General features: G+C 41.0%; 4 protein-coding genes across 8 annotated transcripts; 2 read left to right on the top strand and 2 right to left on the bottom strand.

Annotated features, from left to right (window-relative positions):
* Positions 1-29,807: 29,807 nt before the first annotated feature.
* Positions 29,808-44,400, bottom strand: rybpb (RING1 and YY1 binding protein b). Its single transcript, XM_067504938.1, has 5 exons — positions 44,243-44,400; positions 43,506-43,631; positions 32,245-32,550; positions 32,060-32,158; positions 29,808-31,720 (listed from the first exon to the last, which is right to left on the bottom strand). Exons 1-5 carry the CDS (start codon positions 44,266-44,268, stop codon positions 31,471-31,473), a joined length of 807 nt encoding a protein of 268 aa, XP_067361039.1. The 5' UTR covers positions 44,269-44,400; the 3' UTR covers positions 29,808-31,470.
* A 12,471-nt stretch (positions 44,401-56,871) lies between these two features.
* On the bottom strand, positions 56,872-104,684 carry shq1 (SHQ1, H/ACA ribonucleoprotein assembly factor). 4 transcript variants are annotated; one of them, XM_067504667.1, is made up of 12 exons: positions 104,590-104,684; positions 103,548-103,714; positions 103,262-103,326; positions 99,974-100,102; positions 99,696-99,859; positions 99,464-99,576; positions 99,281-99,378; positions 91,223-91,380; positions 90,803-90,856; positions 85,737-85,860; positions 76,883-77,003; positions 56,872-68,082 (listed from the first exon to the last, which is right to left on the bottom strand). In XM_067504667.1, exons 1-12 carry the CDS (start codon positions 104,590-104,592, stop codon positions 67,443-67,445), a joined length of 1,836 nt encoding a protein of 611 aa, XP_067360768.1. In that variant the 5' UTR covers positions 104,593-104,684; the 3' UTR covers positions 56,872-67,442. The 4 variants fall into 4 exon arrangements, with proteins under 4 accessions (XP_067360768.1, XP_067360771.1, XP_067360772.1 ...); XM_067504670.1 differs by lacking the exon at positions 104,590-104,684 and adding an exon at positions 104,402-104,576; XM_067504671.1 differs by lacking the exon at positions 104,590-104,684 and adding an exon at positions 103,848-104,276.
* A 1,028-nt stretch (positions 104,685-105,712) lies between these two features.
* Positions 105,713-122,323, top strand: gxylt2 (glucoside xylosyltransferase 2). The gene is made up of 7 exons (XM_067504654.1): positions 105,713-106,212; positions 112,482-112,680; positions 113,631-113,762; positions 117,711-117,962; positions 118,280-118,403; positions 119,879-120,051; positions 121,084-122,323. The coding sequence occupies exons 1-7, from the start codon at positions 105,932-105,934 to the stop codon at positions 121,258-121,260; spliced, it is 1,338 nt and encodes a 445-aa protein (XP_067360755.1). The 5' UTR covers positions 105,713-105,931; the 3' UTR covers positions 121,261-122,323.
* A 733-nt stretch (positions 122,324-123,056) lies between these two features.
* On the top strand, positions 123,057-131,206 carry ppp4r2b (protein phosphatase 4, regulatory subunit 2b). 2 transcript variants are annotated; one of them, XM_067504656.1, is made up of 10 exons: positions 123,080-123,220; positions 123,755-123,799; positions 123,974-124,055; positions 124,254-124,424; positions 125,315-125,408; positions 125,496-125,533; positions 125,678-125,752; positions 125,866-126,003; positions 126,102-126,394; positions 129,640-131,206. In XM_067504656.1, coding segments are annotated over exons 3-10 (1,197 nt in total). In that variant the 5' UTR covers positions 123,080-123,220; positions 123,755-123,799; positions 123,974-124,053; the 3' UTR covers positions 130,026-131,206. The 2 variants fall into 2 exon arrangements, with proteins under 2 accessions (XP_067360756.1, XP_067360757.1); XM_067504655.1 differs by lacking the exon at positions 123,755-123,799 and having other exon boundaries at positions 123,057-123,220.
* Positions 131,207-132,345: the final 1,139 nt, after the last annotated feature.

Raw genomic sequence — 132,345 nt, 5'->3', positions numbered from 1 at the left:
GGCCTGATTCATGATTTGCTGTTGCTGTTGATATTGTTTAGGAGGACAAATAAAGTGAATGGTCCTGCCACATTCCAGTCAGATCTAAAGCTGTCTGGCTGAGTCTGTTGATTTAGTTTTAAAGCACGAGGGACAGATTCCAAAACCAAACACAACTTTGTGCGCGGTGGTAATTTAAACTAACAAGCTCTTGCATAAATTCACCGTGCTAGTATGGTAATCACTGCTGAATAACCACAGTACGCTTTAAGGAGTTTAATCTCTGTTACCAATATGTTCCTTTGTACATTCATTAATTTAAAAATGTTGTTTTTTTATGATGGAGTTCACTAATGATGAAGACATTGTTAATGATGTAAACAGGCCCAGCAGCTTTAGATGTCTGATTAAGTACAAACAAACAAAAAAAAACAGCCAGACAAGATATATGCTAAAATGCTCATTATCCTACAACAACTACTTGACATGCTGTGTTTTAAAGCGTGGTAAACCACTTGAGACACAGAGGTGATTTTGGTGCCAATCCACTCGATCCTCATAAGTTGCGTGAGGGGACCAATGGGCCAAAAAGTCAAAGTTAGATTTTTAATGGGCACAACTTCAAAAAGGTTTAGATGGCAAGAATGCATTCGATGCTATTACACTGTTTTGTATTTATCTCACCATGACATCAATCTCTGCCAGAGTTTTCTCTTATTTTCTCTAAAGTAATACATTGTACAACTATATCAGTATATGTTGTGTTTCTTTGTATTTAGGCACAAGTTGTTGTTTTATTAAAGCTGGGATAAACTCATCAGAGTCAGGAAGTGCCATCGTTTGTAAAGGAGATTGCATTGAAATCAATTAAAGATGATGATGATGTTAAAAACCACCTCTGGGCTGTGTTTGTGTATATATTAAATTCCACACAAGTGCAAATTAATGTTAAAGAAGTTGATAGTTAAATAAGTAGACAAAATGATGCAAAACCTTGAACCAGGTTTTATTGTAATTTCTGTATTTTTAGCCCAAGTTTTTAGTTGCCCACATGTAAACACAAATGGGACCAGATTCAAACCCTTGCGTCTCCTCCTAGGTGCTCAGGGGCAGTTAATACATGTTGCACTTCATTCAGTTACCAAAAAGTTTGCCTCTGAACACAAGTAAGCCAGTAATTGCGTTTGTCACCACCGTATAAGTGTATTGTCGGATCTTTACAAATACAAAAGGGGAAATAAATGGCAGGCAAGAAATCAGGCCAGTACTTTAGTGCAGGTAGGTCGGTGTCACTCAGTGCAAAAGGTTACAAGCAGGTGGGTTATTTGCAGCTCTGTGGGAAAGTACTCAAATAAGCCAAGCTGGCCATTTATACAGAGGGTTAACCCTAACACTAACAAAGCAGTTAAAAGAGGTGAGCAGATTAACCATATAATGTGCAGACAAGGAAGCAAGAAACAAGGTTCCTACATGAGGTCACAGTTCAACTGAATAGGATTAACAGGCAGGTAAGAGTTGTATGAACAGAACAGGGAGGCCAGGACATGAAACCAAACAGAACAGTGAGATGGTCACAGGTAAAACACAAGTAATCAATTTGATGCATCTGGCAAAGTGTTTAAGTTGGCTGGTGACTTAAATACTGAACTGGGATTATGCAGATGTGCTGCAGGTGAGTGTGGGTGGAGAAGGGCGGACCAGGTACTGAGAATAGGAAAGCAGAACAAAGGAACTGCAGACGGGAGGGGCTTAGTGAGTCAGTGGATGTTTGAGCTGAATGTAAGTCAAGTTGGCGGACTGCAGCTTAAGCTCTTTGGGGGAGATTGGTGTACCACCGAGGACCTGGTGATATGTCTACTGTAGAGATTGCTCAAAAACTGGCCAAGCCTCTGGAGCTGGCAAGGTGTTGGCTGGTGAAAAGGACTCTGGAGCCAGGAGGGTCAGCACAGGAAGCCATCGGAGGATGCTGGCAAATGCAGCCAAGTCAGGAACAGGAACCGACTTTGTGATAGGAGTTACATCCGGACAAACAGCTGACTCAGGCACACAGAAGATCTCAGTGGAACCGGCTGACTCAGGACCAAAGGACACATAAGTGGAACCGGCTGACTAAGGAACACAGAACACATCGGCGGAACCCGCTGACTCAGGATCACCAGAGTTTTTGGTGGAACGGGCTGACTCAAGTACACAAGAGATGTCAGCGGAACCAGCTGACTCAGGAACAGGTAGGAACAGGCTCCGGTGAAGCAATGGTTACGATGCTGAGGAGAAAAGACTCTGTGTCCTGGTTCCTCCAGGGCTCTAAAGTTCTGTGGCTTCAGACATTAGCACCTTGTGCCACCGGGCAGGAGTAGTACTGTATTGGAAAACACAATACAGAGCCGCTGTTACCCACTGATACAGTTTTTACTAATACAGAGCAGGAACCACCCAGTGACCAGAGTCTTAACTGCACTGAAGGTACAGATCCACAGACTGAAGCTTGGGGAAACACCGAGACCACGAATCAAGTTACAGGGCTGGTTTGGAGCCATATCTACCGGGTTATTGTGGCTGACAAGACGAAGCAACACTTAAATGTCATCTGGGGGTTGTTGTCCACCCCTCTTTCATGTGTGTTGTTGCAAATGACTATGAAGCCACCTCGGTAGTTTTTGATAAGTGGTATCATAGTCCAGCTCCTCTGTTGGTAGCATTAATAACAGTCGGTATTGAACGTGGAAGTACTTAAGGGAATTTCTTGTATTATTGTTTTAGGTTTTTATTATCCGCCTGGTCCACCCAGATGTGTTGGTGTCTGCTTTCATGTCCCATTTCTAATCCAACCAGACTTTATCCAATTTTTAATGTCTGCGTGTGGAACGGTAAAGCATTTTAATTAAGAGGCAACCAACTCGAGTCCTGAATAAAAAGGCTCTTTCCTCATTAAAGACAGGTCTTGGCAAACCCTCACCACCTCACATATGTTGAGGTACATTCTCCTCCTCCATTGCCCTCCAGAGGGTCAGGGTCTCTGAAGTAGAGCATGAATGCATTGACTGGGTAATATTTTGTTTGTATCTGGCTGAAGCCTGGCAGCCTTGATTATTATTTTTTTTATAATCTTGCCGTCACATCTTGTAATGGGCTCAGATCCCCCCATTACAACACGTTTTATCCATCCTCTAACAAATAAAAACACGATGCACAGCTACACCCTGAGGTGCTGCACTGCATGTCAGACATGCTCAATGAATAAACACAATGTCTGCAGGGAGAATCGGAGCAGCAGTTACTGTGCATAAATATGTAAACTGGTCTGTAGATAACTCCACTGGGTGTTAATGAGCGCTGTGATTCATGTACAGAATTACAACAACTAGATCTGGTTTCTTAATTACAAAGAAAACAACTCACTTAGACTAGATATTTTTGAAGGACACAAAATGACACTGCTTTATAAATAAAAACTGGGATTTGCGATGCTGTGATTTGATAGGTTTTGCTTGATATTGGTCATTGTCATTCTCCCGGATGTGGGCGTTTAATTCTATGCTGTTGCTCCACTGCTGGCGTATGGTCTGACTCATCTGGATCCAAAATATATGAAAGAATTGGATTATAAAAGTTCTTTGAATTCCACAAACGCCCGATTATTTGTCTGTGATTTCAAGTTTCCCAATTCCATGTTTCGCAACTCTGTTTCGCATTCATAACCCTGTTCATCGGAGCCCTCTTTGCGTGCAGCCTCTTCAGTTTTGTTAGTGCATTGTACAGTTATATAGTACTTTAGCAGCAAAATCTTCGGCTCTGTCAATGCCAAAATCAAATCTGCCCTCTTGTCACATCACTTCCTCCGCCACTGTCTAAAACAAATAACAGTGTGAAAGCGCAGTGCATCACAGCTTGATGCGTCTGGGCTTGTAAAATCACAAACTGGTCCAAATCGCATGTTTTCTTTAAAGTTGTGTCTGATAAGGGGTCTGTCGCTTGTTTTGTCGTTTCCTGCCCCCTAGTGGCCATAGCCCCAAAAATACAGCTTTAAATGTAATTTTATAGTGAGAGAGGGGGTATCAGTGGGTAAAATGACTCAGTATTTGCGTCCTGTTATTGACAAGGCTCATGGAGCATATGCACTGCTAAACCTAACTTTATTTATTCTATGAAAAGTATCACTTTTGTCTTCACACTTTAGGAAAATGGAAATAATATCGCTAGTTCCAGTAGACTGAAGCTACAAACATTCCATTGTACCCACTGTTTTACCTGTGAAGTCATTTGCACAGCTTTTTTTTTTTTTTCTCTCTGTGAATGAATCACATGGTGAAGGAGTGTGAATTCACAGCTACAGGTTTGATTGAACCGGCCCAGTTTCGGTATCGCTGTGTCTCACTTCTGGAGCACACCTCAGTGTTGGTTTCACTATTTCTGGACTTCGCTGTAAACAGGATGTAAGCTATTTAAATCTATTCTTTATCTTGGAAATATATCGAGTTTAATTACTATTTGGTATCACTGACTACTTTTCCATGTACACACTTACATAACAGTAAGATTCCTCACATTTCAAAAACATAAATTGTTAAAGGTTTTTGAGTATTGTTATAAAATAATAATTTTTTTTATCATTTATATGTTACACCTGAAATCAAAATATCAATCCCAATCATTGGTAAAATTCTAAACCATAAAAACCACAAGTGTAATAACTTAAACGCTTTGCCAAGCTAAACAATCTCGTCTCAAATTGCGTCATAAGAACAGACAGATGCTTACTGTATCTTAAACATGTAGAATTAATAATGCATCTTTGACTTTTTTTACAGTCAAAGTCTGTCAGTTTTCAAACGCCGTATTTCAATTGACATTGGAATACAGTCTATATTCTGTGCATGTAATATAAGATTAGAGAAACTACAAATCCTGTGATTCGCTGTTTTGCTCAAACATTAGGGCCAAGTCAAAAAACAAAATCTGCAAGTCTCAACTAATTGAAAGGCCAAGTTGGAAAATATTTCCTTTTTATTCAACCAATGACACCAAGAAAAAGAAGAAAACGACTATTTTGTGGTGATCGTGGGCATGCAATTATTCCCAGCTGCCCATTCAAACACATTTCCCTTCATTCCCAAAATATTTTTAGAAAGACAATTTCCGCCCTGTACAAGGGCATCACATATATTATGCAAGATGCGATGGAATAGTACATTACCTTTCACCTTTTATCTCTGCAGCCAATTTGATTACCTTTCATTTTATTCTATTTCTAGTAAATCAGTTTCCATCCTTTTTGTTGGGATGACAGTGAAAGGAAGTAATATAAAATGTAGAACTCTCTTATTAGGCCCCTTATTGTATTCCATATACACCTTTATTGTCCCCTATAAACATATGAGGTCACTGGTAGCTGTTCCTAAATATCTAATAGAATATAAAAGGCTGCAACTTCACACATTGTTTGATTTTCTAAAATGTGGACTCAGATTTTTCTGCACATTTTACACATAGACACACCTGACAGGTAGGTCGCCTCTCTGTTTGTGTATGCACGTAACCACGTGTAACACCATGGATCCTTCTGAGACACCATCTAAATGATTTTTACCTCTCATGACTTTCTACAAAATTGTGACCATGGTTTCAAATGTGGCCATAAAAAGCTTAAGATGTCAACAGCGTTTCCTATTCAAATCCTGCTGGGTTGCACTTTTATGTCTGTCGCCCTTATTTCCGCTTACTGCTCCACTGCCTGTAAAAAACAATACAAAAGTACAAAACAATTCTCAGTTGCGGAAACTGGAGTTTGCATATTGTCACGGACCTGAATTTCAGACTTTGCATTTTATTAACACAAGATGTTAACCTAATCATACCTGAATCAGATTTGCCATAATCCTCTTGTAACCTTACCCATTGCATAATGCCACTGCCATACACAGATAATGTAGAACAGGAAAATTGTAAATACGGGTTTTAGCAGAATTGTCCAAATTAAAATCTGCCCGTAAGGTCTAAAATACAGTGTATGTTGTCTATCAGTAGTATTGTAGTGTTTTTTGAGTTTTATTTATTCCTAAACTGAGACATATAATTCAGTATGAGCCTGAAGGTGGAGTTATTATTATTATTATATAAACAAATGTATGAATATGATGGTCAGAGATATGAATATGGTTGAATATGTGTTTCTGTTGCACAGAATGGACTATACTTGCACAACCGATGCACATGTCCAACTGGGGCAGTGTTGTTTTTAGCAAATACCAATTTACTTAGAAAACCTGTGTAATGCATCTCCTCCAACCGTGTCATCTTCTTTCCTGTTCCTTCTTCTTCTTTTATTTTTTCTTTCTGTCTTTTTTCTGTCCATTGTGATTTTTTTTTTGCTCGAATCTTTGCTCTTAACCAATCAGCTTGCACACTGTGTTTTTGGGATAGATCACAGCCTTTCAACCCTTCAGCTAATTTTTACTGCAATGGAAAAGCCCAAAAGTTTTTCACCATTGACTGTATTAAAAAGAAAGGTTGAAAAACTGTTGACAGGACATGTCAAACTACAATGAAAGGTCAGGTTTTATATGTGATATGTTTTATATCTGAAAAGTTACTTTTTGAAAGTTATAAATTGAGTAGTTCTTTATGAATATAATTTTTGAGGTTAGCTTAATGCTTATGCTTCAGCCTATGCTTTTTGAGTCAATAACATTAGATATTAATTTTTTTTTTTTTGTATTATCGACAATGTATATCTTTATTATTGTAGTAATCAGTGTGTTTCTATCGTTTGTGATGATGACTGAATACTAGTACTACTACTAATACTTTTAAATCCTCCTAAGTCAATGTTTATTTCTATACTCTAAATACTGAAGTACAGGAGTAAACATGCGTGTTTTTACGAGTCTCACTGCCTCAAAGTCTGCCCGATGATTAAAGAGCCAGCCCACCGTTTACTCCTCCCAGATCTCTGTATTTCACCTGCCACAGAGCCAGGCTATCACCTCTAATACACTTCCTTCTCTCCAGATGATAATCTGACTTCCAGCCTTTTTGTCAATGTCACTTTAATGGCTCTCATCCCATCCATCAGACTCCCTTCCTCCCACATTGGACTCCTCTGAGTGCGGCGTCCACCTACAGCTTCTCCCTGCTCGACTATTTGCTTGCACGTGGCGTCTCGCCGTAAGAGGCCTCGCTGCATTTATTCATGTTTGGCAAAAGGAAAGTGCTCCTCAGGTATTTCTTTCATCTTTCTGCTGTGACTTCTCTTTTTTAAGATGCACTGATGACATCTCAGAGCTGAATTCATCTCTTTGTGAGCAGGAGGTCAAGGACAAGATACATACACATTCAGCCAACAAAAGTACCTATGAGCTACTGTATAGAAAATCAAGTGGCTTAAGACAGAACATCATTTGCTTACAATGTTTCTTCATGTCTTTGTGTCTCTGGCTTATTGCAGATGGCACTAATCAATAGATTGGATTGGACACAAGGTAATTTCACATGTTTCATTCAAGCTCTGCTTTTAATTAGGAGGGTTCATTGAGCTTGCTTTCACTGAGTTATAGGACACGACAGGGTCCCATTTAATTAACCCAGCTTGATTGTTAACGTGGGAATGCAGTTCAATATTGTTGAACCTTTGACGGGACACTCACAGTGTTTTATACATACAGCTAGTGGATCTGGTTGTGCTCCTGTAGGAAAATGGAAACTTATTGAATTCAGCAAATAGTACACGACAAGGGCTAGAAAAATATTTATAATAATAAATATTATAAGTTATTATAAGTTATACTAGCTTATTACAGATTAACTACTCTTCTGTGTGGCTTTTCAGATTAATGTTACATACCATGGCTTTCTCTGTAAGAAGCAAGGGTGTAAGTTTGGTCCCAACCCTGCTAGAGACCCAACAGTCAAGCCAACCTCCCAATCCACCAGTTTTTCATTTTAAATCAACATACTGATAGTAGGTACAATCCTGTGAGTATACAACAACAGTGACTAAATAAAGCCTCTGATTTCCCTCTCTTGACCCTGGACATGTTTAAAACAGCAGAGAGGTCCACTTTAACATGGATTTTAAACGATGGTTTAATTCCCCAACACTGTCAGTGCTAAAGTAGTAAAAATTACAAGATATTCATGAAGAAATGTAGCTTAATCACCAACTTTTGAAATTGCACATTAAACTCTTAAATCATTTTGATGTGTCTCTCCTCAGTCTGCTGAGCACTTCATTTTTCCATATTACATCTTCAGGACATTTGTATTACCTTTACATGGAAATCAAGTTGCCCTCCCCCCACCCCACATATTGTGCAGCACAGGATTAAAACAAGTACCAACACACAGCGGGGCTTACTGTCACGAGAAGAGATTTCAGAGGATGGATAGCACATCCTAATAAAAAAGAGTCACAATTCAAATAAAACATAATAATGTAAGTAGTCAGTTATGAATCAAATAACCTATAAATAAATTTGCACTATTTTGTAAAGTCACTGAAATTCGGACATTGAGACAATCCTGCAAGGAACTGAGTCGTGTTCACGTGCAGGTTGTGTCCTAACGATGGAGGCTCCCCACTGTCAAATGCTCATAGTAACACACACAACATGAACATAATTAATCCTAAATACTCTAGGTTGAGGACACAAACAATAAAAAAAATTACTTAAAACCCCTTTTTCCTTTTAGTTGACGGAAAACAGTAAGGTTATTTTAAACAGGGAAACTGCACCTGCTTCAAACTAGCTCTATGTGGATAAATTCCAGACATGTCACAATCAACAGTCTTTTATTGAACTGAATCTACATATCGACACTAATTATACTGTACAACCCAAAGCCACACTCACTAAAATGATCATCAAAATTATCAAAATCACTTGGTAACCAATTAATCACACATTTTAACAAAAGTTATGTTCACAGGCCTGAGCATCCTTGATGAAGTCACCCATATATTTTTTAAATCTAATTCCTACCCTGCCTTGATGACTCCAGCATTAAACAATAGCTTTTAAACTTTCCATCACTCTTTTCCACGTTGGTCAGTATTATTGGCTGGACAATAGGAACTAGCCATGAACTAGCCACATGCAGTAGCCACATTTTTTAGTTGGTGTAGTAAAGGCAACAATGACTGTGGCTGCAAGGTGAGCAGTTACTGTCACACTTGTTCTACTATTTGTCGGCCAATCACAAGGCGATTTGTATACAGTTGTGTTTGTTTCTCCCAATCACAGTTAATTTACTATGTGTACATGTATTTGTTAGTACTCTAATTAGGAGGGCATGGGCAAATAATGCACTTCTGTATATCTCACCCATGTATGAAAAGTATTGTGAACAACTTCAGTCAAATTCTAGCAGGACATTTTATGTCTTTGCAAAATACAAATTGAAAAGAACGGGTCCCTACTGTCCATATGCAAAACTGTCACTGTATGTATCAATTTCTAAGGGAGACTTTTGGTCTCATAATTGGTACACATACAATGCAAATGCAGTCAACATGAGACTCCAGCACATTGTTAAATTGCCAGAGTGCTCCTCTAAAAATAGGACAGCTGAGAGCTCTGGGGGGGATGTGGCACACAGCAGGGGGAAAATGTGGGCTTTCACTGAAAAGCAGGAGAAAAGAGAGATTTCTTCATAAGCTCCAGAAGAGGAATGATGTAAAGAGCAGGCTACGCAGAGACACACATTTTCCAAAAAAAAACTGTCCACAAAGCTGTTCTAAAAACCCCTGCTTGCCCTTCATATATGCTGACTTTAAAACGATGGAGGCATCACACTGAGTTGCCAGTGGGTCGCAGGTTCAACTTCAATCTGAGTTTTCAATTTCCTATTAAAAATGAGACATTACAAATCTATGGCAGAGCACAAGTACAGAGAAGGGTTGATCTTTTTCTCTGTCTGAGTTAATGTGAATCAAAGGAATTCTTAAGGATGGCTGAGAGCACAGCTCCAAACTCCAAAGTCCACACTGCAGCTAATTTAATAATAATGTTCATTTCTGACGGTCAGCTCTGCGGTAGACTGTCAAACATGTCCAGTGTGTACCCTGCCTCTGTTACAATGTCAGCTGGGACTGCTACGGGATGGAGATGTGAACAATCTTAGAAAGAGGCGTGTAAAGCATCCTAGGAAGTGATATGGCTTATAAAAATCACATAGAATATGATAGTGCAAGGAACCCTGATGTGAAGCTGCAAATGGAAAAAACATAAACGGCACAAGCTTTTCTCATGATGCACCACAAACAGAATAACAGAGCACTAGCACACTTATTCCCCTGAGATTAAACCATTCTCTATTTAGCACAGTCTCCGAGACTTTCATGACGATGTGCTTTATGTGTAAACATTAGTTGCTGTACTTTATTTTTAAATAAATAGCTTAGAAAACTTACAGCTCTCTGGACATTTTAAATAGGCAAAAATTGAAAGTTTCACATAATTTATAATTTAATATGAAGTTATGTCACATTAAGTTGCATTTTGGGACACAACCTCTGCGTGTGCTTACCCATGCTTGCTATGGGGGATACTTGTATATTTTTTATTGAGTTTTGCTATAAAGTTGTTCAAATCTTGTTTAGATGTGATGGAGCAGCGAAGAAGAGAGAGAGAAAAGTGGCCCTACTGCATTGACGTATTAATCGACTTGCCAAGCAGTGCTATTTGGACAAAGGAACAACAATAAGACGCGTAGAACCACACGACTTGGGAGATCTGACGCAAAAGCTGATATTTTCTATTTTGGTTAATGTATTGAGGTGTAGAACTTCTGATCTTCAACCCGAATGTCTTCAGGGAACAGCAAACTAAAATGAATTGCCATTCCAGTACTTTTGGAGGGGACTGTGTATTGCAGTGGGTTGTCCTAAAAAAAGTCACAAGTTCTCAGCTGCATTTCTCTGTCGCTCCCAGGCCAGTCAGTAAGCCTCTAAATACGATCTAGCCAGTGAAATGAGCTAGTCGACGGAAACAACCCAGGCTATCTCTGTGTTAGCGCCCAGCGAGTCACATGCATTGTACAGCATTACTGACAAATCAAACTCAAGTTACAGACTTTAAATCACCAACACAAAAGGTGTGGAATTCTCACAGTATAGTGCATAAGCAAAAAGACTCAACATTGCGTGACATTAACTTTACCTCCTTCACGTCATTAAATTAACATAGTAGAGCATAGACACCACAGCATAGTACAGCAATTAGTATAGTAGGCAATGGAAGCAGCACAAAACAGTATAAAGTATTGTATATACTATAGTTCTATATTCCATAGTATAGTAGAGAACAACATAAACTAGTGTAATAAAGTAGATGGTAAGATAATATATAAAATAGCATAGCACAGCATAATGCAGTATATTATAGTATAAAATAGTATGTTGTACTATTGTACTATAGTAGAGAGCAATATAGTATAGCAAAGCACAGTAAAGGTTAAAGTATAGCATAGTACAATGTAAGATAAGACACTGTAGCTTAGTAAAGTATTGTATAGTATAAAATTGTATAACATAGCTGTACACTATAGTCTTATTATGGTGCATAACATAAGTGTGTAAGTGGATTTGGTCATTTATGTTGCAGTATTCTTGTTTTGCCGTTTTGCTCTAATTCACTGTCACTGTTTGTGTTTCGTTATTTATATGTACAGTTCTGGACAAAGAAATCAATAAAGGTTTGCTCACCCAGAAAGAAGAAGAAGAAGCAGAGTGGGTGAAAGTGTCTGCAGTCGGAGACTTTTGTCTTAAACAAGCTCAACACCTGCTGAGACTAATCAGCATGAATCTGTCCCCGGATCACGGTGAGCTTCAAAATGTGACATCTTTCTATTAAACACTGTGCACCTGTTTATTATTTTTTCTCCTGTTATTGCACAGCTTATTTGTTCCGTCTTTGTTGGTCCGTGTGCTAGTTTTTAGTGATTTGTTCGTATACAGCGCTCACATGTAAAAGAGAAAGTCAGAGGCATTTCATAGGAAAAGGATAAAAAAGTGGAGGAAACAAACATTTCTTGGATGTGATGCAACACTGACACAGCACCACACATTTACTGATTTTAATAAGAGTGGTTATGTACCTTTGTATCTCTGAAATGATTTAATGCAAATGCTGAAAGATTTAGCGGACATATAACCTTTCAGTGAATATTTTAGCCCGATTGAATTTTCGAACTATCCTAGAGCTTTGTGCCTTGAGTTGTCCAAACACTGTTGTTATGAAGGAGAACTGAAAAACAAGAAAGTGTGTCATTCTGGCAAGAGGCGACAAACCGAACCAAGTGTCAGCTCGCATCAGTATGATTTATGTATGTATTTATTCGTCAAGTTTCACCCTGTCAGATGTTTTGGTGGATGGATTTTCATTATATTTTCTTGTGAGCACCAGCTCCTCTTCATTGAATCCCCCTCCTGCCTTCAGTGTGCAGTTTCATTGTTCCCGGCTGATTGTCTCCTGAGCTGTAGAGTGATGTTTATTCTGACAAAGATCCCTTGCACAACACTACTCTGGCTGCTGTTGTGCCAGTAACTGGCCCACTGTGGTATCACAGCTGGACAATTGAGTGCGAAGGGGGATAACAAGGTGATGCGGAGCCGAGATGCCCTACATCCTCTGGGTGTTTGTGGGTGGTGAGCACAGCACAAGATAAAGGAAAAGCTCACTCAGAAATCGAATTTACATCTCTAGTCGGGTTTTTCTGCTTGCCTCTCATGTTTGTATATATTTTCATTGATGCTTGTGTTGTAGATCCAATGTTTCTACTGCTGGATGGATTGCCTGAAACTTCTATTTGTGTTTCCCGGATGATGAACCCTACTGAGTCTGGAAGTCCCCTAAGTGATCTCGTAGTGCCACAATGAGGTGTACTTTTGTAGACCTGACTTAAACCACTATTGGGTGTACTGCCATGAAATGGGGTCCAGAATTTATGGTTCTGGGCAAATAAAGTGCAATAACATTGGTCCCTTAGCAATGAATATGCACTGTCTGCAAAAACCACTTGTAAATCCAGTACAGACTGCTGTCATTTACTGTCATCATGTAATACAAATGTATGCATATAATACCATAATACAGTTAAAACACACCAACTCCCTACGTACTGTATTTGACATGAAAAAAGAAACAGTACTGAAAGTCTACAAGAGCAAAAGTGGTGTGAGATCCTTTGTGTTCACACACACTCATCGTTTCTCAAGGACTCCCTCTCTCACTTCATAGAGCAGCCGCACAAGTTGGCCCCGCTCTCCACTCGCTCTCCTTCTATACAAGCGCCTCGAACGTACTTTTGCGTGGGCAACGAGCCAAAGCTGTGACTCACTCAGAATAGTCCTCCGGCTTCCCAGGATCCGGTGCTGCTTCATCTTGCCTCCAAGGTACCTTCAGGGAGGCGTGGGCATCAGCCCGGCTAACTGAGCAGGGGATGAATTGCCAGAGAGCGCTAATGGCAAACCTCCATGTAATACAGCCACCACGGAAGCCTGTCCAGCCTCGAGGAGGTGAGGAAGTGTCTCTGCTGTCAAGCAACAACTGAAACAGCACAAGTGAACAACTTAGGCAGTTTAAAGGAACTCTCCCCTGCTTAGAGGAAGGAATTATTTATAATGTCTTCTTATGAATATCTTCATAATGCATAATACGTGTAAGGTAACAATCACACAAAATGATATATGAGCCATCACGGAAATGTTCACCCTTATTTTAACCATGTCTGGTTGCATCAAATCAAAATATTGCATAGTAAAAAATATGTGGAGTTTCCTGACGTTCTCAGCTAAAATTAGAATCCAATATTATCATATAATTTTCCTCCCCTCCAGCTTTTATCACCGGGGCTCAAAAACACATTTATCTTCATTACGTACCACGTGACCAGAGCTGATGGTGAGTTGGCTCAAATTCACTCAGTTCTACTTTAGCCTAGTGTAATTCTGCACATCATTTTTGATTTAAGATCAGTGCCGCATTTTGGTGACATCATCGGGAGATCTGTGGCCCATACTGACTGTAGAAAGGCAGAATCGAGCAGAATCATCCCAAAATAAAAGTTTTTTTATTGATACTGTCTTAAAATTACCGCTAAATGTCACATTACACATAACATTTCAATTATGGGTCATGATGAGCTACTTGCACAAACGACCAAACAACCTATGTGGTGTGTGGGATTTTATTTTATGAGGATGTATCTGAGTGCTTTCAGGATGCCTCAGCTTGATGAATGATGGGTGGACAGGAAACCGAAGAGTAGGTGACAGGCAAGCCCTCACTTTCACCGTGGAATTCGATCTGACATTAACCTTAGTCACTGATCCCCCCGCAACCTCCACTACACTAACCTGTGCTAGACAGTGTACAGCTTCCTGCCAGGCACCAACACTGCCAGCCAGGATTTAATGTTTGATCTGCCGCCACACAGGAAACTCAAGCTCTCAGAAAGCTGTGAAGCACTTTGAATGAAAGAAAGCTCCAAATGGCAGCACGTTAGATTGTATTCGCATGGCGGAGCGTACCAGCAGCCGGTGTGTTGCATAGTTATTCCCTGAAAATCTCATGTTTCCTTAAGAGACTTGGTCCCACAGCTTGCCTCACAGCTCCAGCTGACACCTTCAAACACTTATCAACAGGCAAAGATTGCCACCACCTCCGTATGCTGCATTTGTCCATTGTGGCAATCACAGGAGTGATGAGGCTTCTAGTCTCCATCTACGTGTGCGTGTGTGTGTGTGTGCTCGCACATTTTAACGCTGGTGGCGGTGCGTGTCGATTCCACCTCTGAGCCAGTCAGAGAGGCAGGAAGCAGGCACGAACAGAGGGAGAGAAGGAGAGAGAGAGAGGAAAAAAATGAAGAATGACTCCAGGCAACAGATGCCCAATTAACATATCGCCATAATTAGGATGATGTGGAAGGATGAAGATGAAGATGTAAGGGCACAGCTGTTGTTGTCCGTCTCAGGCAGCGTGGAGCCGTCTGAATATTCATGTGACATTTTTGTGACTTTTCAATTTCTTTTTGCACACAACCATGGTGCTATGTTCAGCAATAACAAGACCTTGGTGCTTATGGTCATTAAAGATGAAGGGGGGTCTTATTAGTCAAAAATGAGAGGGGCCACCCGTGAGTTTTTTAGAACAAGGCTGATTTGTGCCGTTACAAAAGACAAGAGAAGTCACCATGAAACAAAACAGATTTGGATAGTCAAGGGCATTTACTGCACCCTCCTCCACAGTTGTGTGTTTGTCCCCAGCAGCAGTTACCGTAATTACATGTATGTGCAAATTTACTGGAGTTTAAATGTTTGTAATGATAAAAATTACGTTCCACGACAGCGGCTGTCATCTTCAGAGCATGTAGGGCAGGAATAATACAAACAGAAAGGAGCCAGCCACAAGCTCCAAACAGCTGTCAGCTCAGAGGCAGAGAGCAGAGCAGAGCTCTGCACTCACTCCTCCATCTTTGTGAAGCACTTCTGCTCCAGTAAATCCATCCGGCACAGCTTTCGGACTTCTCTTCGTGCCCCTGTGACGTAGCGGGCGGCTACTTTAGCTACCACATCAATTATTCAGATGGCTCTCCTATAAATACCAAAAGGAGGAGATACCCATCTAAAGTTAGACTAGAGTATTTAATCTTCTGCATGATGTGGATTTTTGAAAACCCGTGTTTAAAATTCAATCCGTTTGATATTTAAGTCGAACAATGATAGAGTCTTGACACCTATGTCAAATGGCAACCTTGCATATCCTGCTTTTTTTTTTTGGAGCATCATTTTTGGACATCAGCAAACATTAACAAGATGCAATTGAGTGTATTGCAAGTGGGCCCATATCAACCACTCTCTGCAGTGCAACAACTGTTTGGGGGGAAACTGAGCCTCAGCCACAATCACCTCAATCTACATACCTGCCATTTACTTCATTGTTGCCAGTTTCCTTGCTGTCATCTCATGGCTTCTCTTTATGTTGAGGGAAAGTTCATGAGGGAAAAATGCTGTTCTCAGTCAGCGATGATTTGGCCTGAGTCTGCCCCCTAATGACTAACCTCAGGAGCAGTGCATAGCCAGGAGTCCATTTCTGGAGGTAGAGTTATTTAAAAGTAGGAATTTAAAAACAGGAAATCACTGATTTACTCCTGTCCTTAAAATGGTCTATGTAGACAGTCCATCAAGGAGGATGTTTTATCATGACCAACTTGAGTGTAAAGTGCAGGCAAAGTTCTGCACAGTCTTTAATGCATCCAAGCATCCGTTATCTTAACCACTTATCCTGGTTGCCAGTTTATCTCAGGCCATCACATGTTCTCCCTGCCACAGCCAGACAGGGGATTCAAACTGCCGACCTTTTTGAGGCAGCAGCGCTAACCCCTCCACCGCAGTGACCCACAGTCCGATATGTTCCACTGTAACATTTAAACGCTGTACTGCACAACTTTGAACAGTGCTTGTTGGGCTACATTCACTTATGAAGATGGAACAGCAAAGCAAAGGATTTTAATAATTCAAGCTACACGGAGCTGCAGAAAGGACACACATTAAAGGAAGAACAAAAAGATTGCAGCTGTTTCCAAACAGAGCACAAGGGGCCACGGAAGTTCGATTAGCATGAAAATGATGTTAATTATATGAATTTACACACCTACGGGACCTTGTGGAGTGATGTAAATGAGGTAAGAAATGTGTGTTAAAGTCATTCTGGTGTCTGAGGAAGTCAATTTATGTTGATTCCTCCTTCACTTTGTTCCGCTTTCTGTAAATTTCAGTCACACAGGAGAAAAATTCGGTCAAAAGACGCCAAAGAAGTAAATAGTATTTTATGCTGTGCATCACCCCAAGCTTATTTACTGCTTTTCGCTGTCTTTCTCGTATGCGATCAGCTGTAAGTTGTGGTGTTTCCAGCAGCAGGAGGCAGACAGAAGGTGAAATGGCACTTCCTCCACCCTTGAGTGAGGGAAAGACAGACTGACAGGAGTCTGAAGAGCCTCCTACAGACAGATGCCTGCACTGCCTCGTGCTTTACACTCTCTGAAGACAAAGCTCAGCCCCGCACAGGGGAGTGCCTGTCAGGACTGCTGGTGCTGAACTACAGAGATGATTCCTACTAACGTTCTCTGTCACACCGAGACAGACTTGAGGAATCATTTTTATAACCAGTGGCATTCTCACAGTGTCGACTTTTCTGGAGGTGCTCAAATACTCACAGCCTGTTTGATATTATAATTTGATGTTAAGCCATGGATCTAATCAGCGGGTTTGGGGAGTCTCAAAAATGGTGCTTTGGAAACTCATGCGCCATCTGACATCAACTCCGCTTTAGAGCCAGAGAGCTGTCAACAGACTCATAAGTGGCGCATAATGATAATTAACACGCCAATTAGACATCTGCTGTGTTTTCAAGGCTGTCTTGAGAATAATGTGTTTACAATTAAGAGGAGAGCTCAAATGAGCAAGGAGGCACACATCATCCCCTTTAATGGCCAACGTTCAACAGGACGCCGGGACTCGGGTGCCACTCGGCCTGTGATTGTTTTGTAAGTGGAGGCCCGGGGAGCTTGTCATATCTGATTAGGTAGAGGGGGATGCAGGGGCCAAATGAGTTGGATGGAACAGCAAGCACCAGGAGCGACACATTACCACTGGGTGTCACCACTGATCACATCATATCATCGCTCCCCTCCACCCCTGACAAATGAATCAATGGTCTAATTGACTGAGACCACGGCCGCTGTCACAACAGGTCCCAGCGCTCAGGGACTAGCCAGGCTGCACCAGTGATTTATGCTGGGATTATAAATACTTTACAGCTCAAAAACAGGGCTGGAGTTCAAGGCCCGTCTTGTTTTAACTACTCCTGTAACCACAAGATGGCACAGTTGCACTATATAATGTAAAAGGGTCCTCACTCTTCCCCTGATGTTATTTTCTGCCTTTGTTGAATGTTAATGCATGCAGTCTTCACCGTCACTGTCATCATCACGGGGCAACATCACACAGAAGTTAAAGTTCTCCGAAAAAAAACTTCCCTACGAGGTCCTGGAATCGAGCAAGCAAATACTGTCTGCTGAGCATCATTATGTGACATGATTAAAAGCAGCTTCAGGCTAAAACTGTCGATTGCATTCTTTTGAAGGATTTCAAGCACCGAAAGGTCATTTAAAGTGCTTCTAAATGCATTACAGCATCCAAACTACGGGGTCTACAGGGTCCCCAATAAAAATGACCCTTTAAGTAAACACACACACACACACCCACAAAAACACGCACACACACACACGGTGGCGGCAATATTGTCCCATAGCTTGTTCAGTTAGACGTGAATCTGTATTTCTCCAAGGTGGACTGACAGAGTGGGAGCTAAGCAGCTTTACTGGACTGTTACCATTAATTATCTCATTAAAACATGTCCATTATTTTGAAAGTTTTGCCTGTGAATCATTGTGTTTTTTGTGACTTGCTTTTTGCCGTTATTGAATGTACAATTTGGCTCTGGTTGGAGATTAAGTCCAAGTGAATGTGTTTCCAGCTCTCCTGCTGTGCAGGCGAGAAGGAGCCTGGATTTCCACTGGTTGGCGGTGAAACAGATAGGCCGTATGTGAACGACTGAGCTGTTCCTGCATTTGTCAGCTTCTTTCTTGGAAGCCTGATAGGCAGAGATCTGCCAACAAAGTCACGTTCAAGGAAAAGACCCCATCTGCCAGGTATTCTGTGCTGGTATGCATACGTTTATCTCTTTAATAAAAGCCAAAAATGACAACGAGACACAGACACAAAGACACAAATAGCTGAATGTCTACAAATATATTTGCCAATTTTTTAGGTGAATAAAACTGATTTAGCAGTTATGGTTAATTTTTCCCCCCTTTTTTTTTTTACCTAGTCTACACGATCACAGTGGTCATTCGGTAGATGCTTTTGTTCAAAGCAAGTAAGTAAGTAGCAGACACTACACACCACTTTTGGGTTCAGTGTCCTGCCCAGGGACACTCATGTAGCCGTAAGGACTGAGACTCAAACCACCGACCCTGTGGTTTGTGGTTGACGGACAACTGCTCTACCCACAGAGCTACAGCTGTGCCTAGTACCAAAGTGCTGGATCAGAGACTAATATTTGGACACCAGATTAAAAAACCTTCTTTAAGCTAGAGTTGCATTAATTCATTTATTTATACAAACCGTAGTTTCTTCTATTAGAACGGCCTGAAATTAGTCAGTGTGGACGTCTGGAGTCGTAGTTCTCTCCTACAAAACTGACAGTCTATTAGGTAAGAGAGGAGCCATTGCCTGCAGGGAATAAATGATTGCCTCATAAATCTGCAATGCTCAGAGAGACTCTTAGGGGCAGTGATGTCACTTTGCTGCTGGCATTGTTTCAAAGCATAAAAAAACAAAAGCCATTAAGCAAAGCTCTTGATTTACCTGTGACCTACTTTCATCTCTGACCTACTGAATGTTCACAGGCTCAGTAAACTGACTGAGAAAAATGAGACCGAGGAAGCTTTTATCTGGCTTAACACTTAGAGCTACATGACAACCTCTGTACCCAGCTGACACTCCTCCATATTTAAAGGTACCTCTGGCGTCTGGTAAGAATATAAGGTAGCCTATAGGCTAACCCTGCTGGTGGGGGTGGGGGTGGGGGGGTGGGGGGGGGTCTGTGGCTTTGAAGCGAGATGCCCTTTTAGCCCGGCCTCAGTAATCACTGAAATAACACATGTATGGATAATTCCCACTGCTGCTTTTGAATCCATGCGTCTGCGAAAAAAGAGAAAAAGGCAATTTAGTACTTAGGAAGTTATTAAACACACTAAGTGGGAACATAGAACACAGAGACTAGATGATAACCACACCCGGCACATGATGAAGCTAAAGGAACACACATTTTGTTGAATATGCTTATTTGTGTTCTCGCTACAGTAGATGACAACATTCACACCATTCGTGTGCTTGTTCTGTGTGAAGATGATTAGGATTCCTCGGCACAGAGCTGACTTGGCTCTGTTCAAACTTTAAACATGGCTTTCTAGAAGCCCTATTCAACACCTGTACCTCTAATTACCTCTTTAATTTCATTTGTTTACTCAGCAGAAAACTTCAACGACAACTTGTGGTTTTACATCTAGTTACATGTCAGAAATATTGCTTGGCTGGGTGCAGTCCCTTCATGAAGTCTGTTCCACGAGAGAGTTCCAGGGTCTGTTCCATGACGTTCTGTTCCAGTTACATTCCTGTACAGATTAAACAGGCGACATGTTTAACTTCACAGTTATAAAGGTGTTGAAGTGTTATCTTTCATAAATCCATGGTCACAGCTTCCAAGTCTTTTTGATATACTGACCACCTCTTGGCTCCCTCAGCGTGGAAGTTAGTAAGTGTATTTTTCAAACCTGTTCATCAGTACTGGGAACTGGACATTCATTTCACATGCGGGCAGAAACAGACAACCCCACCTACAGATGTATTAATGAAACAACGTGGAACTTGTTGATAAATCAACACAGAAATATCACTAATTAGGTTGATGCTATTATTCAATGCAACTCCGAAAGTAACAAAAACTTGAAGCATCATTAAACCACTGTTCTCACTAAACCAACAGCTGGAGAGTGTTAGTGATTGTTAGTTAAGGGTTTGTCGGCTGTAGCTGCCTCCCTGTTTCCACGGCAGCACGAAGCAGCAGAGGCGCATAACAGCACAGCAGCCTGCTTTCACATTCATAGAAATTCTGGCCATTAATTCCCAAGAATGGAGGTGAGTTCCAAAGCTGATGAAATATATGAGAGGAGCAGAGGCAATTTCTATCTTAAAGCCAACAGACACCCACTTCACTTCATTCTGCCATGGCTGGTTGGTGGGTGGTGGTGGCGGTGATGGTGTTGCAGCGAGGTGTAGCAAGGTGATGCACAGAGTGAGTGGGCTGATCTTTTTCTTCTTTTCCCTGACTGTAAGTCCCCCCTGCATCTCAATCAGACTGTGAAAACACCGGTCGGACTGAGGCTGAACAGGGAGATTGTATGATTGACTGCTACTTTGGAAGCAGCAGCACACGTTTGTTTTACCCCTCAATTCCCTTACAGTTCATCACAAAGTGTGTCTCACGCGAATGCTGGCACGTCGGGGAGTGAGACCCTAAATGATTCACTGACTCCTCAGGGCCCACGGTGCCCATCGGGCGTTGCAGGAGAGACGCTCAATATGCAGCACTGTTCGTGCCAGTTGGCAGCAGGGCACCACTCACCGCCCCTTGTAGGTACTGACAACTTCAACAGGATTGTTACATCCCATATGCCCCCCCCTCACACATACACACACATTCTTCCACCCCCACTCATGAATCTAGACAACCGTCCTCACCAGAGCCTGAAATAAGACTGGAGCTCATACATACTGTGCTCTGTCTGCTCCCAACATCTCATTATGCTCCCTGCTGCAGAGAAGAGGGGTTTCACTGCTACACCCGAGGCTTGGGAAAATAATCAGCACATTTCAATCACACTGCTGCATAACGGCCACTCACTCGTGAATTAAATGTCACAGCAGAAGCACCTTTATTATCCTTCCCTTCTGGTTTCTAATCCCCCTCCTCAACCTCCTCGTCTTCTCCCTGTGCGTCGTCTTCATTATCAGTCGTTGTGCGGAGCGCCGCAGATGCAGCAGCTGCTGCGTTCATCATCGCCTCTGTGAAGATCAGCTTTCAAACACACAGATACACATCAGGGCGCTACGAACGACTTCACAGGCGCTGACAGGTGAAGTCTCTGTAAAGGCGATTGTGTTATCTGTGCGCTGCACCTGACATCAGGTGTTTCATGAAATGCGCTTCTGGTGTGTCAGTCTGTAGACGCTGGTCCTTAAAACTAAAAGTCATTATAAAGAGGTCACCAAACACTTCACTGAGGTCAAGCTGGGGCCTTAATCACGGCTTGGAAACTGTAGTCAAACTTTGTAAAGGAGAATTAGCAGATGTGCAGGTGTTGTGAGAGCTGGATTCAGCAGCCGTAACAACAGCAGCGGCGACAGCAGAGGTGTTAGTTGCAAATGTGAGCTGGCAGCACAAGTTCCCCAGCTGCAGAAAAGTGTAGAAAGTCACGCTTGTAGCACTTTGTTAGTTCCCATCGACCTTAAACAGTGAACAAAGCTGTCAAACTGTTGGACCACATTTCAGAGGAACGATTGACCTCCGAGCGGACTCCTCTTCCTCTGCTGTGACGTTTGAAATTCCAGGCAAACAAATTCTCCTGAAACCCTGGAGTTCACGTTAGCTCATACACCTCCAGCTCCCTGGGCATGGATCTCTCATCAGGAGCTTGGCTGAGCACTCGAAGGTTTTGTTTGGATGCTGCTCAAATGGAAAAGCACCTTTGGAGCTGGACCAAGCTGTCGGTGGAACAAACTCTGTGTCCCAATGAGTGAAGCACTAATCACTTACAGCAACTTGCACTGACTCTAATAGTCATTCACATTTGACACAAAATCAACATCGGAACATGAGGCCTTTCGGATTATTTTGCTATGTGCATTTCTGCCTTTCCCAATATACAATGGAGTACGCTGGCACAGCACAGAGGGCATGTCAGGACATTTTCTCCTTTGGTGACTTGGAAAAGAACTAAATTCATGATACACGGCACATGATTGATCTCACATCAGAATTCTAGCAGCAGTAAAAACTGCTAAACACAACTTTTCCATGTCGGCCCTGAGATGGACTGGCGACCTGTCCAGGGTGGACCCTGCCTGTCAACCTGTGACAGCTGGGAGGCAGTTACAGATAGTGGACGGATGCTGGTACATGCAAAAGTTGTAAAAAGATTTAAAAAAAAATAAATACCCTGTAAATACTGGATTTAATAAGTGGTCATGAAATAAGACTCTGCACACCTGTTGGAAATGTTAAAATGTCATGAAATGAATGTGGCTATGTGGCGTCCCCAAGTCCAACACTGAAACCCTAAAACTAGCACGCAGTTCATCAGTAATGCACGGATTCACATTGAAAGCTGTTTCTCTTCCTCATAAGACTCCACTGAGTTGAAATTCAGGGCCCTGATCACATCATTAGCTGTTGATAGCTAATTCAGAACTCTTTCCGTGAGCTTACAGGGAGGTTTTCTCCTTGAGGGGGAGAATATTTTTATAATACAATTGTCAATTCTATGGCCAAACACAAAGAGCTTTTTTTCTATTCTCCCACATGCAAGTTTACTTCACAAAACAAAAGATGGAGCTGCTCCAACAAATGAAGTCTTTTGCCTGTTTTTCTTATTATCAACTCATTCCTTCTTCCTGGCCACACTTTGAATTTAGCTCTCTCTCCATAACTGCAGCTGCACTTATTAAATGGATGCCACATCTCACACAGTTTGGTCCTATTAATAATTAAGTGGGGCAAATATTATACAGTTCACATACTTAAAATGTGAAGTTCAGTGTGTAGGTCAAGAATGATTACACACTGCAGGCTGACAGGCAGCAAGAAAGCATTTGTTCAGAGTAATTAGCCTAAATGATGAAGTAATGTGCCCCCATTAAGGCAGAGAAGCCGGAGCATCCAGGAGGCTGCCTGAAACAAGCAGCGAGCCACAACAACACAAGCAGCAGCACACACTGAGGATTCATTTGGGTGAGGACGACATGGTCTCCTCAATTCTGGGGTCTGCTCTTGGAAATGGCTGAAAATCAGCACCGATTCACATTTGTCTCCTGCTGCAGTCATGTTTAATGTATTTGAGTGTGAGGTCTAAACGGCGTCAGGGACCCTGAAGGCGAGCCGTGACACATCTCAGAGGCTGAGTTACTGACCCCCAGGTGAAGCTGCTTTATAAGCCTCTTAAGGCTCCAAGCTTTATCAATAATTTACTGCATCGTCAGTCATGTTAACACTATCCCTAAGCGAGCTCATTATGCACCTCTGGAGCACGCAGGCCCATTCAACATGCGGGAAAACACTGCGATGATCGTTGGCTCCCTCCCGCTTCTCCACATACCGTAAATCTGCAGAGGTAGTGGACTGGGGTCCCAAAATGATCCTCATTATCTTGTATCATCTTGACGAGCGGTGGATAATAACAAAGAGGGTGAGATCTGTATCTATGAGGGGGAGTTCATGTCAAACACTCCGAGATGCTGCTCTTATTACCGTTTCTTTTTCTTTGCACCTCCTGGGAAAAAACTAGGAAGAAAATATGCAGCACAGACAAAAAGAAAAAAGTGTCCTCTCACAGCAGACTGGGGGGGAGAAAAAGAGGTAAAGTTCTTCAACAGAGATTTACTGTTCCACTTTATGAGCACTGAGGCTGCTGCTCAATAAATCCTTTATCATTGTGCTTTTATTGGGAGATCTGATCTCGGCAGACAGATGGGGGGCAGCGTTAAAAATCCATCTGACTTCACTCTGGTTTAGTGTTGTTTGAGCAGGCGGGCACGGGAGTGTACACGGAGCGATAGTCATCTGAAAACCTACATTGATCATGTCGGCGTGATGACGCTTGCGGCTGAGCGGCGCTCACTCATGTGGTGAGTAATCAAGGAGCTGGAGCTGGAGCTTCCCCGCAGATCCGTGAGCTCCCGCGGCTCGAGCCTGAGCTCCAGTGGGCTGTGGTGTGACGCGGAGTCTGATTGAAGCATCTTTATCATAATCACGTCAATACAAATTCAGCACGGGGCTCTTTAGTCGGATATCTGGCCATAAGTAGGCATCTCAGAAATAAGCCATCATCGCTTCCTAACCACAGTTACGCAGCAATTACACACCGTCCACAAGGAGAAATTCAGTCCGTCACAGCGGAAACCCGTGTCATACAGACTGCTAGACAGCAAATATGTGGTTCTGTCCATTTACTACAGCTGTAAAAGCTAAATAAGGGTTGCTTCATGTTTCACACTATGCATCCTTTATATAAAACTCCTCTCAGGAGCCTGGGAACAGTGTTCAGCACATGAAGTTCACTTTTTAAAAATTGCACTTGTTATTTCAGCACAGATTGTACAACACCGAGCTCTGTGTCTCTTTCACTGGAAATTTAAAAAAAGCTATTTATTCACCTTCTGAGACAGCTGGACTTATTACTGTGCAGCACAGCCAGTCCACGCCGACTCTCAGGACAGAGCGTTCTCCTCCTGCAGAAAACTCGGTGCCTGACATCAAAGCTGCAAACGCACAGGTCATTGGCACGTTGCTAAATAAAAAGTGTCATAGATCAGGAACACCAGTGCTCAGAGACCCGAGAAAAACTGTTCAGTCAATGTGTTCAATTGCCTTCATCAGTAGGTAATGGAGGCAGCAGCAGGTGAGGGCTGCTCACCCGAGGAGGCAAAACACCAAGCACAAGGGATCAGGAGAAAGACAAAGGCCCAAAACATGGAGGAGGTTGAAACCCTGACAAACAGGTTAGTTGAAAGGAAAAGAAAAAGAGGCTGCGAGTGAACCTGTACATGTACTGGGAAACTAATGAGTGAAAGAGGAACAGGTGACTAGATAGGGACAAAACACACACATTCACACTCACTCACTCACACACTTTGAAATCGTAGTTCATGCAGTCTTTCACAGCAGTTTTCACAGGAAAAACTTTTTCTCTATTTTAAAACTCGTGAGAACTGTGGCCACACCCTCCTGTGAAGCTCCACTTTTATTTGATCCGGGCAGAATTTATCCCAGACGTCTCCTTGCTGCAAGTTCTTTTCAGGAGTCGACTTAGTGTGAGTGGAGGCAACACCAAAAAAACAAGAGCTCTGGAAGCTGTTGACCAGACTAGCAGCCCACGCCTCTCTGATAAGGAGGGAGTGGACTGCACGAGTGAAAGATTCATTGCTGGCGGAGACCCTCTTCATTCAGCACTGGTAGAAACAAACATTTAGGCATTCTGGAAAGATTTACATTCCCAATCTACCCAAATTTTGTTATGAGAACTTGTTGATGTGGCGGAGGAACAGGGGTCAGTGCTGAATGTGCTTATTCTGATTGGAACACAAATTGTGTGTGTGTGTGTGTGACATCATTTCAAGTTGCTAATGTTTCCTTAACGTCCATCTAGAAATGTCACAAATTAACAAACCACCAAAAAAACTGAATCTGGGACACAGTGTACATTTCAGGAATAACTGACGTGACCTTTGTTAATTTGTTTTTCCGAGATCAAGAACAACTTGATAACTTGTTTTATTCGTAAAATCACCTCACCAACAAGGACCTTTTCCAGCAGTGTCTCACCAGCTTTATCTGTCAGTGTTGCAGGACTCGACAACAACTCTCGGGTGTTGCAGCGTATTTGCACTGCGCTGATGCTGTTTTCCCTGTTCCTGGAAATAATGATTAATTGTAGTAGTGAGACTATTCTTAATAGTTATGTTTTCCTCTGTAAAACTCAAACTCGAACTTGTAGAACACGATCTTTTGCCATTTCCGAACTGGTCCGTTTAACAGTGACACATGAAAGTGAGTGAAATGAGAGTGTAGTGAATAAAACCTGCATGTAATGACTCACTTGAGTTAGTTTCTCTGACTTCGGCTCAGGGGTAAAGATACACACCAGTGAGCTGAAGTCGGTGATGACGATGAACAGCTATTTAAACCGTCTGGCTTCCCCAGTGCTTCCGGCTCTCGAGCGCAGGCTTGACTGTAAAGACTGTAAACATCACAGAATTTCGTGGTTTGAGAGGAAACATGGCTTGCTTCACCTTCTGTCTCACACATTGCCAGCGTTCTGCATCAAGCCACTTGATTTCCTTTTCACATAAGCGTGGTGGTTTCTTATCTGCAGATGTTTGAGCCTTTCTCAACATATGGATCTGGTCATGGTACATGGCAGTTTGGACTGGCAGGCAGGGCCGACTTGAACGGAAAACACCCATGTGGTTGGACTTTGGCCTGACTGAAAACAGTCCAGGAGAAGTCTTTTGTCTGCAGCACAGAAAGAAGAGAAGAAAGCGGCCAAAATATAATTCTTTCATATCTTTCCAAAGATTATAACTGTGGATAACTGAAAACCATAACGACACCTTTAAAGCAACATCCATGTGCCAGTTTGTTCCATGTATCGCATCACATCAAACAGCAATTTTAATTCATGGCTTGAATGTCACCTCAGGTTAGGGGTTTGCTCTCAACGGGGGCATGAAAACAAGGGGATCAAGGGGAATTTGGTGACAGGTGAGGGGATTGTGATTGGGAATCAAAATCGCATCCATAAGGCCTGGTCTGTGTAAGTAAAAGATAAGTCGTCACTTTGTGGAAAACTTCAACAGCCAATTGTGACGTGTACACGTCCAATAAAAACAAAATTTGCCAAAGGGAAATTTTTAGATTTTATATCATCTACAGTTCCAGGCTCAGTGTGTAAAAGCCATAGATGGAAACCACCGTTGAATGTGTGTGACCTTTGAGCCCTCAGGCAGCAAACAACATGTTGCACTGATGAGCCACATAGGCTGAGTAGCAAAAGAAAGGTTTTGTCGCGTATCACAATCTGCTGCTGCAAGCAGGAATGCAACCTGGAAGTCAATTACACAAAGCCACACATCAAGACGGTGCAGAGACGCTGTCAATAAATAAAATACAAATATACCTTTTATATTTAGTTCTTACCATAAACCTAGTGGCTGCCACCAGTGCCAAAGTCTGGCAAACGGTCACCGGATTTTGGAGGTGGTCTGGTCCACTCACGGCCTCAGGTCTCTGGCTAGAAGTGACTCATAGTCTTTGTTTGTAGTTGAAAGTGCCCTGCACTGATTTTACCTTTATTTTTGATACTGATGCAATTTTTGATATCACCATTTCAGCCAGTTCTGTGTTACACCATTATGACTAGAATTGAAAGTGATTTTCAATCTGGTATTCTCATTTCAATCTTCTACTAAATATTATGGGTGTGAGGAAGTTATACCAAGGTCCAGGTTACAAAGTGAACTCAGCAGAGGTGTCCGGTTCCTTTACAATGTTTCTGTGCTGTAAATGTAAAGTTTTTATAGTTTTAGTTTGTGCTATATGACTTAATTAATATAGTTTACTTATAATGAAGGTAAAATGTATTGCAAAATGAAATATCATCCTCCAGACACCAAGACTTCATTCTGAAAAACAGTTTTTTACTCATCACAAATCACTTGTTTTCATATATTTATCGAATCTGTTCAAGAGAGGAAAGTCCATAATTGACTGAATTAAATTCCTCTTGACTTTGTATGTGCACATATTATCAGGAGGCAGACACTGTGTGTGTGCTGCTAACACGCCTCTGGCACGTGTGATTGAAAGCTGCTGTCAATATGAGGGCTCCCTGATGTCATGTCACTTCGCTGTGGAGGCCTCCCTGTCTACAAACACACACTCCTCGGGGCATCTCGATCAATACTCTGCCGCCCCAGATACATACCCACTTACGCTGTTATCTGATACTGCAAAGCCGCCGTAGATCTGAACTTGATACAACAAGCTTACAGGAAGATGACAAGTATGAATAAATGACACGGAGCAGACAGAAAATATATAACTTTAACAATTTTATTTGTGAAAAACTACAAGCAAAATTCATAAATAGACATTTCTATTTGAAGCGGAGGAAAATGATCAGGGTAGCCTATAAGCGCAAAGTCGTGCACATGCCAGAAACATGTATTATTTTAACATTATAAGCTGGACAAGGAGCGAGTGACCCGCTGAAAATGCTGCGTACATTTCCACACCAGGAACATAATGTGACCATTTCACAAGGGGAAACAATGACACATCAGCTATAAGTTAAAAAAAAAAAAAAAGAAATAAAGTAAAAAGTAAAATTGGATTAAACAAAAAATGGATTATTGTACTCCCTACATTTTTTTTTTTAAAACCGAGCAATAACTTTAAAAGCATTGTACAAGACATTGTTATAGGAAGAAATGAGTTTGTATAATACACTTAATTGTAAATTCACGGTTAAGATTATACAGTCAGTAAACAAGCATTCTATATTTGGGTCTCTGACAAACAAAGCTAAAAAATGTAACCATCTTTACACAGTAAATTAAGGTTACTGGTCGCACACAAGAACAGAACTGCTTGCGCGGAAAAGGAAACAGGAAACAAAAGACTTTAGCTCCAATGCCATTTTTATAGTGTTTGCTTTTGCACCTTTTTAAAATTCTATATACAAGCAATAATTCATATACTCAGCAAATGGCCATTTGTCAATAATTTAACAACGAGTCCTTTCTGTTGGAGTACTCAGTATAGTGAATGTGGTTGCAGATAAGGCAGGTGAAAAGATGGCTTTTTAGGCCCATTTCTTATAGATTGCATTACAAAGAAAATCGGTAAAAATTGGACACATTTTCCCCCTCCCCCCCCCCCTTTTTTTTTTTTTTTAAGTTTTTCACATTGCTTTTCCTTACTTTGAACACTGATTTCATATTTGTCTGCAGTAAAGTACATCACAGGTTAACCATAGCTTCAGAGCAGTTGTGAAATTTCTGAACACGTCACCTGGACTTGAAACATTGCTTATGACACAGCCCTATGTGTGACACCTCAAAGTTAAATCTGTCCCTCAGATCCTAGTACACGTTTTATGGGACACTTTAACCTCACGTAACCTGGCTTTAGTTGTTCTGGGAGCACCTCAATTGGTGATTTGGGGCCTCAGCATGTACTGTGGTTAGTCCACCAGAGTGAAGATGAGGCTTGCTAAGATTAAAGTCTTCAACCCCGCAGGCCCAGAAATCTTATCTACCCACCTAGCACCTTAGCCGGAAGTGTTCTGTAACTCGACTCACAGTGCTGACAGTTCTCTGCCTCGATTTAGCCGTGCACAGAGACAAGTGGACAATAAGAACACCATTTACATGGATTATATTAGTCTTTATTTAAACGGTTATTCATCTCACACATTAGATAAATTGCATTTCAAATTGTTATTAATCTGTCTATGTATCATGTCATTATGAAATTCCTTTGGTCCTTTAATAAATAAAACTAAGATATCATATACACATTTATTCTTTATACAATTTCATACAGTTAAAAGGAAATCATGTGGGTCTAGTATCAGCTAAGGTGAAAGTGAATAAAAACCCTTAAATAAACCTTGCTGTCCTAAAAATTGAAAGAGCAATTGTTTTCTATTAACTACTGCAATCTTTTTTTTCTTTGCCTTCAATGACAGGAGTCTTAAATTAATAGAAAATAAAAAAACATGGCAATTGAATAGCCAACCTGTGAACTGTTCATATCTTTGCACTTGTTTTCTGGGATGTCAGGTTGAGAGAATGAAGATTTAAAGTTGTCTTCAGGACCACAGCAAAAGAAAAATGAAATTCGATTTACAACAGCTCAACACAATAGGTCTATTTTTACAGTTCGTTATGGTTTTACCAAGTGGAACTGCGTGTTATCATCCTTCAGTGAAATTAAAAAAATAATAATAATAATAATAAAATAAAAAAGGAAAAAAGTAAAAAACACACTGGCTCAAGAATTGAAAGGACAGCTCTGCCTTTGGCCAAAACTCAATATTTTTAAGTACGGAATGCAGAAAATACCAACAGCTTTTAGTGTTTTACACAACAGCCTACACTGTACAGTTAAGGACATAAGATACTGTATAAGAGATCTGCTATAGCATACTAAATCATAGACAATCTACAGTTGAAAAAGTCAGGTTTCTGAACTTCAGGTGACCTTCTGATGCACATTGAACTGTACAGAACGAGCAGGCGGACCCGATGGAGGTCCAGACAGTGTTCAGAGTGAGACAGTTTTGTTGAGAAAAGTGAATGAGAATTAGATTCATCAGCACTTTGTCACATTGAGTGAATGGGCAATCCCAGACCTGCGAAACCGCTTCACAGTGTATCTAGCACCAGTGTGTGGGTGTGTGTGTGTGTGTGTGTGTGTCTATTGTCTATGTATCTGTCTGTGACTTCAGTCTTGTCCTATCATTTTCAAACTGTAATAAAAACACTGAAGGAACAATCGATCAGCAGAGCTACACAGCAAAGCTTCAACATAAAAAGGAGAATATCAAAGTATACAGGTGCAACAGGTAATAAATAAGGGTAATAATATTTTAAAGTTATTAAAATGATTGTGGTTATTGTGCCCAGCGGAGAATTCTTCTTTACAAAAACAAACAAAAATGTTGACTTGGCCTCACATCCACGTACAAATATAAAACAATACATACAAGTGTCTGGATGCTACCGCAGGGGGTTCGGGGGTGGGGCATTACGCTTTCTAGCCCAGCTCTCCTCACCTGTGCCACGGGTATAAACCAATGGGGAAGTTCCCTAAGCTGGGTGTTTGTTTCACCAACAGTCTTACCACACCTCTCAGTCAACCAGCTCTTCTAAGCATCATGGGGTGGTCATGGAATGGAGGCAGGGCAACAATGGGACAGGTGAAAATTCTCCTCCCCTATGGGATCCATAGTGTCCAGCAACGTGGGCAAAAAGTGGGAGTGAAGCAGGGGGAGGACATTGGGGGATGGAGTGGGAAAAGGTGTGGGACCTCAGAACGACTCGTCATGCCCCACAGAGAGATCCCCTTTAGGTGTGGAGGCGCGCGACGAGCCCTTGTCCATGCTCTCGGAGCCGGAGCTCTGGTGCTGCTGTTCGGAGCCCGCGCTGGACGTGATGGTAGATGAGGATGTGGAGGAGGAGCGGGTCTTCTCCTTAAAGTCTGTTATGATCACCGTCAGGTTCCCTACTGTGATAGCCAACTGCTGGGCGGTGCTTCGGTCGATGTTCTTCAGTTTGGGCCTAAGGGCATAGACAGAAGAGAAAAAAAAACACAAACTCCAATAAACTGTAATGTTGGAGCAGAAAATATACATCTCGGTAACAACAATGGGGAGGCTGCCAGCACTGTGGGGGCGGTTACACTAAATTGCTCAATTCATCGAGTGACACATGAACAGTCAGAACAAGCGTATAAGTGAGAGTGGGTGTTTAGTGTAAGAGATCATTTGTGAATCATCTCAGGTTTCCCACTAGCCTTGTGCTTGCCTGGGTTGCTCTAAAAAGAAGTGCTTCACAGTTACAGATGTGAAACCATGTGTTCTGCGAGAGACATGAAGAGCAGGAGAGAGTGCTACACACCTGGAAATGTGAGAGTTCTTGTTGGTCTTGGTTGCTGATTTGCCAGACTGTATGCTGTGTTTGTCACTGGGTGAGCTCTGATGGTTCTCTGATTTGGGTCTGAAGGAAAACAGAAGCACAGTGAAGAAAACAGCATCACAGCACTCACCCGAAGACACAAGGGATGCCTCGGCATGCAAACTCACCTGGTCTTTTTACTGCTGGGCTTCTTTGTGACAGCTGAACTTATGTCCTTCTCTCCGTCTGCTTTATCTTTGATTGGCTGCTCCTTGTCGCTTTTGTCCTTCTCAGGGGCGTCTCCCTCTGGTCTCACTCTCTCTGGACGCTCACCCTCTGGTCGTCCCTCAACAGTGGTGCGTTGTCCTTCTCCATCAGGGCGCTCCTTTTCTGTGCGCTCGCTCCTCTCTCTCCGCTCCTTCTTTGGCGGCGGAGGCATTGGGTACTGCTGAGCCACCTGCTGGGCAACCAGCTGGGAGTTGATCCGGGGTTTCCTGTGTTGAAGATCCAAAGCACACACATAGATTAGCCTCATAGAGGAGCTGTGTACCGACACTGGCCACACAACCCAGTTACACTAAGGCTGACAAAGAAAGGTGGCTGAACCTAAGGGCCAGCGAGGGAAAAGAGCAGGTGCTCCCAGCTGCTGCAAAGGCAGGTTCCCGCAGCCACTTCCTGCTGGAGGGGCTCCGTTATGAGTCCTAATCACGTTAGCTCACGGCTGTAATAAAATGAATGCACAGGATCACAAGGTGGGACATTTGCAGCACGTCACTTATGTTCTCTAATCTGATTACTGAAGGGTTGGCCCTATTTGTCACAGACTGAGATTCAGTTGGACATGGTGTAGCTGTTCCACTCACTGAGTTCAGCAGCAACCACGGAGCTACTCTGTTACCTTTCGGACTCTGTTGCAAATATAACATAAACCATAACCTTTTAAGTGTGATCATTGCCATTCAGCAAATGCAATAAAAGCAAGCATGGTCAATGTCACACGCAACTTTTAAAGAATCCCTCTGATTTACTAAAACAAGCCTTTTCTGAAAGCATGTTTTCTGTGGTGTATTACCATTGACTAGCAACAGACACGCAACATCTTGCACCACTAGCTGTGCGGATGAACCGAGTCTAATGTTCTGAGGCAAAATGCTAATCCAAAGTCAGATTGGTCAAAGTGCTCAACCAGCACACACACACCTGCAGCATAACAGGGACCCGCTGGCAGCATCTACAGGAGTAGGGGGAGGCAAAGAAAATAAGGGGAGGAGAAAGAATGACTGCAGTCTTCCAGAGACTCCAACTTAGCCAAGACCAAACTGCAGCCAGCAACATGGATAACAACAGGCCAGCACTGGCCATGGTGAAGAGTAAACTACAAGTGTGCTCACACACACAAACATGCACTTGAAAAGCTTAGCGAGCAAACAAATGCAAGCAAACATGGCTTGATGGCTGCTCAGGAGGCCTTTCAACAGGAACACAACAAGTTATACTAGCTAGCTGTGCGTACACAACCCTTCCAAACCCAATGCGGGTCTTGGCAGGAAGACTTGAGTGATATCCCAGCAGTGTGGAAGAGGGGCGATTGATCTCCAGGACTGCTTTATGAAACCGTGGTCAAGTAGGGATTGTTGAAAGTTTTAGAATCTCTCAGTCTAAATTTGAGGACAGAGGAACAAATGCTCTCCCAGTGAAAAGTGCTTTTGGCTTTGCCCTGTGATGGGGTTGAAGTGAAATAAGAGCAACTGCTTGTGGCAAAGAAACAAAAACAAAAAACAATAATGTGTTATGATCAGGGCACTGATTTCCGTGCCTTGATGTAGAAAGTAAGTAGTTGACCTCAGTGTTTTAATTTGGCAACTTCATAGCCAGTCCAGTTACTGTAGTTCGGGTCTTTCACAACTGATTCACTCGCTCACTTCACTTGGGCCTGTTTTCTCCCCCCCCCCCCCAAGAAATTGAGGAGGGTTGCATAAGGAAAGGCATCCGGTATAAAAAAATAAAATAAAAACTTTGCTACTGCGGCTACCCTGAACTCACAGGATAAGCCAAAAGGACAAAAAAAATAAATAAATCATAATAAATAATAATAAAATATCTATTACTGAGTGAGAGGGGCTATCCTTTAGAAGGTGGTGAGGGTGTGCAACCGATCAGAAGGCAATCAATTAGGACATAATAGAGCATCATGTCGTAATGCTTGCACTACCCTCCAATCAATACACTGCTGTGGTGAATGCTGATGAGCCCTGAGCTGTTGATCCAGTTTCCATTAGCTGCTTTGGACCTCTAGAGCCTACTGCCCTTTTTACCTGCTGCCCCTACTACTCATCACCAGAATGGACACAACACTAATTTTTCAAAACAGCTTTACACAATATATGACTGATTATCTAAATTTACATTAAGTAAATAATACAATTTATAAATTCATGCTGAACTTAATGTGGTATATGAAAAAAATGTCAGATATTAATATAAGTTCCACCAGACAGCACACATCTGGGCCTCCATTTTCCCTTTCAGTTTCCTATCATGATGAAATAATGCTGCCCAGCCCATGGTAATCCAGTAGGTCTCTGAAGTATCACCAGACTCCACATTTACTGCAGGTGGGAAATTGTCAACATGCCAGTAACAACGTGAGACAAATATTTTTTGAGAGGCAGGGTGAGCAAAACTACAACAAGGACATGCACTTCCCTCCATACATCCCTTCTAAGCAAATACTTGTCTCTCCAATCCACAGCAACGTGTTAACATATTGCAAACAGAGGACGATAAATCATGCTGTTTGGCAGTGAGAGCTGTTTTTCAAGGAGGAGGTGATTAAGTAATTGATTGACAGATAACCTCCAGGTCCCTTCTGTCTGTTGTGGAGCTGAGATCCTGGTTAGAGCCAGATATTTGTGACGGCAATAGCAGCGGCAGTGGCAGAATTTACCCTGGTAGTTAAACAGTGAGTCAGTGCCAGCTGCAGGTCAGCTGTGTGTTGCTCCTGGCATGACTCTCTTTGCACCATTATTTATTTACTGACCACACATCATGGCTTTACACAGAACTGCTCTGACTCATTAACATGGGTGGAGATTCTGTGTGACACCATGTGTGCATGTGTCAACAGTGCTGACCCTTAATAGTTGGCATAAGCAGACTAAAGAATTTCAATGAATATACAAATTAAACTACAATTGCTTCAAATGAACCAATTATTTTGCATCCAAATTAAACAGGAACTATCTATAATACAAGAGGTACTTGATGATACTGGGAGCAAGACTACGAGTGAACCCCGGGGTCCAATTGCAGAAATTGCTCCAACCTCCCACTGGTGCCAATATATTCCCAGGGAATCTGTGGGTGTGAGTGTGTGTGAATGTGAGAGAAAGGGAGAGAGAGAGAGAGCGAGAGCGAGAGAGAGAGCGTCTCTGTGTGTGAGATTGTGTGTCAAGTGTGTAAAGCCTGCTGTCAAATCATTTCCCACTGCGAGGGCTTACAGCATATTACCTCCCCTTTGCACAACAATAGACCATGATTGACAGCTCCTCCTAAGCTTGCCCCTAAATTCCACCGTCTGTGGGAGGGAGAAGGGGGGAGACTCCATCCACAGGATGCCCTGAAATAACTATCATCATGCTTAAAAGCTCCTAATTCAGGAGGACTGACACCCATAGTTAAGACCTCTCCATTCAGCCAGAACAATCCCTGAGACAGACACACCTCTGCTGTCACTGGTCAGCAGCAGTAGATACTTGCAAGTCATGAGAAAAAGCTGAGGCTGCAGCTTCAGAGGGGCTCTTTCGAGAGAATCTAAAAACAATGAGCCTAAAGCACTTCAAGGAAAGAGAGTTAAAGGAGGGAGTGAGTGAGCGATGGAGAGTGTGATAGAGAGACAGAGAGGCGCAGGAAAGCCCTCATTAACACAGCTCTTTTATTTGAAGTGCTGTGTGGAGGACAAGCAATTATTTCCTGCCAGGCTGAGTGAATGCAGTGGCAGACAACTGAGCGAAGAAGTAGAGACTGAGAGTGAGACAGCCAACTGATAGACTGTATTTTTCACCCATGAACAGTCAACTGAAGAGCTCGGACTGTCTGACTTCGTAAATAACCGTGTCTGCACAGTATGATCGCAGGCTCACGTCTTTAGTGACAAACAAAGGTGTTCAAAAACACGAATCCTCTATTTACATGTATTAGTGACATGGTTTCAACCCACACTGTAGGACTGACACCATCACAGAATCAGCCTGGGGCTCACTCTCTGATCCCACATGTGAGAATGCCACAGAGCATTTCTTTGATCACAGCACCTCCCAATGACGTGTTAATAAAAAAGTAACCTACGGTCTACATTTATTCGTCTGTGTCAACACTTGCAGTATGTATACATCATTGCCTAGAGCTGAAGCAATGAGTCAAAAGACTCCTCTGTAGCTGTTTTCAACAACTGCCAAACAAAATATGTTTTAACTGTCAGTTAGAGAATAATTAAAATTAAAATGTTATTTTGATGGGGACTTTCAATAAAACATTTTTTTTTTAAAAGACATACAAATACAACTAGGGTGAGGGAACTATGTCCCCTGTGGACATTTTTGTTCAGTCAGATCCTGAAGTGACTGGATCAGTGTTGTTACCTCAAGCCATCCATGGGTAAAGTAATCTGTGTGAGTGAGTATGTTTGGGAGGTTGAATGAGGATTGCACCTGAAGAGCAGCCTCAAGCCATAATGCTTTTCATTTCATTCGAACTGCCCACCAGAGGCATTATGCATTCATCCTTTCATCCTTCCCTTCCAGCCAGGATTTTGAAGGCTTGTTGTTACTGTCACTTTTTCCTCTTCTACCTCCTACACCTCATCCTCCTGGTGGAGATCTATGGACATCCCACAATGTTTCTATCAAGTTTTGTAGTTGTTGTGTCTGTATGCACAGCAAGCTTCCAGAAAGCATGTACACCCCACACTTTTTTGTGAAATAGCAGAAAGACTCAACAGTCAAACATGACATTTAGGGTTCACAGTACTGGGTACTACTGACAATGCTGGACAGAAGAAAGAATTTCAGAGAAATCTCTTGAAAATACCTTAACTCTTCTTCAACAACTCCAAAGTGTGTGCAGCTTGTTGGCTATTGGGAGTGTGTTATTTTGCTTCATCTGACAGGATGAAGTCTGGCTGTCTGAGTTTTTTTGCGTTTGAGTGAGGCAGACATAAGAACAAAAGCCAGAAGAATTAAAAGAGGAAAATGTCTAACTTGTTTCTGCTTATGTAAAAAGGAGATTCACCTTCACACTGACAAGTCTTTCCTTTACATGATGAACTGCCTGGCATTCTGCAGACTGACAGCGACATATGAGCTACTTCCATCGCCAGCATTGCATTTCTACGTATCACTCATTTGTTTTGCTACTCTCCATTGCCTTTCTATCATTGTCTCTGTCTTCTTATTTGCCCTGTCTTCACTTTGTCTGTACACATTGTGTGTGGACCTGGTTAGTCCTGTCTAGTAATTTTCCTGACACCTGCTTCAGTATACAGAGCCTGGTGTAAGTTTGCTCAACAAATCAAACTGCATTGCCAAAGGGGACGCTACACCTTCACAGTTTGCTCTTGTGTTCAGCTAAAGGGAAAAAAACGTCTACCAAGCAAATAAAAACAAGTGTAGAAACCTGACACCAAGAGGTCGCAAAGCTTCTACTGATTACTACAGGACAAGCACCAAACTAGTACAGAAGATATACTGAACAAGTAAGTGCTGTATGAAATGTGTTTGTTGGTTTCAATTCAATTCAACTTTATTTATATAGCGCCAATCCACAACAAAGTCATCTCAGGGCACTTTACAGAATAAAGTCAAGATTATAAAGATATATAAAGAGAACCCAACAATTCCCCCTGGAGCAAGCCATAGGCAACAGTGGAGAGGAAAAACTCCCTTTCAGAGGTAGAGTTTGTCTTTTCTCTTGAGTCTCCTGATTTAGTCTGTTTTTAATAGTGTTAAGAACTGTAGGTGGAAAGTTCTGCTCTTCTGGTGAAGTGGATATTTGGTTTGTTGTTGGTGATAATTTCAGCTTAGTAATCACAAAGCGTTCACACCTTTGACCTAACAAAGGCACACAAATTGGTTTGGTTTCAACGAGGGGCCGGTATTTTAAATGGAGTGACCATTTAAAACTTGGTAACCACAATCAAACCCTTGCAGATGATCCAAAATGCGGCAGCCCGCCTCATTTTTAATCAGCCAAACAGGACTCATGTCACACAGCTCTTAGGATCTCTACACTGGCTTCCTGTAGCTGCTCGCATCAGGTTCAAAGCTCTGTCTCTTGCGTACAGGGTGATCAGCCCAACAGCACCTGCTTACCTCAACTCAACCTCAATGCTGTTAACAGAACTCTTCCGCACCTTCCTATGCACTTAAATCTAATTAAAAAACAAAAAACTAAACAAAACACAAAAAACGTCCTTTCTGTTCTTTCTTGCACTTGCATCTCATGAAATGTAAACACTTTTCTGATAGGACTGTGCTTTGATGTTTTCTCATCGACTTAGATTTTTGCTTGCTTTGTACCTCACTTGTAAGTCACTTTGGATAAAAGAGGCTGCTAAATGACTAAAATGTAAATGTACTACAGCTAGGGTACAACTCTACCAGATTAAATCAAGTCTTCCTAGACTGCTTTTTTGATAATGCTCTAAATATCCGTGATTAATTAACTTTAAAACTAGAATGAAGATTAAAACACTTCTGATTGCTAGGAAAATGGTCAAATCTGTTTCCTTTTCTGTAACAAAGGGCATGTCAGTTGGTACTGGTCTTTCCCTTGCTTGGATGGTGGGTTGGTAGAAACAGAAGAGACTGTCCAGTCGCTCCCTGCCTGGGTAATGATGTGCCTCGCTCCACTTTAGCCCCTGGAGACTCTTGGCTGAGTGAGCACATCCCCCTTGCAGCCATTCATACCTCCCACCCCTCAAAACACACACACGCACGTACACACAGCTCAGATGCTACACTCCTTTCCTTCATTGCCATTTCTCCCCTTGTCCTCTTTTGCCCTATTCTCTTTCCTCCTCTGGAGCTAGCTTTACCAACTCCGTTACTCCCTCCCTTTATGTCCTCATATCCCTCTGTAGTTTCCTGAGAGGCCTCACTCCCTTAACGTCACACCCATTCACTAGCCTCATATTCTTCTTGAACTGGAGGAGCTGTGATTCAACAGCTCTCACCATTTCTCCATTTGTCAGATTGCCAAATTGGCTATTGTATTTAATCACTCATATTCTGCCAAATCCCATGAAGTAATTAAGAACTTTTAAATCCGGCAATTAACATGTAAAGATTAGTGCTACCCGCTCGTGCTTAGGGTTTTAGTGCAGATGCTGATAATGCTGGATAAGCAAAAGCAGTTTCCTCTGAGTAGGGGCTGCTGTGGGGGCAGGGGGTGGGTGAGGAAGTGCAGATACAAATTGAGCGCCAGCATGTCCCTCTTATGTAATTCCATTATGCTAGACAATTTGCTTTAATGTGACAGTGGAAGAATCCACGGATTATAATGGCTCTATTCCATCACAGTAAAAGACAGAAAGGCAGACACAAACCAAGACGCACACAAACAGAAAGACACGCTGCAATCATTTTCCAATAATTGTGCAGCCTGACACTTAATCACACAGAGAGAGAGAGAGAGAGAGAGAGAGAGAGAGAGAGAGAGAGAGAGAGAGAGAGAGAGAGAGAGAGAGTGAGTGAGTGAGTGAGAGAGAGAGAGAGCACTTTCACTTTTTTGGCACAACTACTAACCCATATCCGCAAGGTTGTTGTATCATTTAGATTTTATCTATTCAAATTCTGCTTACCAGTCTTGTCTCAAGCATGTATAATCTGTGGATTTAGGGGTTTTCCATATGGTCTTCCTATAAAGTCACAAACTAAATGCAAAACACATTCACAGCGGTAAATATCTACTGTGTCACAGATTACTTACAGTAACTGCCTGTGCTCAACTTATGTGAGTGTGCAATAGCGATCAGAAAGTCATGTCAGTTTACACAGGTTACAAATGACTGAGTTGTTTTCAATTGCAGCACAGTCACACTCATTTTCACTTGATTTAGCTCAAACAAGCATGTTTACCTCATATTCCGATTCCAGCATTTTTGTAAATTTCACCCTCTTCACTGTATGTTAAATGTGAAAAAGGTCTGAGCATGTTTTAAGTTGCTTTGGTTTCTGTTTTAAATATTTATAGAAAGCACTCTTAATAAAAATGTTGAGATACTGTTTTGTTTAACCCTATATTTGACACCTATATGAATACAAACCCATATCTCAAACTGCTGTGTATATATAATGTATGAGTGGAAATTATTTAGGTTGTCCGCTAGCAGCCTTCAAATACATTTTTAGGTTATTAGAGTGCTGCATTTTGTAAGAGACACCAATGTGTTCTGTTTTATGGAATGCACAGATTCAAGCTACTTGAAATGGTTTACAACAAAACAGGGCTGCACTGATAACAGCACAGCACCAAGACTGGGCTACCTCAAGATGACTTGTGATCTCCACCATCAATCAACTTTAGAGAGCTCCTAATAATTTCTCCCTGAGCCCCGGGGCTGCCAGAGGTTCATATCAAACACCACCACAAAGCAAACTGATGTACAGCAACACGGTATGATATTCGCATGGCGATCAGGTTCAGATGCCACAAACATTTGAATATGATAGCAAGTGTTTCAATGATAATGCTAATACGAGTCCTTCTTTAATTACCCAAGAAAACAGGCATTGAATGCAGAGAGCAAACACTTGGGCTACCTGGACTTGTAGACTGGCAAGAGAGGTCAGGTGCAAAAAAGTTGAGTTCCTTCTTGTTTAAGAGTCAGAGTGGTAGATGCTAGATTTAGCCCACTTGGGTGTATCATGTTACATCACTAAGCTGGACTGGGTCAACAGGTTCTTTAGGCTGCGCTCAGCTGTGGAAAACTGGGCCTCTCCCTGCATGTTGATGCCACAGCTCCCATTAACACACACTCTTGCCTCCTTTAGCACAAATAAGAGCTGTTTGACCCATTGTTACCTGGGTTACATACCTCTGGCATGGGATGGCGTGGAAGTACTATTCAATCCTCAATGGAGTGAAAGCCACTATCCTGTCAATCACTATTGCTCATGTTAATTGTGTATTCTGTAATAACACCTGCAGAAACAGCTGGTGTCTCAATGACTCAGTGCAGAGAGTATTAAGCGATGTGTCATGCTTAAAGAGATGCAAGTATTCATCTGATTTGAATTTCATTAGAGACAGGTAAGTTGATTCTATGTGACTAGTGCACTAGTGTCTGCAGACAGTTATCTCTTGTAACAGCTTTTTTCTGACAAACAAAAGGAGGTATATGTGATCTGGTGTTTCCACCTTCTGCCTCATCCATCTCCTCCTTGCAAAAGTCAACAGTTTCTAAGTGAAGTTACTCAATGCTGGTTGACCTTTGTCTCAGGACACCAGAGAAAACTGCTACATTTGTGAACTGTAGAAAACTCCTGGTGTATTTACACCGCACCAAACAAACCACTTCAAACGTGTTAAATATAGTCCTGTCACACTTACTGCACAAATCAATACCTAAGCTCACCTATCTCATACTTAACACAAACTGATGATTTCTGGGAAAAGTGGTGTTTTGACTCCGACCAGCAGAGAGGAACTCTAATTAGTGCACACACACGTGCTCTCATCCATAAAAGCAAATTCAAAGCAAAGCCCCAGATAAAAGCAGAAAGACAAACATCCACACACAGCATTAAGTGTGAATCATTTAGCCAAGAGCATGTTGCCTTGTCCCATGCTTTGCTGGAATACATCAAACAGTAATGAAAAGCCTGCTAATTAGTCCTCATTAGAATAACAGGCAGTACTGCAACGATACAACTGCATTAAGGTAAGGTTAACTATTCAGATCAAACAGGAATGTGTGAAAACCACTTGAGTGATGTCATCTGCTACCATTTACCAAATAGAGGTGACTGGGCTGTTGCCAAAGCACAGTGGCCGGATGGCTATGGCAAGCTTGTCTCTGCTTCCTGCTTTCGTGCCGCATGCTCAGGCTGCATCATCAGCTGTAGTCTTATGCTACACGCTGCTGGGAAAAAGATCACGGGGGAGGGGAGCTAGACAATTAGGACGGATCTCAATCGTTTGGATTTTCAGTAAACTAGCGTCAAAATGTGTTCTCCCTTATTTGTGGTGCACCTGGGGTGTCAGCTAAGCCACTCATTGTAAACCCACAGCTGTAAAGGTTAGAGGGCAGGGGACTTGTCAACAAACCCACAAATGACTCATCTATCTCTCATCATGCAACTGATGACATGAACAAACAAAGTCACACTGAGGCATACGCAATTTATCATCAAACACATTCCCCAGAACAGAAGGAGGCGTCACTATACACAAAACTGAAAGGGAATCCCGTTATGATATACAAGCGATTTCATCTCAATTTCCCATAAAATGCGGTCTTCTGCTGACATTACAAAATTTATTGTGAGTCAAGCTCAGGGGAAATATCTGAGACAAACAAGCCTGTTACTATAAACGCTGATATGATTAATCTGAAAATATTTCTGAAAATAAACGTGAACGAATTCACTTGTAAACAACTTCAGGAACAAAGAAACTCTGAGGCAGATTAAGTTTTGAAAAATCACAGCCAAATATGTGGACAAAGTTTGCTTATAGGAGTGTTGGAAAATAAATGTGTGGGCTTCCTCTAAACACTCATACACCATATTGGGCATGAACTACATGGTACAAGAGAAAAGGTCTGATGGATAAAAGGAACAAGAATGCACATGTAGACTTTTGTCTAATGTCGATTACAACCACGTCCTAACCGAGATTCTCTCATTTTACACGCATCTGTCCACTGTGCAGTAGCTGTAAAGCCATTGTATGCGCAATATTTCTGAGTAGACATTCATAGAATGTGCAATCCTACAGGTAGGTGAAATGCACACACATGCATTCACTTTGTTTTGCTGCACGAAAAAGCGGCTCTTAAGCTGTTGCTCCGTTGATGCACTGTAGCTGTACAGCCATCGTGAAGTACGGTCCCTCTTCCCCACCCCATCCCCCCCCCCCTCCCCCCTCTGGCTAGTGAAGCAGCCAGCCTACCTAGACGAATGCATAAAAGCAATGGCAATGTTCGTCGCATAAGATGAGAAACTAGGGATAATCCTGACAACGGCGGGAGATGTTTGCAAGATTGTCCATCAACAAGTCCCCATTCGCACACAGACAAATAGGCTGTCGATCAAAGTTGTCATTCCCATAAATTGCGATGCAATGCTGCTGCAGCCAGTCAAGCAGGGGGGAAACGAGACGCACAGACGAGAGAGGGAGAGAGAGAGAAAGGGAAAGAGCGAGGGAGAGAGGGGGAGCGCTACGTTACCTTGTGGATGTGCCCTTCCTCACATCGCAGATGCTGCATTTAAAAGCCTCGGCGGTGTTCCTGAAGGTGCAGACGCTACAGTCCCAGTAGCCGTCGTCAGCGGTCTGTTTGGCTTGTCTTTTTGGCCTTACAAATGACACAAATATTAAGGTCAAGTTAGTTTTGGAAGCGCCACCAACATATTTCAAAGATTAACAAGAAAGGAGATTGTGACAAACATGAGCCGTTGTGTAATACACGAGCTACTTAGTGCAGCGCCAAGGGTGACGGTGTTGTCATTAATTTTGGGTTCGAGTCCCGGCAAGTACGAGCCCTTGCTCAATCAATCCCCACAGTGGTAAAGCGGGCGACTATCCACACCGTCCGATTGTATCGCCAGCTAGGCTAGCGGGCAGGCAAGCATTGCTAAAATTTTCGGCATCGAAGCTTAGCATGTCGGCTAACTAAACCAATATCAAACAATGTCCATTTCGACATTGACCCTTCGAAAGGCTTCGTCGAGACGGAAGAGCGTTTCAGGGAATGCCAGGCGTATCCTCTGAAAAAATTCCCTTTGTCTGTTAAGTGACTGGGTTGTAGGGAGCGAGAAGCCGCCATAGTGACTGCACTATTCTAGCTAGCTGTGGCATACCAACTGAAAAAGGGGAGAAACGATCCCTGTGAGAGGGAAACGCATCCAAATATCTAGCCCCAAACGCACAAAACCAGTGTACATCGACAGTGGGTAGTCGCATTACCTGGTAGGGCTCTTTTTGTCGCCCATGGTGAAGTATAATCCTCGGAAAAAAGAAGAAAAAAGGGGCCTCCTTTAATTGTCAGTGAGTGTTGTAGGATCCTGATAGAGCCGCTGCTGAAGCTGTTGGCAGACAGGCTCCACTCAGCGCTGGCTCGAGGCACGGCACAGCGACTGACTGCACTGCGCCACGTGACCGGCAGCCAGCCAATCAGCGCGCAGCTCGGTTTAAAAGTCTGGCTGGATATTTAGTCGCTATTTTAATAACTACTAGAGATATTTGACAGACCTCACCAACTCACGCACACACACACACACATAATGCATAAGAATTATAGTGTCCATTGACGATTTCGCATTAAACATTCATTTACAGTGCGTAAATAAAAGTAAAAAGTATAGGAGCTGTTCAGAAAGCACACACACACTCACACTCACACACACACACACACACACACAGAGCGAGAGAGAGAGAGAGAGAGAGAGAGAGAGAGAGACCAATAAAAGATTAAACACCAACTACCTACTAAAAACTACAGGCAGTGTTCCAGCTGATTAATAATAAGACCATACAATAATTATAGTGTGACAGGGATATCTGTGATGGGCCCACTGTTCTTGACAAAAGCCACGAGGTACATTTGTACACCGGCACCCCAGGATGCATCATGCTTTGCTCAGGGAACCTCTGAACTTCTCCCAGCATGTATTGGATGAAAGAGAGAGAAACGCTGTGGACAGTCTATCGGACACAGTGCTTTAACATGGCTAGACATAACATGTTCACACTTAAGTGTTGTGTGTCTGGACTGTGGGAGGGTGCCAGCCCTGTGAACATGTAAACAACAAGGCTGTGATATAAACACATAATCCCTTCTATTGTTAAGAAATAATGTGGATTGTTTAGTCAATGCGTCCCACAGTTTGACACCTTAAAATACACATATACACTTTGTAATTTAGCACAGTCGTCTTCAGTGTGTGTTGTCACAATTAAAAATATTATATCTCAAGTATTTTACTCTGAAGGGCTTTCAGGAACATCAAGCTGAATGGAGAGGTTACAGTCATGGTGGGTGCATTGTCCTCCTCTGTTTACAGATATAAACATCTCCACAGCCTCTGGGTTGATTTGAGACTTTTAATAAGACACGGAAGATGTTAATTCACCCTGCATTTGCAAGAGAAAGTTTTAATTGGGCCCTTCACCCTCCTGGCTCTGGCAAGCTGAGTCATGGAATGTGTTGGAGCAAAGACTGCACCTCTTGCACGCCTCCACTCTGCCCGGGACAAGGCTCTCTGTAGGGGAGACCAAGCGTGAATCGTGTAGGCTCATTAGCTGCTCTCCACGGCTCCAGGTCCTATTGAAAATCCTCGCCTTTTCAGTTGAGGGTGAATATCCGTGCCTCCACATATAAGTCTGCCCTCCACCCAGTGATTACCTCTGCTTAGCTCATAGCATGCTGCTCTAATTGAGCTTCAGCACGGTGGCCTACCGATAACTACAATTCAGTCAAACAACATTAAGCCTCACCTTACCGGTCCTAATAATGAGTCGCAAGGAAAACTTTTCTTTTTCTTTTTTACATTTTGTTTTATTTTGCACTCAACTGCAAAGAGCTTAGCAAGTGGAAAACAATTAGCATTTATATGTAGGATGAGTCCTTGCATCTCTGCATGTCTTTCCTTAAAAATACAACAATATTTGTGCAGACTGGTAGATTTACTGATACAACAGGAATTAAGAATAATATTAAATGCTAAAGGATTCATTTACAAATATTTATAGAGCAGCTGGCCTAAAGGTGTGAGAACTGAACTCTTGGAGCAGATTCTTCACTCCCTGATCAACTACACCCTTGAGCAAGGGGCTTACATTACTCACAGAAGATTTCACAAGACAAACAGTTAGCCCTCATTCATTATTTATGAGAGGCGAGTAGCTGAGTTTGAACAGCATGACTTTAAGGTGCAGGAACAAATCAGGGCTGAGAAAAAGTGAAAGAATTCAGAAGAATTTATATGTCACAAAGGAGGATGACAGTCCTGCCGATCGTGAAGGTGCATTACTGTAAAAGAAAGACAGTTGGACTTACTGTCAGGTTGCTGGTTTACCTGCAATACAAAACGGTTCAGACTCAATCTGGCTGCATCCATCGTCTCAAACAGCAATTTGTTTGAAGCACACAGCAGCCTTGAAATCCAATAACTCCAGAGAGCTGCTCAGTGTCTGACAGCAGAAGATTGAGGTTGTACTGCCGCTGGGCATGAATGTATAAAAACTGAGTAATGTCTAGCGGTTGGAAGAAATCACAAGTTCAATCTTTGCAGTAGCCAATATGCCCATCAAACACTATCATGGTGTCAGAGGACATGCACAGCCCAGTATCCCAGGAATTCCATCCATACTTGACAATTCCACACCTTCTGTTTCATGTCAAGTGCAAAACTTGAAGGCCAGCTCAGGAAACAATGTGCACGTCATGTAGAGTTTTCTTTCTACATGTTGTCCAACCTATCTGGCAACTTTACAAAGCCTTAACTTTTATGGGCGATATCACAGAAAAATAAATGTGAAAACAAAAGTTTGGCAGTGAATATAATACAATTCTTTGATATTACCTTTAAAGATTAGATGTAAATGTGTTACAGTTTGACTCAAGCAGGAACTGATTAGAGTCTGGTGCTCAAAGGTCACTGTGACCTTATGTGCATCCCCACTACTGTGATTGGGATTTCACAGTAAGACCTTGAAGGAATTTCTTTACATTTGGCAAAAGCACCCACTTGGACTCAAGGATGAACTGATTCGATTTTGGTTGTCAAAGGTCTAAGATCACAGTGAGCACATGTCTGCCTTATTCTGGTGAGCACAATCACACAAGAATGCATGGAGAGAATTTTATTACATGTCCATTTACTGTAGATTCATGGATAAACTGATTTGAAGGTCACTATATTCTAACAAAACACATTTGTGGCAATAATTCAGGCATCACTAATTGTGACCACATTTCACACCAAATGTGTAATAGGATAAAAATGAAATGTGAAAACATTCTCTGGCCGTAAGTTCAAGTCCTTGTAAGAACAGACTCCAAGTAAAGACAACTTGTCAATGTAGAGACAACTCTCATTTCGCCATGAAATGCACTTAATAACTTTTATTATTAACATCCATCTAAGTTTTACAACTTTTATGAGTCCGTAAAAGATGCATGTAAATTGTGACTGCTGGGTGGAAGCACAAAACTGAGAGGTGGTAATTCTAGTTTACTTATAATAAATATTATTAAGACAAAGTCATGAAAATCCTATTACCATCTGTGTACTGATCAGAGTTTACTGAAAATGAAAGATTAAAATTATCACGAGTTGGATCCATTTCTCATGATGATGCTCTTCGCAAACTTCATTGGCAGGATGAAAACAAACAAAAAACTAACAAAACTAAAACTTTATTCAAAGCTGAACACAGCAGTAAAAAGACAAGTAACTCAAGCATGTCGCAATTAAAGGTAGTAAAGAATGCATCTGCTTTACATCTTAAGCACATCTTCTGGCTTCAGGTTCTTCAGTTTATATTGAGCATCCAATATTTGACCTGAATCTTAAAACTCCTCTGCAATTTCACCAGAAGAACCCACTGTGCAATTTCAATATGCCACTGAATCATTTATGTGGGCGCTCGAAAAGATGCTGTACCACGAGAATGACTACTGAGCCCAACCACCCGGGAAAGGAGGAAAGAAATCAAGTTTCTCAAAATCTCTGTCCAGGCCATTTCAGCACTGTTTACTTGTTCCTCGAAAACATCCAGAAACTGAGGAGTGGAGATAAGATGGAGAGAGTCGGGCAGAAGTGGGAGGCTTGGCTGCTAAAAAAGGCAGGAGGGCAGCAGATTAAGAGCATGTCCCCTCTCTCTCTTGCTCTCTCTCTTGCTCTATTTCTCCCTCTCTCTTTCTCTTTGGCGCTGATCCATACACACCAAGGAGAAACGGGACTTATGATTAATCATCTCCCACCGAATTCCCCAATAACATTCTCCATTCAGTTGGCCTTGCATGCCAGAAGAGAAAACACTGAGCTTATAAACAAGATTTTAAAGGATTTAAAACTTACTTTTGTGCTTGGGCCTCTTGACTGAATCTCATTCAGCATCAGTCTCCACTGGTTTCTTTTTCACACACCTATCTAGTTGCTCCTCACAGTGACACTGCTGTTGCATCCGTGCAATTTGCGCTATGTTATCACCACGATTAGACCCACTTGACCTTTCCCCTGCAGATGATGTCCATGTGACTCTGCCTCCTGTTCATTTTTATGTATCTCACCACATTTATCATAATTAACGGAGTTGCTTTTGCTGTTGTGCTTTGTTTTTTGGTAGGATTTATTGCTTTTACCCAGACTTGCCATCTGGTATCAAGGAGTGCTCCTGCAATGTTAAACAAATTTACTCCTCTAACAGGCACATAACAGCCCTCCAACTGCTCTCTCAGTACTCTTCACAGAGATGTTTGCTTTTCAGCTAAAGCTTTCGTGGATTTCCAATAAAAAAAAAAAAAAAAAAAACCCTACAGTAGAAGAACCTCTTCAACGACTAATGGGTGAGTGCATTGAATAATCGAACTGAAGAGAAGTTTCCAGGGTCAGACTCTCCAAAACCTAAATCTTTATGTGACGGCACACGGTGGTAAACGATGTGGAACAAGCTGATCACAGATTTAAAAAAATAAATAAATTCTGTCCCTTTTGTAGACTCAACCAGCCCCTCTCTATCTCATACATATCCATGCATGCACGCTCTCTCTCTCTCTTTATCCCACACACACTCACAGCTTCACAGCCTTCATTTCCATGTCCATGGCTGTGCTGAATGGCTGTAGTCTGTGCCCGGTCTTGTGTGTCTGTGCATGTTTGTGTGGTTATGTGTGTTGATTGTCCAGTGGTCAAGCCCCGGCGGAGCTGTGTGGGATGTGGGGAAGCGTCTAAGGGGAACTGGAGAAGAGGGGGGGAGGGCGGTTGAGGACACTGTTTCCTTCAGCAGTGGAATGTCTTCATGCGTGTTCCTGTTTGGAGAGGCTGCTCACGGCTCCCAGAAGTTGGCAGGAAACCACATGCTGCTTACATTGGGGCCGATAAGAAGGGGGGGAGGCAAGAGGAGAGCAGAGGGAGGAGGAGGAGGAGAAGAAGAAGTGGGGTGGTGGGAAAGGAGGGAGGGAAGGGTGCTCTAGCAAAACCTTCAGGAAGGTAGATTATCCCATGAAATGCTGGCAGAGCTTCAGCCTTTGTGCATGCCTACGTGTGTATGTGCATGTGTGTGTGTGTGTGTGTGTGTGTCTGTGTGGACTGAGGAGAGAATAAGGGTGTGTGACAAAAAAGCAGCTCCTTCAGCTCACTCAGCAGTGGAGAGTTTCAATGAATCCGGGGCAGGCTCCACAAAGCGCTGCAGAACAAAAGGCCTGCAAGCTGAGAATGTGCTGCGTAGAGACACGGCCCAATCTCACGCTTTGTTAACTCTCAAACATAACACTGAACAAAGACTAAGACAATCACGCCTCACTTGTCAATTACCAGCCTGTTGATTACAAATCTGACAACTCAACACCTCAGACTAGAGGATTTGTACTTGACTCTTGGTGCATTTTCATACAGGATGTAGAGTTTATGAAGCTGAATTAGATTTCTGTCCCATTCTGAGCTTGCTGTGGGACATTTTTTTTTTTTTACAAATATTCTACTTGTGCATTATTATCACTGTAAAAGCGTTTTTTATCCTTTATTGTCCTCGGTTGGTAAGAATTTTTCATCGACTTTTCAGCTTTTTCAATCATCTGTAAAGTACTTCACTTTTTGCATTAATCTGTAAAAAAAAAAAAAAGGTACAGGAATAAAGCCTGATAAAGCTTGATTTTCATTATTTTTCACAGAATTTAGTCATGACCTGTTTTACTTACAGCTTAATAGTCATTTGCTTTTGACACCTGTGGTTGGTGCACTCTCAGGTTCGCCCTGTGCTTGTTCATTCTGTGTCACAGCGGTGGAAGAAGTTGTAGTAGCGGCAGTACAATATAAAAATACCTAAGTAGAAATAAATAAAAACTGTGAGTCCCTCCAGGATTTTGTGGCCTAAAAGTCCTGATTACAACTGCATTGTTGTTTGGCAAATTTCGTAAATGATAATAAAATAATAATACTAAAAACTTGCACACACACGCTGTCATGCAAGCAGGCAAACACACCTCCCTCACTTTGTGATTCACACTACTTACACAGTACCACTATGCAAACTTGTTCAATGCATCTCTCCTTAATTCTTTCAGTATTTGCAACAGGTCTGAATGCAACAACCTCTGTCACTGTGATTTATCTACCTTGCCTTCAGGTTTCAGCCATTCTCCGGGTGTGATTTGCAATACAAAAGTGTTCCACTGATGACTGTTATACACAGTCAAAAACACTTTACCCTGCTTTTGTGCAGAGCATCAGGCAATTGCTCTGCACGGTCTTCAGACTTAACTTTTGTCTGTATATACTTGAAACATTCACGTCACATATCTGCACCTCCAAAGCTAAAAGGAACAAGATGAGCTTGGTGATGTACCGCTCAGCATTTTGCACGTTTGTACTGCCAGTTGCTGTGATTGAACAAAATTGCAAGATTGCACAGAATTCACAGGGATTGGACTGAATTTTCATTGCTTTTTGTATTAGCAACATTCTGAATTTTCTGGTGGGTCTGAAATGTACTTCCAAAGATAAAAGCACCTATTAAGAGAAATGGTCCCTATGCATCATATTTGTACTTCACTGGACCACTGCTATTTATACTTTTAGCCAATCAAATTGCTGGAGTAAATAATTTCCAGCTGGCTATATTGATGGGAGTCCAATGTCCACAAATGTTACTGGTCAGCGGGGAGTTCCATGAGTTCCATCTATTCTGTGCTAACCTTTGAGAGCAACATCGATTTTCTGTTAGATCAGATCATCACACCATCAAACAAAAATATAATTTCCTAGAGGTTTGCCATCCTAACTCATTATAGTGCTATTTTATTTTTTACAGCACACCAAATGGGATAATGAACCTCATCTTCACTATGTCCATGCCTAAAGAGACGTAACAAATGAGATTGGATAAAAAGGTTGTCATGGGTCACCAATTTCTACTTCACAAAACTGCTTTTATGAAAGTGGACGGGCTGCGAAAAACTGAACAGACACTCGATAAAAGTCTACTTTTAGATCATGGCTTTTTGGGTGTATGAGCCTTTTTTTTTACCCTCACAATACAATTGCATGGGCTGAGCCCTATATGTCCAACCACAGTCTATAGCAGTTCCCACAAGTGTGCACCCAGAATCAAGAGGATTATAAATCACGGACACTTGGGAAGGTTTCATCTGACTACAACTGGTGTTTATGGGTTTCTATGAGTGAATCCAGCTGTTTGGAGTTGCACAATACTCCAAGAGGCGCAGTCAACTTGGCAGATTAGTCTATTGACAGAATCTGCACTATCCATCCAGCAATCAATATGTTTTATTTTAATCCCTTTAACTTTTTACTGAAGAATCTGGACACAGAACACTCCAGTGGCTATTATACGGTATCTCCACCGTCCTGTTGTACCTCCTCCCATCCTCCTCCATCTTTTGTCTCTTGCTTGGAACGACTTTCTGGTCATCTGTACAAATGCAACACTCCCTTGCTCACAAAATGCGATGGGATATGCTCCCCTCATGTAGGGCAGCCAAATCGAGCAATCAGACAAGACATCCATCACTATCCTGTGGGGTGGAGTAAATGACCTTGATGCAGTCTTCACACTCAATTTCATATACCCTTGGGCTCCATTATGGGGAGATTTAAGCAGCGAGAGTGCGGCCTGGCTTCACATTTGATTCTTACGATACTAGATGTGATAAGTGTGTGATGCTGCTCGGAGAAAAAGAGTAATAGGGGAGTTTCAGGGAGGAGCTGAGATGGAGTGTGTGAGTCGGCAGGTGATGAAAGCACTGGACGGAAAATTAAGATGGAGTAAGAGGACTTCAAGAGATGAGAAGAGGAGATTGTTGAAAATAGCTGGGAGAGTGAGCAGGTAGAAGGTGGCTGTGGAAGGAAGAGGATAAATTGCTTTTCAAAGACTTTCTTACCCCCTCCTCCTAAAACAGAGCGATACCTCACAAACCAACAGAACTTCAGGTAGACACAATAGAAGGGTAATTTTCACACAGGAAAAGCCTGATGAGTGATCTATCACAACAGCGGCTCATGAGTAAATTTAGGTTTCTGTGAATATTAAAGCCTGCTGCTCCAAGTCTATGTCTCTGCATTAGCGTGTGGGGAAGAATGCCAGTGTATGAAGGGGTGAGCAGTTCCCCTCCCCCCACTCTCTCCTCTCTCACTGGTGGGAGGATATGTGTGCACAAATGAGCACTCACAAATGAAAACATGTTTGCATATCAACAACACACGCAGGAATTTGGAGCAAGACGCTTTATTCATTTTGATGGAGCAACAAAAGTGACTCAACAAGACATCAAAGTGAGTGCCCGCCAAGTTTTGATGTAAAGGGATTTGGACAATGGTTTCCTTTTATTTTCACTTTTTCCCTTTGATTGTGTGTGTGTGTGTGTGTGTGTGTGTGTGTGTTCTTCCTTCCTTCCTCATACCAGTCAGGAGCAGTGAGCTGCTTTAGCGCAGCAGCAGCAGCAGCAGCAGCAGCAGCAGTAACGCACATGCTGCTCCCCTGGGAGTTTCATTTGAGAAACACCACCTGCAGGTTTGAGTGGCATCATTAACAAAGGTCAGATGTGCTCACTGTGAAATTATACAAACATGAATTTCTCACTGACTTGTTAATACACCTGATTTCCTTGCCCACGGTGACAGTTTGCCCTTTGCTGTCTGCCAGGGGGAGAGGTACATGAGAGTGTGCACCACGTGGACTCTATGTATCTGATTTAATTAAGAGGTTGCTGGTAACACTGTACACTTGAGTCAAACAAGCATGTAAATAAAATCAACATCATTACCAACCAAGCGGAAAAACGAATCAATATGGGACATTCTGAGTGTACAGGGGATTGTGGTGCCTTAATCCCTAACTGAGGCTTCATGTTCTTACATGCCCTTTAGGAATTGATGATTTTTCAGCCGTCCATTTGCTTTACAATCTCAGTTTACATTTTAATACAATATTACAATTGGATTGTTGTAATTTTTGCAATAAGCCAAACAGTCAAACTGATTTGCATTGCAAATAGCCTACAACTAAACCAGGTTATTGTGATGTTGGAGGTTGAGTTTTGTAATGAGACGGCATGAGTGGAGCTGAGACTAAAATCAGCGGTGATGGGCTGGACGTTAATCCTACAATTGTCTCATGATTAGATAGCTTAGCACTATGGCAAGTGGCCACAGACAGTGCACTTACTGAAGCAGACAGTTTATCATAATTTCATAACACCCTAGACTAAACTAGCTGTTTTTAAGGTATAGTGTTTATTGCATAGTTGATGCATGATATGGTATATTAGTCTTTGCACTGTGGTACTGTGACCCAAACTGTATTTTTCATATTGAAAACTAGAGCCACTGGTTTGGACTCCGAGCAACACTCAGTTGATGGTAATGGAGCTTTGCTAACTTGCTTCCACTAAGAAACTAAAAAACTAAGTATCAACCCCTTTGTAGAGCCAAAACTAAAGTCAGGGTATCAGCAAGATACCAATTGTTATGGTAATAAGTTTTTTTTTTTTTGGTCTGGCTTGTGGTAGTGCTAGAATAAAAGTCAGAGGATCACCACCATCGTCATGGGACAATGAATGTCTGTGCAACCTTTATGACAATCCATTTAATAGTTGTAGAGCTATTTTAGTCTGGAACACGTTTTGCCACGCACAGAAAAAACGTTTGTGTCTAATCATCAGTGATCTGGTGAAGCAAACTGTACATTCAAAGAGCAGGACCAGGATGTGCTGAGGAGCTGCTCCTACTGATTTAATGCAGGAGAAACACACGTCAACAGACTCTTCACACATTTCTTCACACATCACAGACCCGCATATCTAATCACAAGACAGGTCGAAGAAGCACTTCCTGATAAACCCTATATGTTCATGTCTCTAATGGCCCCACATAGCATGAACAATTTGCAGTCATAACATTGTGAGAAGGGCTGTCATGTGAGGAGAAACACACCATTAAGAGTCAAGCAGCTGTGTCAGATCAGACATTTCCACAGCTCGCTGCTTTGTCATGTCAGAGAAGGTTGCAGCTTGTCCACTGAAGCGAGTGTTTGCACGGTGGAAACAGGCCCAGGGCAGGTTATGTGTGCTGCACTCATCCATGTAACTGTAACATGTAAAATACTCTCTTTTCCTCCCTTATGAGTGTGTGTGTTCAGGATATTTTGGCTGAGTTTGAATTATGATAACACGGTGGACAGATGCACACAGGCCTGTGTGTCACTGTGACCAAGGCTGCGTTGAGCACATGAAACTCATGAAACTGCATAAGTACAAGAATAAAAATATCAAACATATATTTCGAACATTGTTTTTTTTAATTCAAGGATTAGAATTGACACCTTGCAACTAAGCATTAGACACCCAAAAGCTGGGCTTCAGGTCAGGTTAAGGTCCACAAAGAATGGTTGTCTTGTAAACTGATCTGTTTTAAGGCTGACTAATAAAAGGACTTCATGTGTTAAAACAGATTTTCTAAAAATGAATGATTTAATCAGGATTTACTCTGCTTTTCGACACTATTAACAAAACTGAGGTAAGTGTTTAGAGAAATACAGGACGGAAATGCTTCCATTACATTATCCTGTTAAAAAAATATACACAGTCTTCAATATTTGCCACCTGTAACTGGTCAAATTATGATAAAAGGGTGTGATGCCAAATGCTGTACAGACCTTCATTGTGCACACTGACTGATTACTGAAACCGTAATTGTGTGACTTGGACACATCATTTGGAATGAATCCAGTCTTAGAGCACCACATACCTGCACTCAGTCGAGGGGGATCAGTCCAGACAGTCCAGCCAACCGAGCCAACTGCACACTGCACCCCAGATGACTCCTCTTGATCCACAGCCGCCTTTTTCGAAGCTTTCATTATGTTGTTAGAGGCTCTTATTTCGCGCACTTCTCCATTTCAAAGAAGATGGCGTGTGGGGTGTAGAGACTGCCCTGTGAAGCCTCTGCAGCCCACCTTAATGGGCTCGCAGCAGGTCTTTCACCAAGGCCTTTTACATTCCTCTTCCAGTTCACAATATTGGTCCTTTTTCTGCTCATGTTCCACCTCTATGTGGACTTTCCTATGTATAGTGAGTTTCAACATGACCATTTGCTTGGACCAGTCAGATGATAGGACCACATCTGGCCGGAGAGTTGTCCCTGAAATTTGTTCCACCTTCAGCTGATGGATTTTAAAGACTTTGTTGAGCCATCAACTTGACTAGAGTGTTATCACGAAGTTTTCAGCACAAACATTTTTGCAGACATGTTTAAAATGAATTCCCTGACTTTCAATGTGCATGTGCCAAGATCAAGTAGGTAACTATAAGACACGTTGGCCTGAAATTTTCTTCAGACATGTACAGTATGTTCCCTGAAACTGTGATGATCCCTGTACTTGTTCTCTATTATGATTCTCAAGTCAAATTGGTTTTGGTCCAGTATTTTTTTTTAATGACCATATACCAAGGATGCGTGTTCCTGAACAAAAACGGCCAGATGTTCTTGAGTTTAGTTTCTTAGTTTATTAGTTTCGGCTATTGGTTCCACATGTTCCTTCTCAGTCTATAGACGATTCAGTTTCATTAAAATAATCATTAAGATAAAGCTCAGTGGACTCTAAATGAATTGTAAAATAGCTCAACTTAGTCAGGACCTTAGTTCCTTAGACCAAATGCTGCCACACTGAATAAACATTTCCCTCTTGTAACCTATCAGATTACAAAATGTTATTTTACAGCTAATGCAGAATCAACTATTACCCAGCTAATTGGTGGATCATATTATTCAAACATGCTTTATTCACCAACAAACTGCTAAAATCTTAAACTTATCCAAACATTGCAGGGGAGCATAGTATAACCCTTTTACTCCGGGACACAGCGGGACTCTCTGGAATGAAATAGTGTTATTATTAACTGTCAATCACAATTGGAATTACCTCCAGTACGCAAGTTCAGAGGGCCTGAATTAAGTGATATTAGAGACCATTGTGACTCCTTAAAAAACATTATTGTTTTATTATTTCTAGAGAGAAGTGGGCACTTTTTGAATGGCAGTCAACTGCACAGAGCTGAGAGCTGAATAATAACTTTACGATGGCAAAATCAGAAAAGGCAGAAAAAGCTTTTCTTAGTATTGTTGCTAAGCTGTCAGGAGTAATGGACCTCCAAAATGGTGGCCAGATGATGTGTTAGGCCATTCTAAAGTCCTTGAGAGATAAAAATAAATTCCCACAAAGAACCAGCCAACTGGCCTGACACACAGTATGTTACAAAGCCCACACTGTGTGATTCAGACTCAGAGTCAAAGACTGTGGTGAACTCAAATTCAAATGTGCTTGTCCACAATGAAAATCAATAGACAATATAACAGGATGGAGAGAGGGCAGGTAAAACAAAAGTAAGTAATATTTATTTATATAGCACCTTTCACAATGCTTTAATACATGTAAAAAAGAAAAAAATAATACAGACAATAAAAATTCAAATCTAAATTAAAATAACACAGCAACGATGCGACCATAAGAGTCCAGTCAGCTATTAGCTCATCTGAAAAGAAGAGTGTCTTCAGTTGCTTTTTAAAAGGATCAGCAGAATCAGCCACACACAGAGCCAGGGGCAGGGCGTTCCACAGTCTGGGAACCACTGACTGAAAAGAAAGATCCCCCCGAGTTTTAAAATGGGTTTTAGGGACCACAAGCAGAGGAGCCATAAAGGGTCAAGAGGAGGGGTCAGGAGCCCGGCCATGAAGGGCTCTATAAGTGGGCCTCAGAAGTTTAAAATCAATTCTAAATTTGATTGGTAACCAGTGAAGAGAATGTAAAACCGGTGATGTGGGATCTTCTACTGGTTCCTGTTAAAAGCCTCGCTGCTGAAGACGATTTATAACATGTTTGTTAAGACAAGTAAAGAGGGAATTACAATAGTCCAAACAAGATGAGATAACAAGCATGTCTGGTCACCTCTAAATCTACACTAGACAACATTTTCCTCACTTTAGAAATATTTTAACCAACTGCCCTGAATGTTGATCGGAGGACATACAGTAGATTGATCAAACACAACACTGAGGTTCCTGAGGCCTGACTGAACAGAGGAGCCCAAAGAACCAAGATGTGGCCTGATCTGTGGAATTTTCTTATCTGGGGCAATGATCAAAGTTTCCATCTTTTTTGGATTTAGTTGAAGGTAGTTATTGCCCAACCACTGCTTCATACAAGACAAGCATTCCAACAAGCTAGACAACAAAACAAATAAGGAGCACGTTACCTTGATTTAAGGCCAAAAAACACAAACACTAATAAGTTACATTGATACCAATCAGGCCAAACAACAGCTAACAGGCTGATGGCAACAAATCACACTTTCTACAATTTAAACAGACATGATCTCACTTGTTTGGAAGGTGACAAGATGCTCACTTTCTCTCCAAGCTATTGTCCAGAATCAATGTCTGTTCTCAGTTAAAGTCTGTCACCACTCCCCCCGTCACATTCTCGCATCCTCCAACACGCTGGATTGTTGTGAGATAGCTAAGCTGTACATTTCCCAGAAGGAAACTCCTGGCACTAGACTTTCCGCTATACGGTGCAGAATGTTTTTCTCCACATCTCCTCTATCACTCTGAGATGATACTGAGAATTATCCACTCTTGGATTTATTCACTGCTGCCTCTCTGACCTCTTCCTCTCCGAAGCAATGTTTCTGCCAGAGTTGAACACTGAGCACTCATCGGGCTCCTTGACATGTACACAGCGTGAGGAAAAAAATCAGCGAGGTCAGTTTTTCAAGAGATCTCAAACGGTGTCGATTAAACAAGAGAGAAAAATTCTGTTATGCTTTTGGGCCATTTCGCTTGCTTCGATAAATGATATCATGAAAGTTTGCGTCACAGATACCCATAGAACATGTTTATACTCTATCTCTATAGAAAAGATGGCCTGATAAGATAACACGTGTAGATGCATAAAGTTTATATTTCATTCATGCATCTAACAATCCATTAGCAGACAGGTCACTGGGCAGCCGGAGGCAGACAGACAACTGTTCGAGCGAGACCGAGATGAACACTTTCAATATTACTCTTCTCTTCATGTTGGATTTAAATGAGATTATAAAACGAATACTGCATTTTTATGCTAAATATGATCAACTACCAGGAATTCTAGAATAAAGGCTGAAAAGCCTGTGAAAGAAGGTAGCTTGTATAAAGATAGCACATTTAAAGAATAACCTTGGTCATTTCCTAACCAAACCGTATTCTCCACAATCACCATAACGATACTGAAACCAGCACTGAGTCTTTTTCACTTACGTTGGGTTAGTTGTCAAGCTGCAGCCTGGATTTTCTTGTTTGGTGATGTCATTGACTACATTGTTGTTCGACCACTATTAAAAGCACATCAGCCAGACATGCTGAGACACATTGTTGACATATGTCTTAATTCTAAAATCGGCATCCTTTCTATTTTTTACAATTATCAAACCACATGCTCTGATTTGAAACTTACTTGTGTTTTATTCATTGAGCTACGCATGTACAACATTTACACAACAGACTGCAGCTTGACAACTAACCAAACGTGAGTAGAAAAGATTCAGTGTTGGCTCAAGCATCTGTATGTTGGTTGTGGACAATATGATTAATTCAAAAAATTACCAATGTTATATTATTAAAGACTAAAGCATAAAACCAAGAAGCTGTGTTTTTTTTTTCCTGGGTGGCTCTTTACAGACCACAACTAGCTGTTTGCTCTGGTTCCAGTCTTTTAGATAAGACAAATTAACAGGCCCCAGCATTCAAATTAAGCAAACGGCCATAAGACTTGAATTAGTTGAGCTTATGAACTAACATGGCCATGTTTAGGGTTTTGTAAAGACTAGTCAAATAATTAACTTCAGGAAATAACTAGAATAACTACAATAACTTTTCCTTCTCCAGCTTCTCACACACTCGACTGTCATCATTTCTACGGCTTCTTTATTTTCATTTTGTGACAATTATCTGTGCTCACTGCGTTTTCTTACTTCTTGTCAACAACAGAAATGATTATCCCACTAGACTACAACTTCAAAAAGTGAATTTGTATGTAACACTGTTGTCCCACAGGAGAAGTAACATTTTATATCATGTCTCTGTTCACTTGAAAAAGGTCCTGTTGTCTCCTGATAAGATTCTTAACAGGACATACCATGTGCCCCGGTGTTACCCGAGGCTGAGGGGGGGAAGTGTGTGAATGAGCGCACACAGTTTGTCCACACAATGGTAAATCTACCAGTGCTGCTGATATCCCAGAGCTTTTGTGAAGAATAGAGTCTCCACACTCAACTGGCAGAGACGAATTCTGCGTGGGCGGGCAGGCGTCTCATTGATTTTTGTGCCGGAGAGATTAGTGCAGGAGGAACACACTTTTAACCTGACTGAAAATCCTGCTCTTCCATCATCCTCCCTCTCTGATCATTGAGATCAGAGGATGGGCTGGACTAGGCTGCTAACAGATGCATTACCAAAATATGCATCTCAGGTCTTTTGATCTGTAACTGAATGTTAATGTTATTTAATTGAGAAAGTATGAGGGGGATGTAAATGCACATGGTTCTAATTAAAATAAAAGAGGTTTATTTGGGCATGCAAGTTAATTCTTGACCTTTGTGAGCAGTGTATGTAACACAATATTGTAAGTTAAGACGTCCACGTTGGGAAATTACATATGGTCTTCATCCCGCAAGTGAAACTGGCTCAGTTGTTACGAATGATCAAAATGGGAACTCTTCATATGACTATCACAGAACTGTGATAAAGAATTATTCAACATGAGGGGAAATCGTTAACTGTCTCTGCTCATAGATGGTCTTTGGCATCGGATAATAATTAGCAGATGCACACAAAAAGTATTGAATAATTGTAGTCAGTACCAGCTTTTCTCAAGATGTTTATTCAAGAAAAATATATTGGAAACAAACTTTTTTTTAAGAGGAGGAAATAGACATTGACATTTGATACTGCGTGCTTAGTTGGACGTGCCATGCTGACCTATGGAGCTAAGACTAAAGGTTTGGTGTGTGACAAACAAACTAATTTGCACAGTGTCGTCTGTTTAAAAATTACATCATCATTGTTCGCAAAATTGGACACGTCACAGTTAGTCCTGACATTCTGCATTGCCGGCATGTAAAATATTTTCTGTAAGGCCTAACCCCACAGTTATCAGAAAAACAGCCTTGACATTACTCGCATGGTGAAAACACTCAGCAGGCAGAACGGAATAACTCTGTACACCTCACAAGAGTGAGCCGGCATCTCCCAGCATTTGGCCAACACTCAAAGCTATTTTTCCCAACTTAGAACACATGGCAGAAATAACCGTATGAAATGGGCATGTTTGGTGGACTACTGGTTTGGGAAATGTCAAATGGTAAAATCATTCAAAAATCAATTGTGGAGCGGGCTTTGAACATTTGTTTGTCACAGTATGAGACAAGTAATCAAGTAATCTCCATGTAAAAAAATCAATAAAATGAAACAACCTGTCAAATACTGTCAAGAAGTCAACACACCTTCAGAGAGCTCAAAGTCCCCATTTATAAACACACACACACACACACACACACACAGGTGCTCCAGTACTCTCCTGTGCCATTTGGATCAGCTTAAAGTTAGGCAAATGAGCCGCTCTGCCATGGTTCAGAGGTCAACAGGCTGAGTAAGTGAATCCAGCTCCCTTATCAAGTGCAAGCTGGTTATCTGATAGCTTCCTTCCTCCTTTAAAGCGCAGTCAGTCGGCTCGCAACCAGTCTGATACTGTTCCTACAGCTTTGCACAGCATTACCATACAACATGGGTATTCTGTCGCTCTGATGTCAGAAAAATCCAGTGAGCTGCCAGTCACATCACGCCAGATGTCGATGGCAGAACTGAGGTCCCACATTCTGTAAACCTAAAGACACTTTCAGCTTTTGACTCTTGGTTAACAAGCTCGCTAGAATGTTTCATTAGCTTCAAGTGAGTTTCTTTGATGAGAAACAGCAGAAACCTTCCCAAGAAACTAGAAAGAAAGTCTGAGCATGAAGTTCATTCAGCCACCTTTTTAAAGGCGCGCTTCACTGACAGTGATTTTCCTCCACCTCCTCCCTCTCCTTTAACTTCCACTCTTCACTCCCTAAGCCCCCAATTTTTTTCCTGTCTTTTAATGCCATGTGTCAGCTGGGAGGCATGGAGCTGTACCATGCAGATGTAATCTACACCTCTCCGTGCAAGGGAACTGCGATTGAATCGCGACAGTCAGCCAATCCATGATGTGTTGACAGGTTCAGCATAGTGACACATATGTAGGTATCTGCTTTCAAGTAACACCCCCTGGGGGGGGGGGGGGGGGGGGGGGCAAGGAATATTGTAGAAGGCCAACTTTTTGTGATCTGTGAGGAATGAGAAAGGTGCTGGAAGCCCTTCACAACTTGGAGGGATGACACACGGGTCAGCTGACACCTTGTTACAGAGAACTGAAAAAAAGAGTGAACTTAAAACGACAATATGCTGTTAGTTTTAGCATGAGATTGGAAATCAGCTCTGCCCAGCTCTTCCTCACCCTGCTCTGCTACGCTCCGCCTCGCCTAGTTTCTCATGCACCACCTACATTGAGTCATTTGATATTTTCTGGTTTCTCAAGTATGACCACTTCTTCTTCACAAAAACAAAGACGGTGACAGGAAATGATCACAGCAGCAGCAACTATTATTTACCTATTTACACAGTGAGATGCAATTGTTACAATAAACAGTAGCTGTAAGTGTTTAATTGTCGGTTTGAATGAAAATTAAGTGAAAGCAAAAATGCTATTGGGCGCATAAAATTATAGAAAACTAAAACTAAGGAGGCATGTAAAAAAACAACTAAATCTTTTTCCTCCTGTGAAAAATGACATCACCTCCTGTCAGCATCTTTGTTTTTCTGAACAACACATTGCCATACAGGGGAACCAAAAGAAATTTGATCATTTTATATCGATTCTTTTTTAATCCAGAGAGCTAGATAGAGTCGGAGGATTTGGGAAATACCTGCCGAATTTGGGTGAGTGCTGTCACACGATTGAAAAAAGGATTGAAAAATGGTTACTACGTACTGTTATACAGGTTATATGGAGAGTCAGTACTGGCACAGGTTGGTGCCCAGGGACTTCAAGTTGGTATTATTATGAAATAATAAGAGAATGCTCAAAAACATACTAATCAAGCAGGAATACATTTAATCCTCAGATTGGTTAGAAGGGTGAGTTTTGCATAAAAAATAACTAAGAGCGAATATTCCTGCACTGTTTGACAGCACCTCTTCACATTAAGCTCCAGAGCATATTTCAATTAAAAATATTTGTATGTTTTTTTAAAAGCCATTTCTGCATCTGAAGTTACATATTATAGATTTGAGCTGCGTAGAAGGGGAAAAAAAAAAAAACACAAACCACAACGGACAGGGTGAAGTGAGTGTTTGAGAGACAAAGCATGAAACAGGAAGAGCCGATTAAGGCTGGTGCAGTGCACTACCTGCAAAGAGAGCCGTGGAACCAGAGGATGAAAACACGGCAGGATGAAGTTGTGTTCTGCTCCAGCGGCTGTGATCGGGGTGGAAAGTCCACGTGTTTGTTTGCTTTGCACATATCAACAGAAGCCCCACAACTGACACTGCTGAGTGAATCTCGGAAAAGGAGCCAAGTGAGTTTCAGTGTTTAAGTGAAACCCAAAGCTTTTATATGTGTCAAGATCTTGTGTCAGTAATGTCAGGGGAGCTTGTCTGCAGAGTGCTCGAGGAGTACAAGCATGAGAAACCTTTGTTCGCTACTTGTTTGCAACATACTAACATCCGTGAGGCATCGTTAGTCTGAGGCTCAGCCTGCTCCGCTCTGAGCCCCGAGGTGCACAAATGTGGACTTCACATGAAGGCTAAAGGGCCCCGTCCTGTGAACATAAGGCAGAGCCAACAACAAGCACCGCATCTGAGGTTCAGTGCTTTTCCTTTTGACGGCGCTCTCATGTGTCTGCCTGTAAAACATAAGAGGCTGAGCAGTGATTGTTCAATCGAGCATAGCTTGAAATGAAGTGATACACCAGCAACAGCTTGTTGCCACCGACCACAAAAGCTATACCCAGTTTATTTTGATTTCCATCCTGTGCTGCTGTGATTCCAAAGTCATAAAAAAATTGCGCTCAGTGCCATGAAAGCAGAGCAGGAGAGACGTATGTATACATACATATATCAGCAGAGCAGTCTAAGAGGGAGAACGGAAGAGAGCAACAGCGTTGGTTTGTCTTCTCCAACTCCCCCTAGCACTTAGAGGTTCCCTCCAGCTCACTCTCACACTGCAATATTAATCAGATTTGACAGCTGTTTTATCTGTGAAAACAAACAGAGGACCAGAGTTTTCTCGCAAAGACATACGCTTGAACGTGGACCAGCTCAGATAAGGAACAACTGTTGTGGACAGAAGAACAACCGGCATTTGAGACAGCACAGTGTGGAAGCAGCCTCATTAGAAATGAGCTGTTGGTTACCCACATGAATTTATGACAATCTGTGTTCAATCTCAGTGCCTGGGTGAAGGGTTTGGACTGTTTGTAAAGTGGAAGAGTATGTAGTTCAAAATGTGCATTAAGCCATCAGCAGGTCAGAGATGGAAGACGTCGAGCCTCATGCGTGGCTGCTCTTCTAGATGACTCTCTGCTATCTTAACACTTTAACAATGTCCCTACAATCCTCAGTGAACTTCACAAGGCGGCATAACGTCCTGGCTCACACACACACACACACACACACACAAACACAGCTCCGGCACGGCAGAGGCAATTTGCAGCATTAAGCTGCCTGATAGCACATGTCCACTGAGAGTTAGGGAGTGATTTAACGGACATTGCTCACACCAATTAGAGGGAATCAGCGAGGCAACGCTACTGACGACAAGTGGATGCCAGCGCTGTCAACACCCAGCCACACGTATAAGCTCCCACACACTGCGGAAAGGTTTTTTTTTTTTTTTGGCTGTTTCTTTTGTGATTAGGAGCATGAAAATAGCCCATTTAGATAATCCCTCCCTGTCAGCAGTGTCAGCCACTGAAAGACTCCTGACATCCTGTGCACTCACACCCTCATTACCATATGCCAGTCATTTCCAGAGCAGCCTGCTCCTCGACTCTCCTCCGGCCCAGCCTGGAGTGAGATGACATACTACAGCACGAAGGCCACACTAGAAACAGGGGGCACAAAAGATTTCTATTTGGGCCCCCGCTGCAAGACTCAGGCCCCGGAGAGCACCTGATTCATTTCTTCTTGAGGGCTATTAATCTTTTCAAGCACCAGAATCACTTTGCCTCTCAGGAACGAGATGAGATTGAGTTTTTCTATTACAATCAACCAGAGGCAGTGTGTGGCAGGAAGAGAGGGGGCCAATGACGACACTGTCCTTGCAGCTGCCTTTTCTCATTTAAAACAAAAACAAGGAAGGGAATACATTATTACTTCAGAGAGATGATTTTGAAATTTCCATTCAAAGTGAGGCAAGCAAGGTCACATACACTGCAGTTCCACGAGTTGCTATTGTGTATGAACGAGCCAAATGTCTCACTCAGGCAAACCTGAACGATTCCAAGATTTCATGTGTTAGTTGGTCAAAGTCTTCCTTTTTGCACATGCAACAAATGGCATTAATATTCATGAGCCTAACATATACTGTACTTGCTTTTAACTACTGTGTTATCCTGTGTTTCTTCGCAGCATTTTGTGTGCATGTGTTTTGACATAATAACAGATAACATGACGCCTCCGCAACATGAAGTTTACCAGCAGTACACCGTATATAAGAATATGAAGGTCAGCAGCACATTCTGAACCATATCACAAAGCAAAAGTCTTCAGGATAAATAAAACCATAATGGAGCTGATATAATTCCCTACATGTAGAAATATTCCCTTAGGATTATTCAGTCGAAATAATACAAGTGCTATATACATGTACTGTTGCATCCCCATCTCTTGATTTGGCAATAATAAAACTGTTCAGGAACCGAGAAGCCCAGGTGTTGTGACCTTGAAAGCAACTTTTTTTCCCCTATTCTTGCTTGGTAGAACATCAGCTAACAACTCACGGCTTCCTTTTTCAACATATGTTCCAAAAAGATTTGGAAATTTTGACTCATGAGAGCACAGGACACTTTTCTACTTTCGCCTCGATCCATCTTTAAAAGATGTCAGGCTGAGGGAGGGTAGCAGAATTTCCGGATCTTTTTTATAAATGGTTGTTTTTTTTTTTGTTGCATGCCATGTGCACACAAACATTTAGACATACTGCAGCCATTTGTCTGCTCATACTTTGTATGGCAAATATATAATTAATCTTGATGGGCTTTACCTTCACAATCAAACATGCACTGTTGCTAATGGGCTAATTACTGAGGTAGTACATTTGAGTCCTGAACACACAACTCCAGTGATTTAGACCCTTGAGGGTCAAAGAGTCAAACTAGAGCATAACTATCTCATTAATTACTGCCTTGTATAATTTATCAGCTACGTTCATTAAAACATGGCCTAGTCTGTTGAAAAATGTCACCTGGAGTGAGAAGTGAAGAGTATTAATTGCAGGAGAACCAAATAAAGTGCCGAGCTTGGCCGTGGAATCCAGATGCCTGCACTAATGGAGGAATACTGAGGCCACTTTAAGATGAAAAACGGCAGCGGAGCCCAGTGTCACTTAATCAATGTGAAACCCCAGCGGGGAGAAGGAACCACCGCCTGTGGGCGACACACTGTCCCCAGACTCATGTCCCCAGAATGAAGGGCCGACGCTCACAGTGTAACTCATCTCAGTCACAGCGATGATGGGGCTCACTCCCAAGGAGGGTGTTGCAAGGAGATTTGTCTCTTCTTGGGAGGTGCTTAACATCCCCATCCATCTCTGTAACACCACACTACAGACACGGCCTGCCTAAGGAGCCATCATCACCGGTGGCTCTTGAGCGGCCTTCACTCACACTGGATGAAATTCTCCTTGAAAAACCTTAAAGCAACAGCGTGGCTCCGCTTGGTCGGTCACTCCCTCTATGTGGACACAGACACCACTGAGCTGGTCACAGAGTCAGTTTGTCTCTGCTGGGCCTTTGCTCCTTTATCTCACAGCTGCTTCTGGCCCCTGGGTGCTATTATCTCTCCAACAGCTCCCGTGCCGCAGCCTCGTTCGCAGACCTCATCTATCTGCCTGACATGTGCTTCCTTGTTTGTTTTCTCTCGCCTGCTAGACGTGGCTGATGATATTGAGCTGTGGTGACGGCACTCCTCCATTCATGCCAAATGAATCAATCACTCCTGCGTGCTTCGTGGTCCTGTTTAGTGCCGACAAAGTCTTTTCCACTTCAATCAATGCCGAGACTTTAGGAAAGGGTTTGTGCTTTTCCTACTATTTATTACGAAAAGAATAGCTCTCCCAAAGTAGCTCTGCCAGGCACTGAGTGATCTACAACAATGAACAATGACAAATGTTTGTCAGCTCCATAGATAGACATTCCTGTTTTGTCTATTGATGCCCAACAAGTTCTACAATATTACCAGATGTCAGTGTATTAAATTTAGTTCACAGATTCTTTGAATAATAAAAAGGAGCTAAAATAATCAATATTAAAGCAAACGCCATATGTGCAAAGAGAGAAAAATATTTGTAACACATGTAGGCATCTTTGACACAGAGCAGTATGACAACACATGAAGGAAATGAGAAGAGGAAGAGGCTGAGCTGCCACTTCTGTGTTTGAATGAAATGAGTAAAACTAAAAGCATTCACATGCTCTTTAAGAAATAAAAATAACTAATGAGGCATTTAATTTGTCAGTCGTAAAAATAAAGATTGATAATGGAAAGTCACTTTTTAGAGCACTAAAATCAGCACTTGAATTCACGAAGAACGGTGTCTATGATGAAGTCGCTGACATCATCATCTCATCATCATCGTTGTGCGTTCGGACAATGAGCAGAGGGTTTCGCTGAGGACTCGGCTCTAATAAAGTCCTGCTGCACGTCTCTTCAGTCTCTGCTGCAATGTTGCTCGACTGCGAGCACTTTCTCTCTGCTTCTGGGCTTGAGATTCTCAGCTCCTCTGCAACACACTTCCCCAGCTCCTGGATCAGCTGTCTGGAGCCTTCTGATGCTGAGGGGAGGGAGTCAGCTTTTCTCTCGGCTAAGAAGAGTGTGCGTGTAGGCTCCTGGGGGATGGGAGAGGCAGTGAAGGTGGGTTGGAGCTGTAGAGGGTTGTCCTTAGTCATCTCTCCTCCTCCTCCTCCTCCTCCCCCTCCTCTCTCAATGGACTCGCTAGAGCCTTGCCCTTCAGCCTCAGATTCCTGGCTCTCATCAGATGACTCTGTGTCGCTGCTGCTGTCACTGGAAGCGCTGCTGTCACTGCAGGATATCGGACCAGTCTTGGATGTTCCCTGCTCCTCTTCCTCTACCACGACTGTCGCTGCCTTCTCCAGCTCCTCAAGCTCCAGCTCCAAGTCTTTTTTCTGCAGGGAGGCATTTTGTAATGTTGCAGCCAAAGCTGTCACCTTCTTGGACCTGTTAGGAGGTGAGAAAGTTGAAAAAGTTGTTTTTATATTTTCGAAATATTGTGGTCACAAAGAGGAAAAAACAAAAAACAAGACATCCATCTACAACTACATCAGTAGTATCCAAGAGTAAGGCACAAAGATATCTGATTGACTGGATCTGCTTTCTGAAGACATAGCCACAGGATAACCATCTACAAATCTAATACCCATTAACTAAATCCCATTCTCATCTGAATGCTAAGCAGACCACAATTTGCAGCAGCGTGGGAGGCTCAATGAAATATGGAAATATGGATGTTTAATAATGTGGGGAGATGAGCAGCGCTGATACAAGAGGATTGGGCTCTTCTCCTCCCCCTAGTGCTGCTCTCCCTGCCAGAGGTGATAAGAGACTGAGAGTGATTACAGAGAAAGGCAGACCCCTCCTCCTCCACCTCGGTCTGCACGTGCAAACACACACACACTTTCACTTCTGCTTTCTGAGAGGCTAAGCCAACAGCTACAGGATGCACTCGTGCATGCACCGAGAGTTAGCTACTGTTACCAACCAGACTAAATGTGCAGAGGCTTTCACACTATGAAAGATTTTATTTTAATATTTTAAAAAAGGTTAACACTTTTCTTTGTAAACAGCTGAGCTATTTATTTCAGTTATTTTAAGAGCATCCAATGATCCAGGAGATGTTTAAATGCACACCAAAAAGAGGAAAAAGGTTATTATAGTGTCATTTGGAATGTTCTTTGTTAAACTATCAGGCTACAACAGGAACAAATTAAGTTGAACACTCGCCCACTGTGAGAACAAATTTTGCAGAAGAGAAGCAAAACCCAAACAGCAGCAACATGCTGTGAAACACTGCAGACAACAATGTCTGATTGCCATACAGAAGGCTGGACAGAGAATTGTGCCACGTTGCAGCCCCACAGTTAAATGTCTTAAAAGATTAAGACTCAAACAATGACGTTGTAAAGCAGAGCATTAAACAATACTCCCATCCTGTAGCGTCAGTTTTAAATCTGTGTCACAGAAGAAGACACAAGAGACTCCTTGCAGAGAGAGTTGGGTGTTTTGTTTCTGATGAATGTCCTCCTACAAGGTCCCATTTGTGTAAAGCCATCAGATTGTTGGGAGGCCCACCCCTGCACATTATTCCCATGCTGCCAAAAAAGTAAGTGCTTGCTATTCGTCCCCCAGGTCCAGTTAGGGCGTGTGTGCCACCCTCATTGCCATGGTGATTATGAGCTGACCTCTGCGGGTCACTGCAATTCAAATTGTGTCCATACAGGGTCAGATAAAGTGTTTGAGCTGTGCTGGTGTGTGCATGTGTAGGGGGTGTGTATGTGAGGAGGGGCTACCCTTCCGCTGCCTTTCACATTTTCACACACGGCTCCTTTTGCCCTCTCTGGCCCAATTAACCCACTGCTGAGCACCAGGATGGCTCCTTATTACCGTGCAGTCGTAATGAGCTGCCTATTCTGGAAAGTAAAGTGCTTATGGAAGCAGCGTGTAGGGGCTGTGCATTCATTTAAGACCTCGGGATTAACTGTGTAAACAGATCTTATAGTTGTGCTGTATTATGGAAACACACTTCCTCCATACACTGAGAAACAGAAACAAATCAGCTTTGAATGCCGGGGGAAAACAGGGGACAGAAGGCGCTTTTCTCATGCTCCCTAATCCAAAAATGTTTTGACAGTTTTCTCAGCCACATTGGGGCAGAATTTTTAAAACATTAAGCACCATCCTGCTAAGGCACATGACCAACTTGCCATCTCAGAACCTAGAAAAACATTGTGTTAAGTATTTCTATTATTTCTTTTTCTTCCTTAGGCCCAAATTGCTCCTATTAAATACACATCAGTGAGTCACACCGTTGGGAATGGGTGTTCCTTCATTAAACTACCATTGTTATCACAAATCATTTAGAGTTTTTTAGCAATGCACTTATGTAGTTTAGAATAGTTTCTTCTTTATTAGGAAGTAATGGCATTAGCTAGACAGACCGCTGAAGTCAAAAATACTGGGAGACATACTAATACACTACTGATTTCAGTCTTTTCATGGCGTACACTGTTCAGCCGCAACAATCATTGGACCTGGGGATTTTATGTACACAGGTTAGCATAGGCACTCTGACAGGGCTGTGGCTATCAAGCTTTGTACACAGACAACTGTGATCCACTGTGTTCTGACAGCTGTTGATCATGGTTACCGTAAACTTTTCCCATGCTGACCTCTGTGCATCACAACACTGAAACCACCAAGCAGTATTAATGGGGCCGGCACAGAAGATCTGCCTGGATGATGGTCACTTACTTTAGGATGAGTTGGGACAGTGCGGTAATGTTCAGTGAACCACCAGAAAATAAACATTCAGGGTGCTGCTGCGTAAAATGTGATGTGTGGCGAGTGGAGAAATGCTAGGAGTGTCACAAGGCAAAACCTGTGCACAAAGCACCCTACTCTCAATGCAAACAATTACAAAAAAGCTGCTCCACACCGCTAAAGTGCATCCTGTCTGTTTAGGCCCCTTAGTTTACATTTCAGGTCTTACTGGAACTTGAATGAGCACATACCAACTAAACAGTGAATTGTGCTTCTGCATGCTTTACGTAAGTGAACATATTATGATCTGAGGCAATTGCATATGTGTATGTTGTACAACTAGCGGTACACACCTCCTATAGGGGCGGTGTCATCAGAAAGAAGGTAAATGCACCCACATCTTAAATTAAAATGTCGCAAAGTAAAACTTAGGTGAAAAATTAATAAAAATGTTACCTGCACCAAATTTCAAGGCAATACATGCAACTGTTGCTGAAATGATCTAGTCTAAACCACAGGTGTATATCAACCAACCATCCCTTCACCAAGGGAATTAGCCTGGTTAATGTCTATGTGTGGGAGACTGATTTTCCAATTACAACAGTAGCATATACATGCAGCCCGATGGCTTACTTTCAAACCAATCTGAGCATTGCAAAAGAAAGATGAAACTGGTGGCATCACTACACACAATAAAGTCAAAACAAGACAGGACCTACTATGTTTTAACATAAAACCGCTGCATTCCTTGGATAACTCAGTCCAGCAGTTTGGTAGACTTCATGTGTAAAAGTCACTACAGCTCAGATCCTCAAGTCACTACTTACACTACTTAAATACAGAAAATTTAGACAATGACAACAGGATATGAGGGCAACAATCTAGCTTGGACTGATGATGATGTGTGTGTGCAGGTTGTATGGAGCCCGTTGGGGTCCCAGTCTCCATAAAATCCATGTTAGAGCTTCCTGTAGCAAGAGCCTCCTGCAGCACAGCCACTTCAAAGACTGCCCCGTATTCTCTTTCCCCCGTGGGAAGTCATTATTGAGTTAGCATTGGAGAGGCACACTTGTTTTCTCTCCCCTCCTATGCTCTGTGGTGGGAGAAGCTCGGCCTGCGGTGAATACAAAGGCTCTGACCAATGGGGGGGGGGGCGTTGATAATGTTGTACACAATCCAGTCATTACTACACCGCTGTTGTGGGTTGCCTTCATTAAACTGAGGAGGTGTGGCCTTTTCAAGGTTGGAAAACTTGTGTCAAGACAAAAGAAGCCTCCATCTGCTGAAGTCTTTGAATGAAAATGGCAAAGAAAGAGTGCATGTGTGTACAGTATGTGTGCTGCCTCTGTCTGTGAAAGAGCCGGGCTAAATTACAATCTGACATTTCTTTCATCAGGCTTGTGTTCAGTGGAAGAGCAACTCATTCAGCATGTCTGTGCTCTTGAAAACAACTCAGATAAAGCTTGTCTTCAGATGTATAAATCTGTGTAATGTGAGCACCAGATTTCCTCAGTGTAACTCACAAAATGCATCATTCACTGGCTGAGAGGGATAAAAAGCGACACTGGGAGATGTGATCCGTTAGTGTGACTGAATGCTGGAACGGTCCGAGTCTCGGGATGCCACTCCGATTCCAGAAATGAAAAACACAGATGTATTTATTCAACAAGCAAACGCTCAAGTTCGGATTTATAGCTGCCTAAGAAAAGGGCTAGTGTACTGTAGCAATGCCTTAAATATCTGTCGACTGTCAGGTGTGACAGTCAAGGTAATGTATGAAGACTGTGCAGAAATCCCCCAGTGCTTGGCAAAGAAAACTGCTGTACTGTAAATATCCTTTGGATTTTAGAGATTTGCTGGTTCGACTTTGACTTACAATACTCACAGCAGTTGTACAAACACACTGTTCTTTGTCCGTGCTAGTGATGTGGCTTTAGGCCTGGCGATGTTGGCTGGTCAGTGTGTTACTTTGCCCAGATTGAAATATCACTCCAGGATAGATATTCCTGGTGACTGAATGATGAACACCGGAGATCCTGTGGTTTTCATGGTGCACCACTGGCAGGTTAAAATGCTAAAATTATCCAATGAAACATCTCAATAGGTACAAGATGAACTGGCAGATACTTTGGTACAGGCATTCATGATTCTGAATCCCAAGGACTCTCACGAGCTTCAGAAATTTCTCAACAACTATTAATTGGACTAACATGATAACATGATTATGTTCTCCTCAGGGACTGCAATGACTTTGGTGAGGTCACCTGTAGCAGGACTGCCCAGGCCAGAACTTTAGTTTATGACCAAATACTGTTCTTGCAAGACTTCTTTACCATACTTTGTGTTTACTATTCCACTCCACTCTGCTTTGCTAAGAAATGTATTCATTTCAAACAAAGCAAAAATAATAGCTGATTGTTATGAGTTACTGGAAAATAAAAATAAACGATGACACGCAGACATCCCTTAAAGGCTTTTGCGGGTTGTAAAGAACTATTTAAATACCCATGCCACAACTGACAAGATCTTGTTGTGTTTCTCACTTTGACATTTTAGTTAAAAAAAAAAATCAAGTTGAAATTTTTATCATACCACAGTACATTCACTATTGTGGGTTTTGGTTTGCTCTGTGCTCCAAAACGGCAAAGCCCTCAGGCCTGGATTTCAAAGTTTTTTATTTTCACACTGCAACTTGAAAAGCTAAAATTTTTAGCTCTAAGTAACACTACTGCTGGGACTACTGTTGAGCTATTTCCTACAAACTATGTTCAGATCTTATCTATCTGCCTTAACGTCTCCTCTCTCACCTTTTGATTTACGTAATCCCTCAGACAATTCAGTTCTGAAATGGCATTAGTAGTTTTTCATTCTCGCAGCTTCATATTGAACTGTCAGTAGCCACAATTTATATATACAGTATCTAAAATGACAGTATTAGAAGGTTATAGACGGCTGCTTAATGGGACGTTATCTAAAAGCAGGGGCTGGGAAGAGAGAAAGAATCCCCACACTGTAATAGACTATAATAACTGAAGTGGGCACTCCAAATGTGGATAGGGGAAATTATGCAAACACGGTGTGTAAGGCTGTGTTTAAGATGGGCCTGTGTACTCAAGACAAAAAGCTGGAGTGGCCCCATGCTGGGAGGAAATCTGTACTAGTTATCCTTGTTAGCGGAGAGACATTTGCGTCTTTGTTCTCCCCAGCGGGGCCTCTAGGATCTCCTTCAGTGCTGAGGCTAACATTAGACAGAGCTGATCCATTATCCGTCTCAAAGCCTCCTGGACAGGGGTTGTGGGATACTGCCTGACCATTCCAGGGAAGTCCTTCCCAAAACACACCTGGTTGTCATGTCAGCTGTGTGGTTGGGATTTCTTTTATTTTTTTTTTTCAATTCTTAGGAAACAGCCCATAACCATTAAATGATGACACCTCAAATGCTCAGTGGGCAAGAGAATATTTCAGTAGTAACTACCTTCTGAGATAGAATCATGCACTGAGGTGAACTGGCCTGCTTGGAGGGGGGAATAACACCACGCACAAGTGCACTTTGAGGACATTTGACTGCCGGCCTTTGCTGACACCCAAGCTTGATCTTGTTGCCCTGAGATGCTCCCAGTTGTTGCTTCTCCAGATGTTTCTCCCTGTGGTGTAGCTGCTGTTTGAGCTGCTGACAGCTCTTCCCAATGGCCATTGTCACGCGCACAAAGCAGAAGATGAATGAGACGAGGAGGGAAGAAGAGAGAACATGTAGAAACTGAGCACTGCTTCACACGCTAAAAATAAAGCAAAAGAGAATGTCTACAGCTTCATATTTGGCAGCTTCTTTTGTTGTTTTCATGCTGTGCTGCACACATTCTTTTTTTTTCCTGATATACTCCTTTTCTTTAGTGAAAACAACACCCGCTGTTTATGGGGACTGCTCACTTCACACCTACCATTCACAATTATTTGAGTCTGTCCATTCAGCTGTTACATCGCGAGGCTCAGGCCATCCCTAAAACACTTCTTGTCAAATTTTCCAGTCTCTGGAGGAGTGTGTGATTGTCCAATTCACACAAGTCGCTTATAGTTAAAGACAAGTCGCAAATTCGTTCTACAAAAGACAAAGGAGCCAGATTTTTCGTTTCCACTAATGACTCCATCTGAAAACATGAATCTCACCTCACTTCCCTCCCCACCGACTAACCCTGGAGCACATTGCTTTCTGCTAGAATCTAATTGACCCAATTAATAAGGGTGGGTGGGTGGTTTTTAGTGAACCAGTGCTGAAAAAGGAAATTGTAGCCCTTCTGATTTAACCGAGGTACTGTAATACAACACCAGGCTTATAAGCTTTGTCTGTGCTGGCTGCCGCAAAGCTACGTTGGCCTCTCTCCAAGCTTTTTGATAAAGAGAGGGAAGACAAAGAGAGAAGAGTAAAGCAACTTTTTTTTTTTGGCAGTCCAGCAACTCTGCGGGGACTCTGGCATCTGAGGACCTTCAAAAGCTTACACTGATGCTAATGGACTGGAGAGGCTGCTGCTCCATTTGGAATAATGCTCCCTGCAAACAATTCAGAGATAATTAGGAATGGATGGGCGCGAGAGCCAAGTTAAAACAGTTTCCACAAAGGAAGTGTGTGTTAAATTCTGGAACGATGACCACAGAGGCAAAAACAAACAAACAAACAAAAAACAAAAAGGTTTCACATGACTAAGACAATGTGAAGAGCAATTTGCTTTGAGGTTGCACTCTTAGTCTTAGTGAGCAGGGTTCTGCCCCGACTGTGTGTGAAAGTAAAAGGCAGCGGCTGCCCTACGGCTTAAATCACACTGAAGTTTTTACGAGGCTGTAAATTTGAGACTGATCTCTCGTCAGTCAGAAGAACTTTAGGAGTAGAAATGCATGTGGGACAGCAAGAAGATTAAATAAATCAACCCCCAAGCCAGAAAACATCCATTAATCGCCATGTCTATCATGTGGCAGCTGATGGTGTCGGCCTCGGTGGCAACGGCAGCAGCAGGCAGTGACAAGATACAGGGATTGCACCAGAAGTATAGATTACATCTCGTCTTACCGCCTAGCTCCCAGAGACAACTCACTTAGCAGAGGATGACAAATCCTGCACGGGGGAATATCTTACAGTGAAAACAATGCCTTCGCGATCTGTCATCAAACCTGTCAGACGATACAAAAGGCCGCCACAACAAACTGCATGTATGATAGCTAAGGCTCGTCTGCGCAAATTGTTTCAACCCAGAGAGAGCAGTTCTTCGCTCTCCTGTGCTGCATTGCATTTTGACTGCTTTTAATATTATACTTTGGAAGACAGTTCCCAAAACCACAAGTGGAGACTGTATGGAATTTCTATTGAGCCAGAAAACTTATACAGATTCAACAAAAGGCAGCACACATTTAGATGCTTTCACTAGTGGTTGGAAAAAACAGTAGTGGTTTTAATATTCTGAATGTCTTTTTCTCAACATAACAATTATGTGAGGATTAAAAAACACAACTTTCTTTATCAATGGGAAAAACACAAAACCGAATAGGGGATCTGTACCAATTCAATTATCAACTGGATTGGATGGATGCAGGACGTAGTAGAAGTGAGCATGTTAGGTCAATCTGACATTTAGTTCCAGTGCACAGAGAGGAAAAAGGAGGAGCAGGGAGGAGAAGTGGTGCTCTGGAGGCCCCCTCAGTCAAGAGGAGACTAATTGAGTTTTTCATTGTGCTTACAGTGAGGGAGTATGTCCTAAAGAGAAAAGAGATCCCAGCAACTCTAAAGTGAGCTGATCTGGTCCTTCGTAGCATTTTTAAAGCACAATTCAAGTCTTCTGCTAAAAACATGTAGAAATAAGAATGTGAGAATGGGGGAGGGGGTGCGGGAGCACTCAATCCCTGCAGACCTTTTATCGTGTCTGCATCTGGGCGCCGAGCCTACAACATCAGGCACACATTTTTCAACTGGGCTTTTTCCAGACGAGCACACCACTTGGCTGAACTCTGGCCAAGAGTAAAACAGAGCTCATTACTGAATAATGTGCTTGCAGGCTCACATTCGAAATGTGTAAGTAATTGTAAAATATGTACTAGAAGGAGGAGAGTGCCATCAAAACCTGTATCATTTAGGAGAAAGAAATGCACATTTACCATTTTTGGCTTGAAATGTTAGTGGGGGATTACTCCCACAGAGTATGCAAGATATGAGCATTTAAAAGTTTTATACAGAGTGAACCTACTCAGGGCAACAGGCTCTTGTAAGACTCACGGATGGTCGTTATGACACACCATGATGGAGAAAAGAGAGATTGCATCTATCACTAGCTTTGTCACAGACCTGCTGTGACAAATGGCTGGTCTTATCCTCCTCCCTAAAGCACTGGTGCATCAGCTGCGCTAAGTTGCACTACCCTTAGATCTGGAGGTAATTCTCTGTAGACAAAGCTCTCCGAGGTGTGTGCGCATGCATTTGTGCGTGCGTCGGTGAACTTACTTGACTCTCTGGATCCAGATGCAGTAATCTGTGATGTACAGATCGTTTAGTATGTATGCTGGGTCATTCTCTCGGAAAACTTTGTGAATATCCAGCAGGCACTTAAGGACGCAGGCTTTCCCTGGGCACAGGCAGAGAAATGGAAAAAGAGTGTTATTTGCACTCAGCATTAAGAATGACAATGCACTCCAGCTGCTGGCAGACACAGCATGCATCTAAAGGCTTGCAGTCATTGTTCCATACATAAAAGCCAAGGTACAGGATCTGAGGAAAAATCCCAGCAAGCTGCAGAGTAATTTGATCCATAAGAAAAAGAGTTCCTGGTTAAGAAGTGATTCATCTGAGACAAAAGAGCCCAAGAAGACAACTCTATTTTTGGTATTCAGCCTGCCAATTTAACGAAAGTTCTGTTCAGACTCTCTATCAAAATTGTGTTTGTCTTGATCTGTCAAAAACATCACTAAATGTTTTTGATGATTTGCCTATTCTAGTCTGTCCATTCAGCTACTGTGTGGCATCATAATAGTCCCAGTCTGAATTCTTTTCGCTGGTGATCAGACAAAATGACAAATTACAGACATGAAGAAACAAGAAATTTGCACATTTAATCCAGCGCGGTAATGAACTGCAGCATTTTCCCAACTGTGCAAGGCACCAAGGCCACTTAACTAAACAGCTTGAAGCTTTAAAACATCTTTATTTTTGTCTAGTGCTTAAGAAAATTATTTCTGGGAAGTCTTGCCTGGTTTTAAGTGAAGATTGTGATTCTGGTAAAGTCTTAAGAATGTTTTGAATCTGCCTGTTGAGTAGCTTTTCTTATTCTAACCGTGCAAACACTTACACAGATATAAAGTCGTTGGCGTACCTGAGCTCTAGTGAATGTGTTGTTCTGGAGGTGGGTTGTGTTGAGCACATGCTCTGCTCCACTAGATTGTTGTTTTTTGACTTATCCATGACCTTCAGACACACCAACATGGCGCCACATTTATTAAAGAAAGTCTGCGTTTTTGTTGCACATTACACAAAGTGCCTTGCAAAGTCTAAATAAGTTTATTTCTCCTGTTGATGTGTGTGTTTTTTTTTTTTATTCTGACAGTTCATGCTCGGGATAAGCTGTGTGTCTCTCCTCTCTTTTCCTCTCTCACACCCTGAGCTGTCACTCTGCAGCAGCATGAACACAGCTAAGAACGGAAAGTCAGGAAGGTGCATTTTACCTCACTATACAGTTAAAATGTCTGAGCCAGGCTTCCAAAATAAGTCGGAGGTGGAGGAAAAAGCAGATTACTCTGCTGCTGCATGTAAAACCCCAATTCAAAAAAAGTTGGAATGATGTGTAAGCAGTAAATAAAAATAGAACGCAATGATTTGTAAATACAGATGTTGAAACTGAGGCATTTTACCATTTCATAGAAAATATAGTGTTATCTTTACCATTGTGTATTATCCTTTTAACAACTATCTGTAATTGTCTGGGAAATGTAAATGTCTTGTCTGATGCAGGATTCTTGCTGCTCAAAAGTCCTGGGCATTTGATGCCTGATTTTTCATTTTATAACACACCAAATGTTTTCAGTTGGTGAAAGGTCTGGACTGCAGTGAGGCCAGTTCAGCACCCGGACTCTTGTCCTGCGAAGCCATGCTGTTGTGATGGATGCAGGATGTGGTTTAGCATGGTTTTGCTGAAATATGCAAGACCTTCCCTGAAACATATGGTGCTCTAAAAGCGCTATATACTTTTCAGCATTGATGGTGACTTTCCAGATGTGTAAGCGGCCCACACCATAGGCACTAATGCCCCCCCATACCATCAGAGATGCAGGCTTTTAAACTGTCTGCTGATAACAAGCTGGATGGTCCCTCACCTCTTTAGTCCACAGGACAAGGCGTCCATGCTTTTCAAAAAGAATTTAAAATTTTGATTCATCTGACCACAGAACAGTTTGCCTCAAACTATTTTAAATGAGTTTTGGTCAAGAGAAGACGGTGGAGTTTATAGATCGTGTTCACATGTGGCTTCTTCTTTGCATGATGCAGCTTTAACTTACATTTGTGAATTGCACAGTGAACATGTTCACATACAGTGATTTCTGGAAGTGTTCCGGAGCCCATGCAGTGACGTCAAGTAGATAATCAGGCCTGGTTTTAATGCAGTGCTGCCTGAGGGCCCGAAGATCTAATGCATCCGGTTTTGACCTTTGACCTTGCACATTGCACACAGATATTCCACCAGAATATTTTGATGATATCACATATTGTAGATGGTGGGATCTTAAAAGTCTTCATAATTTTAAGTTGAGGAAATTTTTTACAAATTTGTTTGACAATATTGCAGCACGCAGTTTGTCAAAGGTTGGTGAACCTCTACCCATCTTTACATTCAAGAGGCTCTGCCTCTGAAAAACTCATTTTATACTCAGTCATGTTACTGAGTTGGTGCCAATTAACTTTTACGTTGTTAAATGCTCCTCCATTTTTTATTTGCTTTTTCAGACTTTTGTTGCACTTGTTTCAAGTTGTTTGGTGCCATCAAATTCAAAATGAGCTACTATTTTCTATGAAATGGAAATAGAATTTCTCAGTTTTAACATATTTACATTTTACATCATCCCAACTTCTTTGGACTGTTCCCCGATAACCAAGCTGATTTCTTAGAGTAACCTGGATAGTTAGGTGCTATTTAAATAAGCTTTTGCAAAACTTTGGAAATCCCCAGTCAGACAAAGATTCGATTAGAATGACTTAATTGACGCCTAGAGTGGAGTGGTCATTATCACACATAAACCACAACCACAACAAACACACAACAATGATTGAAACCTGGTGTCACTCAGATATTTGATTGCAGTTGGCCAAAACAAGTCTCTGAATTGTTCATTAGAGCACCTTGGAATTCTGAACATCTCAAGCCCCATTCATACATACTTTGTTTGAGAATCCTAAAATTCTCCTGATTTTGTCGGCAGGGGGTGTATGTGAGAAACCCCTGGGATTACCCAGCAAGATGCCTAGTGCAATGTCGCTATTATGTGTGTGAGCCCATGTAGCATTCAGCTATGTGCCGAATTGTCGGGAGTATTTGATATCACTCAGAGTCCTCAAATTGGTAGAAACACAAACCACATGCTTATCCTTAAATTGGAGAATTGTCTGTACTATCCTTCTGGTGCTTAAAAAAAAAAAATCTCTAATGAATCACTAACAATGCAAATAATAGAAAGCGCCTTCTTAATGAACTTGTTTGTCTTATCCCTGTCACTGGCAGTGATACAATTACATTAACATGTGACTGCATAGAACAGAGCACTGGCCACAAGAATCTGATAAAAAGAGATTTTATCAGATAAAATGTCTTACTAATCTCAAAGGACTTTAATTCCCTTAAAGAAAAAAAAACCTAGGTTGTGCCTTTTTAAATACAACATTTTCAGATGTTATTTTATTTCAAAATGAACTCCTGAATACTTAAAATACTATTTCAATTCCCTCATTGTTAATGAGGAATGGTGATGGTTTAGCTTTCTTTTTCCAAAAGTCAATAACCAAATCCTTTGTCTTGTCAATATAGAGGTTCAGGTAGTTTTCATCACACCAACTGAAAAATCTATGTATCTCATCTCTGTAAGCCTAGTCATCACCATTTCAAATGACTCCTACCAAGGCAGAATCATAGTAATCACATCACTGCTGTATAATCTGTAAAAAGGGAAATAAAACTGTTTCCCATGGGAATCATGTATTGGTTAGACTTCTGTCAGAAACCTTATTAAGTTTGACAAACTGAGGTCTTGATATCAAGTTGTCTAAAATCCAATAGGTGATACAATTTCACTAGTCCTTAATTCTGATGTGTAAAAAAGGTGATAAAAAAAGGTTACAGCTGCAATAATTCAAGTCTAGTAAACAAAACAGCCTGAAAAATAACTCTTTGCGCCACTGTTCTTTCAGAGGACATTTGTTTGTATGTTACAAGAAACTCAATTTTTGAGTAACATAAACAAAATTCCATTCACCTCCATGGAATTGGCGTGGAGGCATCAGAAATCAAGATGATTATCTGAAAACCGCAGCGACTGAATGGTGAAACTACAACAATTTGCATCGTTAGTTACCACATACATGTGAGCAAGGAAATATTTGAATTAATGCAAATACCAAAGATCATTTATCAATAAACTAAACAGTACATATACAACTCTATGCACAATATAAACACAGTGAAATTAGGAACAGGAAGAAATAATTTATCTCTCTAGGTACTGAGGTGCTCATTAGGTTTTAATACTGTGCTACTGTCAGTCACAGTTTACAGTACTAATGATGTACACAACGTGATATGATCTGGCAATGTGCTAAATTATGTGCATGTGAGCACACATTCCTAATGTAACATTTGTAATGTGAATGCTGTGTTTTGGCTGTTTATCTTAAGAATTCAATAGGGCAGAACAGTTAGTAACTTTCTAATCGCATTAAAACTTTACAGAATGCAATTTACAAATCAAAGCTTTGATTAAAATGTTAATAAGAAAAGTGTTCCTGTTCATTTCTTTATACACCGACTAATGTGGGATCCCGACAATAGAAGGAGATAGAGGGGGATAGACAGAAATAGAGAGAGTTGGTAGGAAGAGATGAAGTTAAGAACAGAATGGTTGGATTATTAGGTTTGTTTAGATTATGTTTGCACTGGATACTTCAGAAAAACAGGGCATTTGAAGAAACTGCATGTTAAATCGCAATTCCAATATTGCTTTTAAACAATAATTCAATTAAATAAAAATTCAATTATTTTCCCATATCATTCAGTTCTAAAAACCTGTCACTGACTTTTATCAACCACAGTGCTGTGTTTGGGCACCTAACAGTACAACTGGAGTTCCTGGATCATATTTCATTGTCTCACTGGTGCACAAACAACACATATGCCCCAAAGTGCATTGTTCTAATGTTGGGCCAACGTTTGTGTGAATGTAGCTTAAGAATTTGTATTTTAATAATGGCTTAAAAGTTATGTAGCTAAATAGGGATAATTGCTCTTGTAAACATTTTGAATTATGAACTGCACTACATGTATCCATGCTTCTTTGTTAGTGTTATAAAATATTAAAATGATAACCAAAATTAAAATAGCCACTATAGGCTTAAGTGCATGACAATGATCCATGATTTTAAATGGAGGAGGGACATACTAGGAAAAACTCAGCACAAACTGAACTGCATCGGGCTCAGATCCAGTTTAGACATAAAATACAATATGCTTGTCGAGTCCAGCCAGCGCACTCTTGGCTCGGGTTTGGACAGAAATATGCACCCCGATCCATACATAATTCTGACAAATGACTTTCCCTCAAAGTATTCAACAAGCCAAACTGCCACGGCACTTCACCCTTCAATCAGAAATATAAACAGCCCTGTGATGTGACCAACTGTCCACTGAGAAAATGCATCTGCCCACCTCTGCAGAGTACAGTCAAAATAAACAGCACAATTGCAGTAAAGAAAACCTAAAACTAACAAGGCAAAAGCACACTTGCTTCCAAGATCTGACTTCTTTTCCCAGAGAAGATTCATGAGTTTTTGGGGGAAAATTAGGGGAAAGGTTACTGTCGGCAACAGTTCCAGGGTGTAATTACTAGTTGGACGCTTGTAATAAGTGAGCAAGGCATGTTAATTAGACAAGAGCAGTACAACAATAAGTCCTTCATAGCAGCCCTGTAGAGATGCAGTGTTAGGTGTGAAGTGAAATAAAAACAAAAGCTGCTGTTGTGTTCTAGAAAAAAACTGCAGAAAGTCTAAAAACTGCTGAGGCAAATAACAAAAGCGAAATTTTCCTTTTCCTAGCAACACATTGGTACACAACCCAGTTTCCAGGGGCATGTTTACCACAGTGTTGCATCACCTCTTCTTTTACCAACACTCTGCAAGTGTTTGGGAACTGAGGAGATCAATTGCCTTGGACGTAAAAGCAACATTTTTTTCCCCAGTGTTGCTGGATGAAGGATTTCAGCTGCTCAAAAGCTTTTGCATTATATTTCTTGCTCCAAATAGTTTTAGCTGCTGATGGGTCTGAACTACGGGCAGGCAAGTTTAGCAGTTGGACTCTTTTACTATAGAACCCTGCTGTTGTAACACATGCAAAATGGGGTTTGGCACTGATTTGCAGAAAATAAGCACAATCTTCGCTGAAAATGGTTTCATCCGGATGGCAGCATATGTTGATCCAAAACCTGAACTACACCAATGTGCCCACATACCATCAGAGACGTTGGCTTTTAAACGGTGCAGTTTAAAAGTCCGATGGTGCCTCTCCTCTTAACCAACCATTATTTTAAAAAAATTATAATTTCCACTTGACCTTAGTCCATTTTAAATGGGCTTGGGGTCAGAGCAGGTGGTAGCATTTCTGGATCTTGTTTATATATAATAGTGTCTTTGCATGGTAGATACTTTAGTTTTGACAGAGATTGATTTATGTATGTAGAATTGATGAGACAAAGGTAACATTAAATCCTGGCTAACATGCTTCAGCATAATTTCTGAAAGATGAATTTAATGTATGGCCATTTAAATACGAACCTGTAGGAATATTGACGTTCAATCACTCTGACGGATTTAACAATTTGATTTTGTGAAATCACGTTAAATCGTGACTTAAATTGATGCTTGAAAAATTAAAAACCATTTGAACAGGACTGTTGGGTCTCAGACAAAAATAAAAGTGCTTTGTCTACAAAAACAGAAATGCATTGCGCAGAGTACCCGTTCAAGTTTAGAGCAGAGGCAGCATTCAGAGAGCAGATAAAGCAGCATCAAGATTTCTGCAGTTGTCTGATTTTGCTGCCAAGATGATATGCTTGAAAGGCTGGTGAGGCACATCTTCATCTAGTGACAGTTCTAATATGCTCAGTCTAATCAGGCATGACAGCACTTCCCACTGACATCATAATCAAGTTCAATGCAGCCCAGTTGTCTAGATTGGTACATTTAAACACAGAAATTAGGGCACATATTGGAAAATTCAATATCGACACCTTCTCCCATATGCTCCCTCTTATTCAGTCCTTTTCCCATTTGTCACACATTCACACACAATCCATGCATCTCATCCAATAAAAGATCATCAGCACCCTGAAACTAAATTGTTCACACTACGTCCTGGTTGTAGATTCTCATAACTTTTTTTTCCTTTTACTTTTTATGAACTAGGTCAGGATGGTTATTTGGCCTAAAATTGGTCAGCCACAGTTCAAATTTCCAAACTTTCCTTGTCCAACCACAATTCCACAAGAAATTAAATGACCAGTGTAATTTTCCCTGTATGAATAGTAGCAGAGAGGCATGGTGGATGAATCTATTACAGAGGATCACTTCGGAAATTTCTCATCCTGTCTTCTCAACCTGATCACGATGGCAGCATGACCCCAGGGTGCTCCCCACCACTTCCTACCTGAAGGCCCCTCAGGACCTTCACTCTCCCGCACCTTCCCCGAGGCTCTTTAGTTACAGCCACTCAATGTAGGAGCCAGGTGGGGAAGCTGCTTGAGAATACTCACTATGCTGCCGAAGGGTTATTCAAATATTTACCCCTGGATAACATTTCCTCTGAGGCCTTAACCTGTGTGCTGCTATTAATGCGTTTGTTTTACTAATACATACTGTATGAATGTTTGCTTTCACAGCCACTTAAATGAAGTAGCTCGAAAATGGAGCATGCATTTCTATTTCCCTTATCCTGACAAATTAATTAGTGTGTAAAGTAATTCTGGGCGGAAACATACCCTCAGACGCACGCCATCCTAAATTAGTGCAGTGTTACAGTTCATTAAAGAAACGCTCTATTACTCATATTTCTCTAATGCCTGCAAATAACAACCATTATGAGTCAGAAGTGAACGTTATGAAAAACACAATGAAATGATTTGCACTTTTTTTGTAATACAATGACACAAATGATTACATGACTGACAAAAAGGAGCCTGAGTATGATCTTGCATGAGCTATAAAGAGACACTCATTTCCAGGCTTGAGATGAACATGAAAAATCTTGTTATGGCAGGAAAACAGTTTCCAAGGTACAAGAATGGAGGTGAGGGGAACGAGTGACTCTGACTGCTGTTTCCCCGGCTCTCCTGATCAACTCATCTTCCTACTTAATGAGGCGCGGAAATGCTAATCTGTAGCTTAAAAGGCCTTTAATTTGCTGTCATTTACCAGCGTTAAAATCATCATAAGCTGGATAATCTTAGCACTCACACATCCAGAGTGTGTTTACACTGCTGACTTTCATCTGTCCGCGAGGGCTTTTGATTTAAAGATTACTGTGAGCTTTGAGATATCAAAGTCAACAGTCCCTTCTTGACTAATCCACGTCTCACTCCCCGAAGGAGGTGGGAGTCAGGCCACTCTACTGCTTAGACGAAGGAATATTACTTTCAAACCATTGTTCATCATGCTCAAGAAGCAAAATGTCCAGCAGGCTGTTTCTTGTAGACAACGAAAGGCGAAAGTCTTTTCAGCTGGCATCACTTACTTTGATTCCACACTCCAGAACCCAATATACAATAAAAACACTCCTCACAAGGAACCACGGGGTGAACAAAATCAATTAACACTAATTAGGGGAAATCATGTTCACAGTGGAGTGAAATGAATCCATACTAAGAGGATTTAGCTGAAGCTGCTAATTTGAGAGCAAAACCACAAAAACCCACGAAGATTAGAGGCTCATGAACAAGTGTCAGATGTGCAGGGGTCATTACTAGTCTGCAGAGGTGAAAGGTCACTTGTCTTTGTAAGCCTGTGTGTGTGGGGGGTGGGTGGCTGGGGCAATGCTTTTAAGCGTGGGGAAACTCACCTGACTGCAAAATCGTTGTTGTGTCACGAATGGCTGCAAAGACAAATAAAAAGTGTCTGTAGAGCGGGTAGCACAAAACCCTCCGTCCAAATGACACCAGGACTTCTTGCAAGGAGCTGTACGACTGCAAAACACAGAGCATGACACTCAGAAAGCTATCCAACACAAAAACAAACCCCATTTTTATTTAAGGAAAAAAGGAAATACAATCAAAGAGGGGGGTTTAGTTCAGTCAGATATTTCATATTGAGTTTTCTCATTCACTTTTTATCTTAGCTTGAAGTCTGTCTCCCATTTGTGTGTGCTGCAGTCGCCAGTGCTCTAATCACTCCTAACAACTCCCCATTTATAGAGCTGGCAAAATAGCGGATTGCAACTCTTAAACACCTCTGCAGCCCTGGCCCGTTAATTGCTGCTTCTCTTTAATCACTGCCTTCCCTCTCAGATTTTCTCTGCACTAATGGACACACAGCCTGGAGACAGAGATTTTTATCCTGCGCTTCTTTTTTTCCTGCTTTTCTTTGTGGCTTGTTAAGGATGTGTTGCGAGCTCGCGAGTGCGTGTCATTGGGGATCACGCTCTCCCTTGGGCTTGTTTAGCAAGAGTGTAAATAAGGTCTGCTGCTGCGGAGGGGGACTCACAGTCACACCAGTGCAGTCGACTGAGGACAAGTAAATATGTAGCAGATGGAGGGAGGTGCTGGAGAGGGGGGTGAGGGAGAGGAGAATGTTAGGGATAAGCGAGGCAAGAGAGACAGGCAGAGAGAGCATAAAGAGATAGCACTGACGAAGACTCCGGTGAGGAAGCAGAGCTGATATCAGCTGTGACACACAGAGACACAGGCAGACAAAGACCGGGAAGAATTCACTGTAGAGCAGAAGGTGAAGGATAGAAGAGGAGGAGGAGAAGGGGGAGGTGGTGAGCAAGGGATTGAGTGAGGTGACCTGTCAATGGGAGCTGACAACTCTGCTGACTGACTGATGAGCAGTGTGGGTCTGTCAGGCAGGTGAAGATTGTTCTTTACTCCACTGTCACCATTGCAGGAAAACTACTTCTCCAACAGTGGTTAAGGTCTAAAAAAGCTCATCCTAAGGTCTAGTATTCAGAGCCCTTCAATTTTTTTTACATTTTACTGTGTTGCAGGTTTATTTATATATTGAAAACATTGACAATTTGAGCCTCAATCTACACCCAGTAACAGCAGAGACACAAAACCGACATCAAACAAGTAGCAGTGATGAAGGTCAACTGCTGTGTCACCTCAAGCCCCTTTTTGCCGATCCCAAAGACGGAGCATCTCAACACATCACAAAGGTGACAGTCAGTGGCCAATTAGCATGTAAATTCTGGCTTGCGCAGGATGAAAATAACCCTCCATAACAGCAGGTGGCAATAGCCTGTACTCATCATTCATAAGGACAAAGCATAGATCTAGAACTGCAACAAACTGTAAGCACAGTGTTATACAGAGCTGGTTGCTTCAGGCTTCAGTTTTATAATTATAGGAGTCATTGTTGATTATAGTTAGTCATTGTATTGGGATGTTCATGAATATAAAAAAGGGGAAGAACCTTCAGTGTGTGTGTTTGCTTGCTTTCGCCACTTCCATTTCTCTTCTTGTGCAATGAGTCACTAAGCTGGTGGTGGTGCTTGCCACAGATTCAACATGTTTAATCGATCACAAAGCAGCCAGGGTTCTGACTGATGCAGCTGATGGCCCAAACTTGATTGATGGCTGTTGTCACATGGTCATTATGGTTTATACAGTGTAGATTGATGGATAGAAATTTATTCATTAAAAATAAATTCAAAATAAAAACCTAATAAGTTTCGCAAAAAGTCAAGAGATCTGAATTCCTACTAAAGTGACTAAAAGCTACAGATGAGCATTAGGGGATTGTGAAGTGGTGACCATGTGGGCATGCCCAGCATTTACACTTGTTTACACACAATCAACATTCGTATGAGTGCCTTTCAAAATTGGACTTCAAATCATTTCTTTGAACATTTCTTTTGCAGAAGCATACATCTTTAATAAGACAAAAACCCCAAGAATTTGGTCAACAGGTTTCAATTTACTTGGGGTTTTCTGCCATCAACAGTCTTAAAATTATACGTACAGATTCAAAACTACACACACAGTCAGATTATAACTCCATGGTGCTGAAAGTTCTGAAATGCATTTTAATTTGCCAAGACCAATGCCACTTAACTGCATGTTAAGGCTATGATGAACCAAGCAGAAGTTAAAGAACTCTTGCTGACAACGACAAACTGCTGCGTCTGCTCATGCTGCCTTTGTCTGGGGCTGTTCTCTGGCATTACGACAGCACTGTCAGCTGTCTCACTTTCCTTGGAATATCTGTGTTGGCTTTGCTAGTGAACCAGCCGGAGTAATGCCAGCCACAGGAGGTGAACATAATAAAATAAAACCAAAGAAAGGTCATGTTACCTCAGTCATATGGAAATATCAGGCATCCCAACTCACCTCTTACGCTTTCCTTTGTGTGCGGGCTTCACAATAAATGAAGGTAAAATACTATGTATGCATCAAGGCCCTAGCATTATCCAACTGCGAGCGCCGATGTGATGGTGCAATGGTGGCACTGGTAAATTCACAGGCAATACAGAGTTGTCTGTATGGGTTCATAGTATTGAGGCTATGTCTGACAAATGTTGAATTGACCGAGAAGCCGCCTACAGGAGTCGGACTTCTGCTGATTGTGTGGGACACACCACAAATACTAGGCTGACTCACTCTCCCTGACAGGCCATTGGCTTGGTGTGTCAGAGCCCTTAGTGATCATGATTGACAACAGATGGTGGCTACTCACTGCCAAAATAACAAAAGATTTGTTTGACAGAACTCTTCAGACTAACCAGCACACTAAAATGGGAAATTCGAAGGGGCTCTCAGCAGATCTGAGAAGAGCAATGGTAGATTAACATAAGTCAGGAATGTCTCTTGAAAGTTACTAGACCCACTTTCCAAGGTCTGTAATGATAATAATAATAATAATAATAATAATAATAATAATAATAATAAAGAGGAAATACTACTTGTGCCAGCATAATCTCAAATGTTGCTTTCACATCTGTGCCAAAAAACAAAACAAAAAACAAAACAACAAATTTAACTGAAGAGTACTGTCAAGCAGAACTTAGGTTTGAAGAGATTTCAAACTTAAGTTCAGCCAGAAGCTTGTTAATTGCTACCCAAAACATCTGCTAAAATAGAAAATAGCTAACGGACATTTAAATAAATGGTAGGTGTGTCTTGTATGTGTCGTTTTGATCCTGTATATTCAATTTTGAGCCTGTTTATGTCAGAAAACACCAATACACCCCTGTGCACTCTTTTATTGTACAATCACTCTCCCTCAGCAAACAAAGAAGTGTGCAAAGAAATAATTTAAAAGCCAATATTACAGGGTGCCATCAACAGTTAATAATGGATGCTCAAGGGAGGATCAGACACTGTGGGTTATGTTTCTAAGGTGGGCCTCATGTTAACCCCTTGCCTTGCATGAGATGCATTGATGTCAGGCATTAATGCTAAATTCTAGATCTAACCTGGATATAGCTGGATAAAAGTCACAGCTATGAAGCGGGGCTTTTTCAGCTTTATTGGCAATAATGTGGAAGGGGTACCCCTCCCTAAGGCAATGCATAAGGCAATTGTTGCTAATGTGTTTTATTGTTTCCTGTTACAATTTTAACCCCCACACTACGCCTCCTAGAGAAATATAAAAACATACCTCTGGTGTTGCAGAACAGACAGAAAGGCCATACTTGCCAATTCACACATTCAAAATTCTATAGTAAAATATGTTGATAAAAATTTGAACACCCGTGTGATACTGCACTTTTCTCACACTGTAGGGCCTTTTCCAAGAACCAGATTTACTGAGTAATCTGGATAACTTTGCTGAGTAAAAGACAAAACCCTTCTCACATCTGGAACAAGAACAAAAAAAAATACACCAAGTTTTACTCAGCTAAAAAATACAGATTACTCAGTAAACCTGCTTCTTGTAACATAATAACAGATCAGAAAATCGTTGTTGTTTATGCTATATAATTGAAAAATGAAACTGTGATCCTATCAATGTAATCAGGGTTGAGCGATTAAACCACAATTTCATTTGTAGCCATCTAAAAATGAACAGTGTAACACTGAGAATTTTGGGTTTGACTAGACAGAAATACTATAGAAGCAATAATGGAAAGCAGGAAGGAAGAGAACAAAGGTGTAATGAGCTGTGAGCAAACGGAATAACTGTGATTAGTCTGTCACAACCATGTATCCTTTCAACCACTTCAACCACAACCATCATAAGCCCCAGGGGATGGAAGAGATCTAACTGTTTCCCCCTGTTGTGGTATATCAGTGTGAAGGCAAATATCCAGACAATTATCTAAAAATACTGGTGTGGCAGTCTGACACAACATTTTTTAAATGTCCTCTTCTGTTGTAAGGCCAAAACCCAGTGCTGAATGGTTATGGTATTAGCCCTCAGGGCAGCACTGCATTAAAAACAGGTGTGATTGTCTATTGGAAATCACTGAATGGGCTCAAAAAGGACTCTGTAAACCATTGTCAATGAGCACAGTTTTTTAGCTGCATCCACAAATTTAAGTTAAAGCTGTACTATGGAATACTATAAAAAATATTAACAAGATCGAGCTGCTGCCTTCTCTGGGTCCCAGCTTATTTAAAACGAAAATCTTTGCAGACTGACCACTACAGGGGACAAAGTATTAAACTTCAAAATTGTACGTCCATGAAAAGGTGAGATTTATCACATCTGCCACTGTAGAACCAATGAGATAGAGAGACAGGTAAAGTAAGAGAAGCGCAAAGAACATATAGTTACTTGCTCTGAGCTCTCTATGGATAAACAGTCAGCTAAGCTAATCTGACATCTGAACTGCAGTCACGCACAATTTGTGACAGGTTGATTCAAACAAAATTAAAAAAAGTAAAAGCTATGAGTAAATTGAGAAATGATAAGAAACTGTTTACTCTGGCACGACTTATTTCCTTTTGCAGTTAACGGACTCACCTCCAGCCAGCAGAGAGTCCCGCTAAGCTTTCTGATTGTCCACGGTGACTCCACCTGCAACGAAAGCAGGAGAGCAGCTGATCAGATTCCAATATCAAAATGGAAATATTCACATATAGATTTTGAGCTTTAATCAAACATTCTGCTGTATCCAACACCTCTACTATTTAACTCACACAGGCTGTGTAGTGTTTTTAACAATGAAATCTGCCTTGCTCACCTTGTCTTTCTACAGCTACCTCAGAGGAATGACACAAAGAGGCCTAGACTGAGCTTTTGGATCTGCTGGTAATCTCTTAAGGCTCTGAATAAAATAGAAGGGGGTCTAAAGGATTTGAGGATATAGAGCTTTGTCATCCAAGGCTAAGTGCTGCTCAGGAGGAGTCGTCTCTGCACACATACACACACAAGCTCACTCACATTGTGCTCTCCCTCTGTGGAGCGCACTTCGTAGGAATATGCCAGCAGGATGTCCACAAGGCTGAGCCACACTTGGTAACGAGACGTCTTATCTAGTAGGTAGGAGTGGTTGCTGAATTTTCTCATCTGCTCTTTCTCGTCATCGGTGAATGATACAGCTGCAAGAGAAGAAACATTTTACCGTTAGATGTGTCATTTCAATATACCAGAAGTCTTGGTCTGGTGTGTTTTTTAAAAGGTCGGAGACACAGAGCTGCAATTAGAGATGCAAATGAGACCAGTAGTGGGTGTGAAAGGTGTGGTGGTGGTGGTGGTTGTTAGATGGTTGCATACACTTCCTTGAACAAATACACTTGTGAAGCAAGATGTCCTCTACACTAAACCACAATCTTTTAAGCATGGTTGTCACAAGGGCACAATGTTTTATCCTAGAACTAGTGTGATAAAGGGGCTTAATAGCTTGATTTCATGTTCTACATCTTTAATCGGGTAATGAACTGACTAAATCTGAAAATGCACCCTTTTCTTTCTCAGAGATTCCCACAAATTCTTGTCATAATTGCTCGTTTTCTGGGAACCTGTGACTTTAGTGTGAGTGTTTGCGTTTGTGTGTTTGGGTGGGTGCATTTTTGTGTTTATTAACTAAAGACTTTGTGTGTGACAAAAAGAAAATAAATTTCCTACAAAACACCACAATTCATATGTGTGGATATGTTGTTATTTAACAGAGACCTCAAAATGAACTATGCTTCATCAGTCATACCATAATCAGAAAGACCAAATTTTTAAGTCAAATATGGAAAATCTGATTGTGCCAGATGGTTCAATATTTTTTTTTATCTCTACAAACAGTGGCGCCCTTACAAATTCCTGAATTGTGACTACACTGAAAACAAAAATTCTGAGATGATCCAAATGTCGCATAATTTAATTTTTGTATAATTTTTGTACAATAAATAATCGTTTGTACATTTACTTAAAAATACCTAAGTTAGAAGTTAATCTGCATTTGTTTTGAACACAAGACATTGTGCTTTTATTCCGTAACAATTCCTTAATGTTTTTAGAGATTACCTAAACACAACTGAGAACGCTGTGCTTATGTCAGGACTGAGAACCCTGTGCAAGGATGAGGATGTGAACCAAAAACATTCTGTAAGGTTCATCATCTGAATGTCATCTTGCAAGCATAAAAGCCATACAGATGACAATGAAGATAGTTATACTATTTTCTGTCTTAGAAGATTTGCAGTTGTTTATTTTAAACAGCATTTTCTCAAGTTCTCCCAATTTCATGTCATGCTACTCCTACCACATTTAAAAAAAACAAAGTAGGTCCCATTTCAAATAAGTAATATGAAAACTTAAAAAAAATTAGGTACTTTGTATGTTTCAATAAACAAAATTGACATAAAAATACATATTTGAGACTCTTAATGTTAAGTAGAACACACACAAATCAATAAAGTAGGGAAACGCTTGAATTAAGTAGACTTTACAAGCAAAAAGTATTTTCTACATATGGAAATGTAAGTAGTAAATACAAAGACTAGTTTTGCTTGAACTACATAATAATCTAATGCAAAGAGTAACCTTAATTTTTTAAAGTAGATCATGCTGATTGTGATATAGAAGCATGTTCTTTTCTAAATATCAGCACATTGCAAATTCTACAGATACAAATGTTAAAACAGTAAAGTGCCTTAAATCAACCTGAGAGATGATGCATCTGTTTTCTTTCTCTTTAAAGTTCAAGCTGAATTGATCTCTTCTCACCATTTTCCCTCTTAAGTACTGAAAATACTGCAGCCCAAGGTTATCTACAAACTTTATTACGGACTAAAGTAATGTGACATCTGCTTATGGCACGCTTTTCTGTATCTTTATCATCACATAACATGTGTGAAATTATGGCCGTTATTGATGTAGTGTTCGAATTACAGCGGGAGCAGGGGGAGCAACAAAATCTCAAGTTCGGAGTGGTCTCAAAAACTGATGAATAATCAGTAACTTTTCTAAAGCTACAATAGGCTAAAGAGAAAAGAAAGAATGCATAAAAATTATTATTTATTTATTTATGTATTTTTTGTCCTTATCCTGTGAGTTCAGGGTCGCCACAACGGATCATAAGAACAATAATAATAACAATAATGCCTGTAACCTAATTGATCAGGACCACATATGCTGGATATTTCTCATTGGAGAAGGTCTTGCTTGTTTTATTTTGTGCACCTACATGTAATTGTTACTAACTGTGGTGTGGAAACATTGAAGCCAATGATAAAAAAAATTAAAAAGATCAATAAGCTAAATTTAAAAAAAAAAAAAAGTTAATTATAGGGATACCTTGATGAATCAGGTTTGGGGTGGGGACACCCCTAAAGAAACCACTGTTGTACTGCAACATACTCACAAAAAGCTGGTCAAAAGTAGCTCAGGACAGCTGCATAGCTAGAGCTGTTAAGAAGAACCCTAAAACAACATTGACAACACCAACAACCTCCAAAAAGCAAGGATGAAGGTATCACAATCCTCCATTTAAAGAAAACTTCAAGATGCAAATTTTATCAACAGTAAGAATCAAAAGAAACAAGGCTAATTTCAAAAAAGTACTGTGACAAGCCACACAAGCTCCGGAACAAAAAGCCTTATGGACTGATGAGACTGAGCCTGACCTCTGCTAAAGTGAGAGAAAGGTCAACGTGTGAAGGAAGAAGTAATCTGCTCATTATCCCAACTAAGCAAGTTCATCTGTGAAGCATGGTGGAGGTGGCATCATGACTGAAATACAAAGAATAAGACAGTTTGACAGTTTGAGTTTTTTTACCACTCAAATATTCTGAATTGTTTCTCTTGAACCACACAATGCAAGGAATCCTGCTGATGTAGACACACATTTTTTTTTCGCACCGTAACTGTGATATCAAAATTAGTTTCAGTTTTTCAGTATTCACATTTTTTCCAGTGAGTCACTACTTCACATGGTTCACACTGTTTTACATCAGCAAAACCAGTTTTCTATTGCTGGCTACTACTACTACTATTCTGCAGCAATAGCAAAAGGGCCTTTTTGTAAGTTACTGAAGTTGATGAAGAGCAGTAGTGATACAGAGAAAAAGGTCCAACAATAAAATATGCCAAATGAAAGAATCCAATCCCAGTTACATGTGTCAACAGCTGAACAGCTTTGTATTAAGAAAATGTAGAGCTTCATCGTGTGAAATTACCTCAAATCTCTGCTTCCCTGCTTTGTGTAAAATCACTAACTGTTGCCTTTTGAAAGAGACGTCTGCTTAATGGGGATCAGTGACAAGCCTAATGGGGTGACACAATCAGACTTCAATCCCATTTAAGCTATCCGCATCGCTGTGTATTGAGAGGCTTGCTGAATGTCTGCAGGAACATGCTGTAATGCAACTGTTTTTTATTCTCTCACAGCCGCTTATAGAACAGCTGAAAGCAATTGTTCTCTCTGCATATGGAGAGGAGAGTCCCTGCACTCAGCCCCCGATGAGCAAGACAGTGTGTATTGGCTGGAGAAAATACACAAATACACACACACACGGGCCGACTCAATATAGTTATACACACGCACAGGGTTTAGGAACAATCTCTCTGGCTGCAGTGGGAGCTTGGCTTTGCTGAGCTGGAGATTCCTGCTGCATTACGTCAGGGTTTAGCTCCCTGCAGGCTCTACCTGAGTCCCTCGTCAGTGCAGCTGCAGTGGGAGAGCACAGCCGAGCAGAACACACACACAGACAGATGTAAAGACACACATGCAGCTGCATCTGCACACACCCTGTTTCAAACACACGCAGAGACACGCAGCTTGGCAAAATGGGTGGAAATGTAACATTTAACACACTGACTCCTCACAAGCAACAGATGTGCAAGAAAGGGTGCACCTGCTGTCCCTCAAACACACATTCAGTACACAAATGCCAGAATGTACAGACCTTTAAAGCATAAACATATAAGATCAAGGATGTATCTGCTATACAAATTTTGATATAAAACAAATGTGGATCATGGATCATATTTCACACAAAAATGATCCCAGAGATTTTAGCAGATACACTTGCCATCGTCCTGAGGAAAGATGGTGCATAACACACACAGACTTTATGATGAAAAAAAAAATCATAATAACTAAATGCTAAATAGAAACAGTCCAGTCTTTTCCAAGTTAGAGCCAGCGGACCTTATGACACGGTTATATTTTCCATTAATACCACAGCTAAACAAGTGAAGTGAGGTGAGCAGACCTGATAGATTTACTCACCACCACATTCATTCATTTCCATTTTCTTTGGAGTCAATCAATTCTAGTGGGCATTAGCGCACAGTATATGAGGGCTTCTGCTGATTGCAAATTAATTCCTGACCTAATTCCTCCAGTTGGAACGGCGGCCTGGCTCGTTACTGCTCTCTACAGGTCCAGATGGCCTGATGGCATGGAGTAAATATGCTTTGTCAAAAATACTGCTGAGGGTTGGAAAACACTCCCAGATTTTCAAATATGGTAGAGGTCAAGAAATGACCTTGGATGGTTGGATACGGTGCACATTGAGGATCTGTAATCATGTCAAGTGCAAATCAAAGGGACATTTACTACATAGCCTGCTCAAAGTGTAAACTCTGATAGCCTAAAACAACAGAAGGCTGTCTGACTTGGTCAAAGGTCAGATTTCCAAAGTCAGCCATAACACAGTGCAGCAGGTAAAGAGAAACCAACTGTCAGGATCATTTAGCCTGGACCAGTGTGTGAATAAAGGCGTCCGGAGGACAGCTGCGGCCTGTCAGTATGCTGGCCCTGACACCGGAGAACACAAAGGAGCCAGCTTCTGCTTCATTAGCACTTGTGTCTGCATCCATCTGTCAGGTGACATATATATCAGACTTAGCAGAAGTGAGAGGAGGGGGCAAAAAAACAAAAAGGCTATACAGTGCAGCTCTAGTTTGCCATTTTAAATATACGACTAACAGTTAAAATCAAGAGCATGCTTTCAAGATTTGACGTCAAGCCGCTTAAATCTACTGACCGACACCATTCTTCACACTCAGCTGGGGCTAATGCAATCGACCTGTCAATCAAGCCATTAAGTTTAATTTGGCCCATTTATCTCCGCCTGAGCTCCCCACTGAGGCACTCCGTCTCAGAATGCAGAACTAGGCGAGGGAGCCGGTGGGGATGCCGGGAACTGTAATGTTCTTCGGAGGGTAAACTTAAGGCTGCAGCTAATGGCCTTTGCATTGCTGACTGATGGCTGCTCCTCAGCAATTGGGACGTGTGCCGGTGGAAATGCGACCTGCGATAATGCTATCTGTTTAATCTAAATCCTCTCCCAAGCGTACAACACCCATGCAGTACACATAAGCTGTGGCTGTGAGCCATGCGCCTGCCTAAGCAGTGCAAGTGCTGGAATTAGCGGGTTGTTGGAGAAGCTGGGTGGCACAGTTAAATTGTCTCTGGCAATGCAGAGACTTCACAAGCTATCGCTTCTGTGCATGCCGCTGAACTGAGAAATGAATGTAGGAGGCTGCAGCCAACGAGCCGCATGTCTCAATCTAAGTAAATGAGCCACTGATTTGAAATGGATGGCATCTGATTGCTACAACAAAAAGGAAAAAAGCTTTTTTTTTTTTTTGAGTTGTCACATTCTAGCTCAACTGGTTGATTAAATTGGTCAACGGGGGGCAGAGAGATACAGTGACTAGGAAAGGTCAAAATCCAATCTCTCATAATGGCAAGTGTTTTCCTGTTGAGGAGCCCTGAGGCTGTTTGGCAGGGACTGTAGCAATCTGACTGAGCTCTGATCTTCCTCTAGAAAGAGGGCAGTGAAAACACTCATGTGTCCTTTGGGGATTCGCATATTGTCAGAGAACAATGTCAGTGCCTGGCAGACATAAAGCCCAGCATACACACTCCCATTTATAACTCTCCATACACAGTATTTCGTCTCACAACACTATTAGTGGAAGTTTTGGTATTGTACTATCGGGAAAAGTACAATGGCCAAGAAGAGCATTGTAATTCATTTATATGATAACAAACAATGCATGACTGTCCTCTCAGTTTTTCCAATTCCATGCCACCTTCTGGAAGCCCTTAGTTACTACTTTGCTGGTCACATTTAATAGTTCAAAAATGTCAAAATCCTTCACATTTATAAGCAACTTGTTCTGTGTTAAATCAAAAAATTCACCCCTAACCCTAAAGCACATTTAATCGATACTTGTAACTAATTACTCTCTAAATTAGCATTTTACCTACTCTACAAAAGGCAACTTTAGCTAGTGCTAGCTTGAGGCTCTAAATCAATCCACTCCGCTCATCCCTCACTGGCTCTGCTCTGGTACGCTTTGCTATACTCTGCTCACCACTTTAGAAATCAAGCATAAATGAAAAATATAGAAAACTCTCTGGTCAGAAGACTGATGAATTGCTCAAAAAAGGTTTAGAGTGTAATATTTCTGCACTGCTAAACTATTTTTGTTTATGAATGCATTCAAATGCTGCCTGCCTTGGCTAAAATATCTCTCTGCTTCTGGCTGAAATCACCTCCAGATGACATCATTAAAAGGAGTTTTTTCAGTTCAGGTGATGTCATCGGCTTGCTCAAACCACGGAACTTGTAGACTTGGATAACCCTGCTTTTTCAGATGTTTCCTACATTAATAAAGATGAATGAATAGAAAGTATTTATTTTTTATATTGTATATGAAAAAAGAATTAAAAAAAAAAAAGATATATGAACTTTTGTCTTCCTTGTCAGACAATTTATTATGTCATGGCATCTCAGGTTTATCTTGAGACTCTTTAAAGAGGTTTAACAAATCCACTTCTTCACCCGGAACAACCAACTCTGGCTGCTTTGGCTCTATGTTTAGGATCATTGTCCTGCTGAATGATGAAATGTCATCCAGTGAGTTCTACAGCATTTGTCTGAGCCTGAGCACACAGAATGCCCCAGTACACCTCAGCGTTAAAACTGTTGCTTCCAACAGTGGGGAAATCATCAATAAACCCCAGTTTCATTGGCAGCCATACATGTCCAACACACCACAACATCTGACAGATGAGGTGTTGCTTGGGGTCATGACTTGTTCCTTTACAGTTCCCTCTTTCTGTCATGTTGGCAGATGTTGATTTTTGTTGATTTTTTTTGCAGTACATTAAGCTTTGTTTCAGAACTCTGGCCGCTCTGTTTTTGTTGTTTGAGGGCAACTTTGGCTCAGGAGGTAAAGCGGCAATCAAGCAACATTGTAAAGCACTTTGTCCAATAAGGTAATAAATATAGTATAGCCCTCACGCTATACTGCATGAAGGCAGACCATGAAATGAGTTTTTCTCCCCAATGCAAATTATTTTCTGCTCATCCTTAGCATATACAGGTTATTGCATTTTTCTACTTTTTATGTGCACCTGCTTTTTGGAATCCAAATGTTGATTTTTAGCAAACCAAATACCTATTAGCTATATTTTAGCCTGTGCACTATATTCTTCTTTTACATGGTCACCTCTTTTTTTCCCTCATGATGACAGTGAGCTCCACCATTCTCCATTCAGATATTTCAGTTGTGTTTAAGTACTTTTGAATCCTTGCAATTTCAGCACCATGTTTAAAAAGACAGATATCTCCAATTTTGACATAGAGCTATTCAACTTAATGATGATTTAATAATAAAACTTGGCACTTTAATGCAGCATCTGTTATTTTTTTTCAAAGCCAATGCTCCAATGTCAGCCTGAAAATAATATATCAGGGGACATTTTTACAGAGTGAGTACTTTCACTTTACTGATACTTTAAGTACATTTTGCTGCGGATACATCTGTAGCTAGGTAGCATGAATGCAGGACTTGTACTTTCACAGTACATTATGGTAATGGCACATTTACTTAGGTAATGTTTTATATTTTCTTCAAAATGCACCTTCTTTTGAAAAAAAAAGAAATTGAAATATGTTCTTCCATCTTCTACACAGCCAAACCTGAGATTGCTATATAAAGCTTTATATAATTCATGTTTCAATATGCAGAACATTTTAAACTCACCAGCTTCACCTTCTTGTTCTGTTGAAGGACTTAGCTTTGTCCACCATGGTCTAAACTTCAGCAGCCCTTTTATCTCATCATCCTCAAAGAAATCAGCCCTGCAATGGCATGTAGCTGTTACCAGGCAAAATAGCATAGAAACAAAAGTAGTTCTTAGGTTGTTCTTTTAAATAATGAACTCACAGATAATGGTCAGGAGAGAAAGCTGACGCCTCTGCTTCCAGTCGTGCTCGTCTCCTTTCTGTTGCTGTGGTACCTTCTGGGTTCTTGATATCAATCACATCACTAAGTTCCTCCTGTTTAGAAAGCATTTAATCCTAAAACCAATCACATAAAACTTTGTATTTAAAAAAAAAAAAAAAAGTCTATTTAGCAGCTTTGCCGATTCATGTTCGTCTTTATTCATGAATCTCACCTGTAATCTGGCAAACACTCCACACCTCAGATTTCCAAAGCCATATTTCTGCAGCGTACTCAGCTCCTCTTCAGACCTCTCTTTGTACACCTCCTGCTCAACCTGCCAATCAAATTCTTCCTCATCTTCCACTTCATCTTCTCCTATACTTTGACTGCATGCTTCTGAAATATAAAGCAGTTATGACTGATTCCACCTTTCTTTGCTATTTTTTGTTATTCATTGTTTCAAACACAATAATGACAAACTAGTCACATGGATAGATAAATAGCACTCACCTGCGCTCATGTCTTGTATCAATGGTTTAGCTGAACGGGAACCTTTAGGGGCAAGGAGACTTGTCAGCATCTGAAGGCCTTCAAAGTGCTCTCCAGATGTTTCTTTAGGGACCCGGAGCGTGAAAAGACCTACCACAAGATAGAAAAGGAAAAAATGGGATGTGACTGAACAGAAATGTATAACTTAAATGAGAATGTATAAAAAGGGTAAATATACATAGAGGGTAAAAAATAAAAACACAACAGATAATCTAAAATTTGCCTGCAGGTGTGAATGTAATGATGTCTGTCTGTGTATGTCTCTTTGTGGCCCTGAGATAGAGTGGAGACCTATTCAGAGTGTACCCTGCCTCTCACCCGAAGACAGCTGGGATAGGCTCCAGCCTCCCCGCAACCCAAATAGGATAAGCAGTCACAGATAATGGATGGATGGATGTTCAGTAGATTAAATAAACGAATGATGAAAACATGACATTCAACAATATACAGCATTTCCAAGGAAACTGACTGATCACCTGGTGTACAGCCACAGACTTTAATTGGAAAGTAATGATCTCTTTAAGATAACAAATGATAGCAGATGAATCAGGCCACCTGCATATGCAATACTTCAAAGATAAGTAGTTGGTCTGCACTCTGCTTCTACACTAAACAGAGATCACATAACTGATAAAAAAGAATGACTTGGCTACGCCACAAAGAAAAACTGATGGTCGCCCAAAGACCTCATAAAATTTCAATGCACCCGAGTGTTAAAGCTTAAAAGCTTTACGATGGAAGCTGACTAATTGCTCGAGTTGCAAGCCTTGCAGGAAGGAGAGCCTGAAAGAGGGATCTTAATGATTGCTCATTATAAGTCTAAACAAGGACACTCATTAGCAGAGCTTTATTAGCAGATGTTACTGGCTTATTTAGAGACAGTGTGTTAACTGGGGCCATGCTGGCAGACAGGCAACGAGGTGTCAGAGTCCATAAGGCAGACGTCTTTATAAGGACAACTTCATTACAATTGATTATAAGCAACAGAATATCAACAACAGATGACACTGACAGAGAACATATAGACGATAGTAAAACATCACCAAACACCAATAATCATTATCATGTTTTACTTGCTGGGTATGTATGTAAAACACAATCCTATAGGAGCTCCCTGTCACTATCACTGCCATTGTAAAGAGAAATTACAAGCTGGATGCAAGCTGTAATCATTATGACATTGCAGATGGTACCAGTGGCCCCTTAAATGGCATAACATAATATAATCAGTGGGTTAATTTACCCCTTAAGTAAGGTAAATTAAGGCCCTCTGGGGAGCAACCACTAACTACTAATAGAACCATGATTCTTGGTTGTGTAGAGTGAGACTGATCATCAATATGATGTGAAGCAATGCACTTGTCTATTGCTAGCATAAACATTTGTCACAGATCAGTTTTCTGGTGCTTTAAGCAGATGTCTTTTAACGTTTGAGCATCCTCTTTCAAAGATCATATGCCACCACCACATGTAAGTCCAACACCTGCCCACTGCCTGACAATTTCCAAGTGCAGGACACATTCACATACACATCTCTGAACCCTTATGTTAATGACAAGTGTAGGCACCTCCTACCTCATGGAAGGCTCAATGTGAGGTCATTTTACATTTTATACATTACCACCAGATTCAGATGACGTAGCTTAATGTCATAGTAAAAAGAAGAATTTTGTGCTACAGAGCTTCAAGTCTGCTGTCAGAAATCAGCAGACAGATTTATCAGTGTCAGCAGCCGTATTTGAGGAGCCAAAGCACTTCGAAAATACCTACAGTATAGCTGCCAACAACAAATCATCAGCAGAGCACTGTACTGTGACAGACATAAGGAGGGAAAGAGGTTGCAAGGATAAATGCTTCAATCAAGGTGGCCATGTGACAATCATGGTGAGATTAAATGGATGATATAATAGTTTACAGTAGGTGATGTTACACTGATGGGTGCAACTGAAACAGCCACCTCCATCAAGAGCTTTCAAAGTGAAGGAATCTTACTGGCAACTCTACTGAAATGTGTGAGCTCATTTGCTAAAATGCGATGATCAAATAGTAAAATCCCCCAAACTCTTTCTGTTAATTGGAAACTCATCTTGGTAATAATATGGATTCAATCATACCGTCTGACTGATGAAAAGACAATTAATCTTTGTATGAGCGGTACTTTACTTTAAATACATTGAACTGAAACTGAACGGCATACAGTTCAAGGCTGATAGTTATTCGGTGGTTTAGCATCTGTGTGGGGTTTTTATGTAAATGAAGTATGAATATGTTGCCATAGCATAAGTAAGTCTTATTAAAAAAAAGTTCTAACAATCTTTTTCTTCCCACCAGTTGACAGAAAAGTCAGAAGAAAATCAGAAATGGTTAAAATAGAAATGCATGAGATAAGCACTATATGTACTTAAAAGGAAATAAAATTGATGAAAATATTAGACCCTTCAACTCATTATTTTCCTAACCCTTTTCGGCACAACTATGGTCCAAAGACCACGCGACGTCCATTCATAACAAGAACACTACAGTAAATACTTAAATAAGAAGAATCTTATTTGGTCAAATATGAATACCATTTTGGGGACCATTGAGATTCATTTCAATTGCAAACTCAGGTGCAATTCATAAACAATTTTCAAAAACATACTCCTGTTGGGCAAATTCAGCTCCAACAGATCTACTTAAGGCAATTACCTCTAAATAATTTCTTAACAATTTTCTTATTATTTCTTAATTTCTTATTAACTCTACTTGGTCTATTAATACAAGACCTTACTTAAACCCTAACTAAAAAGATGATCAGAGCAGGTGTGAGACAGTGTATGTGCAATAGTATAATATATTGACAAAACAACTGAGTTTAATTTACCTTGCATGTTTTTATCAATACTAGCAATAGTTAGATTTAATTTTGCCTGTATCCTCAGAGTTTTCAAAAACTACAGCTCGGCTCACATTGCACCAGTTGCTTCACCTATTTACAACATGTAACTTATTTCAACGGTATTTTGACTGTTGTATATGTATGCAGATGGTCTTAGAGACCTAAGCCTCCCTCCTTCCCTGCCTTGCTGCTGTTAAAAACAAAAAAACGGATTTAGTTTGCCATTATTGCAACCCGTCCCAACTCTTCCCACAATGCATTCCTCCTACATGCCCACATGCACCTTTGCCCAGACTTGTGAGTTGCATTAGTGCCTGTGCCATGCTCCTGTGAAATGTCCTATCATATATTATAACATAACAGTGACCTACCTTTGTCAATATCAAATGTGGCCCTTTCTCTCCCATCTTCCACTATTCTTCCAGGAAGAGTTAATCTGAAAAAAAAAATATGAATACACCCAGTTTTCTTCTTTGATCCTGTCAATTTTCTACAGATTTTGAGACCAGCACCAAGGTCAGAATAAAAATTAATGCAAATTAAAATGCAACATAGCTGGGCAGCTTGATAAAGCTCCTGAAATATTTGCTTCCATCTGTCCCTTGTTAACAACCCAAGTGTAAACACTGTTGCATTCGTTCCCTTCTCTTAACTCACCTTAGAAAGTAGGGCTTTGCGTAGAACTTGAAATCTGTCCCATCGATGAAGAGATCAAACTCTGATGTTCTGGTGTACGGCACACGGATGCCGAGGATCAGGTAGTCGGGATCTTGGCTCAGGTCAAAGGCAGGAGTTATCATTATGAATACCGATGTATTAAAGACCTGTAGCATAAATGACAGAAAATGTTTAAGGTCCAGTTCGCCTGTTTAGGACTGTACACCACATCAATTACCCGGCTGTGAAATGCATTATGGTTCAGCTGACTAGCACGCCACCTTGTGGTTGACTGTATACCTGATGTTGTGACCAATCTCGCGTTTGGACACAGCAGTGTGTGTAACACACTAACACGGAGATCTGGAAACACTCCTAGTGTCAAACAACGTTTAACGTTTCACATTGTTGTTGTGTTACCGGGACGAACGAACACGCGCTTTCCACTATCTCCTGTAAACATGACCTTCATACCAAACTACATTTAAAAATCTGCACATTTGAAAAGGTATTGCCTATTGACAAAATGTGCATCTATCGCAACATTGGTAATCAGTTTTAATGAGTGTAATAGTTGATAACTAAGTTCGGCGCAGCCCTCAACTACGAAGAAGCACTTTTTAAAGGTATTTTTTCACACATTAACTCACAGCCTTATCCTGCTACTTCTAGGGAAGCTGAGAACTAATGTAAATATACCTAAGAAATTCAAGGTCTTAGTTCCGTCAATATTAAGAGTTTTATTGATTTACATGCATTCCCTTTGTAAGGACATAGTATGTGAACATATCTGTCTTTATGGTAAATTTATTTGCACATTTTCAAAGGAAGTTTGACTTCGTGGTTAACGTTACCTCGCGACTAGCCTGCTAACGTGGTCTGCTCGTGGGTCTCGGCTAATTTAGCACAGCAGTATCGCTAGCTGACAGATTAACGCCATTAACGTTACTCTAAACCGTATGCAGTGACTGTTGAAATCACCTCAGAGGCAGTCAATGAAACACGGCACATTTCGAAAATAGCTAACAACCCATACACTCACCATAAACAGTGAGTTGTCCCAACATGCTTTACTTTCTGCTTTTTCATGTAGCGTCCATGTTTCACCGTAATAAAAAGTGTAACAGCGCAATAAAATAGTGCTGGGTAAATACATTTTGCCCCATGCGCACACGCCTATGGATATTAAAAGCAGATTTGAGCATGATATTTAAATCTTTTCCCAAGTGGTAAGTAACTTGACTTATAAAGAGTTACAAAACTATCATTATCTCCAGAATATTAGGGGGACATCTTCAATTTTTTGTTGCTCAAAGTCCAATGTGTGTCAAGCGGTGCAGTGGAGAAAAGTGCAGGTTCACATTGGTTCTGTCTTAAAACAAAAGTCAAGTGTGTGAATGAACACTGAAACATGATGAGTCCTTTTGGCAGTACTGTGCTTTAATAGAACAATCACAAGAAATTTACACGTGGGAACAAAATCCATAATCCCATTCCATGCAAAAGGGTATTGAAACATTTTTCAATGTAAGGTTTCAACCTTATAAATGAGTTGCATTGTGTGGTTATCTTCAGAAGTTGTCCCCTTTCAAGTACAAAATATATTCTTTTTGTTACTTTGTAGTCATTGCATCTCATCAGTGAAGTACTGACTAAAGAATAGAAAAGGAGTTTCACATTAAAACACTTTGATATTGCTGGATATACATTTGGTCTTATTAACCCAGTCTTATATTAACTTTATATACACATTTGAATAAATTACTGACAGAACTATGACTGTGGATTTTAATCCCCATCACCTCCAATCTAAAGCCTTTGGAAAGTCCCATAGACGAGGGAGTGATTAAAGCATATACAGCTATGTCCAGTGTTCAAGTGGATGCCTGGATATTGTTTTAAGACACATGTAAACAACTGTGTACCGATCATTTAGGTTATGAGTAACTGCAGAAATTTAAATTGGTGAAAGTTGTCACTTTAAACAGAACATTTTGATTATATTTTTATGAAGTAGTATGAGTATTTTATTCGACTTGAATTGCTTATCAGAAGATATTAACATAGTAATTTCTTGTAAAATTAGCTATACCACAGATAAAATAAAAACATATATTTAATCAGCTGCATTTTCATTCTTACAATGTTGCACAATATAATAGCGCGGTCATAAAACGGTGATTACGGTAATCCTGGAGAAGCCACGCCTTCGCCGTGTAATCCTCCATGGACGATGAGAAGCTGCTCTCCGCTCTCCATCATCATCTGCAGAAAAATGCGAGCGGGGAGCGGTAACAAAATGTCAACTCTGGCTGCCATCCCTCACTCGCAGACATGAGCGAAGCCCCGTCTTCCTCTTCCATCCGCAACAAGTCGGTCTCACCATGCGGATCCACTGCAAAGTAGTTGTGATCGCCGTCGGTTTCGGAGTTTTCTTACTTTTGTACTTTTTGGGGGGCAATGCCGCGGACGATCCGCTGCTGAAAGAAGTTGTAGAGGAGGAGGAAGGCAACTCTTCGCCGTCGCCCCCTGAGCTTGGACGTGATGTTGCACCAAAGTTTGCCAGGAAATCATCCGCTGGAGTCGGCGTGCGTGCGGAAGAACCGTACAAGGGGCGCAAAGACTGGAAATCGATCAATAGAGGGGCGAACGAGAAAGCAAAGAGGTGAGGCGAGTTTGTTTCTTTCTCGTCTGTCGATTATGGGCCCCCTTTGCGCCTGTTCCCATTGGTGCACACATATAGACGCAAAGCTACCTACTTGGCGTTGCCGATTCTCATCCTTCCTATTGTTAAAGTTAAAGAGTGAGTGTGTCAGTGGGCTTAATCATGCTTTTTGGATCAGACGTGCGCCCTCCATCAAACTGCCTACATCATGCTCAAGGACGCAGGCTTCACAACATAATCTGTCAAGGGACACTTCAAGCATGCATATGGACATCTGCTTGGCTGCATTTTTATGTCCATTATTTTCTCTCATTTGTTGGACTGTGAGTCATGCTGTTGCAATCAGGGGGCTGCTCACATATCTGGCTGAAATGTGAGTAGAGAGCATGACTAATGTGATTAAGTAGAAATGTTGGCAGTGTGTGCAGAGAGAGCAGCAAACAATAGCACAACACTATGATAAATCATTACCTGACCTCTAAATCTTGATTGTGCGAGCCTTGGTGTCCGACGCTTTTCTGTCTAAATCTTCAGCTTTTTTTTTAGAAGGGCTAAAGGTCACCTTGAGAGACATAAATGGTAGTTAATTAGTGATGCAAATGAACACCAAATGCTTTCGGAATAGATTGCCGCTCTCCACACTTATGAAGATAACACTGGAAACGGCACAGAATGAAAACTCCTCCAACTCAGCGTCTGCCAAAACCATTTATGTGGGAGTGAACAGCTTGTCAGGTGTGATTTCCTCTTCTAGATGGTTTAAATTGAAGCTGCACCCTGACAGATGATCATCCTGTCTGTCACAGGCTGTCAAATTTAGACAACAGGCATTGTTTGTCAATTCTGTCCAAGGATGGAAGCAGTTTTGTTTTGTCTTCCAGCTTTCTAATTTCAGCTTCATCCAATCCTTGTGTTTCCTTCCAGGTTGAGTGCCAGACTGTGAGGATTCCTGCTCTGCCTGCAGACAGTAATATGTATGCTAGTCCAAAACCAGACTAGAGGTTGGGGACAGTGTTTGGTAGATAAAAGCCATCAAGGCGTTACATTGAGAAAGGACCTTTGCGTCCTCCTAGAAACCACACTCCTCCATGTGTGCTCAGCACTGATAAGGGAGATGAGGTAGAAGAGGTCAGCGGTGGCCATAAAAAAAAAAAAAGACTAACCAGTTTGGAAAAAGCTGACTGCTCTGACAAAGAAGAACACAATAAACATCTGGCTAAAACTTTCCAATATTTAAATCCATGAGTTAATGTGTTTTTTTCCCTTTTTTGCTTTACTTTGCCAACTACATAACCTCTAAGCTCTATAGGTATGCTGCCTAAAAAAATACTAATAGTAATTCATTAATAATGAATCATAACTAGGATAGGCATGTAAATAGAAGTACATTTTTATGGCACACGCTTCAGTTTCTCTATTTAGTTTTTTAAATATTCGAGGTCAACCCTCTATTCTATTCTGTAACATCTGTATCTGGACAGATTTCCTGTGCTGCGTGCTTAATAGACAAACAAGCCTGTTTTTTTCTAATCATATCATTTCCTCTTGACACATCACCGTACTTCCCGTGGCCAAAAATAGAGAGAAGACGTCCTGCTGCGTTTTAGGCTGTTGATTTGGAAAAAAAACAAAAAACAATCTATTCGAAGATGTCACATCAGACTGTAAATATGTTACCTAGTAAAGCATGAATCAGTCAATCAAAATATTCACATATTAATTCATAGAAAAAAAGTGGTTCATTGCAGCCCTGAACATTTGTTGAACATCAGTTGTTTATTATCCTTACAACAGAACCTCACACTGCAAGTTACTGATCTCTTTATCACCTTCAGCATGTGTATCAAATGCAGAATAATAAAGTTGTCACCCCTCTTTCTACTATGTAAAATTGAATTAAGGTCGGCACCTACAGGATTAGATAGGTGTTGATGCTTTGTGTTGCAACAAATCCCTCGCCCTGTCACTTCAAATATAGTTAAGTAATGTTCCTATGCATAGCTATAAAAATGTCATCTTGCATGACTGAACACTCTCCTGCTTGTGTAAGATGGATGTGATTGGAGAGGGTGTGTAAGTCCCATTGGGGGCAGCTGTATGTTTCTGTTAAATTGGTTAACTCTCTTTTAAATCAACACATCAAGAGTGTGTCATAGAGGAAGTGGAAGGGGAAAATAAAATGATACAAAGAGTTGCATTGGGTAAAATCCAACATTTCTTAATAGCAGGATTTGTAATCCAAGGCCTAAAAGTGTCAAGCTGCCAAACAATCATTATTAGAACAAGTATTATTGGAAGGACACTTATAGATCTCTATAAACAGTTAAACATTGGTTCATTTTTTTGATTAGACAGAAAAGAGACAACTGCAATGTTTGTGAGCAGTTCCCAAGCATTTTGGGTTCATGTGGACTATAGGGCCATTGCAGCCACTGCGCACATGTCAGAAAAATAAACCAGAGGCTTTAAGCTGGATTTCGTTTTAAAGATACTATTTTTATGTTTTCACTTTTTCCAGTTGTCCACTCAATTTCTACACACAAAGGAGGGCTTCTCACTGTTGCTACTGTCCAGAGTTGCTGTCATGTTCTGTAGTGAGCATGCGTGCAATGGGTCCATGAGTGTACCCCCGATTGTAGTATGAACAGACTTATGTGCATGTCAGTATGTATCTGACTTCAGGGGAAAAAGGTGAGCATAACTTGGTACTGATTGACGAATGCAAATGAGAAGGAACATTGTAGTTTATTCCTCAAAGCGGTTTAGTCAATACATTTACCACCAAAAAATGTTTTTGTTTGATTGTTAGGGTCCCTAGAAGCATACCCAGTTCAAGTTTAAGGCTGTCCAAATCCAGTTCTGATTAAATCCATCACTCTTTGAGCTTACACATCTCATTATGTATTATGTATTAAATGAGTTGTTTCATGCAGAACAACGTGTGAAAGCTACTTTACATGAATAGGACGCCCCTATAATGGAGTCCTACATTGCTCGGTGAATGATTGACTGGGTTTCACTATCGAGATACTTTGGTACCTGGATTTAAGCCAGGTTCATGACCAATCCCCTGAAGTTCTCCTCTGAAGTCTCACAACTTTCTCTGCTTTGCCACATGTCCTGGAAACTTTCAGTCCAGTTGGTCAGGAGCCCATTCAGTTAAATGCCTTTGATGCCCACTGGTTCAAATCAAAGTGACACAGTTATATGATGATGAGTGAAATGCCTTCAGGCTGTTCTTTGGTGTAGTTTTAACTCCGTCTCTTTGTTTTGCACATGTACATTTTTCTTTGACATTATCTGAAGGTGCTGCTTTTTCTTTCCTTATGTGATTGGAAAGGTTTGGCAGTGGTGCTTTGTAGCCAGAGAGCTTCTCTTCTGCTCTTTCAGCAGGCAGTGATGAATTAAATTTTCTTTTTTGTACCTCTTCTGTTGTTTCTGACTACTTCCAGATGTGGAAAACAGTGCTGTAACACAAAACATCATGAGTGCAGGCCATGTTTTATGCAACAAAGAAATGAGCAGAGGTGTGTGTGGAAATGTGTTTTTTATCCAATTGTAAGCAGAATCCATTTCAAATGCATTTATTTTGCATCACTAAATGCAGTGTAATTACACGCGTGTAGATGTGTAGTGCATTTTCAGTAGGAAAACACTAATATGTGTTCAACAACCTTGACAGAGCATTAGCCTTTGAAACATGGCTGACAGATTTCTCAGCACCTTCTCATTCATCCTAATCTGCGGTTCATCATTGTCCCTCAGCCATGCAGAAAACGAAGTGTCACGCTTGATGACTGCCCTGCAACCCACCTGTCAAATTCCACTCTTATCTCTTCCCATCCATTTTATTTGGTAGACTATTTGTTCCTTTCAGGCTCAGAGGAAATCGGTACCTCTTGGAAGTGAGAAGTCATGACATGTGAAGTAACAATTTATACTTTTCTCCCCTTCCCTGAAAAAAAAAAGCTGTCCTCTGTCAGTGTCTCCCTGTGTTTTCTCTGTTCTTTCTGTGTGCCTCCCTTCACTCCCTATGGCTGTGACCATGTTAATACAACCACCCCGCTGCAGTGTGTGTGGAGGACACATAAATGTTGGCCTTAGCTTCAGGCTCCTCCATCCTAGAACTGCTTCCCATCATAGTGGATGATATAGGTATTGATGCATTTTCACTTAACAGCAGTGCTATTTTGCAGAGGGTGAATTTTTACATCAGATAAAAGGCCCAGTTGCCTTTGAGCTTGGAAGAACAAAAACCACTGGGAATTTGCAGAGCTACTGAGGAAGGTGTGTGTGTGTGTGTGTGTGTGTGTACGCACGTGTGTGTGTGTGAAGGCACAGGTTTCATGTCCTTCAGAGAAATCCTTCACTTTGCACCTTGTCTGTCTGGAAACAGGATGAATGTGGTGATCTTTTCTTTTCTTGAATGCTTCACCTGTTCTCTGTCCAAAAGCAGATTTCTGTGCTGCTGACATGTTCATAAAGTAACATGCCCATAACAATAGTGAAATCCTGACAAGTGACGTGGAGAGCTTACATGTGCTGCATGAGACTGGATGCATTCAGTTATGGTTGCTGTTTAAAAAGATTTAGTTGCTAAATATGTTATAGTAACAGATTGTTAATGTGTGAAACAGTGTTTTTATTTTATATTGATGTGTTTGAGGTCTATGCAAGGATTTCCTCCTTTTATTGTCCCGATAATCTTTAGAAGTTATAAATAAATGCTAATTGTGCAGTCATTCCAAATTCATAGCAATTGTTCTCTCATATGAATATTGACCGGTACAGAACTAATATCTAATATCTGTGTCTATTTTCTTGTTGCTGCTCTAGATATGATTACCTAATGAGCGGACAAGGCAATTCTCCCGTGATGTCTTGTGATGCATTTTGGTACACTTGGATTTTTCAATGTGTCAAACGAAAACAAACAAAGGGGTTCGCTGATTTGAATCGGAGCAAGTTATTACATGTGAGGTAAACTGGTCCATGTTTCTGTGGAAACCTTCTCACATCAACTGAAAATGGAAGTTTAGAAAGCAGCAGCCTGATCTTTATACATGAAACAACACAGGTTCTGTGGGGTTTTTTTTCTCGTGGGTACTCTGACTTCCACTTATCGTCCAAAGGCCTGCAGGTTATAGTGACTATGTGTTGCCTATTCCAAACTGAGCAGCTGAGCTTTGTACAGACTCAGAAATGAAATAGTAGTTACATTGTCATTTAAATGTGTCAGGCTGAATTACAAGGAAATTGATTTAGCATTCATCTTTAGCATGGGTGTATTGCATTGAAGGTGCAATATTGAGTCATCTCCTGCTAATCTTGTACAGTGGTCACTATTTCTTCTTGTATAGTGTTTTTTATTTTTTTTTAATTGTTAAGGTATTGTTTTTCTTTATCTTGTATAGTTTATTCAATTATTATATATTTATGTTTATTTTCATCTTATATAGTAATTATTTAGTGTTGTTGTTGTTGCCGTTGTGATTATCCGTAACACGTGTACAGTATTTATTTGGGACATTTTTACTATGTTATTTACAGAACTTTTATTTTATTTCTTCTGTTTTTACAAGTGGAAACGCATTAAAATCTTGTTCATATGCGTACTTGTGGCATGAATGAATGACAATAAAGTTTTGAATCTGAATCTCATATATATATATATATATATATATATATATATATATATATATATATATATATATATATATATATATATATATATATATATATATATATATATATATATATATATATATATATATATATATAAAAAATATTGATTTGATATATATTGATTTTGATGTATGTTGTTCCTCGACTATGATCCAGTACATCTGCTGTAGACTACAAACTGCTCTTCGCAGCCCCTGCAGCACACACAGGCACGTTTACAAGTGATGAGTGAAGGGAAACGAGGTTTGTGGGGAAAAAAGTGATTGTCAGCAAAGCCAACCCCCCCCCCCCCCCCCCCCACACACACACACACACACACACACACATACGGCCTTGGCCCATTTAGATCTAAAAACAGTGTAGGGTGGAGAAAACTGCACATCCTGCGCATCATTTGTTAGATTAATGGAGCACATTTTCTCTCTGCGCTTGTTGTTGCAGTACACTGGATTGAAAAGATAGTCTGTCAATGTAGTTTTCTTAAAAAAAATAATCTAGCATATGTTTCCTGTTTTCTTTTTTTGTGCTATACTACTGGCAGTTGAATGCACTTTTTAATCCTCTCTTCTTTGTGTCCTTTCTAGTAAACCTCTGAGTAATGTGGCCCGACCTGTGACCAAGCGCACCAGGGCTGAGGAGGTTATGCACTTGGCTGTGGTGGCCTGTGGGAATCGTCTGGATGAGACCCTTACCATGGTCAAATCAGCCCTCCTGTTCACCCTTAAGAAGATCAAATTTCATATTTTTGCAGAGGACCCTTTGGCTCCACAGTTTGCAGAAAGGGTAAGAAAGCTTCAGCGGGTTGAATCCAGCATGAACTGAACAAAAAGGCATGAAATGTGATGTAGTACATCTAAAAGCAATATTCTGTGTATTTAGATGATCCTATTATTTCTGATTCTAAGTAAAAAATGTTAAATATTCCACCTCTTTGTAATACATGGAATAAAGATGAGAGCAGTTTTACCACTGCCTCAATGTATCACTCTAGAGACATGTAAACCCTTTTAACTCTAACTCTAACTTTAAGGCTGGAGTGTAATATATCAACATGAGACCCTGCTCTTTGCCCAGTGTCACTTCAAAGTCACCTTTAAAGAGGTTCCTGGTGTGATTTTGATACTGTAGCTAACAGTGTATTAACATAACTACAATGAATGAACTTTAAAGAGCACTCTGACCCCGAACCCTGTGAGCTTTTCTTAATATTCATTGTGAATTGGTGCCATGTGTATAAAATGGACTCGTGGAAAACAGAGAGTCATGCTTGTCAGGGCATAGATAATGTGGCACATATGCTGAGTTTGTATAGCAAGGAGTGCATGTGGAACCACATTGTTAGGAGATTGTCCACGTCAGCACAGCCGCTGCCAATTGTTTGCAGCAACTCCTTTCAGGGACAAACTGTAAAACTGATGATTACAGAGGGATTCAGTTTCTAACTGGTTGGATAACTTCACAAGTACCCTGTGGACTTTTAAGGGTGTACTCTCGCTTGTTTTGGCTATAGCTTTTTAATAAAAAAAGAACACCTGCCATCTCCATGTGTTCCACGCAAAAAACACAGCACCTCGAGACATGACTTCATTGTTTTAGGATAAGTCTCTGAAAGGAGAGAGAGATTAGTTTTCAGAATAACGATGTTGATAGTGGCCCTTTTCCTTACTCAACCTTTTAAGGGGCTCATTAGACACGTCCTCTGTGTAAAATGTAATGTGTTGCTGTATTTCCAGCTGAAACAGTGGCCCCGCTCCATCTCGGCCAAGTTCCAGTACAGCGTCTACCCCATCACCTTCTCTGTGGGGAACGCGGACGAGTGGAAGAAGCTCTTCAAGCCCTGCGCTGCTCAGAGACTTTTTCTCCCCGTAAGTGCTGCACCACTTATCTCCCTTTTATATTCTCACCATTCATAATGTCATTAACCAGTGTTCCAAAAAAGGTCATTAATCCATCTTATTTTTGCTCCAAACGGCATTTTTCCACCCTTTATGTTCTCCCAGTGCACACTTTTATTTAATTACTGACATGGTTATTGATGATTTCACACCTTTTTTGCAGCATTTACGTAACAGATGTAGTCTCCAGAGACTGTGTCCAGTAAATTTATCAAGTGGAAGTCATGTCTGGCTATTGATTTTCTTTTACTGTTGGTGTTGAAAGTGAAGTAGCACTCAGCTTACTTACCATGTAATGAACATATGGAGGTCAAACAGATCCATGCGTCTTTTTTTTTCTCTCGCTGTGAGGCAGTCAAAGTCCATTGTTTACTCTATTAATGTAGGAACACCTACTGAGCACCTTACAGTGTTCTTTTTTTTTTTTTGGTGCACATATTATTATGTATTCATCATGATTCTGGACCGTGCATATATAGAGAGACAGGCTTACTGTTGTCTTATGGTGTAACAATTATAGACTCCAGAGAGCATATTATTACACAATGATCTCTACATTCCACAATTAAGCTGATAACAACTTAATTCCACAGAACACAGTAAGAAACCGTGCAGCTCCACAGCTTCCACGATCTTGTTGCTCATGCCAGTCCTTTTATACATACAACATTGTTTCCTTGACCACTGGGTAGGCAAATTTCAAAGGCAAACTTCAAAGGCGGTTATGTGATGTGATTGATGACGTCATCGACACGCTTATGCGTACTTATTAATTTACTAACTTTTAAGACACGGTGACTATAGAAAAAACAAAAGTAGAAGCAGAGAAAACTCCCAAATATGCTGCACTAAATCCATCTTGTAATAGGAAGCTAGCATTTTGGTGGTATTTTGCCCTCACTATATAGACACATTCCTGGAACAAAAAAACTCTCGGGTGGGTGGTGTAAAACCTCACGTAAAAGATGGGAGGCAAGGCAGTTATTAAAAGAGGAGGTGTTTCATTATATAGCTGATGTTCTGATTCAGTTTTCTTTTTGCTGCCTTGTTTTCTATTGTTTGCCGTGTTGGGGATTATGCTAGATTTGTCCAGTATCAAGTTTTTTTTTTACTCCAGAAAATTATGAGGCCATGCAACAAAAATCTGCAACCCTACATTTAATTTCCTGTTTAAGAAACAGTCTTAGAAGCGATCGCACTGCATCGCACACTTTATTCTTTAACCATTGTTCTCTTGAACCTCCCCGACTTCAGAGAGAATCGACAAGCAGATTGGTTTGAAGGTACAGAACAAAGAGAAACCACGCTGAGTAGTGCTGGTCAGCTGGGTGGGAACTGGTCTGGTCTATTCTCTTTGCTCAACTCTGTTACTGCAGGTTGGGCTTTTTTAACATTTAATGATACTGACGTCACCTCTTTCATTGTTGTCTGTCAGAAGGCTCTACTTGCTTCCCAAACAGTACATTTAAAGAGGGGTTTTTCTTGCCTTTATAATAACATAATGTCTTATGCAGTTGTTCAGTGACTGGTGTCTTCAAATTTAAGATTACAGGAGTCACCAACCAATGGCTTCAAAAATTTCTGTTTGTTACAATGTTGACCAAAAAAAAAAGTACTTTAAGTAAAATGAAGATAATCCTCTTAGTACTTGAGGAACAATTTAAAGTAGTACACATTTACAGATTTTGAGTGGCTGCAGACTGCTCAAAGTGGCCGTGTTGACCCTTAGCGTTATTAGGACTTTCAGTGGTAATGTCGGGGTGGATCTGTTCAGTGCTGAACCTTAAAATGTTTTGGTAGGTTTCACTCAACATGATAGACATAGCAGCTGTAATAACCAACACAATTGCTAAACATGTGGACATCCAGTCTCATTTTGCGGTGTGTAAGGCACTAAAAGTACAACCACACTATTTGCAAAGCACTATTTTTACTGGAAAGGAATTTTGTGTTACTTGGAGATGTCTTCAGTGCCTATTATTACACTCCACAGCTTTGGATACAAGGTCAAAAGGGTTTTTTGAAACGGTAAGAAGGGGGCCTGGGGGGTCAATGGGTAGAGCATTGGGTTGGGATGGAGAAGAGTGTTGGCTCGAATCCCACCCCACCAGGCTTGGCCCCACCCTGCCACCAAGGGCCACCTTGGTGCCGGTCTCGAGCCCTGATAAAATGGAAAGCTTGCGGCAGGACGGCCTTCCAGCGCACAAACCCACACCAAATCGAATTCTGCTGTGGCGGCCCCTGAAGCCGTTGATCTTTTGAAGAAGTGTTTTACAGCTTTGTTTGGACTGGACACACCAGGTCCCAATCCATCATAATCCAACAAAAACTGTTCATGGCCATGCAAACTGCAGCCCAGTCAGTGGATTTGGTTTGGCTTAAGTGAGCTCCTTATGCACAGATACTCTCACTCATTCATGGGTTTCTGTCTTTACTGACACAGCTCCTCAGAATGTATCCTCTTTGTTAGCAGGCAACCTCAGTCTGTATTGCATATTCTAAATGTGATTGATACATACAATTTTGTGACAGCTGTGTCCTTGTACTGTATGCTGGTAAGTTACTGTTTCAAATATGGTTTCAACTCTCACAGCGTATCTCCAGTGAGGATTATAAAAATGAGCTTTTTCTCAGCCAAACTCTCGTTGTAAAGCCATATGTTGACAGCCCAATCCATCAGTGGGTACATCAAGTAATTATCTCATCTTCAAGTCATCGCATTGTTCTTGGCTGACAATAAAAGTCAGCGTGTTCTTCTGCCACTGCAGCCCACAGCTTCAGCATTTGAGGATATGCGAATATTAGACACTCCACCACCAGATTACCTCTCTGTTTTGATACTGAGTTTTTTTTTTTTATCACACCCTTATCAGTAGACCCTGACTCTGAAAAAATTGGCTGTCAACTCTTTCTGAAAAGCTGGAACAGGGCAATTGTTTAATATTGAAGTACTTTCTGAGTCCTTTGAGTCACAGTAACTATAGTTTTGTTCAGATATCTGAGCGATTGTCAGAAAGAGCCAACTGTTTGTGCAGCATTACACTGTGACACTGCAAACATGTCAATGTTTTTTCTAGTATTATATACCATGATATTCCTAGTAAATATGAGAACCCCTGATTTAGACAGAGCAAGATTAACAAAGCTAATAATGAAATAAAAGCTCAAACTGAAATGAAAAATAAGCTTATAGACAATCATCAAATCATCAAAAAGGGGACTTTACTACTGTGGAAAGCAATGTACCATGTGAAATCTAGTTTGGAAACTGGTTCTTCTCATCTGCAGGTGAAGGTTTTTTTTTTTCCTGAGGGGAACTCCAAAGAGTGTGTGTTCAGGGTACGATCAGGCTTGTTCTGACTTCTCTGATGCCTCTCCCTGGAGTAGTGCAGCTGATCAGTGGAGTGAATTGTTTAAATTATTAATTTCTCTTACAAATTGTAAGTCAGTTGAGTAATCGGGTAATCGATTCATCTTCTTTGCAGCTCTTTGGTTTGTAACCGCATATCTGTAAAACTAGACAATTTCAGAAATTCCTACAAACCTAAGTAATACTTTAATGATGATTTGCAAATATTTGCCTGAGTACATATCAAACCAACACTTGTCAGCATTCCAGTCAAAACCACTGCTGTGCCTAACATAGCCACTAGCATGGCTGTGGAATCTTAGTTAACCACAGGGTTTGTTTAATGTTGAGTCACACTTTTCCTAAAACATTTAGTTGATCTGATTTGAAATGAACCTCATGAGACTCGTTGCATGCTTTAATATTATGTTTTATTAATAACAGTCTAGTACTAAAGCTGTGTCTGCGAAAGAGGGTTACTTGAAAGTATGTGCCCAAAGCAGTAATCGTGTCCATTCTAGTTCTACTGCTCATAAATAATCTACTGATGTTTGCGATTGTGCTCCCAGGTCATCCTGAAGGACGTGGACTCATTACTCTACGTGGACACTGATGTCCTGTTCCTGCGGCCCATGGATGATATCTGGAGGCTCCTTAAGTCCTTTAACAGCACCCAGCTTGCAGCAATGGCTCCGGAGCATGAGGTCCCCAAGATTGGCTGGTACAGCCGCTTTGCACGGCACCCTTTCTACGGGGTCACGGGAGTCAACTCCGGCGTCATGCTAATGAATCTCACAAGGATCCGCAGCACACTTTTCAGAGTAAGGTCAAAACATACTCATATTTTCTCACATTCTGCTCTTTACAAAGCTAAAATGAGCTGTGATTTCCCTTCTGCATTTTGAAGAGCTTTTTTTCCCTTGGAACTCAAGTCACAGGCTGAGTGCTGTGAGTGGGCTGTGATTGAAGCTTGCTGATTACCGCGCTAGCAGCACAGACTTCTGCCCTCACAACTCAATTTCGCAGCTCTCCAGTTCTTAATACTCCCGGAATGTAAATGTGCTCCTCCTTTTGATGTGTTTTTGGGGGGAAACGCTGCTCCTGAGCTGCTTGCTAGTAAATGTTGTTTGTATTTCAGAACAGTATGATCCCCAGTGGCCTGTCATGGGAGGATCTTCTACATCCCCTTTATCAGAAGTACAAGAATCATATCACCTGGGGAGACCAGGACCTTCTCAACATTATCTTCCACGACAACCCAGGTACAATTCTTTTTACCTGTATAGTCATATCATCTGAAATTCCCATAATATGTATTAAAGTGCATTTAAAAAAATGCATGGTTAGTTTTATTTTGCACATTATTGAAGTTCACACATCCAACACGTTCACATAAATTGTGCCTTATTTGACTGTTTCATTGGTGAACCGGTCTACATTATGAATGTGGATCAGTAAGCACATAAGGCTGTGGCTGTAGGCAACAGCAGACTGTAGCAGCAGACTGGGTTCCAGCTGCAGCAGCCAGATGTGGGCATTAAGTGCTTAGAGCCGTCGGCAGAGCTGGCACGTTTGCTTGAAATCGCAGCCGAGTGAAGTGTTTGTTCTACATGTCAAGTCTTTGAGCTCTCCGCTATCTGCAGAAGAATATTCACATGAGCCTGTGAGCCGTGTTCTGATCTGTTTAATGCTTGTTCTGCATTCAGAAAGTGAAGACTTTGATCTCTCTTTATATCAGGACTTGATTCAAACATCTTTAAATTCGTTTTACCTGCTAGTATGTCCCATACTGCATATTCGGCTCATAAAACTGTACCACACAATGTACAGTATTGTCGGGAAAGGTTCAAATGAACAATTACCCACAAGCATCTTCGCTGTTGTTTACATTGTCTTTTCATACATACAGTGTGTACAGATTTGTGCATCTTGCAGCTCCATCAGACATGGGGGCTGCTGCATCAGAGCAGCTGGAGGTTGATTCATTTGCTCAAGGGTTCCACTTGTTACGTTTTCCGAGGTGTTTGCCGTCTTTGTTTAGGTACTAACACATAAATGAATGGAAGAGAAAATAAAAGATTGAACTGGCAGACTGTAAAAACAAGAATGATGCCATTAGTTTGATAGCATATTACTTGATCGTTATGCATGCTGGAGAAGTAAAGCCAGAAAAAGATTTGGAAAGACATCAAGGATTAAATGCAAAAACCTAAAAAAAAACCTCCTCCTACACCGTGTGAAGAGCAAGTAATGAATGAGGCAGTAATGTAGAGCACTTAATCCATATTGATACATCCACTGTGGGACAACATATCCTCCCGTTGCTGCTTGTGTGGTGCCTATATTTTCTGTCATTTAGGACTGTTTATGTACAGACATGGGTGACAAATTAATGAAAAAGAAACATGAACGCGTGTCTGTATGTTGTGCTCTGAGGGACATGGTTTAGGTTCAACTTTAGAGTGAGGGCTCCATGCAAAGCAATACAAAGGTGGTCACCGAATGGTTTGAGTATGAAAAAGATGTTAATCATATGTTGTGGCATCCACAGTCTCCCATTCTCCAATTGAACACCCATGGGAAATAGGTACTATATGTACTGTCATTAACACTCCCCATCAAGGTTCTGCTAACTTTATAAAACACTGTTGTTAATTTTTCTTGGTAATCACACCTGAACTGCGTGAGTTCCAGCGTGCCCTGTAATAAGTTGATGTCCTGTATGTCGCTTTTCCAGAGTGTCTCTTCATCTTTCCCTGCCAGTGGAATTACAGGCCAGATCACTGCATGTACGGGAGTAATTGTAAAGGGGCTGAAGAGGAGGGCGTCTCCATCCTCCATGGCAACCGTGGGGTGTATCATGATGACAAGCAGCCAGCGTTCAAAGTAGTCTATGATGCAATACGCGATGTAAGTATCCAAGTTTTTCTGACACAGCTGGTGCGTCATAGCGCCCTCTGTTGAACCTGCACATACAGTGAAAGTCTAACAAATAATTAATTTTGACAGTAAGTACATTGAATTCACTGCTTTACCCTAAAATATGGGCAAATACATCGCATTATACTGATTAAACCGATGACCTGAACATGAATGCAGAAACATAGCACAGAGCCAAAAGAGCATTTTGCAGATGTAACTAATCACATTACCGACAATGAATTCCTCTCAAGTGTGTCAGATCCAGGGTCATGCTGTTATCCGTCCTTAATGTAATGGCTTGCAACTGTGCATTCTTTCAGACGTGTCAAAATATCAGCAGCTGAGAAGGTTTTGATGAATAATAAAATTACAGTCAACAGCATTATAATATATAATATTACAATTTTACTGATAAATCCAACTGTGAATACAGTAGAACTTGAAAGTTTGTAAACCATTTTCAATTTATTGTATTTCTGCATAAATATGAGCTAAAAGTTTATAGCAAATGCTGTAAAAATTAAATTAGACTTTACAATTACAATTATGCAATTTTACATTAGACTTGACTTTAGACGTGCAAAAGTGGGGAAAAGAGCCACTCAACACCATAAAGGTTACTGTTTATTGATATTAGTTCTTTAGTCTGTCTCTATATAACACAAAATGCATATTTACCAACATGTGGAACTGTTCTTTTTAAAGATACTAGCTCAGAAAAAGATCAACTTTTAGTGTTTTCCCTTGTTTGCATTTATCAATCTGGGTCAATTTTTATATTTAGAATTTGTTTTCTCCAGCAGCAAAGCCAGTTCCCCGCTGCTCTGCAGAGATAAGCCTCTTAAAGAAGAGCTCTGTTGTAATTTATGATTAATATACATCCCCCCCCATCTCACCCCAACCCTGTAAATACCATTTAGTGTGTTATATGATAGCTCAGTTTAAGAAAAAAACAAAAACTGTTAAACTGAAACAGCTTTGAAATCATAACTGACACGGTGATGCCTTTTCTTCCTGCAGTTTCCCTTTGAGGACAACATGTTCCAGTCACTCTTCTACCCCATCCAGACCAAGTTTCTTGACACGGTCAACACCCTTTGTGGTCGGATTCCTCAAGTCTTTCTCAAGCAGATAGAAAAGACCATGAGGAAAGTGTTTGAACAGAAAGTGGTCCGGCATGTCAGACCGCACAAATAACTGATGGAGGAATGGACTCCCTAGTTTATCTGGCAACACCTAGGACCATCTTGCTGTGAGTTATAGTCATACCAGCATCTCCCAGACTGATCTGATGAAACTGTGTCTAAAACTATCCTGGAAAGGTCTTATGAACATTACGACCCTTTAGTGATGATATGGCTAATAAGCCTGTGGAAACAGGGAAGCATACAGTGCTGGTCAGTGATGCTATAGAATAGTTTTGCCTTATTGCCGTCTTAAATGTATCACATCCCAGTTACGTACCGTAAGAAATGTATGGGAATGTTGGAAAGCTACAGTGGAAATAAAAGGACTGCATGAATTCCTTTTTTCGGACAAGAGAACATTTGGACGTAGTTCAAGCTCAAATCTTCATCTCAAGTGTAAAAGTGAAATTGAAGGTCTGTTTTTAAAACCCTACCTTTTGTTTTTCATCATGAACACAGCATACACTAAAGTCTAAAGTCAACTTTGGACTTTGGAAGTTTCATAAACCACTCCTATTGAATAAAGTGAATGTTTCACCAGCATATAACTTGAAATGTGAAGCTGTGTGAATGAGAAAAGTTGTGAGTTCCTGGTCTGTTCTGCTGCAGTTGCCAAATGCCACTGACAGTATTAAATACAGCACAACAGATGGAATAAATGTATTTTTATGCTATGTACCGAATGTTAAAATGCACTTTCAGATTGAATTTAGAATTACATGGTTGTTTGTACTCAACATGCTGACATTTGATGCTACACTGCTCATGTTAATCAAAACCAAAAGTGGTAGCATGTATCAAAGGGTGACATAATACAGCAAATTTTGTCCCACACACAAATGGTCACATCCGCCATGTTTACTATTACGAGGAAAATGAATGGTATAAATGTGTGTGTTTGGGAGGGCATCTAGGTTTTATTACAATATGTGGTATGTTGTAAACCCTATTTCTATGTTTTAGCAACATAGTTTTTAAATGTGGTGTGATTTAACTGCATCAGATCATTCAAACTGGAAACTGAAAATGGCTGCACAGTCAATTTGTTTCTTAATAAAACAATGCAATGCACTCAGCCTGATTTATCCTCATTTATACACACATGCAGTTGAAAGATACATTCTTTAGTATGTGTACTGTAAGTTAGGTGAGATGACTTTGATGAGCATACTGTAAACTAAACAAATCAAAAAAGATTTGCTTTTTAATGTTCACTTGTGTTTGGCTTTTTACTTGATGATATTTGATGTAATTTGCCACTATGTTTGAAACAAAGTTCCACTGATGCTGTAACTCAGTTTCATTTCCAGAATCCATCAAATACATTTTAAAACATAACAAATGACATAATTGATAATGTTCCAAAACAACTGTGGATAATTGGTGGAAAATAATATCAACGAAAAAATAGAATTTGTGCAGATAGACAAAGCCCCCAAAAAGGTGTGTAGATATTGTGTGTGGATGTATTTACATTTATTATTAAACACACTAACAGGTAGGCAGTTTGCAGGTAGCAAAATGTTTTCTTATGCTAAAACAATACAGCAGCTTTTCTTTCACCTATTTTATAATAAAAAGTATTTGTTTGTTTATATAGTGTAATAGTAGCAAAATATATACTTATAAAAATAATTATCAACTTTCATTCCTTATTTATTTCATTTTTATCGCAGTGTTGTTTTAGTTTTTTGTTTTTTTCTTTTGCTTTCATTATCAATGTCAATGACGTGTAATTCTGTATTTATGTTTCATGTCATAACGCGTATCTTCCCGGTGTTAGTGTCTTGTCAGTTGCTGATCAAGCAGTGACCTCACGGCGCCATATTAAAATGCTCCCTCCTCTTTGCCTGTGAGGTAGCTTAGCTGCAGCAGCTAGCCGCCAGTCTGCCTTTTTTTTTTTACATTCACAGGACTGACAGAGGGCAACGACGTGATGGAAATTGATTCGCTTCAAGAGGCGCTCCGAGGTCATTCTGCTTTCTTTGGATTGTTTAGTGTTCATCGAGATCACGATTTACATGTTTCCTTTCACAGTTCTTTTATTATATAAAAAATACGCACTGTAACTCACAAGCTAATGTCTTTAGCCAGCAAGCTAGCTTCTACTTAGGGCTAACATTAGCACATGCTAACAGCTCAAGCGGCTTCACGGAAATGATTAGCTGTCTGTTCATTACATTAGCACGAACGCTAACTAAAATGTGATATTTTACTTTATTCGCTTTGCTGAACATAGACGTTTACACCATGTTTACATGGTGTATTCGACAGTATCCCCAGTACCCTCATTGGGTTGAAGTAACGTTAACTGGTCAGCGCTATCCGTTAGCAGTAGGCTATTTGCTGGCTACGCTGTTGCGGCTAACTTAATATGCTAGGTAGTGTGCTAAACTTAAGCTAGTCATGGGAACCTACCGACCTAGCTAAACTGATAGCATCCGCTACCCGGGTTCGTTAACGTTATGTAAATAATGTTTATGACACACTGTTGTCGTTTTCAGAATGTCCGAAGAAACCTGGTAACAAGATTTGTTAAGTCGGCTAAAGTAGGTCCTAACTGCCAGTGGTCAAAATATTCAGGGTTTATAGCTGATATTCAAGATTGTAGATTAAGCCAACTTAACGTTAACTAGTGTAAATCAAACCCGTTCATCTCTGATCTGTGTGTAAAATTGTGTAAATGTAAGTTGTTCACTTGCTGGTTAATTTTTGCCCTTCAGATTTCGACAAGAAAGTGAAGAAGGAGGCATCTCCTCTTCTGGAGCAGTTTCTATGTCATATTGCCAAGACTGGAGAGACCATGTAAGTGAACAAACCAGGCGTGATACGTTTCCTAATCTTACTACTGCAACACTACACGATTTTAAAAATCTACTGTAAATATATATATTCCTCTGTTGATGTGTGTCCCACACATAATGTGTATACGAAGTGTTTACGTTAGACTGTATTCTAATACATTATGCCAAATCTGATGTTCTGTTCACCATTGTCCTCCAGGGTTCAGTGGTCTCAATTTAAGAACTACTTCCTTTTCAAATTGGAGAAGGTGATGGATGACTTCAGGGCATCAGCACCTGAGCAAAGGGGTCCTGCAAATCCCAATGTGGAGTCAATTCCCTTTGAAGATATGAAGGAAAGAATCCTTAAGATAGTGATGGCATACAATGGGTAGGTACCACAAAAGTACTGCATTTCTGAAGGATCACGAATGGATAGATGGAGACATCCAGCGGACTATGTTTGGTTCATAATGAAGCAGACTATGTTTGGTTCATAATGAAACAAACATCACTCGATGGATAGTTACTAATTATCCATTCAAGAAACTTGCTCTTTACTAGACAAAGACCCCTCTGTTAGTGAGATGTTGTGGGGAAACTATAAAGAAGAGCTCCTAATTTTCTCTTAGTAATTGTTATTGATTTATACACTATTAATAAGAACAGACATAGTTTAATATGTTTGTTAGATGTCATGGATTCACACTGAGTAACAGAAATTTGACAGTATGTTTTTAATTTTTATTTAAAAGTTTGTGAGGAATGAATCCTATATACTGATAGTATTAATAACCTTTACAAATAGTGGAAAACGTTTGTCTTCTCTTCATTGGTACAGGTCAGTGCATATTTTACACACGGTATCACTCAAAATCACTAAACGCAAAACAGATGGGTATTAAACATGCGTTATCTTTGTGCAAATTTTTTTATTTTTTTTTAAATGATTATTTTAATTGTTCTTGTAATTCCAAGGGACAATGGAATTAGGATTGCAGCTAAGGCAATAGGGAAATAGAAGGGAAGTAGGAAAAGGATTGCAGTCTGCCATGTGATTTGTGTTTATACATTCATTTATAGAGAGTGGTGATCAAGATGGCAGAAATTGGCAGTCATGACAGCTTTGGTAAATTTACATTACTGAAACAATGACTTGAGTCTTCGTCTTTTTTTTGTTTGTGCTGATGCTAATGCCTAACCTGGTGCTAGTAAAGCAGTCCTCCTAAAGGCCCCCTTCTCTACTGCCACTATGTTGAGCCTTGTATTTTTTCCTTTTAGAATACCATTTACGATCCAGCGCTTGTGCGAGCTGCTCACAGATCCTAAGAGGAACTACACAGGAATAGATAAGTTTCTTCGAGGGGTGGAGAAGGTAAGTCCTATGCTGCGTGAGTGTGTTTTTAAGTTGTTACCCTCATATCGTCTGTCACTCATTTAACAATCTTATTTTATCTCCTAGAATGTAATGGTCGTGAGTTGTATTCACCCAACCACAGAGTAAGTGTCAAGGACTCAGACAAAAAAACATTTTTTTTCAAAAACTATTCCCAAAGCAAACATTTGGGAAGTATGTTTCTTGCATGTGATATTTTAACTTTTGTTTTTGTGTGTGTGTTCCCTACCCCCTGTAAATACTTGCAGGAAAAATGGATGCAGTGCCGTAAACAGAATGAATGGAGTGATGCTTCCTGGCAACACATCTGTATTTACAGAGAGGTTCTGTTGGGAGCAGATTTGCCCCTTGATCTTTAGATTCATTTATTCAAATGACATCAGATAATAATTTTATTATTAACATGTTTTTAACCCCTTTTCTTTTTGGTTATTAGGAAAGTGAACGGTCCTGGAACTCCCCGGCCGCTGAATCGACCGAAGGTGTCTCTGGCCAGTTCGCTAGCTGCTAATGGTCTGCCAGACAGCACAGATAACAACCTCAACACAGAGCAAGAAAGTGACAAAGACTCCAGGCACGTCAGAAGCTCCCAACACACCAAATAATCTTTTGTCACACAATCAAACTCACTGAAATCCCATCTATCTGTCCCGTTTCTCCTTTGTCACTCAGTGAGGTGTCGGCGTCGGGAGACTCCCTAGGGTGCCCAGTGAAGAACAAACACCCAGATGAAGAGGAGGACATGGAAGCTGAGCAGCAGGAGGTGAAGAGACTTAAGTTTTGCAAGGAAGAGGAAGACGAAGACGATGAAGAGGAAGAGCAGGATGTAGACACACCAAGGCCTTTACATACTACCTGCCTCTCTAAAGAGGCAGAAGCCATGGTCCAGGAGGAAGAAGAAAAGGACGGGTACAGCAAGGACAATGAAGCCTCCAGCAGTGCTGCCGCCACCACTGAGGACCAAGGTAGGTTTTTTCCTCCGTCTTGTTTGTACTTAATGTGTAATGATACACAATCTTAAGAATTTTAGTTCACACGCACAGGTTGTTAAAAACGAAAGCAAAACTGCAGTGGCATTGAGTTTAATGGCTGCATCTTGTTATGTCACACTGAACAAAGTGCATTCTGGTTGGATTAGGCTGGAAGGTTTCTGAACCTATTCATATTCAGAAGTAGATCTGATGGTTATTGTTACTAACAATAAGTCATTTAAATGATGCTTTCATTCAAAAGTAGTTAAAGTTAGAAACACTAATAAATTAAAATGCACAATAGAAGTGCTCACATGCTCATTAGATGAGGTAACATTTCTAGAAAGCCAGATACATCAGGACTCCTGCACTGCACAAGTTCAGTTCATTGTTAAAGTGAACATGTGTGTTACAGTCTTGTACATCATGTCATCTGAAAAATAGTTGTATAATTTGATTTTCCATTAGCTCAGAAGATTTATAAATATTTTCCCAGTTGTAAAATGTGCATTGCCATTTACCCTCCCTAAAATGTGAGTAGGCATGGTATCATGTGAGATGTGGTAATGGCTGTTCTTTACAAGTTGGACTAAAGAAATGTTTGCTTTATTTAGGTGGATAAAGGTCTGTATTGTCCTTTTTATGTATTTAGCATTTTTCCAGAGCACCTGGTTAAGCAACAGTGAGCAGCACACTATGCTGTTTCAGATCAGCTGAAAATCCCAGCTTTAAAATACAGGCATTTTGTACGTTTTCTTTTAGCAGTGTCTTTTCAAGCCAACTTTGGGATTTCATGCAAATGGTTAAAATATACTACAATTTCTATAATCCAACAAGCTGTTCATGAAATTTCAGATTGAATGTATTTTGAAACACGTTAAAAGGCTGTTTGAAATTTGAACATAAGTACTAGCTCTGAAGCCCAAAAACTTGTGTTTATGCGTCGACCTTTCTTGCTTAAACTAGCAGACAAGGCAGGAACCCGTTCTTAGAAAGAGGGGTGAACCAGAGTTTAAGAGAGTTTTAGTTATGAGCCCTCACTGTCGTATTAATCCTTTAGTTCATCCTATTGTATACAGATACTTCATAGCATTATATTAACTGAATGTTATTGAAATGAATAAAAGATTATGTCTGCTTGAATAATTGATCAAGTCACAGGTTTTTTTCCTCATTATTCCTTTTGAGGTCATTTACAGCAGCACCACTGCTGAAATAAATCCTAGGAGAAACACTGCATTACACCCAGTTTTTTTTCTCACAATGAGTCTGTCAGACAATAGGTGGACTGTGTTTTCCATATATATATATACAATATACCACCCAAAGTATATTTATAGCTCCCAAAGTAAATTTGCCACTTGCTGTTTTTTTAAAAGAACAAAATTATCCGCTGCTATCAATTAAGTAGACATCTCCATTCGCGGTTGCGGTACCTCACCTGTAGATGTATTTGCAGCTAAAAATGATAAACAGCAACTGACGTGATCTGTTGTTAATGTTTATTCTATTCTAGTTGCTATGGCTTTGATGCATCACCACTGCCTGTGCCAAAGATTGTCTATATAGCTGAGATGCGTCACTCTGTAACAGCACCGAACAACCAGTGGTCTGTCTCTCTGTAGGAGTGGTCAGCCTATTAATCGGGCCAGTCTTTAACAGTTTTAATTAATTGGCATTGGCAGATGTCTGTGCTAGTGCTGCCCATTTATCGAAACTGTCTGCAGACACATCTGCAGCCTACACTTCCACCATTACACTTGCATGCGACTGAAAATCAGAGCGTGTTTTTGTATAAAATTGTTGGGCACATCACCGTCAGTGACTTAATAAGACGCATTTAGCACCAGAATTAAGCAAACAGTGAGATTGACCTAAACATATAGTTGTGGTGTTAATGCTGCAGTTTTATCTCTCTGCTACTGAATTGTTACTGTATGTGCATCAGCGCAAAAAACGTGTTTTTCTTAAAAATCCAATCAAACTAGTTTATCAGCACATATATTCAATGAGTAAAACTAATTAACATCCATATCAGCTCTGACCATGGTCTTTCATCCACCATGGCGTTAATCACAGCAGCATGTTGGCGGGTTGACTATAATGACTATAAATGCACTTAACTGAAAGCTGGCCACTAAATAGCCTTTTAGCCCAGTTTACTATAAATTTCAAAACTGAGCAAATTCTGGTTGACTTTCTGTCTGAAAATAGCCCACACTCCCAAACCCACCCCTCCCTCTGCCAGGAGCATGCCAGAGACAGACACAGGAGTTTTAAGGGAGCAGTTGAGTCTGTTTTATCATATGAACAGTACGTTACAGAAATGAATGACTTCACTTGTCAGTGTGTGAGGCATGGCTACAGCTAAAAGTAAGTCAGTTTAACCCAACAGTGTTACAATAAATCTTCACTTTGTGGAGGTGATATAATGTTCCATGTGGTCGGAAACGGTTTTAGAGGAGTTAATTGAGCTGTATATATACTCATTGTGGAAGATAATGCTCTTGAGCTGTGTCATACAGACTGGTGTTTCATAACATATAGCATCATTGATAAAGACATGGCAAAATAAATACAGAAATTCCTGTATGTGCAACATAACACCACTTTAAACACCACAGCCTCCAAAAATGATCCTATAGTTCAATCGGCACATATTAAACGGATACAACTGAGCATTTGTAACATTAATAAAGTGAGAATTTAATCAACATTTTTCATTAATCGGCCATTGACAAACCCATATTGGCTGACCCCTACACCCCTATACCCCTATACCCAAGAACTCTCAACACACAGTGAGACCTCTTTTCTCCTCAGAATCTTTCATTTTAAATCTTCATTTGGGGAAATCAATAAATCAGTGTATTTCTGAATGAGTATGTTCAGCAGCCTATTTAAAGCAGTAGCTGTTGGACAGTAAGGTGTAGATTTGGCTGTAAATACAAACAGGTGGCATACGGTCAATATTTGTATTATTTACAGTGAGAATCTGCAGTTAAACAGTTGAATGTGATTGTATTTGTGAATCAGGTTCATTCAACTAGTAAGTTGAGACTTTTACATTACATGTTCTACTACTGTATAATTTCTTATCTTTGTGAAATTCTTAATTAAAATACTGAAAATCTTAACAGACCAGTTGTTGACCTGTGGTCTCATGGGGGGTTGGGCTAAAAACATATTCTGGTGTTTTATGTGTTTTTTGTTTTGTTTTTTTCACTTTTCTATTGCAGAACCAACAAGCAGTACACAGACGGAAATGTGTGCAGGCTCAGGTCAGGAGGCAGAGCAGGCTGAGAGAGAGGTGCCGTGTGGCTCCCAGGAGGAGGGCAGTGACATGGATCAGACAGAGCAGCAGGCACCTGCAGGTGTGCTGGAGAGCCCAGAGACCAGCAGGGACAGCGAGGAGAGTAATGGTGACCCAGTCAGCAGCAGCAGCAGCAGCAGCAGCAGCAGCAGCAGTAGTAGCAGCTGTAGCATAGAGGAAAGTTCAGAAGCAGCCAGAGAAGACGTAGCTCTTGCTCCATCCAGCAGTACGACAGAACCTCCTACAGAGGGCGCCATGGAAAGTGCCATCTTGAACACTGGGTCCACTGAAGAACCCATGGAGCAGGACTAAACTGAAGTCCTCCCTCCCTGCAGGCCATGTGTGACCATAAACCAGCTAGTCCTTGAATCCAGCTTGACTGTCACTGGGAATGAGGATAACTGCACCTCGCACACAAGACGAACGCCTCGTCCCACTTTTGGGCACGCCTCCCAGCATTGATGTGGGCATACAAATTAATTTTTCATTAAATTTTTTCTTTTTAACTGGAATATTTTACTGATCTTTGTAATCTCTTGTTTTTAAGTTCCCCTTAAACTGTGTTTGTTGCAGCAGCCTTACGTTGATGGCTGCATTCAGGTTTTTGTTTTTTGCGTTCAATCGAGGTGTTTGGGTTCTGTGGTGGTCTGGTCCATTTTTTTTTTTTTTTTCTACTTTTTTTTTTTTTAGCCACTCACTCCAATCATTTGGACACTGTGACAGGATTGGTAGTCTGCACCACACTACCAGGATCCTATCTCAGCCACATTTAACATTTAATGTTTAAAAAAAAAAAAAAAAAGAAACAGCCACAATTTCTGTTCTGACTGATGCTCATAAAAATGGCCTAAAGTTAAGAAATTACTTGGACCAGACACCCTTCACCCCTCCAAATGTCCCCACCACCAAAATGTTCCGATCAAGCTTTGAAAATATGTGTTGTTTTAAATTTAATTTCGCTATTGAGATTTTTTCCAGTGTGTCTACATTGTTTTAACCCTATGTTTCAATGATACACTACCAGTCCCACTGAACATTCTATGACACGCTACCTTGTAGAGGCGTCCTCTGTAAACTGATATTTTGGATGCATAAAACCGCCATAATTTATATGATCATTTCAGTTCACTGAGTTTTGGTTTTGTTTTGTTTTTGTTTTTCTTTTTTTTTCGTCTGCCGGTCGTAATTTTGAAAACCAGATGTAAGTACAAAGATGACTTCCGCTTTCTTTGTATCGTGATGTCACCACATTGTTTCACCGACCGATAATCCAGACCAGTCTCTGGTTCCAGTTCTACACCTGTTTCTGCAGCTGTACTTTTTGATATTTAGAATTTTAAATTTCTGTAAAGTAGATTTTTTGTAGATTGTAATACAGTATGTGTTCACTGCCTTTGCGAAACCATATATAATTGTATAATTTCTGTGTATACTCTGAATGCTTTGGCTTTCGATGCGGTATTCAGGAACAGCAATAAATGTTAACATTTTTATGTTTGGAAGTCTTGCTTACTTCACAACATCGGATTTTTATTTAATTATTTTCATGCCTGTGTGTGCTCATTATGTTTGTAATATTTCCCTTGCATATCCTGATTGTATTTAATTAATAGTAATTATTTTCACAGCTGTGAGAAGCTTCTCTGTTGGCTCAGAGTTCAGATTCCAAAAATCTGTGTGTGCACGCATGCATAGAGTTTACAGTATTTTATGGTCACTGTGGTGAAGTAACACTCAAACCTTGGTTAGTTTCTTGTGGAATTGGTGATTGTTCTTATGCTTTCATTGAAACCCAGGTGCACTTTTGTGTGTGATTCCAATTACATTTGACTTAGTGCAGGAGAATCGCGAAGTGTAATTAGGAACATTAATGATGAAGCTTAGCTCATAGCTGTGTTGGAGAAGTTAGTCCGGTTCTGCAACAAAGCAGTGGAATCAAATGTACTCGGCTGTTAGTGGTTTGTGTTACAGGTTTTTGTCCAAATGTTCTTTTAGCATCTCAAAGTAGTTGGTTCCTTTTATCGCCGGAAACAGTTTCACACAACTGTTGTTTTCATTCCTCATGCCACAGTGCAGAGGTCGAGTGAAACATGTTTGAAAAACATTGATGGCAGCCAATTTCAGGGAATCGTGAGAAAGATGTGATGGCAAACCATTGCAAAGACTCCGCTTACAATCGAAACGTACCCAAGGAGCAAACATTTGTCTGACTTCGTGTCACTTTGTTCAGCACAGCTTTAGGATCCATGTAGGTCAATTTCTAATAGTGTACATGTGCCTGCTGTCATTTGACTGCTGAAATTTGCTCAGGCTCCCAGAGGAAATAAGAAGTGGACTGCGTTAATCCATGCAGCACTGTTTAAATGGTGGACTTTTTTTTCCCCCCAGGGAGACAAATGCCGAGCCACGAGGGATATTAAAAGCAGATTGCCACAGAATGACTGGCTTTACGTATGGCAGGTGATGTGAACAATGGGTGATGGTCACTTCACGGTTCCACATGGTGGAATTTGGTGACATCTGCGATCAATGAAAACCACAATGGGATCTGAGTTCATGCCGTCTGAGTGACTCTACAGTTTACCGTGCTGAAAATGCCTCTGAGTAAATTCTGATCAAATAGTCAAATAGC

This window comes from Channa argus, chromosome 5, assembly GCF_033026475.1.
Source record: "Channa argus isolate prfri chromosome 5, Channa argus male v1.0, whole genome shotgun sequence".
Taxonomy (NCBI): Eukaryota; Metazoa; Chordata; class Actinopteri; order Anabantiformes; family Channidae; genus Channa; species Channa argus.
This window is presented reverse-complemented; position numbering and strand designations above follow the sequence as displayed.

Bases quoted from the DNA above. Each gene is read 5' to 3' on its own strand.
- rybpb (XM_067504938.1), bottom strand. From the start codon at position 44,268: ATGGGCGACAAAAAGAGCCCTACCAG. The intron at 32,159-32,244 runs GTGAGTTTGCAT...GTTTTCCTTCAG, and splicing joins CCCAGCAGTAAAAAGACCAG to ACCCAAATCAGAGAACCATC. The intron at 31,721-32,059 runs GTGTGTAGCACT...CTATGCCCTTAG, and splicing joins AAGAACTCTCACATTTCCAG to GCCCAAACTGAAGAACATCG.
- shq1 (XM_067504669.1), bottom strand. From the start codon at position 103,723: ATGCTACAGGTCTTTAATACATCGGTATTCATAATGATAACTCCTGCC. The intron at 100,103-103,261 runs GTAGGTCACTGT...ATCTTGTGGTAG, and splicing joins CACATTTGATATTGACAAAG to GTCTTTTCACGCTCCGGGTC. The intron at 91,381-99,280 runs GTGAGTTTAAAA...CTTCTCTTGCAG, and splicing joins AGAACAAGAAGGTGAAGCTG to CTGTATCATTCACCGATGAC.
- gxylt2 (XM_067504654.1), top strand. From the start codon at position 105,932: ATGCGGATCCACTGCAAAGTAGTTGTGATCGCCGTCGGTTTCGGAGTT. The intron at 113,763-117,710 runs GTAAGTGCTGCA...TTGTGCTCCCAG, and splicing joins CTCAGAGACTTTTTCTCCCC to GTCATCCTGAAGGACGTGGA. The intron at 117,963-118,279 runs GTAAGGTCAAAA...TTTGTATTTCAG, and splicing joins TCCGCAGCACACTTTTCAGA to AACAGTATGATCCCCAGTGG.
- ppp4r2b (XM_067504655.1), top strand. From the start codon at position 123,187: ATGGAAATTGATTCGCTTCAAGAGGCGCTCCGAG. The intron at 125,753-125,865 runs GTTCTGTTGGGA...TTTGGTTATTAG, and splicing joins ACATCTGTATTTACAGAGAG to GAAAGTGAACGGTCCTGGAA. The intron at 126,004-126,101 runs GCACGTCAGAAG...TTTGTCACTCAG, and splicing joins GAAAGTGACAAAGACTCCAG to TGAGGTGTCGGCGTCGGGAG.